The 135,609-nt window shown below is 38.9% G+C and overlaps 1 protein-coding gene across 1 annotated transcript; it reads left to right on the forward strand.

The window, feature by feature from the left end:
* The first annotated feature begins 3,363 nt into the window (after window positions 1-3,363).
* On the forward strand, window positions 3,364-82,624 carry SLC6A2 (solute carrier family 6 member 2). Its single transcript, XM_074839799.1, has 15 exons — window positions 3,364-3,393; window positions 5,376-5,673; window positions 27,845-27,976; window positions 31,721-31,958; window positions 45,462-45,600; window positions 46,413-46,547; window positions 50,870-50,973; window positions 53,558-53,682; window positions 54,425-54,537; window positions 56,518-56,646; window positions 59,383-59,482; window positions 68,140-68,240; window positions 70,951-71,118; window positions 73,625-73,696; window positions 75,296-82,624. The coding sequence occupies exons 1-15, from the start codon at window positions 3,364-3,366 to the stop codon at window positions 75,317-75,319; spliced, it is 1,908 nt and encodes a 635-aa protein (XP_074695900.1). The 3' UTR covers window positions 75,320-82,624.
* The last annotated feature ends 52,985 nt before the right edge of the window (window positions 82,625-135,609 follow it).

Below are 135,609 nucleotides of genomic sequence, written 5' to 3' on the forward strand. Positions count from 1 at the left end.
CTGACTAAAGAAGATATAATACTATGTTGTGCTATAGGGATAATTACAGGCTTGGAGTGAGATTACCCATCCTAAAAGATCTGTTATTGGAAATGAGCTTATTAAATATTTGCATTAATAATATGCACCCAAAAGTTTGTGTTTGCTAATGAAATTCAGAGATGATGAAGTTGGCAGGCAATATTAAATCAGTGAAGAATGGGACTCACACGGGGAAAAAAAAGGAATCATAGAGTAACAGAAATGGGATGGAAGTGAGCAGAATAAAATGTTAAACCTGGCCTTTAAGAACTAGAGAAATGACAGAGCAGAATGACTTGGGTGTTTATAACCTGTCTGTGGACAAGCTTTTAATACAGGTTTGAAAAAGGCAAGCAAGATCCCCTTCCCGTTAAAGTCTTGGCTGATAATCCTGGGAATTATTATTGTTTCACTAAATGTTGGTAAAACTTCATCCAAAATCTAGGCCATTTTTGCTCAGGAGAGGTTTATTCCAACTACAGAAGAGAAAGATTACATGGACATATGACATGGTGAACCCAGAGGATGGACTACAGTGGACCCAAGCATTCTGGTTCTCTTACTGTTCAAAGCAGGGACTAGGTCAGTGTGGGCCCTTGCTCCCTTCTGGACCCTTGCACCTGGGTTCTCTCCTGCACAAGCCAAGATGAAGGGAGGATGCAGCGCACCTCATGCACAGTCAGACTGAGGCTGGGAGTGCTCCCAGCTTCACCCCACATACACAGCTTTACAAATTGCTCTCATACAGCTATCTCTGAGACAGAATAAACCTGATGCTAAAGCAGCAGCAAGAGCTAGCGATTCAAAACAGGCAGCGAGAAAGAATATTGTTGAAGCTAGAACTTAAGTACTTCTGCTGTGAAGCATTTCAACGTAGATTTATAATCTTGAAAAGATAATAAGTGCTAGCAAGCTGAAAAGAGGCCAAAGTGAGGTGAAGAGGTGTGCCTATAGAGAGGGCGCAGCAGTGAAATGGTGAGTGATAAACCTCCTAGACTTCCACATCATCCTCTCCACACACAGACACATTCTATATGTGATAAAATGATAAAAATGCCACGGGATAGCTTGCTTGGGTGACACTGATGGCTCCCTTGAAGAAGTTCACCTGATGCCAGGGTTTGCAGATCCCAAGTAAAATGGGCTTGGGAGGCGTGTACTTGTGACAATCTCATGGAACTTGATAAGGAAGATACAAATGTTACGATATTAAGAAAGAGGGAGAGACCTTGTCTTCCCCTAGAACTTGGCATTCTTGCATAAATGAAGTACCAAACCATTGTGGAGTGCTTTTGTAATATTTATTTCCAGTCTGAAGACAGTTTGTAGCATGACAGACACTGTCAAAAGGCAGGGTTGGACCAACCCAAATGTGCCCTCTCAAGTGAAAGAGATGCATTTCTTTGGCTCTAGGGAAGAGATACTATGACAACAGCCTGCTAACAATACAACACAAAGCTTTTAAATACTAAGTAGCAAACACTACATTTGGAATGGCAATATGATTTTAGAGACACTATGAAGCAAACATGACCAACCCACTCATAACAGTCCAAGAAGCTGGAGCTGATATATCTACTGTCATCAAAAGGTGTCTGATACAGCCTACAGCGTGGTATCCTTTACCTGCTAACCTAGAAAGATGGGCACCCCTGCCATGGCCATGTTCCTATCACTGTGAAATTGTTTTAACATTGATTGAGTCAGAAGGCTATTGGCTACATCGTTCCCAGTTCCTGCAGCAACCAGCTATTCCCCGAGTTTCTGCTATCACAGAATAACCAAACCTAACTTCACTCAGCATATGCACTTTGTTTGAAAAACGTTTAGCCTTTCAGTGTCAGTGATCCCCAAGGCCAGAATGAGCTCAAGGCTTCTGTGGATGTACCAGGATGTGAAATTAAATAGTTGCTGTATATATCCCCTGTCCCTTTTTACTCTTTTTGTTGTGCCTTGGATTATAGTAAGAAAGTGATCTCCAGGGTCTTCAAGCCCAAATCACAGCTCTCACTAGCAACTTCATCATATGACCCTGCTCATACAACAATATCCTAAAACCCAGGTCTTTAGTTCCCACTATATTCACTGCTTTGATAGTTAGAACTCTTCTCATTTTCCAGATAAATGTATCATGATTCTTTTGTCCTTTGGTTTAAATGTTATTGTTGGTGGGTTTTTTTCTCAGTGACATTTACCTCAATGTATTTATAAAGCAATCATATCCCCTCTCAGTCACTGTTTCATTTGGCTCAACTGCCAAGCTCTTTTATCAAGTGTATCAGACATAATATGAAGCAAGACTCTTTCAGATGTACCAACTGTAAAGAGAGAGTTCCAACATATTTGAACACTGGTTGATACAGTCCCTCTAAAAAGCTGGTTCATAGGAAGGACAGCAGCCAGCTCCCTCAGCTCTGTAACATCAGTGGCAGAGGGCTGTGCTGCCGAAGGTGGAGAATTCAGACCCCGCTGCCAACAAGTACAGTGAGCCTTCATGCCAGCAGCAAATGGAGATCTGGAAGTACACACTAAATTGTTGTTCATTGGGTGTTGGGGTTTTTTTTTTCTTCATAGATACTAACATCTGAGACTGACAATCCCAGTTTACTGTTACAGTATATTCTCCTATATGTTGCACAGAGAATGATAGGCAAGAATTTGAATAATTGATGACTAACCTAGCAATACCTGACTATTTTCTGAAGTAAATTATAGCCTATTTCCCACTCAACAGTGGAATATCACTAACATCCTGCCATCTTGCCTGGCTCCATTGAGGTTTCTAAATACAATATTCCCTTCTCTGACTTCAACTCTACCCGCTGTCAGGCTCTATTAGGCATAACAAGATCCAGACAGATTCAAGATTAAGCAACTTTTTTATAAAATCCAATTGAGGACTTTCTTACCTTGAGGGTGCAGCAGATATTACATTAACCAGATTGTGCACACTTTTCATGCAAGAACTAAAGGCATATATATATATGCACAGTGACTTAATTCTCTTAGGAAATAAGCGGGGGCTTTCTGGATTCCTCCCACCATAGACATCATGATCAAGCTCAGCTAATTGAGACCTTGTGGGAAAAAGGTGTTCCTTAGCAAGGCCTTATTTTTCCAGAAGCAATATGGGAGAGCTGTTGTCTAGCGTAGGAAGTCTGTGCAGATTATTAAGGCAGTAATAGTCACGTGGAGAGAGGGGAACCAGGTTTAAAAAGCTCCTTACTGGCTAGGCTACAGCTTCAGCTTCAGCTCCCAGAGAGACTGCAGTCCCAGAGTGGTGGAACCAAGAAGGAGGAATCCCCTTTCGGTCATCTTCCCCCTCCCCATAGGTACCAGGGAATGGGACAGAAACATCCCCAGTGCTACCTGGTGAGTCTGTCAGCAAGACGGCTTCAGGGCTCTGCAGCTGGGAGCAGAGGCTCTCCTCATGCCCAGAACAGAGCTCATCCTTTATTTGCTATGGGAGAATGGGTGTGCAGGCTCACTGAAATGCAGGGGAGTGGGGGCATATCTGGGGGCACTGCATATAACACGGGTATGTATTTGATGCATGTGGTGGCAGCGACTGGTGGATGGTAGCAATGGCAGGCAGCAGTGTAGCTGCACATACGTGTAAAAGTGTGGGTCAGGAGTAGGCAGCAGTGTAGCTGCACATCGGTGTAAAAACGTGGGTTGTACTGCATGGGCAAACAATAAGTGTTTACAGGTACTGTGTCATGACTGTGCACAGGGGAAGTACCTGCAGCAGATATATAGCATGAAGTGTCAGAAAGAATAGAGAAAATGGTTTTATGCAGCGTATTTGGAGAAGATGAGGATAGGAAGTCACAGAGAAACCAAAAGAGAACAGAGGAGCTGCATGATAGTCGGCTGCTCAAATACTTCACCCAGATGAGGGCTTTAGGATCTGAGTCACAGCTTGGATCTTGGAGTTTGAACCAAGAGCTTTTTGTGAAGGCAGAAAAATCTGGAAATTGTCAATGGCTGTCCTGTTAGCATCTTTGTAGTCTGTGGCCTAAAGAGAGGAAGGGAAGAGGCCAATATGCAAGCTTTAACTCTGCGTTGGGATGCTTTTTCACATTCCAAGTTTGCAGAGAAACCTGGTATTCACTGTGAACTCTAGCACCTCCTTCACATATTACAATTATAATACTGTATTATCAGTCCTCGCTGACTGCATAAGAACGGTAGGCTGTAACACCACCAAGAATCCTCTGTGATCTGACCTATTCTCATTGATGCCAGGCAGAAGGGAAGGAAGCTATTTAACACTGGGGAGGGAGACCCAGTTTCTGCCTTTTGTGCTCAAATTTTATTCCCTTAACCGACACCGAATGTAGAGTTATGTCTCACAGCTGTAACAGGAGGAGCCCCTGAAAACCCCTTTCTGCAGCTGTATTTAGCCAACTTTTGGCATCAATCACTGTTGTTCTGCCAGCTAATTCTTTGCTCGTTTTAACCGTAAAAAACTCAGGTCCCATTTGGAATAGCAGCAGATAGTTCATGTCCTGCAAATACCTCAGCCTGACAACTGAATCCTACCAGCCCCACACCTGCCAGAAGAGAAAAAGCCGGGCATCCATCAGTCCCGGCGTAGGAGTATTAGCAGTGTCCAGCTCTGCCATCCAACCTGCATCCCACCAGGTTTTGATGTCAAAAGCCCAATTCTACTGTTTAACTAAAGCCACGCTACCAGACAGGGGAGAGCTGCCTCGGTAGCGCAGCTCAGCCGGGGGAGGAGGGAAGCGGGGCAATCCACACTAGCTCGACCTGTTGCCTGCTACAGCACTTTCAGATTGCTCGACCGGGGACGCGTGTTGTGTCTGGCGGGAAGGAGCAGCTCCGAGCGCCCCGCAGCCGGCGACAGGACGAGCCCTGGGCAGCCTTACCCCAGGGTGGAACTGCCGCCGGCGGGCAAGGGGCAGCGCTGGGGCAAGGGGCAGCGCGGTGCGGGGCTCCGGCCGGCTCCGCGCTCCCCGGCTCAGCCGCCGGCTCTCGGCGCGGCCCGGGAGGCTCCAGCTCGGTGTCCGCCGGCGGCCCCAGGTGCGGCGGCGGCTGGGGAGGCTGCGGGCAGCGCCCGGCCGCTCCCCCGCGGAGGAAGGGCGCGGGAAGCCCCGCTCCCCGGGGGCACCCCGGCGGGCGCGGGCGCCGCGGTCCCCCCTCTCCCGCCTCATTTGCATGGCTCTTATTACGGCCGTGCCTCGCTCCTGCCGCGCTGACACCGGCGGGCTGGAGCGCGGAGTCGCCTCCAGCGGGAAGTGCACTTCCGTTATCTGCGCTCCCCCCCCCCCCCCCCCGCCCCCCGCCTCGCCCGCTCCCCCGCCTCAGCTCGCTCTCTCTGGATGTTTAAGGCGAGGATGAACAAACAGATCCAGCCCGACCGCAAAGTGTCGGTGGTGGCCCCCTTGCCGGAGCGCGCGGGGCCGCCGCCCCCGAGGAAGGACGTGGAGCTGATCCTGGTGAAGGAGCACAACGGGGTGCAGTACACCAGCAGCAGCCTCCTGCCCGCCGCCCCCGCGCCGCGCTACGGCGCCCCGGACAGGGAGACCTGGGGCAAGAAGATCGACTTCCTCCTCTCCGTCATCGGCTTCGCCGTGGACCTGGCCAACGTCTGGCGATTCCCCTACCTCTGCTACAAAAATGGAGGGGGTAAGAGCACAGCTTGCGAGGTCTTTTTTCCCAGCCCCGCGCCCCAGCGCCGTGTGTCCGTCCCCCTCCCCGCTCCCTGTTCCCGGAGTTGAGCCGGGGGCCGCGGCTCAGCCCGCGGTGCCCGGGAGCGGTACCGGCCCGGGGAGGCGGCGGCGGTGCCGCTGTGCTCTGCCCCGCCGCTCCCCCGCTCCTCCCTGCGCCCCCGGCCCCGCCGCTGCCAGCCCGCACGGTGAGCGCTGCTCACACACCCGTCCGAGTTTAACTTAGTTTTGAGCACAGCCGTATGTGCCTTCTGCTGCCGCTTCAGCCTGCTTAACACTTTTTTCGTTCGCAAAAAATAGCATCAAGGGTCGGGGGGGGGGGGGGGGGGGGTGGAATCCAAACCACAAACTTGAGCAAAAAAACGGCACCTGGAAAAAGTTAGTACCGGACCATTGAAAGGTTCCTTGGGGACAGTTTTAACGTGGGATCAGGATCTCTGCCCTCCATTCTGCAGTTTGGGGCTTCTCCCCCACTCCAAAGTAGGTAGGAAACTTGTTACAAACACAACATCACCTCCTGCACAGTTTGGCAATGACAGCAACAAAAAAAAAAAAAAAAAAAACTACGCACAATAACTACAGTTAGCTCAGATGGTCTGGCACATCTTCAGTAAGACCTTAACTCCATCATCCCCTTTCATCTCCCTGAAATACGCTGTGTTGTCAGTGGAGACTCCACACTGTGATGGAGTAACACCATCTGCAAGCCGGGCAGGTGCCTGGGGTGCTCTCAGATCACACGTCGGAAGAACAGACCCTGCCTAGCAGATGGAGGACTGGGTGTGTGAACGGTGAACGATACCGATAGAACTGCTAGATAGAAAGCATGTTCTGTATGATAGTTATGTACGTCTTGATAATGTGGTTGCCTGGTGATAAAGGCTAATGGTTCACACTTGTAGCATGAAATACTTGCTTCCTGTGAAAAGAGGAATGCAGGGTGGGAAAATCCCTGTCAATTAGCATGGAGTTACACCTGTCCTCAGAACTTAATAGGATGCTAGAAAGGGCTGCTACTGAAATACTTGGTCTACTTTGGTACCTCCAAAACTTCTGAGGGGAGTCAGAAAATCTCTCTGCTCACCACCCAGACAGGCTGAAGAAAGTAGTTAGTACTGAAAAATAACCTCCATCCTTATTTCATTACATCCAGAAACAATTCTGGCCGGTCACAGTACAGCAGCACAACACATCACAAACCCAGCAGGTTTCTGCGGTGTCAGGTGCAGGTGTGGCAGCAGCATCATTCATGCCACTCAGTACATATGCACCACTGCCAGATCTCCAGGTCAGCTGGCAATTTTTAGGGAAAGAGATACATTCCCCTATCTCACATTGAACAAGGTGACACCCAGAGTGCTTGAACTCTTTTCTGTCATATTTTGAGTCACTTAATATCCTAACCTTCTTCCTTTATAATTCGCTGCTGGCTCAGGCACAGGAGGCAACAGTCTGCAACTCGGTTGCATTTTGTTTAGTCTCCATGTATTATCTTAGGTTCGCTTAGAGTTCAGCTAGAGAAACCTGGGTCTTTATTAGCATCTTTTGATTCAAATAATTCCAAAGTGCAGTGGAGGGAAAGCTAACTACTTCACAGCTACAAGAGGCACCTTTCAGTGAAAAGTTTGCACCAATTCCTCCATACCATCAAAGTGAAATCAGACCTTTACAAGCAACGGTAGAGAGGCCCTATGCTATCATGGTCTACAGAATGACTGAGAACTGCTTACTGATACAGAGATTATAAACACTCGTTTACTCTGCTCTTCAACAGAGAACAAACTGCAGTATGAAGCATCTCAATCAACACCTAGGATGTCATTCTTGAACACATATATAATATCAAACATCCTTTACTGGTGCTGAAAAGACTTATTTTACCATAAAATGAATAACAGGATAATTCCGATGGTCAAAACCCATCAACAGTGGGCTTTTCCTAAGGAAGTGTTCTCATGGAGGACACCAGCTGGCTAACCTGGATGAAGACACATCAACTGTGGCTAACAGGGGGACAGACTAATTTTTACAGTTTGATTGTGTTTGGCTTAATGAAGTTCAATTGCATCTAGATAATATTTTTCTTTTTCTATGCTGTTTGATAGAGTACGGCCATCAGCATATCGGCTAATACCACTCAGTCATGACAGAATTTCCAGGAGAGACCCTGACTGAAAAGTGGGGAATGGAAGTATAGCCAGGGACTGGTTAGCAGCTCTCTTGCTTCTCTTTACAACAATTGTCTCAATGGTATCTCAAAAATTTTCCATCCATTGCCTCCCATGTTGGACACATATATCAATTTCATTTAGTAGAAACTCGTGTAAGAGATTCAGGCTCTAAAAGTACTTTACTGAGTTTCAAGCCAGCTCAGTCCCTTTTCTCTTTCAAACTGGGTTTGGCAGCTTATTTGCTCTACGGGTAAATTTTCCTACAAGACCAAAGAACATGAGGCAATGGGCAGAGCTATGGGATATCCTTGGATTTCATTGATACCTTTACAGTCCTAAATCACAGATTTTCCTAAACATCTGGGGTTTTTTTCCACACTGCTACAGCAGGAGGGAACCTTTCTAGTACTAGAGCAAGTTTTGCTACCTCAAAATAATAATCCAGTGGGTTTCATATAACTGCTGGCTTACATATCTCCATACAGAAGAGGTAATAAAAATACAGGTACTAATAGACATGGAGAACATTTAATTTCATTATCTCAGTAGTTTTGCTGGACTCTTTAGAGACAAAATCAGGTGGCGTTTCTATACTTGTATAGCATGTTCAGACTTGCACTTTAAAAAAAACGTTTACAAGATGCTCATAGTAGGGTTACAGTTTGCCTTTTGATATTTATAAGGAGCTACTAGATAAAGGAAAAAAACAAAAATAGATTAAACTTGAATTGGATGGCATGTATAAAGTAAATCAGGGGAAGGAAAAAGGTTTCCTCTCCTTCCCTCAGTTTCTCTTTATTCTGAAAGCCTCAGCAGTTACTCAGCCTCAGCAATTTAACTAGAGCTGACTTGAGACAAAGATAGTCAAATGTGGGCTACAAACTTGCATATCTTCAACAGATTGATAGAAAACAGGCAGTGAAAAGGAAGCATGTTGCAATGCCATAAGTCCTAAGCCACTAAAGTATTTTAACACTTGTTTTCAGCATAGCTTGTGCTATCTAGCAAAAAGAAATTTTGTTATCCTTCCAATATCTACACCCACAAAGGTTCTACAAATGCTCTTAGATGTTGAACAACAGCATCAAGGACATGGAAGTGGTAGAAAATGGCATCCCTCTTTACATCTGAAAAAAGTGACGTGGGTGACATGATGACTGTTACGTTCCTAAGGCTGGCTATGATTAATTGAAGATGCCAGCAGACACACTAAGGGCCTTTCCATGCTTGTAAAAATAGGTGGTTCTCAATAAAGCATGAGAACTTACAGGAACTCAGAAGTATAAATACACACTGTATTCCCTCATTCAAAGTTGAATTTTACAAGGTCGTGGATGCATATACACCCCCACTTTCTTACTAGCCAAATCCTTGAGTTTCTTTCTTTGATAAACTCCAGGGAAATTTCCTGATTAAAAACTGAACATACAGGCTTTTGGGTTAGATCTTGAAGTTCCACACATACAAAACTCTGATGGTTTGGTGTGTTTTACTTACACGAGGCATACACCACCCAGTGGTAGTTACATAGACTTTTTTATGTTAGGTAACTGGAGACAGCACTGGTAGTGTTAACAAAAAAACCTATTTGTATTTTAACAAGCTCCCAGTAACAAAAAACTAGAGAGTAAGAAGTATCCAGCGGCACTAAAATGCTGAATGAATAGCCAGAAACATCTGTGTTTTGGGAGTAGCCTGCTGAGAGACCCCAATGGGACTTCTGCACAAAGATAGATGGCAGAATGTAACCCTTCTGTGAACAACTGTCATTTTTGGAAACATTCTTCTGCTGTTAAAAAAAAAAAAAAAAAATCCCCAATCTTTAGTAAGATCAAAAAAGCTAGAGTGTTTTTGGTATCAGATACTTTCTGGTATCAGTTACCTACTTCCATAGGACCTTGCCTGCCTCACAAGGGCAGGTCCAGTGGCTGTATTATAACATGAAACGGGCCACAGAAAACTTTCAGGACAGTTTAGTATGAACAGACTGGATGAGATCTTGCCCACACTGACTTCTTGTAAGCAGGATATGCCCAGTATGTGCTCTAGACTACTTTATAAGATGATAGGGAGGCTCTGTACAGATGGTAAAATTCTGCAAGCTCTCATTAAGCAGATGAGGCAACACTCCAGAAGGGGGAATTCTCAAGCATCACCTTGTCAGTGATCAATAAACACCACAACTTACATGTATTTGACTGCTGCTCACAGCAGAAAGGAAAAGCAGTCTTTGCAGCAAATCAAATACTCCTTGTGCAGTCCTTTTGTGAGAGTTTCAAGGAGCAGTGTATGTCACTGGAGAAATCATCAACTACAGTCATTTCTACTGGCTATTCTCACAAGTGCTATATCCTCATTATAAGTCATTTCTGGCAAGAGCCCATTTTTCTTTTTTTAAAAAGAGACTCCCTAGCTGTATGACTCTCTCTGTAAGTGGTCAGCATCAGTGTACTCAAAACAAGTCTTTATAACTCATCCAGACTTTTAAGTGCTCCCCAGTTCTGTAAGAGGCTATGCCAAATTAAAGAATAAGAAGAGTATTAAAATCAGATTCTCATCAATTTAGGGAGAGACTTACTCTGATGTTTGGATTCCATCTAAAATTTTACTGATGCCAAATGAAGTTGAGTAATGCCTAGTATGATTAACTGATGTGCTCACAGTGGGGGAGGATGATGCTCAGCCTTAGTTAACCAAGCTATTGCAGTTTTTGTACATGATACTTTTAGTATTAATGTTCATTTTTGTTTCATTTTCCTGCATAGTCATAGGGAAAATTAGTATTTCCCATTGAAATTTGTGGAAAAATCGTTTACCATCATAAAGTACTTTTTTTGTGAGCCAAAGTATTTGCAAGGTCAGTCATGTTCAGACTACTCATTAGGAAGCATGTAATTGTTGGATTAGTCACTGGAGACTTATTGTATCATAAGAATCAGATTAAGCTTTTCATGAATTTATTAATAGATGCAGATAAATATTTTAACAATTGTCTAGCTACCATAATATTGACTTTTAATTGCCTCTGAAGCATTATTTTTTAAAGTGTTTTTAGACCACAGTATTTCTGGAAGAAACGTTTGCTTCAAAGCACAGTTCACCAGCAATCAATACACTTTAAAGCAGAAGTATCTTACAATGTATCCTAATGCTCCCTTTCCTAGTCATAGTTCCATAAGCTGTAACGCAGGACTGAGCAATCCACAGCGCAGGTACCAAAGACAGACAGCATACAACCAAATCTGAATATCCCCAAACCGGGCCAGCACAAAGCCAGAAGCCAAGAGCTGTCACACGCTGAGAATGACACCTGTGAAAGTACCACCTCCCACAGAGCTGTGAGCCTGGCTAGCGCACCGCTTCACCAAAAGCAAGCTACGATGCTGACCAGCACTACCTTGCCTTTCTACTAGGTTCTGCCCCCTGTGTTTTGCCAAGTGTCTGCCATCAAATTTAATCACTATTTTGAGAAAGAATATGATCTGGTGCTTCACGCTTCAAAGGCAGATGACCTTTGCCTTGTAATATCAGGGTTTACATTCCAAAATAGCATTGATGATGATAATAATAAATCAACCTTGAAGTAATCTTACTGCAAAGCCTATGCCAAGAGTTTGACTCATGTCAGTCAAAGCTTAGATGCAAATCTAGTGATTTTGGTTTCCTAACAGGGGGCTTTCAATTCCCATTAGTGCATCAAACCAGTGACCTCAGATAGGTTAAACTATTATGCTGATCTCCACACCGCGGCCATGAGCTTTGGGCTTCCAGGCATCGTGTGACATTGGGGATGATTGTGTGGTGTGACAGTACGTCCTTCCCCAGAGCTGGATTCGGTGGCCAGCTCACAAGTTGTTCTCTTCCCTTTCCCACATGACCATCTCTCCTTTCCTTGGTCAGCCACTGATCATCTGGTGTATACAGAGCATAGATTCACCTGGGCTCAGCAGCCATGTAGCTCACATGCCAGCTGCTTCTCTGAAATTCCCTCTTCTCCTCTACATGTCATCTTGGCTCCGAAGAATAAATCTTCAGAACTGTAATGTCTGCAGAGTTATAAGCTACTATGTCATACACCTACTACATATGAAGCATTATGAATGGTCAGTAAGGAAGAACTGAATCTTTTTCACCCAAATCTTTCATCAATTCTAAAATTCTAGTTTCTGACTCTGGGGTAAGATACCATGAAATAGTGTATAAGCTGTACACTGTATGGACTCTTGGCTAAATACCTGGTTGAGTGGAGAAGTTATTTGTGCCTGCACAATTCTAGCACCCCTCAGACTGACAATTTTACAAAGGTTCTAGAGATATACAAGCATAGAAAGGTTCTAGACAAGATTCACAGTATTTAGCTTGACATTACACCTTAAGAGAACCACCATTTGATTAACGTGGGGCAAGCATTCAGAACTGATCTAAGGGGTGCTCCAATCAATTACCAAAACTGGTTTTCCACCTTTGCTCCTCCACATTACAGAGACAATAAAAAAGCTGGTGCAAACCAAATGAGCTGTTCTGACAACAGCAGATACCTCTTTCTAAGCACACTGAATGAACACATTCTGATTACCACTCAGAAGCACTTTATTTTGAAGTAAGAGACAGAAAAAACATCAAGTAGTAAACTTAGTTCCATTGTTTGGAAATTTAAAATCTCTACTCGCGGTCTTCTCCCCATCCTCCTCACCGCTCCATCAATCCTGTATGCCCTTCTCAATTCTGCCAAGAAACTGAAGTAGGGAAATATCCCTAGAAATCCATTCCAATAGGATATATATTCCTCCTGGGGAAGTGAATTCTGAAAGTTACATTAGGAAGCCTTCTACATTCACATTAACACTTATTAAAACAGATACAGGAGTTTCTTATAGTTTGGCTAGGGATCTCAGGTTTTGGATACTCATTCAAGCTGAAATAGCAGGCACTTAAGCTTCAGCTGTTTCTAGTCTGTTTTCTCACTAACATCTTTTTAAGCTTTTTATTAAATTCGCTGGGAGCAATGGAAAATAAAAAGGCCGTATTAGGAGTGTAGCAGCCAACAGCCCTTCTTTACTGAAGAAACCAAAATATCTCTAAGGAGACTGAGACATGGTCTACATGGTTTTGAGGCAGAATTTCCCTTTCATCTTCTGGCAAAATATCACAAACCTGTCTGTCAGTTCAGTGAATATGTGAATACAGCTCTAGCAGTTTAAAGATGTTATTTCAAAACAGATACTTTCCTCCCCATACTTAAACTAATACAAACCAGAATGTTAATAGAAGTACTTACACATAAGATCAGAACATACTGCTTTAGTGGGTTTTTAGATAGCTGTGAGGGAAACGATGATTAAAATCAGTCCACAAATTACTGAACCTCTTGCTGTGAATTAAAATGGAAACAAATGGTTTAAAGAATTTTGAGGAGTTCTAAGGAGCACCATCAAATAGCTCATGCCTTCATTTTTGCTGTGTCTAATGGGAAGACATCAGCAGCTCCCAGTTCTAAAGCCTTTGTCGCAGGTTAACCAATTGATTAAATAACTAAGAACTGTAGTACGGCTCTCTAATATCAGTTTGGACTGGAAACTCCATAGCATTTACATACATTGTAACTATTAGATGATGATGTACCTAACTGCTCTCAGCACTATTACAAAATAATAAACCATACCCAAATAAATTCTATATTTGGACATATATTTATATTAAAATGTTTTAATTCAGGAGGCAGGAGACAAATTTTAATGGAGTGTCTTTGCAATACAGTTCTAGATCTTTCAGTACTACCTTACTCTCAGTACTTCCCATTCTCTCTGTATATATCCTTCATACAGAATATACAAAACCATGATCATGTATTTGGGGGAATCTTGCAACTGACTCTTGACTTCTTGACTTGAAATGTGACAACAAGAAATCGTTACTATTATTAAAGCTGAAATAAGTTGTATTCAGGACAACTCCACTGCCCCAATCCAGTTTCAATGAAGAGTATGTAAAGATTCCAGGAATATCACACTGATTATAAACCTTCAGTATCCGTTCCTCAGGGCATTTGGAGACAAAGGATTCATGTTACTGGCCTATTACAGCGTGTCTTGACAACCTGTAATTCCCTCCTCCAACTACAATTCCTTAATATTCGCCTTTCCTTCTCCCTGCTTCTGAGTTAAGTCTTGAACCTTTTGTGGCAAGATTTCATCCTAATTGTGTAGATCTTACACACTAGTGCCAAGTCAGAATAGTTTCAAATGAATTGCCTTACGGACACTCAAGATTTGACATCCTAAAGATGGATATCTGAGTCCTTCAGGAAATCAGCACCAAAAGTGACTAGACCCCCAGTAATGCTGAATAATCCCTGTTCTCATGAAAATTCTGGAGAGATAACTGTCGTATAATTCAGCATCTTAACTTCTGTATAGATTCAACATACTTAATTTTAGCCATACAGCTTTTGAAACCTTTAATCCGTAAAGAAGGGGGAAGGAGGTGGGGGGAATGAAAGGGAAACAGTTAAGTTCCTTGCCTTTTGACATATTATTCTTCATGAAGACCATAGGAAAGAACCTCTAAACTACTTACCAAAGCTATCCTTTGTTTTATTTTCACTCTTCCTTCTCCTTTCCCCTATTCACCATTTACACAAGTTTTGCAATCACTCTCCTGAAGCATGACAAAGGTGACAGCACAGCACACCACTTTGAGAATTAGGGTCTACCATTCAGAGACTGAAACTGTCAGCAGGGAGGTCTGGCTATGTAAGCCACATACTTCTTGACACTCATATTCATCCAAAGCACACTACCAACTTTCCAGTGCATGGAATTCCATGATAACATATTACTAAACAAAACTCGGACAGGATTGAGCAGACAGTTGTCTTTTGCTAGTCCATAACTTTTTTATGACTAGCGTTCTGATTGTTGGTATGCAGTAAGACAAGCTGCCCGTATTATACAATAAGCCTTTTAATAGAAGATGGTAATTTTTCCAGTGCTTCTACTCTTTAAGGCTTTATGAGCACAACCACTCACTTCCAAAAGCACAAGTGATTGCAGAAGCTGTGCTTTTAATGTAGGTATTAACTGGTTGCTATTTTTTGGCTATTACTATTGTTTAAGAATATATGCTAATTTAAGTGTCCAAACTAGGATCCAACACTCCCAGACCGGTGGTGGTAGGCTACACAAATACAAAGCCTTTCCTGGGCTGCTTTGTTATAAACTGCTTCCCTAGAATAAACCTAGCATCAGAAGAGCAGTACTGGTTTGATATTGCCCCACTGAAGTACACAGGAGTAGTGATTTCAACAGTGGAAGAATATTACTTCTTTACAGTCTTTATTTCAGAGCTGGATAAAAATATTGCATGATTTCCAAGAACTGCAATTAGTGACAGAATGAGTAAAAAAGCCATGTCTTGCTATAGCATTCTTGTTAGTTTGAGAAACAGCTTTTGTGGCATTGATGTACAGGAAGGATTGCGGCCGGATAATTGCATAGCATTCATCTTTACTGAAGTCTGCAGAACGGTGGGAAACTGCTGATTTTCTGGCCCATCAGCAGCATGGAAGAATACACCCTATCTGATTGCCTCACTGACCATACAAACAAGCTGTTACCATGGGCCTAGCATACATACTGAAAAAAAGCAGCCGAGTATTGCGTATCTTATTTTTTGCTAGCTATTTATAAGTTATTCTGCACCTTCTGAACTATGTGTGCTGAATAGCACTCTTCACTGCTTTAACTTTTACTTCTCTTTCTCTCTTTTTCTCTCCTGTAATCAAACACCTCTTGCAATGTGTATCCTGAAGCATGACAAAGTGACAACACATCTGTATCTCGAGGAAAAGTATGATACTGATTCCAGTCAAATTCCAGTTTAATAAAAAAAAGGGGGAGAGGCTAGACTTTTTCTGATACACCACTCGAGTAGAATAATGGAACACTTTTTTCAGACCACAAGGTGGAGCAGTAGATCCTTATAGATCTTAGTAGATCCTAACCTGATAATGAACGTAACAGCCACCTACTGCATTTATAGAAAAAAAAGAAACTGGAGGACCTAACAGGGTGGCTCATGACTTTCAAATACAGGCTGCCCAGTAATAGCAAGGATTGTTCCCAAGCAGACTCTTCTTGGATTTCCTGATTCATTTCATTTATTAGGACATTATAGAAGTGGCCGCTTTTAGTGATGCCTAATTCACATCAAGGAGCTCACTTGTCAGCATGGCCGCAATGAGAGCAAGGAGACAATCCATTGATAGCAAGATGTTACCCCCTGAACACACCATTTTTTAAACGGGTGAAACATTAAAATGGAGATACCGTCTCTTCCCCCAAGGAATGATACAGGAGGAAATAATTTCTCAAATACTAAGTTTAGGAGGTTGTTCTCTGCAGTCCCCTCGAAAGATTTACCTTTGGAAAACAAACAAGCTCCACACAGACTTTCACTATCATTCTACAGTAAAGAGCCATGCTTTATTTTTTTCTTCTTCAGTGTTAATGTAATCCGCCTTCCAGCAGGTCTCAACGCCTTGCCTTCTTGGCAGAAGCATCATTATTTCACAACACCAGTAACAGAAAGCAAAGAGTTTCAGTGAGCAGGAACAATGAAGTATATTGGGCTAACCGTGATATTAGAAAGTTCAAGTGTTATCAAAACATCAAGTTCACAGCTTAGAAGCTACTCCAAAGTATCTCTGCTACATGACTCTTCGTCAGCATGCAGGGCTGTATCTACCTACTGATGTCCAATAAGACTGATGCTAGAAGAAAGCTTAAAAGCTCATGCCCCCAACTGAGAGGTGATTATAGCTGTACATAGGCATCTTATTTAAAAGAGTTATCACAAAACTAAGGAATAGCTTGTGCTGTGCAGTGCTTTTGTCTCCTCTCTAAAGAGAAATGCAGATGTGTCAATGAGATCATGAGGCAGGTGTTGGTGAGACTGGAGATGCTCCAGGATTTTGTTTTGGGGAAGAGTTTGATCATTTGCTCCTTTTCTGCAGTTTGTTTCTCATTTATGTATGGCTCTACAGCCTTAGTTAAAATCAATAGATTCATAAACCACAAGGGAGAAATCCTGACCCAGCTGAAGTCAATGGGTGTTTTTTTTCCATTGACGTCACCAGAGCCAAGATTTCAACCCAAATAACAGACGTCTCTCTCTTAAGGACTCCTAAGTAGACAGAATTTTCAGACTAAGAATTATGTGAGAAGAAAAACAGAGTAAAGTAATAAAAAATTATTCAGGCTAAACTGATATAGAAGACTTCCATTGACTAATAACTGATGTTCACTCAGTGCAATACCTCAATACTTTAGCTAATAAGTAATATGTTGGGACTTACATAGATCATGGTCATTATTACACAAAATGAATTTACTCTGTGAGAGTTAGACTATGATCTCGGCATTCTCCTATGTAGGGCTCAAGCAATAAAAAAAAAGTACTATTTTAAGAAGTTCTTTTTACTCTCACAGTTTCATAGAGACAAATGATTAGGCAAGAATCTCTTTCTAGCTTTCAAGGCTAAAGAGAAAAGCTGGGAAAATACAAAGCCAGTACAAGACTAAAAGCCAGCAGGCAAATAAAAGGATTGGACTAGAAGATCTTACATTTTAAGACATGTTAAATTATTTAGGGGGCCTAATCCATGGTTTTTCAAGTTTTGAAACTGGGAGTTGTAGGAATATAGATGGCATGGGTTACTCTCTCTCCCTTGACTCTTCCCTAAAAGAAAGTGACAGAAAACAGTTACCAGGCTATTCCTAAATTGCAGGTTAATCCTTTATTGATGCATACAGAGACTGATGACAAAAATCACTGTCTCTAACCCTAAATTAAGAGATTTGGAGATCTTCAAGATACCTACATATTTCCTTCTAAATACTGTTTTACAGTCATGTAAAATATAAAGTTTATGTGTTTAAAAGCTGATTAGAAATATGAAAAAAAATATAGCTATGCAATAAATTGAAAACACCAAGCTCAGTCATGCTGATTTATCATACGGTCTGAGTAATCAGTGAACAAAATTGCCCCACAATCTGCCCTACAGAAAGCTTGCACTATGATGAAACAAGAAGGATTTTGCTTCAAACTGTTAATAGGCCTGTGCTTCATCTTGGCAGTGAGCTATGATGGGCCCTGAGGTCATTTTCACATTCTTCTATGGCATGTCAAGCTAGAAGGCCCTGTGCAGAATGGCAGTGATAAAGTATGTACTGGATGGCTCGGACTGAGGGGAAAATTTACTTCATTGCTTGAAGCCTATTAGGAAAATAGTCCCCTAAATAAGAACAAAGATAAAGCTCAGGTTTCAAACTCAAATAAAAACTTTTGTCAGATTAATTCCCACAGAAGAGGGACAGTAGTTGGACAGAACATGAAGGAAGCCTGTTGCCAGCCAATACAGCTAGATTGATGCAGCACTGTTGTGGTTTCATACCGGTCTAGGTGAGACTCAGTTTACCCCTTGGAGCAAGGGAACATCAAGAGAAGTAGTTCTTATAGTCCTCCTGTTGCAGGGATGCTATTGGAAAATTTTGCTTTATGCCCACAATGCCCAGATTCTCAGAGAGACCCCACCCGATGGCTCTGCACTGCATACAGAATATTACCAACACTACCCTAGGCCAAATACAGGTATTTTTCCAAATGGAAAGTTTTTCTGTGAAGAACGCTGTGACAGTTTTTGTGAAATTCTTGTGTTCGGTGCTAATAGAAAGGTACAAAGTAAGGAAGCCACAGCCATTTGGAAGTTACCTTTGCCCAGAACTTCCAATATTTTAGCACAATCCAACAGCAGCTATAACCTCTGATAAGAGCACAGGGGTTTGCATTGTTCTAGGCAATTATGCAGTAGTAGCCATCACCGTAATGGTAGATTTGCCAAAATCATTGCGAACGGCATTACACACAGCCATTAAAGTTTACAGATAAATTAAGTTGTTATAACATTGTCTTATATAAGAAAATATTATTTGTGGCTAGATAGCATACTATCCGTTTCAAAATATGTGTGAAATCTGTATCTGTAGTTTATATAGCATGTCTAAGAAATATAGATGTATGAGAAAACTGTATATAAAGACTACTTCCCAGTAGTGTTGACAGAAAACATAGGTCGGTTTTAATAAAACATGGAGAATGGCTTTATAGTGTATGTAACTGCTTTCTACTTTAAAGCCCTGTATAAACATGCATTATATGTAGTTTACAGTATAGTTATTCTAGTTCCTTTAGTGGCATCAGAAAGAACATTCATCCTGAATGCTTCATTTATAATGACTGAGAGTAAAGGTTAGATTTACTTGAATTCTTATAGGTAGGACAGTATAACTGTCTCGTACTTTTGTGATAGCACATAATCCTTTATTGATAGGAAGAATTTAGAAGATTCTGTGGTGCAAGAGTTTGTAAAGATTAAGATAATACAGAAAGTATTACACTATTAGAAATAAATCTCTAATAAAGCCTGGAAGGAAAAGGAATGTTTTGCTTTGGTCATAGTCTCCAAAAATTGGCATTACAACTTAAAATTGGATTAATCATTAAATGGTAAGGCAAGTTTTAAGTGTACCTCGGAGTGTTTATGCTTGATTCTTCTCTAGCAGAATTTCAAGGCATTTACCTCCCATTGGTTTGTACATTAATCCTCTTGAAAGCTGCCTGGCACTTGTCTAGAGCTGATTTAAGATGTCTTAAGCACTTTGTTTTACCCTGGCACAGTTATGAATCTCATGATGCCTAAAATGGGTACTGTGTCCTCTCCAGAGGGTGCTTAACTTTGGGGCTGTTTTTTATTTTGACAATCTGCAAAAGAAAAACAGTCTTTAAGAGAAACACCCTCCATCTGAGGTTGCGTTGTGAACCAGAAATTGCACTGTTACATGCAGAGAACAAAGCACATTTAACAGTCCTTGTCTCACAGTGTACATTAGTTACTACTCTGGCTCTAATTAGCTCTGCCAGCGCAGTTGTGTCACCTTGTATTAAGCACCCAGTGCAGGTGGCATAACTAGGAGGGGAGTTTCCCCGTGTATACCCTGTACAACGTACACAGGACAGCGAGCAGCTCCCACAAGGGTAATCCTAAGAATGTTAGAAAGAATAGAAAGACCAAAGCAAACACTAACACTGCCTAAATGAGGGGCTGAAATACAGAGGATTCATCCCAGGCTCTTTTCTAGTAAGGTGGAGGAATATATCTGGGATATAAACCTGGCATTCCTGGAGCATCAAATGCACAGCTCAGAAAGTGGGTACCGTAACTTAATGTGGGTACAAAAAGTGCCCATGTAACTCTTCAACCTGCCAATATATGAACCTGCTACACCAAGAAATACCTGTAAGGTGGGAATTTTAGAAAAGCAGGAATCACTGCTGTAATTCATTCATTCACTCAGTCTCTTCAGATTATAAAAAGACAGATGAAACACTTGATTGCAGTGCTTAAGCATCTTCACAGGAGGGAAACAGAGTTTTGCAGGGAATTTTCATTTATCAGGGAAAGCACTGCCATAATCAAATGTCAGATATATTCAAATTAGAAATAATTATTTTTTTAAAAAAAATATTTTTTACACAAAAGTTACTAACCTATGAAATAAACTACCAAAAAAGCAAAGGATATCTTCAAATCAGGATTGTATGTTTTTCTGTCTGAAACTCTGGTTTATGTTAGACAGAAGGTTAGATCAAAGTATCTAACAATCCATTCTGGCATCAAAATCAGATGGATCTATGAATTCTGAAAATATTCATTTAAATTTACAGCTGACTGAGGCAAAACAAACACAAATGAACGTACAGGTTCCCTGAGAAGGTAGAGAAAACTATGCCTAACAGTTTGTATCTGAACCAAAGTAAAGCTGTAGTTGCCAAAATCTCCCCGGCACCAAGCAAGGACTTCCCTACACTTAAGAGACAGCTAAAGCTGATGAAGTAGTATTTCATTTCATGAACGTGATTATATTCTGTATATCACAGAAAACAGTTTTTCAGTACACACGTTTCAAGGAAAACTTATCACATGAGGTTATGTTATTATGGATTTTCTAGTGCTGGAATCCAGCAAAACCTGCTTGTCTTGATCCACAAATTCACAGCAAATAGCTTCTGATGTCTTCATTCAAAAATATTTTAAGCCATGGATGTTCTGCCCCAATAAATCAGGGTACATTTTGACGGACACTTGACTTTGTACATCTCAAGTACAGCCTACACTGTACATGGGTGGGTTTGTTGATAGGCAGTTGCAGGTGAATATATCTTTGTGTCACCCCTAATAATTGCAAAGTTGGGGAAAAAACACAAATAGAATGCTCCTATTAATAAAATGATAGAATAGTATTTTTTCATCTTAATTTAGTATCTCTTAAGCTTCCAGTCATGTCTATGGTGAAGCAGCAGCATTCTCCAGCTAGGCATCTGCACGCTGACCCAGCAGTCCAGTACTACGCACTTCCCCTGACCAGCACATTCTGAAAAGCTTGTGAACTAGCAAGTTTGCTGTTTTGCTCCCAGCAGTGTTAGCTGTGCCAGGGAAGGATACTCCCACTCCTACAACCCCTGTCCTATTGAACATTAGTAATAGGGATTTCATAAATCCCGTAACAAAACAGTCTACAAGCTGGCTCCACATTCTAGCTCACTTACTTTCTCATTTCTTGTTTAAACCAGCCAGATAGTTAAAGAAAAAGGCACAAAACCAGCAAGATGGATTTGGGCAGGAATGTTAGACCTTCACATTGTTACAAACTCAAGGATATTTACTTACCAAACTACTGCCAAAATTCACCTTGATGCTAATTCATTTATTTAGAAACAAAGGGGCCAGCTCCAGTACCTTCTGCTATAAGGAGGCACAATGTGAAAACAAAAGCTATCAGTGCAACCTTGTAAAGCAAAGTTTTAGACTTCCTACGGTCACACTCGTGGCAGAAGATGGGAATGGCTTCATTTCCTGAAGTAGCAACAGTTAGAGTGTTGTGAAGGTCAGCAGCAGGAACTGCCCCCACCTCCCCCCACTGCAGAGCTCCAGAGCTCCCACTGCCTCACTGGCCATCTTGGACCAACCTGATTTATATTCTCTCAAACCCACCATGTCTCTTTATTCTTTAATTTCCTATCAAACAACATAGGCCGGGGTTCTGTTCTTGTATGTTTCTGCAATTATCTTTAAACTACACACTGTTGTAAATGTGATCATTTCATTAATTTATGTAAATAGGACCTTAGCCAATGACTTGGGTGTTATTTATGAATGAATCATGCTGCTCTGAGTGGTTGGGTATATTTAACTCTCATTAATTTGTTCAAAATAGCTACTAATGGGTTTCTTTAGCTCATTACTCTTGTAACAAAAAGCTAAAGAGATGACTGGGTTTGCATGGAAGGGTTTGGGTAACCCTTTCTGTTACAAGCCAGTGACCAGCTTATAAGTACACTGCGCTTCAAGTCACTTCAAGTGATTTCAAGGCAGTAGCAGGTTAACAGCTCAAGACAAAAAATGCAGGCTTCGGTTGGCATCAGCCCATGAACAGCATTGAACCATTTCTGGAAACCATTTGTTTTCACTTCCTTTTGAGTGAAAGGAACGCTATTAAAATTGGAATTCTGGAAAAACTGAAGGCTCGGAGCCCAAATCGAGAGTAGAAATATAAATAGGTTCAAATCTAGCAATGTTTTTAGAGGGAGTAGCTAAATATAAGGGCTTCAAAAGAAACATGTCACTCACCATGGTATAGCTCCACTGGTTTTATGATTCAGAAATACTTTCCATGAAAAAGGTTGCATACTTGGAAGATTTTATTGCATACTTGGAGGATTTTATATGTGCAAAGTGCTGCTGAAGTTTTTATAGTATGTCACACGATCTGTTTTGCAGAAAACTGTTATTTTTGACTACTATAATCTATTGCTGGCTGGGCTCAACATCATTATACAGCTGCTGTTAAAAATCATCATCTTGGCTTTGGCACTGATGTTACATCATGCTCCTTTGTATCTCCAACTTCTTTTTGCTGTACATGCAAACCCTTATTGCTTTTAATCTCAGGTCAGTAAAGGTCTACCCTTCCAGCCCTTCTTCCTAGGAGTCAGCGACAGGCTCAAGCTTGTGTCCCCCAGAGGTGCCCTCGGTGGCTGTACAAGCCAGTTGGTAGCCAGTCTGCTGAAGAGCCAGAACTACTGTTAAAGTACTAAGAAATGCCTGCCTTTCCAATTACCTAGTTTTTCTACCTATGATGATCTTGTACAATACAGAGTTCAAGATCTCTGCATCAGGGACTTCCTTTTTCATTCACAAGAGTCTGCACAGATTAGAGTTTCCACCCATTTTCCTCATTGTCCAAGCAAACATACTGCATCGCAAACAAACTGTTCGCTGATATTGTTTGAAGTACTATTTATTTTGTATGAAAAAAACAAGCAGTGTTGATCAGATACAGAGATTAGCTTGTATTTCAGTTCACCAAGCGGGAGATCTTTGGTTTTAGACTCTTCCAGCACAAGTACTGGAAACACTTCTATCTGAAAATATACTGCAACATTTGCTCAAAGTTTGTTGTTTTAGCAGACATCACCGCCAGTTAACATTTTGACTAGAATAACCATGGTAACAAATGCAGAAGGCTAAGGAGCACAAATAGTTCAAAGTTGTTTCAACTACCCCTGGCCTGGCCTGCTTCTTGTATGTGCATCAACAAATCCTTTTAGGACAACAGCAGCTGTTTAAATGATCTTTTCTCGGTCATTAGTAAATTAATGCTTCTTTCTTTCTGGTATTTAAAAGCAAGATGAGACCTCCTTGTAGGATTGAGAGGAGTATTTAGAGCTGTATTCATCTTTGCTTCCCACCCCCTAGGATGCTGTGAATGCTGAAGAACAGAGGGAGGAGACACCCTTTTTGTGGATTCTGTTATACCATAATTAAGAAGCTGTTCTGGCACTGAATACAGGAACGAAAAGCCTGCCTTGTATTTTGTCCTTCATTAATTAAATGTAATAGTTTTCTTAAAAATCTTCTGTGTAAGTTTCCACTTGAAGTTTCACACAGATGGTTCTTGTAGAAGCTGAGGATTTGACCTAATCTAGTTTTGCATAAGAACAAGGCTGTTTTAACTCCATGTATACACTGGTACCTTAAGGGATGTATATGGATCTCATGAAATCTGTTAACAGAGAAATGTAGCAATTCACAACAGTCCAAGGCCAACCTGTGGCCTTTGAGCTGCATGTAACAAAGTATGGCTCTTATGCCAGGGCTGTATTACAGATGTTAATTACTTCAGATTTTTAGTTGTAAAGCAAAATTGGGAACCATTAGGGATTGCTGAAACCAGGATTGCCTTGTGGGATGCAGCTGTGTGCTCAGGCCCATCCCATCACACAGCGGGGGAGTGGAATCCCCTTGAGTGCTATCAGTCTGCTGTGGCCAATGCAGCAATCCCACAGATTGCATTCCCTCAGCTCTCTGAGGTAGGTAGATCTTGGCAAGCCAGCCTTAAGTGTTAGCCAAACTGTGTGCTCCTTAAGAATGAGTTCTGCTGTCTGGGCTATACAAATCTGACTGCCCCCTTGGATTCATGCAATTAAAGCACAGCAGTTTCTGTGGCCAGTGGCACAGGCAGAAGTGGCACAGATGTCGTCATGTCACTCTTCCTAACACATTTTGGCCCCATAGACCAGGTGGGCATTAACAGTGAGGCTGCTCCTTCAGAGAAGTCTGGTAGGATGCTCAATTTCACACCAGTGGACCTAAAGCAAGAGGCCCACCAGGATGCCAGTTTGTGTCCTCCATGGCCCACAGGATGCTCACACATGCAGGATGGTATGCAGTCTCCTTCCAAACAAGATCACTTGTTCAGAAGATACTGTACACAAACCAGTCCTATGATGGAGCCCGTGTGCAATCACAGAGTGAGGTTGATCACATATCACACATATGCTGTTTATAAGCATTTGCATACCATTCTAGTTTGCAGAAAATTGAACAATACTTTGACCATCATTTATTTTCCCTTGAAGTGCCCGTGATCTCAGAAGGAGTTCAGTGAACACCGTGAAGTTTGATTCTGGATATTGGTTAGGAAGAGAAGAGCAAATATCAAGACATTTATGAAGTACCTTACTTTTTGGCATTTTTTACCTAATCAAAAGCTATTAAACAAGAAGTTTCCAGAAGTCTCCAAAACATGAAATCAACTTAATGTGACTAAGCACCCTTACTTTGATATTTATCTCAATTTCAAAATACTTCAATCATTTAGTTACCTGAAAAGTAACCCAGCTATGAAACCCTGCCACACTGTGTAACTGCTCTTTGCTGAAAATTACACCACACCTTATTAATCCCTTGCGGGGGCAGGGTGGGGGGGGGGGGGGGGGGGGAAAGAAACCTCCTTTAACTAAAGCCTGGAATGACTCGCAGCCAAATAGATGACGCTTACACAAGTATGCGTAAGTACAGTACACTTCACAGTTCATCATGGTATTAGTCATACTTAAAAAACACGTATTTTAAACTGGCATTTAATATGTATGTCCACTACACATCTCCAGGATTAATTTTCTCACAGATTTCCCTATTCAATTTGTGGCATCACGTTTTTCGCAGTCTCTTGACATAAATGTTAATCAAACAGCACTCTGTGCAAACTCCATACCTCCCAAATACAAGCTAGGCTTGTGAGTCAGCTCCACACACTGTAATACTATCGAAGCAAGACAAGTATGGCACTTCAAAGGCTGTCACTTACAAGAAATCTGATGGCAAAACCACCTGAAATATTTTTTCTAGATTCTAGGTATGGCAAAAGCAATATGTAGTATCCCAGATTGATTTAGCTAAGTGTGTTTCAACATTGAACAGAGCTCAGAACTGCAGGGCATCAAGTATTTGTTGAATACAAATTATTTTTTTCTCTACAATATTCAAACATACGACAGTTCAACAATCATAGAAAGCAGCTTATGAACAGCACTGAAATACTATTAAAACATGTATCATTCGTACTGTAGTAGCTTACGTGAATGCAACCTGCATTCCATATGCACTCCATATAAACATAATGAATTAGAAGATTCTTGCCCCCAAAGTGATACAACCTATATATTTCAGCTTTTAGGGTACATTCTCAAAGCTTTAAGCTTTAAGCTGTTCTTTATTTCTGTTGATAAACCTTGTCTCTGTTTCATTGCAAGATTTCAACTTTTAAATGTCTAAGCTTACAACTGAATGCTAAATACATTGTCCTTACCATTATGTTACAGCATGTTACTTTTAGATTTGTGGTATGACTAAGAGAACAATTTGTTTTTCCATTCTTATTCTCCAGTATATACTCAAAATTCCCTCTCTGAACATGCTAGGCACTAGTAATATCTGTGAAAAGCAAACATGAAAGGTAAAGGAGCAACAACTATTCAGACTTCTAAAAGCACGACAGTAGTTTCAGAGGTACTTTTTAAATATGTAATTCATTCTGCCTACTGGCATGTTTTAGATAGCTAGTCATGCTTTTAGCTTTTATACTTTTATAGACTACACATACCTTTTGTAAGTTTATATATTTAGAAGCAATGCAAACTGACTTCCTTTTGCAAGAGAAGTTTTCAAATTACTAAACCAGTACAGCAGATTTAAAGGTTTGCACAAGTTCCTAGTCCTTGCTATTGGGAGAAAGAGATACCTGCTGCTGTTTTTTCTTTTGCTAGAACAATTTAACCCTGATTTTCACAATCTAGTTTCTCTTTCATATGTAACTCTTAAAAGACAGCAGTCCATTATTCAGGATATGTAATTACTCTGTCAGCTTCTTATTTATTCAAAACAATCTAATAATTTTTTATACAGACAAATTTTACATGAACTGAACTGTACTGGACCAAGTAAGCTATGCAATAAACTAAAAGCTACACTTTACAGGTACCACAAAGCAGAGGACTGACAGACCATCCAGTTATTAAACACAACACCAACTATAACCGTTTTATAGTACCATATGTAGCCATGTGCTGGGGGAGTCTTCTTTCTGTAAGCTGGATCATATAAAATAGTTAAGAAATTTTCAGATAGTTTCTACATTAGATGATCCTCTTCTGTTTCAGTTGGCAATACTTTTTATGATAGTAGCACTAACACATCAGGATTTTTCCACAGGTGACAGTTTCTGTGGTATGAACTCACAGGAGGATCCTCAGTCAAGTAAAGTTATGTACTCCAGGAAGGAGCACGCAGCCCCAGCACCGTCCTGCTGCAATATAAAGATGCTGTACTTGGGCCTAGCAGTGAAACCTAGTACATACTCCACATTAATGGCAATAAGTATTACTACATTGGAAAGGGGTATGTTGTCTAACACATTTCATAAGAATAAGGGAATTTATTATAGCAAAAACCAAAATATGCCATAGAAGCCCAAATTCCATACAACTGACCAGTATTGATTAATTTTCAAGCCAGAGGTTCCTACGGAAACCTCACACAGTGGGATTTAAACTGCACTTACAGGAACTCACATGACTTTTTTTTTTTTTTCCTCTGTTGCTGGCCTCCATGCTCCCTTTTGAACATACTACACTAAAAAAACTTAACAAAATTTTTCATAGTCCCTTTCCCTTTTTAGCTCTGCAACTGTGTTTGGCATCATTTCTTCTTCAGTTAGGGACTGATTTTAGGGGTCACATGTTTTTTCCCTTTGAAGCCAAAAACCAGAGGAGAAACATTAGGGGGAAATAGGAGCATGGTCTACAGCTTTTTTCAGGCGTTCTCTCTCTGGGACCCTAAAAAGAATACAGGAAAGGGACAAGAGAATATGGGTTCTTCCTTCCTGATATCTCCTTCCTACTTTCCAGAGGCAGTGGCTTATCCGGTAAAAGTAAGCAACAGAGAAAGCAAAACATAACCAAAACGTAGACTACAATGTCTAATTATTCTCTTTCCAGGTGCTTTTCTTATTCCCTATATCCTCTTCTTAATCATTGCTGGAATGCCCCTGTTCTATATGGAATTAGCACTGGGACAGTATAACCGAGAAGGGGCTGCCACTGTGTGGAAAATCTGTCCAGTTTTCAAAGGTAAGTGTCCCTCTGCTCACTTGAATAGCACCATGAGGGTGCCACACACTTGTGATCACAAAGTAAAGGTCTCTCATCTTTCCACAGACAGCATGATATTTGCTGACCTTTCCCCAACCCTTGAAGTCAGAAGTCTTTTCTTTATCACAGGTGGAACACAAAATGGGAAAAGCCACAGAAATCATCTTCAGGGTGATTGCTAAGAGTACAACAGAGAGCAATGAGCAGGAGCAGTTCAGCCCTGTCCTCCCTTTCCCCTGCCTATTGGGGAGTGGGAGGAACTGGGTATCACTAGGTGGAGGGAGGGGTTGGCAATGCAAACATTTGGAAATACCACATCCCATCCAGGTCAGTTCAGCCCTGTCTCCCCCAGTGACTAAGATAACCACTGCCTCCATTCAGTTCCCTGTGCGGAGCGCTCTCTGCAGAAGTCAGCGTACCACAGTGGCTAGAACACTAAATGAAGTTGTGAAGACACTAGTTCAGTCACTAGACTTGTAACATCACACAAGTTATCTGTGGCTCTGTACTTCAGTTTTCCTGCCTAGGAAATAGGAGCAATGATTCTGATGGACTTTGTAAAGTGGTTTTTAAATCTAGCAATGAAAAGCACTTACTAAAACCTGAACATTATTATTACTGTGGAGTGGTCTGCACTAGGGTTAACTCTCCAGTGTCACTGAATTTGTGGAGTGTTGTTTTGTGCACTGAGTTGCAATCAATCTGCAAGGAAGAAATACCCGAGGTTAGGTGTTTGGATACTGATTGGGGTGTTTGGCATTGGTCAGGGATAAAGGGATCTCCGTGGGTGAAAGAAGCCATATGCTTTCTGTACATGAAACAAGTATTTGTCAAGGAGCTTCAAGAATTTTCTTAAGCATTGCTTACCAGCAAAAATCATAAGTTCCCTTATATCTATACCAGATTGTATCTAAAAACTTATGTAAAAGCCTTTTCAACACAGAGCTATCTGAAATGAAACCAGTCAAGCTCAGCTGATCTTAGAAGCTTAAAATTCAGATCATGTTCATCCCATGACTGACAAAAGCTGAGGAGCTTAACAATAGCAATCCAAACCTGGCGGATCCTGTGCTTGGATATAGGTTACACTGAGTAAATGTTAGTCTTCTTTCTCAAAATACAGCTTTCCTCTTCAAGGAGTCTAGTGCCGCAGAATAGGAAAACTGCAGGGTTTTTATCAGTCAAACCCAAAACTCAAAGCAAAATTAGAGATATAATAAAAAGTAAATAAGCAAACTAATAAAATAAGTGCTCCAAAATTTTTAAATTAATTCATATAGATTTACCTATCCCTTCTATAACCCCTTCATGGGAGACAGAATTCATCCCAGCACCCGGGAACCTGAAGACCCTTGCTCAATCAAAATTCCTGCTGGTATCAGTTAATACCTTTGGATGGCAGCAAGGATTTTGAAAACCTAACTGCAAAAATTAGACCTTAAGGATCTCAAAGTGTTTGAGCCAAATACCACTGAGCTCAGAGGTACTCTATCTGTTGACTTCAGGATTGAAAAGATGATGAGAAAGGAAAATAGAACTTATTTCATGTATAGTCTTGTTGACATTCCAGCTGTGTTTTTAAACTGACATTTTCAAGGTGGACTAAACATACATTCCTGTTGATTTTTAAGTGTTCTTATTACTAGGATATAGAAGAGCATAAGTTATTTGATTCTCAAAAAGTAATAAGCATTGAGTTGTATTTGCACCTCAGCACTAGTATAAAATCAGGTACTTCTGAAGTTTTGACCAAATCTTCTGGTAACATACAAACACATTTTACTGCTAATGCTTTTGCTTCTGGAATAACTCAAATCTCTCATTCAAATGAAAAGTACACAGTCTACAGAAATTTATTACAGCTTCTCGAAATGAACAGCACTATAGTACTAATTTTAGCTATTAATATTATTGCTTATGAACTCTGAGGACTCTACTTCTAATGAGATGCTTTCATAATGGATACATTTAAAAATATACCCTGTAACCTTTGCAACACAGTCTGTTTTCATCTCTACATTTTCCAGGGTCTATTTTAGAGGGTGGGTGGTGCAGCATTACTTTTAAGAAATGCTAGACCTAGAAACAGAAGAGCAAATTCATTCCTGAAGAGTCTTATTATTTCAGAGACTTGACATTTAAGATACGTTCAATGCAGTATTTTTTATTCTTGATACTAAATATCTATCATTGTCCTCCTGAATTGGAGAAATTGCAGAAACACTTTTTTTAAACAGAAATCATCCAATTTCTGTGCAACATATATTATTTGTACTTGGTATTTTAACATTCAGATGAATATTTAAGGATTATCCCCTTGGGTGATTCCCCCCTCTTCTCCATTCTATTGATCACAATGTATCACTAGAATTTGAGTGTTAATATACTGGATTCATTTAAGCACCAAGAATTTGAAGATACAGTTTCATCTTTACTCTCACAATCTTTTCCCCAGTGTTAGGGAATGAGCAAACTGGTCTATGTATTAAAAGCCTCCTGAAGAGCAAAGTGTAATTTTGGTATATGCAGCAGTCTTTGAACTGCCAACTCCTTCAGGGTCAGCATCTGTTCCTCATGCAAATTTTAAACCAAGGATTAATTCTCAAAGTGTGTGCTATTTCCTTGCTTTATCGAGAAATATGAAAGCCTTGCTTTATCCAGAAATACAAAACTCAAAAAAAACTAAACTGAAGGAAATTAGAAGTAAAGGTCTACACTTTGGTGCTGTGACAGTACAGTGATGATAGTCATAAAACAGCTGTCATCTGTACCTGTTATATGTAGCTCTGGGATAGGATTCAGAGAACAATGCTGCACACAGAGTAAAGGAAGAATGGTATAAGCCAAGGTGAAGCAAATTTCTTGCACAGTTCTGGCAACAAACTTTTGTTGTGCTCTGACATTAGTACCAAAGCTTCCTCCCAAACCATTGGAAAATGTCCATTTTCATGTGAACATGCACTCTCTCAGGCTTGCTTGCTAAAGGGACCCTCCAAGAACACTTCACAGAGTACACAAAAATACAAACCAAATGTTCAAAGTCAAAAGAGAATGCTTACAGTGGGGATTCTGTAATCCTGGGGACATAATAAAATGGTTTGAAGGTCCACACACAGTTTAGCCCCAAGCTTGATATTCACCAAGATTTACTGGCCTGCCCAAGAACCCCTCAGTGGAACAGCACAGACTGTTTCATGCATATTTTGGACCTCGTTACATGCTGACAGAAGCCAATCTGGAAAGTAACAATGGGAAAGAAACAGGAGAGGGTTGGGTGTTTGTTCCAAACTAGCTCAGGGTGGGAATGTGAGGCATAGGAGAACTTCACTTAAGTCTCGAGCTTTATTTTTCCAAGAAAAGTTGGCAAGGAATCTGGCATTATGAAGATGAAGTGAGTTTCACTCCTAACATGGGCTTGCAATATTCTACATTGGAAGGCTGTACAAGAGCAAATTTTGACATTGCACTGCTTAATTTCTTTCTTTGGCAATCAACTGGATTTGCTAAAAGCCAGTCATTTTCCAAAATCATTAATGTAATTTTTTTGTTTTAAGGTCAGTGACACTGTGTCTGCATGTGTATATGTAAATGTCAAAAATTCCCTTTATTGGTCTGAAGATCTAAATGAATTTGCAACCGTGTATGGCCAAGTTTAACTCTAGTGTTTGCAAATACTGTTGCATGTAAAACGCAATGTATAATCTAGTTTTCCTTTGTCTTTAGGTGTAGGCTATGCAGTGATACTCATAGCTCTTTACGTGGGTTTCTACTACAACGTTATCATAGCTTGGTCTCTGTATTATCTATTTTCATCATTCACATTTGAGCTCCCCTGGACAAACTGCGACAACAGTTGGAACAGTCCAAACTGTACAGATCCCAAACTCTTCAATGCATCAGTGCTTGGCAATGGTACCAAATACTCGAAGTACAAACTCACTCCTGCAGCTGAATTTTATGAGTAAGTGTTGACTTGACTTTGCTATTTATTCAGAATTCTATGTCTAAGAGTGTTTCCTCTGGAAGGTAAAATAGCTTTAGCATCCAGCCTCTAGAATAAGCATCAGAAGACTAAAGTTAAAATGCAGTTGTAACGTTGATCTGTATTCCTGTGTGATTAAGACTCTTGCCTCTGTGAGCTCTGGTTTCTCCTGTACAAATGCAATACTTGCCACTAAGCAAAATAGAATTGGACAAAAGACACAAATCTTCCCCGATGGACCACTTTTGCTTGCACCAACTTTGCCAGGGAATGGAAACACAGCAATATTCTGACAAAGATGACTGCATGCCAAACTGAGCTGACTTTAAGGCTTTAAAATAATCATTTGTTCACCAGGCTTGGCTTGTTTCTCTACTTGCAAAATATCTCAGAGCAGACCTCTGTTTGCTCAGCTGCTGCGATAGTTCAATGAAGTGAGATGAAGCACTGAGCAGGAGGAGAGCACCACAGTTGTAGAAAGACGGGCTTTTTCTAATTCCTAAGCAAAAGAGCATTCTGCAATATGGGCCAAGACAGGCAAAGGCACACTCAAATCAAACACTTGGAATCAAAACCAAAAAGGTATATAAATTCACAACTGAACTATAAAACAAAGATATCGATCTGTGTATAAATAATTGCATTATGGACCTCCAGGGGAAAATGGGATTTGATTAGGATAAAGAAAGGAGGATAGGCATCAAGGCTAATTGTATCAGCTGTTGAATTAATCTGAATAATCAATTAATGTTTCTGTGTTGAGAATAGAAGGCTATCAGGACACACACCTGCTGAGCAGCGAGTCCAACCCTGTAGAAACAAAGGGACACCACTGTTACCATAAATAACCTAGTGTGTGTTAGACCATGCCTGGCTACAGTAGGGATCTTGAGGTCTGTGTTTATAGCTCTGAAACATTTGTGGCTGCTATTTCTCCTCTGAAGACAGCACAGTGAAAGATCATTAGTGATACACAAACTGTTGGCAGGGGTTTGGGTAAACTAAACTCAGTGCTTTGAAAACAGTAAGGGGGGGTTGAGTTCAAAGGAAGTCACTACAATGACAAATAATGACAGGTAGGAAATCTACTGCCCTTACAAAGACAATATATGATGTATTCATAACTCAAATGTAAAGACAGGTCTTTTATACCAAAAGGCTACATAGGCATGTAGTCAGTTAAAGAACCTGACTTTGAAGAGAACTATAAAAAATTATACATTCAGCATCTTCAAACAAAGAACCACGTTATTACAGAACTTTTATTTGAACAGCATTTAAAAAAAGGTTTTCTTTATAATTTTCTTGTGCTTAGGCCTTTGTAAAGCAAAATGCAATCCCTATATTCTTGCTTTTTTCCTTTATGATATAAAGTGGTTCTGTGCATTTTCTGTTACCACATTATGCTTGGGGTATGATTTTGACTTTGTAGTAGGTGAGGTTGTGGTAGAATCTGTTCACAATGTTTTGATTTATTTCCACTGATCTGGGGAACAGCTCAATTTGTGATTCTGTCTGTACACTGAAACTTGAAATCTTACGGTTCTTTCCTCACCATGAAATAGATTCAAAGTGCAGTTTTCAGAAGGTAAGAACAAAAAGGGAATTTGACATTTCATTACACTTTGATCCCTGAATTTTGGGGCCATAATTAAGTCCCTAGGCCCTGTACTTATTAGCAACTAGATTATATTGCAAAAATGAGAAGAATAACCACTAAAGTAACACAATCTGTAACATCTGCTTTCTCAGCTGTAAAAACAGGGAATCACAAGGGGCATTATGTTCACTTATCCAGTATTTGGATTAGCTCATCAAGTCCAGCTGTACAGCTCAGGTGTGGACCCAAACTTGTGCAAAGTTTTAGTGTATTCAGATCCAACCTAATAAAAGACAGTCCAATTCAGAAAACAGTGATTCTTCTCTTATACCAAATAACTTAACTCGTTCCCATGGTATTTTTACAACAGGGACAGATGAATTTTCTCATTATAAAGTTTCGTATTATGCACAACAGGGTCAGGAAATAGAAGTGATGATGTAATATTAAATTTGCATCAGTATAGTGGGTTTACAAAATGATGCACCATTTTTGGAGGCAGTATGTTAAGTAATAGTTCAAGTAAGGGTCTTGACCGGCTACATTCCCTCTGAAAAACCCTTCAAGTAAAGGCTGAATATTCCTTTAAGAATATTGGGTGTCCTTATACCATACTGGTATAAGCACTATAATAAAGTGCTTTATTACAGAACTTTCATGCACTGCTTGATAGACCGCTGAACTTCACCCAAGTGTTTGTGTAGGAATCACACCTGATTCTTCCCGGTAGATAGCCATTAGTCACTCTTCAATCACCAAATATTTGCCAGAGGAAAACTACAGTGCCTGATGGAATAGTTTGTGTCAGGTCAGTCTATTCCTTAAAGCCAGAAATCCTAAATTATTGGCTGGATAGCTAATTGATCCTTCCTCAGTAATACTGTGGACGAGTAAGAGTTTTTAAGTAACAGCATCATGAAGACACTGGTTTCCAAATTCTATGATCATGTTTACTTTTCTTAAGGTTTGTACTGCTATCCGGTGGCGCAAGATATTAGTAATAACAGAAACAATTACTTTTTGGGAAATAGATGGCAGATTTCAGATTTTGAGTTTTGATCAGTTATATAGAGAAACAAGGAAATAGAGCAGCTACTTTTATACCAGAAGAAAATCAAACTATGCCACTCAGACTTCAGTGGGATACCTATGAAAGCCCAGCCTCTGCACTAACGTGACAATTATAATGATAATTAACATTATTAAAACAGGGATTGAAAACAGCACTAGCACTGGTGCCCACTGTAAAAATATCACAGAAACGATAGAAGCGATTTTGCCAGTGGAGGTGAAAATAAGTTCCATTATTCTCCTCAGTACTACCAAGAGATATGGGCGACCATCCAGTTTGGAGTATTTGGGGCCATGTTTTCAACCACAGTAACTAGCGCAACAAGAACTTGTTGGTCTGTGTTACTGGGATGCACTGCAGCTTATGGAAAACTTGTTAAGGATGCTAAATGTGCCCAAGCACTTAAGTCTTCAGCCTCAAGACTACATGGGAAGTGGGTACAGCTTGAACTTGGTTCTCCAGGTTGTACATTTACATCAAGAACATATGCAAACTTTTGCCTTCTGGTTGGCAGGCTGAACTGGAAGCAGGGAGGCCAAAAACACCAAACATCTATTTTGTAGCTGGAGAATGACTGAAAAGAGGAACTTCCAAAACAGGCCACAAGCAAAAAGCTGATGTGTTTACCCTTAAGAGAAACAGACATTTATCTTTGGGACGTGATTCCTTCACACAAAGCTGGCCTGACCCTGAATTTAGAGTAGATTATTTCCTAAAATCATGCAGCTGCCAGAGCTGACTCTATTTCCACCAGCACAGGTATAAACTGTAGGAAGAGGTGGGAGTACTGTGATGTGATAATTCATCTAATACTTCAAGAAAGGCACTTATATGTTCAACAGAAAGATGCTGATTCTCACCACTTACATTGAGTGAGAGAAAGGAAAACTTGCTAAGTATCTAGGCCAAATCTTTCAGCTGTCTGGTATTTGGTGGGGAGGGAAAGTAGGGAGAAACCTCTAAGCCTCAAGACTTGGAAGAAATCACTGCAGATTGCAATTTCCATGCCAAGGCAGTGACAGGCAGACTTTGACAAACATATTTGGCTTTTGTTTTCAAGCCTTAAGAGTTGGGCAATAATTCAGATTGAAGTGGTTCTACACTTAGGCTTTCTGGAGTGCTTCATTTTATTAAGTCTGGTTTCAGTTGTTCAGGCTTAATTCAGGCCTAGGTGCCACTGATGTCAATGGGAGAGTTGCTTACAACAGGAAGGAATGAGACCTCTACAATACTTCATTAGACATGGTTAAAATCAATTATAAAGTATTTATACACTGCAAACTTAGAAAAGCAAGTGCTCCAAGACCTGGTAACAACTGATACCCTTAGTCATTACTAAGATACCCTTAGTAATAGTCATAAGAGAAATCCAGTTAGAAATAAAATGTCAAGTCCGCATTTCTTTGGAGATGCACGTTATTTTAATTACTCCCCTCTTCAGTGATTTGGAATTAAATACAAAATGCAAAGGACCTTCTATCCTTTCAACATATGTTAAAATAATTCATTACAAACATTTTTGGAAGAACACAAGTGCATCACTGCAAAAATTTCCCCTATCTACTCCATATCACTCCTATTCAAATACTTTATCTGAATACAGGAATACTTTATATTTGCTCTCTCCATTCTTGTGTCTGGGAAAAGGTTGTTACCATCTTGCTTTCATTTACGCTGACAATTAAAAAAATACCAGTTTGGAGAAACAAAAGCACTATTCTTCTCACGAGATACTCTGCCTGTAAAAAATCATGATCTGTTGGAGGAACAAATCTTGGCAATTTTTTAAACAAAACAGTGAAATTGTCAACAAATGTATTGAGCTATGGCTATTTTCCTCTGATAGTACTTTTTCTGAGGGCTTTAATCCATTCTTTCTACGTAAGAAATAAAACATGTTTTTACAGGGACATTTTCATGCCAGATTCAGTAAAGGAAATTCACAGAATTCGCAAGTCTGCCCAGCTGTGAGTAATTGCAAAAAGCCACCTAAGAACACGGAATAAAGACAGTATACAGTCATGGTAGTCTACATCTATCATATTTATGAACATAAGTTTATGAGGAGTGTGTGAAGCAAGAATATCCTGAAAAAACCCTCGTTCTATATAGCAAAGGTTACTTTTATAGACCAATGGGTTTGTTCTTTGGGGTACAAGTCCTCACCGGAAATACCACCACAGACCAAAGGGTTCACATAGTCCAGTATCACGTCAAATGGAGTGACCAACACTATGTGCTCCAAAGCAAGATGCAGGAACCTGTCCCCATAAGACAATTGTGAAGCAACCTCTCCCAAAAAAGAGAAAACACCACTTCAAAAGTAAGCATAAGCAATTCTGCCTCTAAATGCTTATAAAAACTGAATCAGACAACAAGAACTAATGAGAGTGGATAGCCCTATATTCTGCTAATCACATCTGGTAAGAAAAGACTCTAAGCTCATGCTAAACATGATCAGCAGTTCTCAATGAAATACCACTTCCCTGAAAAATAAACCTCCACTGAATACATCTGAAGCTTTTTTAAGAGGTTTCTTCACGCGATATCCATACCCTATAAACTAATTAGAAAGTTTGTAAGCAATGAGAAATTAAGAATCTCTCTAGACATCTAGAGTTATCTTTTGCATCGTAATTGAAAGGAAAGTTGTCAGAATGTTTCTGACAGGTTCGAAGTTGGGTAGCAGTCATCTGTTTACTGCCACAGTGACCACGCAGTCAAAGACTAACAATAATTCTGGCCACATTCTGTACCTTCACCCCTAGAAAATTCCCTAAACCTAACAGAAGAACTCCTCTGATTTCAGTGGGCTTAGAATCAGGTACATTATTAAACACGTTATGTGAGAAATTTATGGCCACATTGCTGAAATAGCAATAAGCAAGCTGCTTTAGATACCAATTCTATATTAACTGCACAGGCATATTTAGGAAGTGTTGGGGTGTATTGTTTACACATCCATAGTCTGAGACTAAGGTCTTTGCATCCCTATACATTGTATATTTACTTTTGACTGTGTTGACTTTTTTGGACTCAACTAAGTAACTCAATCTTTCTCTCTGATGCAGTGCACAGAAATTTCTGGTGCAAGTATGTATGTGCATAAAATAAAAACAGCTATTCCAAATATTTACATGTACAGCTCTGAAATTTACTTTTCATGTATGTTCACATACATTTGTTGACCATTTACTTACATAGAAAGAAAAAGATTTCATGCAAGTACGGTGGAGGTCAATCCATATAAGTGTGTACACATGTTCCTAGGCTTGGACAGCTTTATGGAAATGATTCCTAAACCTCAACATGCCCTCGTGTAGCAAGTCCAGAAGACTGGAAGAATGATGACTTTGCCAACTTAAATTTGCAGGAGGGTTTTATGAGACACTACAAATGTCAGGAGCTGCACATTATGCTGCACGCAATTGGCTTGCTTTGTGCTAACTTGTAGGAAGAATTCTAACTGCTTGTCTTTACATACAGAATCCTATGTAGTTTGGTAGTACCAGGCTCTGAGCAATAATTACAGCAGCTGAGGTCAGTGCTGCAGCACCTCCCCTGTATTGCCTTGCATTTGAAATCCTGACAAGCAGAAGCAGAGCATCTCTTGGTGGAACATCTCCACCTGCACACACTGCTCAAGGCAAAGCCAATAAAGGTGTCACACAGAATTAAACACCCATTTATTTGTACTTGCCTCTCATCATGTTTCTCATCAAATGTTCTCCACAACACAGTACTGACACAGTGTCAACAGTAGCGTTTTATGTGTTGCTTTCTATAGGGGAAGTGTTTGCTCATCCAAAACTATCACATCGAAGCATTAATCTATGAAAAGGTTACAAACTTAACCTCACTGTGTAAAGGACCCAGCATTACAACAGATGTCAAACCATAAAGTGAGCATTCATTTGTTTAAACATGTCAGTGGTCCTCAGTTTGTGGCACATGGGCCTATTCCTATGGTTGACTTTCTGCTGGCAACTTTGCATCTTGCCATGCTGCTCTTTTGAAAACAGTAAAACTTCATGAAAGCTCAACAGCTTCTCTGGAGAGGCTGGGGATCTTCCTTCATGACCCTCCTGTCTCAGGCAGTGCCTGGCCCAGTGAGAATGCGGACTGAAACACCATTTAGCTTGCTGACTAAGGGCTGGGGCAGTTGGGAGCACATGTGCTCTAACTGCTTTGCCATGTATTCTCAAACAATAAACTTTTCTCAGGAGTTCAGTGTTCATTAGACCTATGGAGGGGTGAAATTCAAGCGTTTCCATTCCATCTGCAAATCTCAGTATAAAGGGTTTAAAAGCAGATTTTTAAAATCTCTTTTCAGAGTGCTGTGCAGACTTGAATGTACTGAAGTGTGGCACAAATAGCAGGTGAGGTCAGAATTATTAAATTAATGGGAGAATTAAACTGGGTAAAGACTTCAGTGAGTTGATATAAACATTCTCAGTGAATGAAGAGTTTAGTCCTAGTGGCCACATATAATTTCAGGATTATCATGAGTCAAAAAGAAATATCATTTCCTTCAGTATAAATAATAATTTATTATATGCCAGCCAGGATGCCACTGTAAATTACCATTCTGTAAGCAATTCCCAAAATCTAGCTTGGAGGTCCATTACACAGCTTCATTCGCCAACACAAGGGGGAGCTGAAATATCTTGAGAAACAGAAAAGCCTGACAACAAAGGTGTTGGCAAAAGTCAACAGGGTACCTACCCTCTCCACCAACAGAGGTGGAGAGAGCCTGTCCAGCTGCAGCCAGCTGGCTGGGCCCGAGCCCCTCGCATGCCCCGCAGCGTGCTCAGCACGCGCAGAGGTGCACAGCACACATCTGGCACCGCACACCAGGGCTCGGCACCGCTCTCCTCCCATGGTCCCGGCTGTAGGAGAGCCCTCTCCCGGAGGCAGGCCATCCTTCCGCGTTGCAGGGATGTGTACCCAGAGTTCTTGACAAAGCACCCAAGCAGCTCGGACAGCAGTGGTTTGTATGGCAGAGCTGGGTCCCAGCCGGGCTAACCCTGTTGCACTTTGCTGACTTCAAGTGGAGCCACTCTGCCGTCTCTGTGCTGCACCCTGAGTCCCAGAACTAGTGAGGAGACACTGGTGTTCGACCTGCATGGAGCCACCTCAGCTCTGCAGGGTTCATACCACAAGGTCTGCCCCGCACAGCTGATACACACCTTGTGAACACAACCTGCCATTCAGACAGTACACTTGAATTTAAGCAGTGCTGTACCTGAAGTAAAAATACCTGCAGCCTGGCAAACTCTATGCAAAAAGAACTCTATCCACGCCTGCTTAACGCAGATAGCCTCGCCTTCCACAGATAAAAGAACTAACTGTGGTTTACACTTGGAAGAAAACTGGCAGCAATGACGATTGAACTATGGTTGCCCGAATATAAAACACAAGAGATGCATGTAGGAGAGCCTTCTAATTGAACACAATTATCATGCTTCAAATTGCCTTCTAAACTGAGAATGTAATTTAATTTCTGTAGAGTGCACACTGTATACACTGGCAGTTCTTTTAGCATCTTCAACCTACAATTTGCATTAAGTTTTAAATCATAAAAAACTAGTCTAACTACCAGAACAGGGAATAGAGCTCGGGAGACCAGGACTGTATCTATTTATATCTTAGCCAATTTGCTGATACTTACTGTCTGCAAGCCATTTGTGTTTGATCCCATAGAAGGGACTACTAACTTTTAGAAGTACTTGGAAGTTCTTAGAAATACTTAAGTTTTTAGAAGTAACTAGCAAGTACATTTGTTAACATACTAATTTGCTGACAAGTTGATGACATTTTTGCAGTCTGAATAAATCTGATACAACACATCAAACAACTATTTAGATGAATGACACCCTTCTGTTGATCACATCAAGTTTAGGCAAATAACTTTTGCCTTTAATAAAAAGAGAAAGAATAAGCATCATTTGGATTGAAACCTAAAGCTATAATTGATTTGAGAATGGAAAAATGAGGCCTACTCCAACACCTTTAACTTGATCTGTTTGTACAAAACCTAAATTTCCAAAATACAATCATGTGAATCTGCCTAGGGATGAATACAAAAGGCTCCTTAAAAAGTCCTTAGAAAGAACCAGTCTGACAAAAAAGTCTAGGAGAATTCTACACCCAAAACTGTTACCTCCTGTTTTTTGGTTATGCATTAAATGTTTTGGAGTGAACAAGAGTAATTTTCAGATCATGACCCTTGGCATTTATTTTGCCTTTGGTTTGGTTCCCTGTTTATACTCAAATACTCACCACTTCCATAAACAGTACGTTCTGAATTGCTCAAAGTGTAGACAAAGCAAAGGTTTATAATAATCCTTATTTTATAGATGGGAAGACTAAAACAGAGAAGAATGTAATGGTTCCAACATTACCTATTATTAGAACTATGACTGGATCCTTCATCTACTGAGTCCCACTGAGCAGCTGCCCCCCTGCCTCCTCAATAATTTGTCTTTAGTAGGGTTTGTGTGTGCATACCGATCAGCTGGGCTTCCTCTTGGCTCTTTGCAATCTGACACAAATGCTGCACAAAGACAATACAGAGACAGTGGTACCAACAAACAAATCGCCATTTGCTGATTTCAACGGATGTGAACTACTTCCCTTTAGCTGAATGCAGTGTGGAAGTAAGGCAAGAATTAGTGCCAGAGTTATTGGGTGACTAGGAGAACCTACCCAGCAGAGAGCACAGGGAAGGAGAGAACAAGGAGAAATCTCCCAAAGAGAGAAACCAGAATCTCTGAATGCAGCTTCAATCTGAAATCCCTTCACATTCCTTCTCCTCTTGCAGAAAGGCAGAAAGACTCTTGGGACCTGTATTTACAGTGATGTACAGTCTCAAAGTCACTGCAAATGTAATTTACATTCCCTTACATGGAAAACAGTCTTAGCATAAATCAGGCTCCTTTGCACAAAGCCCTGATTTAAAAAAGGGAATTTCTTATCTCTAGTGCATGTTCTTTGATTCTGGTGCTGTACTAACTCAATATTGCTAGAGCTCTGACTAGAAGATCAGAAAGCTTAAACAATTTATTAGCTCCTCTTGTATTTTGCTCAGCATAATAGGTCCCTGTTCTAGTTTCTGTCAGTCCCATCTGTTACTGTTTACTGTTAATCTTTCCCCCATAACATTTTCTTCTCCTCTTTGCACGTATTTCTCATCTAGTTTCATTCTTTTCTCAATAACAACAATCTGCAGGCAAAATACTATTTCTAGTTGTCTTACTGCCTCCAATTTTTCCTTACTCTTTGAAGAGCTCTCAGAGTTTGGAATTATGAGAGTTTATTTTGTTAACAGAATTGGACAATATCTTTATACTTATGAAACAAGAATCACTTTCAGAAGCTTTTACTTAAGACATTCTCAGTAGCTTTGGACATAATTTAAAGAAGTTGACAAACAACAGAGGCTGGTACTGGTTGGTGCTCTATCTCCTCTGGTTCCCTTGGCCATTATTCTGCTGTAATATCAAAGGCTGAAAATTCAGGTGTTTTGACCTCAGAGCTTCCTGATTGAGGATTCCTGCAGTATCTCTTACTTCACATTTTCCTCTTTGCGGCCAGTATAAGGGAAGCAACTGAGTATAATCTAAAGGAGCCAGTCAGGGGTTTATCAGTCAACCTGCCTTAGCATAGACAGGCTAAAACCATCACATCTGCTCCTGAAATAAGTATTCCTTGATGTGAAATAAGAATAACTGTGGCATAATTCAGCTAACTGGATTTTCTATAGCATCACTGATGTATGCTAACTTGGATGAACATGATGAATGCAAAGTTCTTTTCAAATTTGCCGTTCTCCAAAAATGACTGTTTTTCAAAGAACGTTACAGATCTATATCCTTCAAACCAAGAAGGTTTAGTCTGTCTGTTACTTGGGCCACTACTTCTCTTTTCCATCTCTTCAGATGTCAGCACATCTTAACGTAAATTGCAGTCTAGCACTAGATCTTTTATGCTTTATGATGCTGCTGAAACAGAAATACAGCTTCTAGTAGGTAACCTTTCATGAACTACTTCCCAGCCACGCTCAGAAAGGGCATCTTTTGGAAAGCTTCTATGACTTATCTTCAGAGGTCACAAAGAAAAACAAACAAAACAAAACAAAAAAAAAACCAAAAAAAAAAAAAAGAGAAGCAAAACCTGCCAGAATTACAGCTCAGAAACAGCAGCTGTCTATGAAGATTTCCTTGCTTAGCTGCCCAGTTACACAGCTGTTTTGACTGGTTACAGAAGTATTTTTCTCTTCCTATTTTACGATCCCTTGCCCTGATTAAGGGAGCAGAACTCTTGGAATGGAGATTCTCCTGAAAATCCCGGGAATCCCGCATTTGAAATGGCAGTTCTGGCAAGTGTTCCAAACAACAAGACACATTGCTAGCTGCTTCTTGGAAAGCAAACACACAAGGAAGCAGGCTTCTTTACATAGGAAAATATTTGGGCAAGAAGAATAAAAAGTTAAATGGGCACAAAGAATGCAAGTTCAGATTCAGTTCTTCCAAGTAGATATCTACATATAATAATCCGAAGGACTTTCTTTACAACATCCAGCTCTGATAGCAATAGCAGTGTAACTGTGCTAGCACAGATTGCCAAAACTCTCCTGGTCAAATGTTCTGACCAGAAACCTGTGAAGCTTTTCCTGGTTATACTTATCATTGCCCAAGCTGGTAAGTTTAGAATGAAATCAGGCATCCCTGCCCAGGATTCCCTTACACCTGTGGATCCTCTAGCAAATTATACTTTATTAGCAGAAATACAAATAGCTTTCATTCACACTCTAAGCAAAAGTTGAATGAGACCTACCTATTGATTTACATTTAATTAAAGATAATAGATTTTTAGATGAGATATCAGTAAGCCTGCCTCTATGTTTTACTGTTTTCACAGGTAACAGCTATATTGTTATATAGCTATATTGTTGTATAATAAGAGTTAAACACCTCATACTTTCTAAATAGGAACATTCTTGAATATATGCCACAAACACATGGTCACTACCCTTTTAAAACCTCACTTGTTATTAGCCTTACAATGCAACAGAAACGGATCAGCTGCTTAATTTAGGAGGATGCTTTCTACAAGTATCTTTTATCCAACCTGGGATCAATCACAGAAACAAAAATACAGCATTTCTTATTATACATGAGAAACTACAGAGCAGAACTATTACAATTCTTAGCTGATCCTATCTTGATGCTTTAGGGATCAAAAGGGTATTGTATGCAGCTCTCTCATATTACTAGATGGATTGTTCTAAGGGGCCTTTATTTTCCCAGCACGTTTCTACAGTTGTACAGAGACATTTTTCAGTTTTTCCCATTTAAGTTGACACAGGTTTGCGCTATCTTGGAACTTATTCAACTATCTCACCCATGTCTGACTTGATAAGTGCTTAAGTTAATTCTGAAGCACCATCTATCTAGTAAGAGATTGTATGGGGACAGCCAATGGGGCTGGAATTAGTGTCCTCAGGCTTTAGTCTCTACATGTCTGCAGTCATGCGAGGTAAATCACTCAGTGCTTCAGTCTCTCTAAAATGTAATTAACTTCATAAAATATGTCAAGGTCCTCCAGTGAACAGGGCTTCTTTGATTTGATTTGTTTGTACTATCGTGGTGCTAAGAGAAGCCAAGACAAAATCAACTTTCTATTTTACCCAGGCAGTGCATAGCAAATAAAAGGTGATAGAGAAAGGGGAGGAAACAAGGGAAGGTCGTGACCATTTTATCTGGATGGACAGTGAAACACTTAAGAAATTGAATCCCTAAGCCATCATCCTGTAGATCCGATTCAGAACCAGGAGTTAGCTCTGCAATTCACCTCCAGTGCAAGACTCCAGCTGCAATGCCATTCCTCTTTGCAAACACAGCTTTCAGTAAAGCAAAATATTTCTGCCTTTTCTAGGTTGGTAAAAGCAGAGACACTTCAATAGCAGAGAACTGCGTTAAAGGGAGATCCACTATAACATCTCTCCCATATCCCTGTGCCCGTTGCACAGAATGTGTTTTGTCAACTCTAATTGTAGGTATCACTAGCCATGAAGACACTCTTTTCTACACTTCAATCCGTTTCACTGTTTAGATCTCAAAAGAACTAACCTGCCCTGGTAAGCAACAGAATTTCCTCTGCTATTGCTCTACTGTCTCAATGAACAACACAAAGCGCTATATCCAATTTAAATTTACCGACTGTTGCTTTTCCTATCCAACCACTTTTTTGCAGCCTCACAATAGCCTATTCAAAAAGAAATTGAAAGTAACTTTGGAACTGCTCAAGTTATAGGAAGCCAGCTGTTTGCTTTAGCTAGAATCACAAAATAATTTTGGTTGAAAGAGGTCTCTGAAGGTCATCTAATACAACTCCTTACACAAAAGCAAGGCTAACTTCAAAAGTAAATCAGTTTGCTCAAGGTTGCCCCTGGCCAAGTTTTAAAATCTCCGAGGATGGAGATTCTGCAGCCTCTCTGGGGATCTGTCCAGTGTTCAAGCAAGAATCAATGAATGACAAAATCCCAAAACGCTTCCAGTGAAGGAGAAAGTGCTATCGTTATGGCACTATGGTGCTAAACAGAGTCTGGTGGTCCACTGAAACCATAAAGGCATTGTGAGAAGCACAGGACATGGTTTTACACAACAGATTTCAGTAACTGCTAGTAATGTCAGTAGGGCAACTACTACTGCAGTGCAGCATCCATTTCTGCTGCCCACAGGATGATATGTGTAAAAGCCTTTTTCCCCCAGTGACTTCGCTTTGTTTCTGTGTATCTGGTATGTAGGCGAGGAGTTCTGCACCTGCACGAAAGCCGTGGAATCCATGACCTTGGCTTGCCTCGCTGGCAACTTTCCCTCTGCCTCTTGGTGGTGGTAATCATTCTTTTCTTTAGTCTGTGGAAAGGCGTGAAGACTTCAGGAAAGGTAGAGCTAATATTGTCCTTTTATCTCAACTACATTCTTTGTCTCCTTTAAGAAGTCTCCTAATTTTAGAAAGCAAGACACTAAATCACTGCTTCTGAGGATCCTCGAGGACCAAACCATGTGAGAGGCCTTCATATATGTGCAGTGGAAATACACAATTCCAGTTCAGCCTTTATTTTATGTTTTGCTTGTGTGGTGTTCCAACTGGAAATTTTATTAGCATATTATTTTCAATTCAACATTAGCAGTCGCATCCACAAAATATTTTGAAGGACTTTAAATTGTCTGAAATGTGCCTCCTATTCTTAGCCAAATGTACTAATGTTTCAATGGTTTAAGATGCTTTGGGTTTATTATATAAAATGCCATGACAAGGGAAATATTTGATGAAAGTAACTTGAAATTACTCTTTGACATCCCTCAGAAAACACCTCCACAGAAATTCTAGGGTTGGATACATCTGAAAGCTTTTTGTACATTTTCATGAAAGCATCACCTAACATCAGGCAGTGACTGCACTTGTTTAGCAAATGAATATATAGCTGAACAACTAATCAGCAGTCTAACGCACACTGGTAATGTATAAGCACTCCAAGTCTTCTGTTTGTTAAAACTGTCTCCTACTGGTATCTGTAAACATACATACATAAAGACTCATGATATATAACAGCATTTTCCCCCAAGACATCCTATAAAGAGCTTCTCCATCAAACTGAATGGACAAAACCAAGAAAGTGCCAGCTATATTTTTCCACACATTCTTAAACTTTCTGTAACAACTGATTAACCTTTGGGACCTCTGTTGTCTGCAGGTTGTTTGGATAACAGCCACGTTGCCCTATGTTGTATTATTTGTCTTGTTAATACATGGAATAACCCTGCCTGGTGCATACAATGGAATAAATGCATACCTGCACATAGATTTCAGAAGATTAAAAGAAGCCACAGTAAGTGTACTCTTCTGCTCTCATTCCCTTGTTATTATTAAACCTGTTGTCCCTGTTATTAAAACTGAAAATGTTAGAGCTAATTTCTGAGATTATATAGCCACACTTCTGCTTTTGCTTAAGAACTGTCCCTGACAGTCTAACTTTCCAACCCTCTCCATGACAGCCTGAACCCAAACTGTTCTGATAACAAAATACCTGTACGAGGGCAGTTTCAGGTGTGGCAGTCCCTTTAAAAAGTCCATGCTTTGACTGTGCACCCTGTAAATTGCAGTATCCTTTATACATGAAAACTGAGTCATGCAAAAATTTAGTTCTCTAAAGGCTAAGAATCAAATCATGGTACTCCATATGAAGGAGATTCTCAACAGTGTGGTGTTATTATCTTACTATTGAAAGTAATGTACATTTCACTGTATCATTTAACAACACTGCAAGAGAATCACTAACTACGTCCAAACAAATTCAATTTGTGGAGTACCTTGGAACTAAGAATTATTTCATCCATTGTAAAGCAAGATCTACAAGTATACTCACTAACTTATGAAGTTACCAGCATTTCACACCTACAAAGAACAATGATCTGGTGACTACAGAGAGATCTTACCACTATGCTATTCTAAGAATATCATAAATAATTTATAAAATGGATAAAATAAAATAGTTTATAAAATGGATATTTATAAATATCTGTGGATGGGTCATGAGGTCATTCAAATGGTTATAAAACTGAAAAGTGGGGACATAATTCTACTAGAAGGAAATGAACTGTCTTGAAAATTTGCAGCTTTCAGAGATGTCTGTAGTCTGTACATAGTTGCACTGTACATTTCCTGTGCATCCTATCTTGATTTTTTCTGAATAATTAAAAACACTTTGAGTGTTAGAATACAGATGTATTTTATATACTCTTAGCAAAACAATCCTTCCTTGGTTTTGTAATACTAAGTTTGGAAACTGGCATTTCTTCAACGGAAGTTATCACCAGAACCCAGACCCCATCTCTATTTTGGAACAGTCAAATCAAATTTCAGACATGGGACTTTCATCCACCTTTGTCACCAAGGCAGTAGCCACCTCAGTAATTCACATTTATGCATACACATAAATACAAAGATGCAAGGAGGAACAAAGGAGGTGCTTAAATTTTTTATTATATATTTTAAGTGCTGTTTGGAAAAAAACATCATAAGTTCAACTAGATGTCTATGGAGCTGTGCCAGCTTGCATCAGCTCAGAATCTAGGCCTCCATAATCATAGCTGCCTTCTGCTTTTGGAAGGATATTCTGTGCACTGCTCTTCCTTGGCTTAGTATTTCTGCAGCTGCTATTTGGATGACCCTAAAGTTATTTGTTTCTAAGATTAAATTTTTCAGACAACAGAAAAAAGGAGTTGCTCTAGAAAAATAAGAGACTAAAGATCAGTCATAAGGAGAAGTTTCACGAACTGCTTTGTCACATCAGCCTTTCTCCTGCTTGGAGACTGGGATACCTGCTGCTGCAATAGGCTTGTGTGTTTAATCTCTCTTCTCAGGCTCCAGAGAATAGACTCCTGCTTCAGTTCTATGTCAACACACCCTGAATCTTTCTGATTGATGATTTTTTTTTCTCTCAGATGAAGAATCTAAGAAAGAAACATCATAAATCACAAACAGTAATGACCTACAGAGGGCTCTGCTGAAAGATGTTAGAACATCCTGATCAGTGTCAAGGTCTGCCTCATTTTATAGGGCCACAGCACTGAGCAAGCCCTGAGACACCTCAATTTTCAGGTATATTAAATCCACAAAGGGTGTCTCTATAAAAAGGAGAGAAGGATAGTCACCTGAGGACCTCTTAACTAGACCAATGCCTAGCCATGTTCCTTGCTGAAAGTCCAGGAGCTACAAAGTCCTAATACTCTTCTCCGCTGCATAAATGGATACATTAAACATCTGTGTAAAACAGCAGCTACACTTCTGTTCTGCTAAAGGAATCAGAGTTAAATCAGACATGAGGAAGTCACTTGCTCTTTCATACGCTTTAAGAAGCTTCCTGAAGATTATATAACATCTGGGGGCGCACACAATGTTTCCTCTCCACACAGCACAATAATTCTTTAAATCCACATACACAAGAAAGAGTATGCACAAAAGTTATAATGGCATAAACAACTATGAAGAAAGCTGGAAAGATTGATGACTGTCTCCCATAAAATGTTTTTTTATTTAATTTTTTCATTTTTAATGCATATAAAAACAATACCCTACCATAAAATATATTAGACTATGCATCAATCAGAAGCCATTCAGCTGAAGTGAACAGAGAACATGAGCATAAACTGCAGAAGAACCAGTCCCACTTTCTGTTTCACAGCCTGCTTTGTTATAGCAAAGGGAACGTTTTGCATTTAATCTTAGTTCTGCTCTTTTTTCCCTTCACCTTGATCTTCTCAATTTGTTTCCTAATCAGCTACTATGAGTCAAGACTCTTACGAAACAGATACTTAAGCATATGCATAACTCCTTTGGTAAGCAGCAGGTGCTAACCTCTTATTTGAATCAATAAGACTTAAGCACATGCTTAAAGGTGCTTGAATAGTAAGAAAGGGAAAGTATAATGAGTGCAACTCCACACAAGACACAAAAGAGCTAGAGAACCAATGAAAACAAGTGCCTTATGGTGGCAGCATGCAGATCTAGTTATAGTTTAAGCAAAATTTATTTTAAAAAATTTCAGGAACTTCATTAACAACATAAGTTATGGGAAGTTTTAGAAAACAAGAAAAATTATAGGAAGCTTTGCATCCCTCCTTCTGCACTCTTACTCTTCAGAGAGTACAACCCTATTGGATCTCAATAGATCCATATTGGATCTCAACATTTGTGGGAAGATAGAACATTCAGATGTAACTGGGCATGTAAAATGAATGAGCAAGAGATTACTTTTACAGGATTGGTTTGCTATTTAGTAAAAGAAATCCATGATACCTAAAAGCTGTGTATGAACTGCAATTTGAGAAAAATCATATTCACCTATCCACTGTTTTGCAATAAACACATGATAGTTCTTCATATTATCTTTCAAGTAATTAACTCTCAACAGTTCATAAAGTTAAATTTATCTACAAATCCAGAGTTCAATAAATGGTTCACAGTCTTCAACAGGCAGTAGTTGAAAGCATCTATCATCTGTGTTGAGAAAAAAATAGATAACGAACGTAAGTGCTTTCATATATCTTGTTAGGATGCGATAAGGCACTCTTTCTTTCCACTGGGCCAAATATGAAAGCTTAGCATTAACATCCCAATGCAGATGGAGCTCATGAGCTGCTTAGATCTGGTAGAAGGCTGCTGCTCAATAGATACATTGGATATCATTTTGTAGAGATGGATGGAGATGAAATCCAGTGCTTTCTGCAGTCTTGAGCACTTGGCAGATTTAATCAAACACTGAAGATCTCATTTTGAGAAATGCTGAGTATTATTCACTCCATTGACTTCATTACCCTTTTTGAAGATGCTTGTTTAAAAATCTCTGTTAACAACTAAGTGAAACCCTCATTAATCAGGGTAGACTATTTTCAGGCTTCTGATTCAGGAGACCAGCACTGTGGCATTGCTCCTGACTGCTGTCTGCACATCTTGAGTGGATGTTGGGCTGGAGGGCCACTTTAGAAAATGTTATCGCATTAAAAACATGTTTTCCCTAGTGGACAATTCTTAAAATGACCAAACTGCATTTAAACTGAAATTTAGAGACTAGCACTGGAATAGCTCCTTCTCCAACTAAGTGGGAAAGGTGACAGATAACCTGCATGGTTCTGTTCACTGCATGTCAGTCATGCTTCAGCTTCTGAAACAAGAAAGTATCATATAAAGTGTACTAATAGTCACATGAAGAAAGCTCTCTTATGGGAAAGAAAATGTCCTGTAACTCTTGACCCATTAACTATTTTTAGTTTTCTGGTTGTACATTCCAAACTAACTTGGAACAAGAACTATTGGAAGTATTTTTCTGTCACCCGGGAAAAAAACCATGTAATCATTTCAGTACTCAGTAAAAGCTCAGAAGTACAGATCCAACCAGTACACCCCACTGGGGTAGCATTGCATGCACTGAGAACTTGCCCACTGCTTCAGCCCTCACCACTTCGCGTTAAGCCATTCCAGACCATGACTGTGCTCCATGTGACATCTCACAGGGGTTGAGAAGCACTAACACCCCCATAAGCATGAATGCTGATCATTTTTCAAAAGCCAGCTGTCTTGTACACTTCTTGCATTTCCCTGATTTATCTTTTGGACTGAATTGACATTGACAATGTTGGTGTCATTATGCAGGTATGGATTGATGCCGCTACTCAGATATTTTACTCCTTAGGAGCTGGATTTGGTGTTTTAATTGCATTTGCCAGTTACAATAAGTTTGACAACAACTGTTACAGGTAAGACAGCCTATTCTTTCATTACTGCTTCAGAATGATACTATTTTACTCTAACTGCAGCTGGAATAAGTACTAAGCTATCTTTTTATCTTCAGTCATTTATTAATGATGGCGGTCAGTCTTGTGTAGACATAGCAACCAACCCAAATCTCGAAATACTGTCTTCCTTACTGAAATTTTAGTAACAGGAACCTGCCAAGATAGCTGCTGTACAGCAAAACAGAATGGGATTGGGTTAGGACTTTAGACAGCTGTGTAAACTGTGCTTGTGTTTGCCTTTCAACAGTACCATTAAGTGCAACAGTGAACACAGGATGAAATCTTATTGGGCCAGGAACTAAAAGCAGAAGGATTCCAGTTTCCAGAAGTGTTTCTGTGCTTTGGGATTATATTGCTGATATTTTATGTTAACCTCCAGTTTAGGAACGCACTTTAAATCAAGTCAGTTTGTCAGTGTTTTGCTGAATCACCGCCATGGAAAATCAACCAGAACTGCTCTGCACCTTCTGAGAACTTCCAACTTTTAGAAGTGTTGTTAACATTCCATTGTGGAATGAAAACAAGCATCGCTTTAAATTTTCCCATGAAATATAAATTCAGAAAGTACATGTATTATAAATACATTGTGAACTGAAAGATGGCAAAAAAAAATTTAAAGTGAAAAGGTACAAGAAAATATATAGATTTGAGCTGCCTTAAACATATTGAAAGCCAAAATCATGGAATACTTCCACTGACTTCAGAGAGCTTTGTATTGAACCCAGAGCAACTTTAGTTTGCCAGCTGATTATTTGCAGTAGGTAATATAACCAGATTTGAGAACCTCTCAGTTAGAAGGCTAGCCATAGCAGTCTTCCAAAATAACATTTATAGCCTTCTGCAAATAATTGTGCATTAACCTCATAACAGCTCCCTATATAATTGGGTTTTTTCTGTATTAGAATTTTGCTCTGAAATGGAAAAAAATCCACTTGAAACTAAGAAAACACCACAGACTATATGTGAAATCATATTATTTAGTTCTTAGCTTACTATATTTGTTCAATGTTGCTTCATAAGCCTTGCCTTCCCTGTAAGAGTAATCTGTAGTTTCATTAAATACTGTGTTTTAGTTCTAACCATAAAATCAAGCTTCAGTTCACTAGCATTTACAACACTCACAAATATCCTTTGGTCAAATAACTCTATAATGTGCTGACATATTTTGTACAAAAGCCTTTCTTGAAAACAACAAACTGAAAATAGTACTGTTTCCAAATGAAGGCCATGACTCAGCACTGTACTGTCCCATCTATGCTTCAACACACCTTCCCTGAGAGGAATAGTGTCAGTAATGTAGGGTAACAATAATGAAAATCAGGGCCAGAAAATATGAAAATCTGTACTTAAATTATGACCTAGTTCTACATGCAAAGTATTGAGAGCTATCTCAGCTCAGTTTATGAGTTAAGTATCATATAATCCAGTCACTAAGTGAAGAGAAGCACTATTCACTGGCATAAGAATGTTTTTGAATTGTGGGGAACAAAAATTACTGTTGCCATCTTATCAGTGACAAATACCTAGCAATTTCTTTTTAAGAACTGAAAAGAATTTGAGTTTATGGGTCCAATCTGGTGTCTCTTGATCCTGGAGCCTCTACCCAGGAAAACACTTTAAGAATTGCAGGACAAATATTCTTCAATGTTATCAAAATAATGTGAGGAAGGTAATAAAATTTGGGGTATGGCACCTATGTTTTTGGATAGTGTAACTGATGAAAGGTAATCATATTTTCTTTCTGCTTATTAAAGCACTGTTTGGCATTACTGATGTTCACAGAGTCACATCCTCTGTTCTAAAGGTCACATGCAGCAAAAGATTACATACAAGACACTGTGCAGATTAGGTAGACATCTAAAGATGTATGGCCTACTTATCTTCAAGCTAGGTTTGGTAATAGGGATTATTAGTACCCAGGAAAACTTGTATATCTATCATAATATCGTGGCACATTGATTAAAACCTTAACTTTGTACAATCATTACTATATTATGCACATGGGATAATATTTAACCTTTAAACTAAATTCACTATTGTAACAATCTGATAAAGAAGAGTTGTATTTTTTTCAGAAAAGCCTAGCCGACTTCACAGATGAAGGGACCTCATTACAGATTTAAGGATGGTTATCCAGTGCCATCTGAGTGGCAGCACAGTTTGCTAAAAATGCACTCCTGGAGTTGTCTGAAAATACTCCTGAGAATATCTGCTCACATGAATTGATGAATAGTAAGGCTCTTTCACTTCAGGCCACTTTCTTGCTATGTTACATCTACTGGCTAGGAAGAGGACATTACTCTTTAATATCTTAATATTTAATATACCTTTGTTGAATTTTTTTGAACAGAATTCAGTTTTAAATCAAAATAGTAACCAGCAGTAGGTAATTTCCTAACATAGTATGCTGATACAAGCTTTTGATCATCAGGATAATTGCACAACTAGCAATTTCACAAGAATCTTCCTATTGCTATAAGACAATCCCCATCTAGTTCTTAGAAATGTTTTTTTTTCACTGGGCTGTTCTTCTCTCCATCATTAGGGATGCTTTGCTGACTAGTACCATTAACTGTGTCACAAGCTTCATCTCAGGATTCGCAATTTTCTCCATATTGGGCTACATGGCTCATGAGCACAATGTTAAAATTGAGGATGTAGCCACTGAAGGTAGGAAGTTAATTTTCTACTAGTTTTACCCCTTTTTGTCCACCATTTCTTTGCAAATATGTTTATATTCGTTTCAAACAAGTGTGTGAAAATCTCATGGAAGTGACCTGAATTAACTAAAACTCTGTGTGTAGATGCCTTGCTGAAATGTGAACTCTAATGGTATTGATTCATCTTGCCTCTACTGAACTGAGGTTCCCCAACATCTTGCCCCTCACAAGTTTAGCCTGTGCACCAAACAGGCATTTACCACTGCACAGTATCTTACAAAAGTATTGCTGTTCAGTGCCATTGGTTACTGTTTTGGATGGTTCTGGTAAGCTTAGCTGTAGAGTCCTTTTACTAGTAACAGGTCACCCATGAGTTCAGTTCCTGTATCTCTCATCACATCCAAGAGTTCTCCTGCCACACAGTGGAGTTCACATCCACATGGTTCCTTCTCTACTACATAGCTGAAAAATAGCTAGTAAGGTTGCAAATCCCATAAAAGGTTATTAGAAGTCGAAAAGAATGGGATATATTAATTTTTTTAAATACAGAACTGTCATGAGTATATTATTAAAGTATTTTGGATATATTTTTGGTATAATGCAAATTTTGTTCAAACAGCTTCTCAGACTGTGATGTGGACTGATGTAAAAGTCAACTTAGTCATAATTTATCTTATTAAAATGAACACTTTTGTGAAGCTAAGAAACATCATTTAATAATACTTTTTTATTCATTTTCTTTTCTATTTCAGGAGCTGGGTTAGTTTTCATCCTGTATCCAGAGGCAATTTCAACTCTTTCGGGATCTACATTTTGGGCTGTGGTATTCTTCATCATGCTCCTTACTCTTGGCATCGACAGTTCTGTGAGTAGTTTTCCTTCTAGCCTTGACATTTTCCCTTTACTGTTACAGCCAACATACCAATAGTGTTACTCCTGGCAGTATATTTAAAGACTCAATATTTAAGAGGTTTAGGAAAAGATCAAATCTTTTACAAGCCAGCAAATAATTACCCACTGCTTTTTTATGATCTTACAGAGGGGCTGTTCATCAACAAGTCACAACAAGTCATTACTATTTAAAGGTATGACCCAATATCACTGCTATTACTACTACAAACCTGAAATAAGGTTTTGGAACCCTACTTGCAAAACACAAATCACAGTAAGAGTAGAGTGGTTTCTAGAAGAGATTTTTACATGTGCTGAAATTCATTAATCTGCTCAAGATAGGCAATGTCTGAAGGTAGCCTGATTTTCTTTCTACAAGCAATGATACAGAATTTCCTGTAAATTTAGTCATAATTTTAAAATCACGCTAGAATATTTCCATAGTGGTTTCATTTTACTACTATCTTACTGTAAAATGTCTAGTCTAACAAGTGTATTTGCTCTTTCTATAATGTGATGACTTCTACTGTCACAGAAACTTCAGCCCAGAAAATATCCCAAGTCCCCTAACAAGTTTTGTACTGCTTTGCTCTTGCCAAAGAGGCACCAAGACATCCTGTTATATTTAGCTTAAAGGTTAATTAATTTCTAGAAAAACAAAGAGAGTCTTTAAGGAATAGTGAACCACGAATAAACATTCAGCATTGTTAGTAGAGTAGGGGTTTCTTACTGTTCTAAAGCATAGAAGTCTCTTATGTAGTTCTGAATGCACAGAGCCAATCTAGGAATTTCTTGCTAGAAATGGCAAAACCCAGTGTTTCCATTGCTTAAAACTTCAGGAAACTTCATTCATTTTCAAAGACAAGAAAGGGAGAGAATGACTTCTGATAACATCAAATATTATCCCACCTTAACTGCAGGGCACTCACTGATGCCCCCCCAGACACTAGGAAATACAAGCCTACACTAGGTTTTGGGACATTTTACTCGTGAATATTAGTGACCTTTAAAAAATAATAGGTCCACTGCCCCCAGCAATTTGGCTCTAGACAGAAATCATTCAAATTCTAGAGAGATAATTCTCTGCTACTGATTTCAGCCAGAGACGTTGGTTTCATCAAATTCTTACAGGAAATGGACAGGCTATGTCAGCACCTGCTAACCAACTGTTGTACTGCACCAAGCACTCCACGTCTTGCCGTGATCTTTCAGCACCAGAAAAAGCATGGAATCCGGCCTCCTCAAATATTAAATAAATTTATTTATTACAACAGGAGACTGGAATTCATTTTCACAACTTCTTGGTGGAGGGGGGGGGCCAAACGCTTTCATTGGTGGAAAGAAATTCATAACCACCTACATAACCCAGCAATTTCAGTGAAAACTTGGAAAGTATCTTTCTATATTGCAAAACAATGACTAATGTTCAGCATTAACTTATAGAAAACAAAGTAAAATTCTTTCCTGTTGTCAACAAAAAACATTACGTCAAGCTTCCTATGTAGTAATTCTTCCAGGTCTGTAAAGATTTTTGTCAAACTGGATATGGTTAATCAATGGCTAAACTGAAGCTTTGTTCAGTACATTTCCCCTAGGTGCCTGTTGTGTCTGTCTTTATATTAGAAATCTCTCAAGGAGTTTGGTTACTTAATCTATCACCTTTTTCCCCAAAGTACATTAACATGTATATTATTTTTCCCAGAGTATTGTCTACTCACTATCCTGGTGAGTCAGCAAAGGGTCCACAGAGGATATGTGCCAACCATGGCACTTGATGTCCAGTTCTCTACCATGAGAAAATAAATTATACCTCAGAACACTAGTGACTTACAGCTGAAACGTCAGAAATCATACAATGATTGGGAATTAATTATACAAGCTGCTTGACATTCTTCAATCTGTATTTACAACAGTCAGTAGCATTTAACCAGAGTTCTTGCCTTCTCTTTCTCAGATGGGCGGAATGGAGGCTGTCATCACTGGCTTGGCAGATGATTTCCAAATTCTGAAGCAGCACAGAAAGCTCTTCACCTTTGGTGTGTCTTTTGGCACTTTCCTACTTGCCCTTTTTTGCATCACCAATGTAAGTAGAACAAAAGTTTCCATCAACAAGCTACCTTAAAACTGCAGTTAACCTCCTGAGATAGAAATATGAATAGGCTCAGGTGACTATTTTTGTTATAAATTTTAATTCTTAAACAACTTTATGGTCATAACATTACTTTTACTCTTATCTACATGAAGCTTCTCTGCTTTTTTGCACAAGATCATTAGCTATCAACTGAACCTACAAGTCTTTGTTCCAAAGAACTGTCTGTGCTACTGTTGTTCATGTTTGGTTTTGTGTGTTTTGGTGGGTTTTTTAAACCACATTAAATGGAACTGTGTTCAGTGCTTATTCCTGTGTGAGGAACTAAGAATTTCAAGTGACCAGACCCTTAGTCAACTGTCTATTCTCTTCTTGAAGCAAGAAAGCAGCATTCACTTCTTGTGAAAAGAGTTTAGAATAATGATCTCCTCACCCACATGTGTTTCTTAATGTTCCTTCATGTGCCTACATCTTATCTCTTACTCTTAACACCACAAAAAACACACAGATAACTTATCCTGAACATAGAGTAACCTGTATTTATCACTACCGGCATCCTGAATTATTTGCCTCACCAGCCTGTTGACAACTCATTAAAGGATGAGAATCACAGTGTTCTAGGTTGGAAAGAACTTCCATTTTTATTGACAAAAAAGCAAAAAGCCCTGTAAGCAAAGATGCCAAAAGTGTCAGAAAACAACTGAAACTTGCGGTAGCCACCATAAAAAGTAGATGTGCTGAACCTCTCTCCTTCCCTAGAAATAGTTTCCTGGTCTATTATTAAGATTACTGAAATGGCATATGTTTATAAGTAATAAAGCTCTTTTTAGGCTAAAAGAATACCCCAATATTTTTACTCTAGTTTCCTCAAACTGGAAAACATTTGAGACAGTAAAAATAGATTTATCATTTATAATACCTATCCTTTTAATACCACACTATCTCTATTGTTACCCAAAGAATTGAACATGCTCCTTCCTTATTCAAAGTTTCAACTGGAATAAAATTTCCTGAAGTACAAGTTCAGAAGAAACTCAGTGGTTAAGAATCTGAACAGGTGCCAGTGGGTACAATTCCACTGCCTTCAAAAGAGCTAAAGCAGTTCAAGATAACAACCTAGCTCTAGCTTTTAAATAATGGTACCCGTTTAGACTTAAGTTCACCCCACCAGCTGGAATGCACCAAACTGCCCAGACTTGTCCAAATGTATTGGTTCACACAGCTGAAGAACAACATTTCTAATGTGTACAAAATACAAAGAAAAACCCTTCTGATACCATCACATTAAATTAATCTGTTTGATTTTGTCCTCTGAAATTTTAAGGCTCTATTTTCAAAACATGTTTCTTACAAAACCATATTTGTCATTCACTTCACTAAGTTTGATAGCAAAGGCATTCATTTAGAGCAGGTGTAGAGCAAAAACAAGAGGTCAAACTCAAATGTCATTCAATAAGCAACATTTTCTTTCTAATATAACAACCGAAGTTCATTCAGTTTCCACACAAGTCCCCACTGAATTAAAAACCTAGACAAGGCCTAAGTACCGTTTTCTCTATTTTTCTAAATATGCACAGCTGTTTCAGAAAACCATATTTTTATAAGAAAAAAGAAAACTGAATGACTGCAGAGATTAAAATCACCTAGACATCTAAATAGTACAAGCGCTATTTATACCATTGGTAAAAGCATGAAAAATAATTGCTTTGTTCCTCCCCTTCTGAACAGGCAGAGTCAGATTAAGTTTGGTTGTAAAAAAAGAATTTAATGAAAATCTACTGCAACTGCAAACATTTCAGTTGTTTGCAACACAGAATGTCCTGAAACACTTTATTCACGTTCATGTTGAAACAAGTAAACATACTGTGGTCTTCCATTCCTTGTTAGCCCAAACGAAATAAAATGAGCAGTAATTTACACAAACGCATCACATTGTAAAATGAGGCATAAAGTAGTCAAACTGCAGCTAAAAAAAATATCAGTGAAACAAGACTTTAGTAAATGCATTTACAGTTCTCAGTCATGAACCACTGAAGAACAGAAATGTGCTGTTGCAAAGGAAGATGATCTGGTTTGCTCTCTCCACTGAGCAAAGGCTTGCTAATACCACTGCCATGAAACTAAACTGGGCAAAGCTGCTTCCATGCTGGGTGGGTAACACAGACTTAACACGCAACTGCTCCCTTTGCAGGAACGTTGGAAAAGAGAGATGCAGGCAGTCTGGGAAAAGGAGACATCAGTCTAAGACTGCACATTCACTGGACTGCAGAATAATTGACCTCAGGAACAAACCGAGTGATAATGGCTTATGGAAACTCCTGTAGCGCTCCATCCCTGCCAATAATTTAGAAAGATCTTCATTAACTGCTGTAGTTAGAGGCCCTGTAGGGGCCCTGTAGGACAGGCCTTGTCCTACAAGCTGCAGAGCATTTCCCCCAACAGCCAGTGCCTTCAACTTCCACTGAACGCTGAGCGCCAAGAGCACTCATTAATCATGCTAAACTGAGGCTTCTGTTTCCCAACTAAGTGAGGTTCTTTAGAAGAGTTGAAAACCTGATTCCACTATTTTGTATGTAAATATGAACCCGTCTGTAGCATCAGCTCTATATCAAAATACTTGGCTTAAGATAATATTTTAAGTAAAGCAGATTTCTGTTAACTAGATACTAAACTACTGAGATGATTCAATTTGTAACCTCCTTTTGTTGCCTCTTAACTCCCCAACGCTAGGGTGGAATTTATGTGCTCACACTTCTGGACACATTTGCAGCTGGGACTTCGATACTGTTTGCTGTTCTAATGGAGGCAATTGGAGTTTCCTGGTTTTATGGTAAGCACTTCATTTTGCACCTGCAAAATCTTTTCTAAAATATCAAGTGGTCATGACAGACTTACACATTGTTTTAAGGGCAAACAGCATAGCCTTGTATACATGGAACCATGACAAGCCAGGTTTCATACAGTGATTTTCATCTGATACATGAACAGTGACAGGAATGCAGACATTCAGTGGGCCAAGCTTTGAAACCCTGCACAAAGCCAAAGAAAACTGCCTTGTGAAGGAGACTGCAATGGGATGGAAATGTTACTACTTTTGCCAGTATTTTGCAGCTCTTAACACAGCTGATGAGTTGCAGTAGCAGGTTTATACCTTGTACTTTCAAAGTCCTAAATACAGACTCACCTGTTCCTCCTTTCTGTGGTTTCCCCAGGGCCAATCTCCCCATGCAATACAAATAAAGGTAGTTTGTCTTTAGAGAGTTATAATAATTCCTACATTAGTCCCTTTTGTTTGAGACAATGTTTTGCTTAATTGTAAAACACTAGTGGTTTAAAATTTATCTTATTTCATAGCATGCTATGGAATACCCACCATCCTAGATACCAGAAATAATACTATGTCTAGTATTTCATACTAATTTATGCCACAAAAAGGGTGCAATAATTTGCTTTATCCTCAACATGGCAGGCTTTAGGATATTCAGTTGATCTCTAGCACTAGGCTGGAATCACTGTGTGCCAGCCAGTGTGCTGTGATGTGCTACAGTACCCTGAAAAAAATATGGCTCACAGTTTAAGTCAGGTCTCAGATGATGTGCCCAGCTTATTAAACAACTTCCCTGACCTTATTTGGTCTTTAATATTTTTCTCCTCCCTGAAGTAACATAAATAAAAAGCAAGACACTTGATACACAAGTTTCATAAGAAAGAAGAAAAACATTTTTTTCTTTCCGCCTGTATAAATAACCACAATGATGGCAAACAGCCACATTCACTACTCTAAACCCATATGAGTGCACTGGGATAACCTTAACTGGGAAAAGCCCAACAAATTAAAGTTGTGCTTTCCTTCGCAACACTGACTTTGGCAACATAGCAGGACACTGAGTCTGCCTGAGCTCAGTCCTTAGCCTACAAGAACTTCACAGTCTTGTGAAGTGTCCTGTGTTGTCTAATTTCACCAAGGAAAAAAACCCAATACTCTGCTGTAAGTGACAAAGTTGACTACTACTACTCTCAAAGTGAAACAAAAAGGTTAAACAGAATGTTGCTTACAGCAGAAACATTTGAGTATTTGATTTTATATATATAGCCTGCTAAACCTCTGATTCTAAGGTTATGAGAGTGTATCTGCCCTGTGGGTGTTCTCCCCATCCCTAATTCAGTATTTAATTGATGTGGTGTTTTGAAATATCTGAAGTCAGTGTTTCAAACATTTCCCTTTTCCCCTATGCCCCCAACCTAGAGGAGTTCTTTCTAAATTCTAGGACTGAAGGAGAGTTCAAAATTTCCCCTGTCATACAGGAACGTAAGACAATTCATAGCCTCAAGCTTATTCACTGGTAAAGATGCCACCTGCAGAAGAGCAGAAATTACAAAGTGCTGCTAAATCACCAAATCAAGCAGAAAAAAGTCATAATTTAATCTGAATTAGGCATATCTTGCTAAAGAAACAGTTAAAATTATTTTTCCTTTCTTTTGGGGAGAATGCTATCAGTTCTTGTCACAGATAGGGTTAGTAAAATTGTAAGGGCCCCAGAAAGAATATCTCATTTTCCCCAAATAAAGCAATAGGATTCTGCATCTTAGGTCTTATACAGGTCATCTCACTTCAACAGTCCAAGTTATTGGTTATATCAGAAATTGCTTGTTGCTATATTAACCAAGTTTCTTGAGCTCTTGTTTTTCTTTCTGATTTCTTAATTCTCGTGTTATACTTTCTGGTTGGTCACAACTCTCTTCATTATTACCAGCTTTCAATGTCATAGCAGCCTGAAAATCTTCTTCCCATTGAACTCTGTATTGAACTAGCTGCCCTGATTCCCAGTAAGATTGTTGTTCTCCTGAAAGTCAGCTTCATTTCTATTTGGAGGTAGTGTTTATAGTTAACATATGATTCAGAAGGTTCTTAGACATTACCATTCGTACCTGCCATTTACCTCCCTCAGACATTTATCCATCCGTTCCATATTCTTCTAGTCAAACAAACTCTTTCTTGCAGTTAAAAACTGTTGATGAGTGAAGGAGGTGAAAGAAAGGCATTCATGCATAAAGCTGTTCAATCTACTAAAGAAATAATTTTTAACTTTAATTTATTAATTCTGTCACCCAACATCAGCATGGAGTGAGCAGCTCATATGCTGTTCTCTCTCAAAATAGCGGAGGCACTAGATTTCAGACAACCGCCTTTAATCCCTGTAAAAGAGCTGAATGCAGAAGAGTGATCACAGCTTAGCTTGGAAGCGAAGGCTTAAGAATATTCTTCAGTTAGCAAGGGCAAGTTATTCTCTGCTACTATTAAAGCAGGATTGACTGCACTTTACAATAGCTAGGCTTTGTATGTGGTTCACAGACTAAACCAAGGTTAGTCAAATTTTGTTTATTTGTTGCACCTTCTATCCTTCATCATCTTTTCCTTTCTCCCTCCTGCCTCCCCATAACAGTGAAAATATCTATTCATTTGTCTTAAGCAGCTGACAGATGTTTTTACTGACATAGCATGACCTGTTGCTTTATAAAAACTTATTACAGCCCCAGGTGCTATTTAAACTGATTAAATCTGTCATGGTCTTGTCTACCTTTTTTTTCTGATAGACCCCAGCTGCCTTAATGACCCAGCCGAATATTAAGCCAGCCTGAAGGCAAGCATTGACATTTTGGCACAGACCAAAACCATGGAAATTTAATTCAAATTATACCTATGACCACTGACTGTGAAGTTTCTCCTTGCAAAGGCCAACTATATGTATAAGATAAGGGAGAGCTAGTTTGTTTAGTATTCAGATGTATTTTAGTTATGACTAATAGCTTGTTACCATTTTTCCTCTTGTGCAACCCTGATATCATCCGTCTGATGAATATTCTAAGCCAGACACCTCTCCCATTGACACAAAACTGCTCTCTGGTTTCACTTGCAGTAAAATCTCTACTCAGTCAGATTTTACTATGAACACCTCCCTTAATGACTAGAATAAGCTCAGTATGAGCTAGCAATGATCTTCATCCTCACCTGTAATCTCACTGCTTTCATTTACTTAAATAATTTCCAAAAAGATCCCTTAGACTGCAATTTCAGGCCAAAAGGCGCATTTATTTGAAAAAAATCTAAGATCAACTCTTTGATTTTGCAAAAAGGAGAGAAATTAACCAAGTCCTGACTGCTGGTACTCATCTATGCTTTTGTATGGATGTGTGCCTGGCATGAGAGACAAAGTATGAAGGCAGACATTTCTACAGAATGGGAATACAAACAGGGCAAACCAACTTGGAGAGCTTACTGCACTGCCATGGGGTTGGGAAATGTTTTCTACTGTTCTTCTCATCTTTATGCCAGCACAGCTGCCCTCTTTGGGAATGGTATTGGTATGTCTTACTCCCTTACTGCCACCAGGTCAGGGTCACCTCCAGTGAACATCAATATTGCTCCAGAGTTAGGGAGGAGACTCAGGAACAAAAAGGGACAGTTGTTGTTACTTCACTACACAGCTAATCAACAGATACCTTGTTCTGTGCTCTGTAGGATTTGCAAATGAATGCTACACAATGACTTTTATATTCTTTTTATCCCTTCTTTCTCATGTTCCCAATGTCAATGATTACTGAACCGTGTGGAAAAAAAATGCCTTTCCTCATCTTTTCCTGGATGCAGGCTTGTATGACGGGGGTTCTGCATTTGATGGATACATGCTTGTTAGCAGAGGTGGTGGTGGCAGGTGTCATCTTTATGTGCAGAAGAGCAACTCAAATGTAGTGAATGGATGACAGGATGGCTGAGTGCTTGTGGGTCCTGGCAGATGTCAGCAAGGGTGGCATCGTGGGGAATATTGTTACAAAGCACCTGATCAGGGTCAGGAAGTGGAAGAAGCCTTCTGCAGGCAACTTAAAGAAGTGTCTAGATCAGACCCTGGTTCTTACAGATGAAGGTATCAGGAGCAACTTCTTAGCATAGATGCTAGGTGGCCAAACCAGAAGTGACACTCTTCTGGATTTGCTACTCACACTCAGAGATGAGCTGCTTGAGGATGTGGGCAGCAGGATAAATGAGTCAGAAGAGTGACCTGCCAGCATATGAGGGCCAACAGCATACTGAGCTGTAACAGAAGCATAACCAGGAGATTACAGGAAATGATTACTCTCTTTTACTCAGCACCTGCTAGACTGCATCCGGACTATTGTGTCCTGGTTTTGACCCTCAGTAAAAAAGGTGGTCTTAAACTGGTGAGAGTCCAGTGCTGGGCCACCAAGACATTCAGGAGCTGGAGCACAGGCCCTGTGAAGAAAGTCTGAGAGTATTGAGCTTATTTAGCCTTCAGGAAGCTTAGGGAGGACCTGATAGTGGCCTTCCAATACCTACAAGGTAGTTACCAAGAGAGTCAGGCTTTTCACTGAAGTGCACAATGGGAGGACAGAATGATGATCAGTCAAATTGAAAGGAGGAAAATAATTTTTCTTTATAAGGATAATTACACACAGAGAGTTCTTGCTGATTCTGTTCTTGGAGGTTTTCAAGACCCAGCTGGACAATGCCATGAGAAAGCTGTTCTGAACTGTGCTGACCTTGATTTGAGCAAGAGACTGAGCTAGAGACCTCCCAAGAACTCCTCCAAAAGGAGGTTCTGTAATGGTTCTATGATCTACTGTAATTCTCAAAGGTCAAAATATAGGATGGATCGATGAAGCAGTTTCACTAAAACTCTTGATTTGCATACAAACTGTGTGAGCTCATACACTGCTACACATGTCCACACAAGTAAAACTCAATATGGGAGAAAAAACAGTGAAGTAACACTCACAGGGAATAGGAATTAAGTGCAAAATAACTTCAGGATTGATTCAATATATCTTTTTTCTTACTACTATATTATTTCAGTATAGTCATTTCATTTCTTGGATTCATTTAAATCCTATGTATGGCATTACAGGCATTATTACTAATTTTTACTTTCCAAATTAAAAAAAAAAAAAAGTTCCAAGCATATAAAAGAATACTACACATCACATAGTTAAACAAGACAGGAGAGGAAATCAACACATACAAAGATTGCTTGTAGGGATCCAAATGACTGTTGGAGCTATGACACTACTTTTTGGAAACATGCCCACAAATTATTTCAGCTATGACCACTAAGCAGTTTCACCTCGTGGCCAGGACCTGCTCAGGGGCTTCTGTGCAAGTGAGTGGATGTGAAGCCACTGGCTGAGCCTTTACAGCAGAATGACTTACAAAGTCCTAGCAGGCAGCGGGTGCCGGAGGTACTCGTAACATGTAGACTTTCATTCTATCTGAACTGTGATCATCACTGAGATGAAAGAAGGTTGTCCCAATGTGAGGAGGGTAAATTGCATCTATAGCCAAATCTACTTTTCACTTTCTTCCTAATCTGTTCTTTTTTCCATATTTGTTTAATTCCCTTGACAACACAATGTTATGTACTTAGAGAACAGGCCAAATTTTCCTGTGCCATCTAATAGACCATTACAGTGGTGAATTTTCAGGCAACTGTGTTTATTAGTTCAGAAATTACACTGAAATTCTCTTTGGGTTCAGTGTATTTAACCAGGACCTGATCATAAATGGTAAGTATCTCTCGTTTTTCACTGCAAAAACAAGGAGATTACTTCCATATTCATCACTAGCTCTCTAGCAAGTCATCTGGAGTTTTTGTGTGTGGTACACCAGTTACTCCCTGTAACTGAGTCACCCACAGAATCACAAAAAAAAAATGAGTAAATGCTTTCAAGAACTAGAAAAAATCAAGCCCTACAGGTACTGTCATCTGTAGCTATAGCTATGGTCTACAGGTTGATTCTTAGAATGGTTATTTGAAGATATAATGTATTAAAAAAGCATGCTGTTGAAAAAGCAGACTGAGAGCATGGCCTACTTATCCCTCATTTGCAGTAGAAATTGAACACCAAGCACTATTTGAGCTTTGGGTACATCTGCCTGGAAATAAAATTTTTGGAGATATCTAGTCCTTGTCTTTGACCTTCTGCACAATGATAAATTTCACTGAGTATTCATAGCAGTTGAAATTCAGTCACTTTAAAGTTCACAGAAGGCACTGCAAATAGAATTAGATTAAATTTAAAGAGCATTTGCAGATCCTTTTGGCTACTTTTCTTCACCTGTACATAATATTGGGAGGGTGTGGAAATCAAAGAGAAGTTTACACTCAAATGTCCAGACCTTGTAAATACATTACATCCTGGCTGCATGTAAAGGACTAACTCAAGCTGTCCTAATTATTTACATTAAATAAATCCTACTGAACAGGTCCCCATGAAGAGAAACAATTTTTTTGGTAAACTATACATCCTGTCTAACAAATGGGAAAAAGCTGCATTTCTGCTGTTTACCTAACAGGGTTCAGCATTGAAAGTAAACTGCCTGAACACATCAAGTATAATAAATCACAAACTAGTAGTCTGACATAACAGATTGCACTAGAGAGAACTGCTTCTCTGTGAGCCAGTGTCTCTAAGGGTGTAAAGTCAGAGATTATTTTCTTTTTAAAGAAAACGAAGGACATTTAGCAATAATCATCCCATTCTAAAATACAGTGTGGAAAATAGCATGGCCTTAGATTAAACTTTTGCAAGATACCTCATACTGGTAAGTCTAATCATAATAGAATCAATAAAAAAAAAAAAACTGTGAAGAAGCTACCGTTCAAATGGACATTTTACAGTCACTATAAAATGCATGTTTGCATCGCATAGTAAGTTATAGTAAGTTACTTAATGTAAAAAAGTGTCCCAATAAATACTGAAGACGGCAAATGTCCCACTGAAGGCTATTTCCAGAAATTTCAAAGCATGCAAGTTGACATGAATTAATATTACTAGAGTAAAAAAAATACATTTCTCACATACAGACAGCTTGATACCCTTGTAGATGATTCAAAATATTTAGCTAGATCAGGCTAGTGCCACTTACAGAAAGCACATTATACTTGTGTATTGAGACACAAAAGTCGTTAACAGTTACTTAAATGTGTAAAATGCATAAGGAATTAAAAGGCACTGTCTGAAATGCCATTTCTTCCTTATTCACTGCTAAAGAATTTGGTATGTCCTGAGGAACCCAAGACAGCAGATTTTTTTGTTTTCACCTTGGCCTGAACAGCATGACCTGTTCTGATTTTGAAGTCATGGTCTAGATAGCGTTTCTGAAGGAGAGTCAACTAGGTGAGAGGATCTTCCTTTCTGCACTGGCTGTGGGAAGATTTCTACCGCAACTATTTACACTTTTTATAGCTACTAATACTTCAGCTGACATAAGTACTAAATATCCACACATGTTATCACACACAGAATCTCAGACTAGATGGATTCAAGGGATATTAAAGACTGAGAACTGGATTTTTGCAGCTCCTCTCCCCTCTGGCCATTATGTTACTCGCTAAACCCTTTGTTCCAGTGCCTCATTTTGCTCTGCTCTGCAGTGCAGCGAAAACGTTAGCTACCTGCAGCAGGATGAGTGATTTTGAATGTGATACTGTTCTGTAGTTTTCCTGACAATAGAAATCTTGTACATTACTTCCTGCGTGCTAATACAAAGTCTTATACTGAAATATTGTATGTTACTGTCAAGGTTTTGATAATAATGAATCAAGCCATCCATGTTTCCAACGCCATATTCTATATTCCTGGTACAATTAGCAGAACTTATCTTTGATCTATGTCTTAATTTAACAATTTTCACGTTATCCTCTGCAGTCTTAATTACTGCAGCAGGTAAAATTTCTGTCTACTCTTGGTTTTTACTCACATGAACAGCTCATGTATCTTTTAAGGTATCCACAACAGCTACATTACTAGATACTTAGATGCATACAGAGGTTAACAACTTTAGAAAATTCTAGTTGGTATTATAATTATCAAAACCACACAGGATACTCTAAAAAAGGCCACCTGTTTCTAGCAGATTTAGTTTTGTACGTATTTATACTGAACAGAAGCAGCATCTCTCTAGTTCCTTGGAAAGGTGATAAAAGATGAAATTACATTTGTCATAGATATAATGAACATTCTGTGGTATTCAGTGAAACACTGAAAGATAAATATGCCATTAACTGGAACAGGTAAGCTTCCTTTGATAAATTAAGTATCGTATGAATCTAACCCATTATCAGTAAGCAGTTTGTGTAAGGGTTTTCCTTCAGGACACTCATAACTGTATTGAGTATTTAGGTTACAGTAGTCCACAACTACTAAAAAAAAGTGTGCCCCATACACAGCTTAAATTCGCATATTTATTAAATGCCGCTATCAAAGGTAACGCTATTTGCAACAGGCCTTAAGTGCTCACAGGCATTTAAGTCTTGCACACAGTGATGTCAAAGACACTGAAGGAGATCAGTGTTGTTACCTTCTGATTTGGAAGTCATTCATGTCTGCTTTCTGAAAAAGCAGATGGTGTGGGGTATGCCAGCATCTCATCAGTTTAGATTTACGCCAGTCTGATGTTCACATCCCTTCTAGGTGTGGACAGATTCAGTGAGGATATCCAACAAATGATGGGCTTCAAGCCAGGCCTCTACTGGAGATTGTGCTGGAAATTTGTTAGCCCTGCTTTTTTATTGGTAAGTGTTGATAATTATATCATCATGGAAAGAATGCTAGTATGTTGCTTCCTAGGTTGCTTCCTAGAACATACAATAGGTACCAAGAGCAAGATACCCATTGCTATGCCTGATGTTGTCAGAATGAATAAAAGACACTCTGATTTCATTCTTTGTCTCCCTCAATCACATTGGTTACACTTTGTATAATACATTTCAGTTGTGAAAGAGAAGCTAATTACAGCTCTGATCATCTGTTCCTTCACTTTAGCAGGACTGAAAGAAAGTAGCTTTTCGTAGGGAACACTGAATGCTTAGGCAGTGTCCTCCCTGTCCCCCCAGCATCTACACGTATTAAACACAAATCATTCTGTTGGGAAAATAAACTGGCCAGGGATAAGAGATTGTGTTAGCAAGAATTTATTTTTCACTGGAGGATACCAAGATCCCCAAATTGTGGAATGACACCTTAAAAAAACTAATATGCGACTATGCCCCGTAATTAGCTATGTGAAACGCTAAAGAGATGTATTATATATACCTTGTAAGCTGCCTGATATGAAAAACAAGTGCTTCATTACATTTGGGGGAAAAAAATCCCAGTGTTTGCTTGCTTTGTGTAAAGGTTAGATTCAGAAGTAAACTACAGTTTTATATTGGGATCTTTTCCTCTGCATATTTGTAAATCAAAAGGTCAGGATGTATAATATGGAAATTTGACCTCGCTATGATTTTAGGCAACTATTAATTGCATTAAAGCTGTGCATTCTTAAAGGACTGGTATTCCAAAGATACACTAGGTAGGCTTTTATGTCAGCCTTCAGGTCCACTTTGTTGTTTGAGGTTTTTTTAACATAAAAGCTTCTGGCCCCGATTCATCAGTAAGCACCTACCAAGCATGTATTTATTATCCTTTTAAACACTGTTTTGTAAAGAAGCTTGTATGGAACTATATCCTGCAGCACTTCAAACAGGCTGACTCAAGTAGAACAAAAAAATGCTGCACCAAGCATCCTCAGGTTTTGCATACTAGGAGACTGTTGAAAATTTAAATTTTACAAAAAGAGTTTTAGCGAGCTAGCTAGAGAAAGCTGAAGTGACTGTCAGTTTAACCTTTGGGTAGCTTAAGATTTCTTGGTGAAATGGCCCCAATACCTTCCTACTGAGGCCCATAAACATAAGGGTCAGAATGAATCTGTAGGTAATGCATCTTTCAGCCATCACAATGCACAATTTCTTTTCCAGCTGGAGGCATTAACTTGGAACATACCAAATTAATTACTGGGTATCAATATATTTTAAAACCCATGGGAATGATATCACACCAGTTAGGGGACATTGGGCAGTTTTTATGGCTGTACATTTTCTCAGTCTTCTAAAAGGCAACATGGACATTACAATTAATTTACCTTCTCACAGCCTATCTTTTGGGTTCATCATTCAATACATTAAGGAAATAAAGCAAATCATGATAAAAGACCAAAATGTTTTAACTTATTAATTTATAAGTGAAAACTATAAAGATGGTCACTAGCATTAAAAAAAGGTAGTCCACCATTAGCCCATATAATAAAAACCTACAAATTCTAGAAATTTGATCATTTGGTCTAAGAAACAGCATTTTTATACCACCTGTATGAAGCATACAAACTGTCTCACCAGAAGACACTAAGCCCATAAGCATAGTAAGTACAAATGAAAAAAATCACATAGAGTTTCTTTGATAGATGTAGTTTAGGATAATTTGGGAAAGGCTATAAAATTGTCAAACTTCAGTATAATTCTTGCTCTAACAATCCCATGCATGCTTAGTGCAAGGTGACTCCTGTTTGGGACTGGTAGAGCAGTTAGAGCAGTTCCTAACGATAAATACAACAAAAGGTAGGTTGGAGTTGGTCAGGTATCTGATATGAGGAAATATCTCCTTGAAGCTTTTTCTCCATACTGTCTGCAGCTATATACATCATCCACAAAAAAATCTCAAAATGGAAATAATATTTTTCTAACCAGATTTCACACTATCGGCTTCCTTTAATCCACACCGTTACTCTCCTTGTGAGGCCTTTGAAACCCTAGGCTCGAAATACTCTAATTTGAAATTGCTAAATGGAGCAGAACATGTAGGCCCAGAGAACCAAATCAAGGAACTCTGCATATTACACAACCCATATGAATTTAACAGGAGGGAAATAGGGTGGCACTCCACTCTTTCCTTCTTGCACCTAATACTGGGTGGGGTAACACCAGGAGAAAAAAAAAACTAACTAACTTTGTTTTCCAGGACTTAAGGCTGCTTGACCTTTCCTCAATAAATGTATCATGCTGGAGTTTGCATTATGCAAATGAATACAAAACTTCTAAATGAAGCCTAGTATCTCTGGGAAACAAAGAAGGGAAGAACAATAGATCCTGCAAGAGATTTTTCTTGACTATACAAACCTTTTTTTATATCTGTAACACTAGTTTAAATGAGGCAGCAGCAGACAACCACCTGATTTTCCCACCAAAATTTCCAATAATCTGCGTCCAGAGTAGCTAAAATGAACTGTTAATACTAGTAAATGCATCAAAAACTTGAACAGTTTAAGCAGTAAGAGGCACAAAATAGGATGAAGGTAAATGGTAAAGTTAGGTTGAAATATACCTTAGGGTGGCTGCCTAATAAAACACATGAAATTGGTTTTTCACTAAGCTTCATCATGTGTGGTTCATTTTATGCTTTCTTCCCTAGTTTGTTGTGATAGTCAGCATAATAAATTTCAAACCGCTGACCTACGATGACTACACCTTCCCTCTCTGGGCAAATCGCATTGGCTGGGGAATAGCATTATCTTCAATGATACTTGTGCCTGCCTATATTATCTATAAATTTATGAATGTGCGTGGGACCTTTAAAGAAGTAAGTGGAATGCTCATAAAATGTCATGAAATGTTGTTATGAAATGAAATGTCTGGATCTAAGTTGGCAGTTCATTTCTCTTACTCCCAAAACTTATTACTTATGAGTGACCTTTTGGATCCAACCATCAGATGGACAGGAGTTTTGAGGTTGGATTACTGCATACTGTTTTGAGTTTCTAGATAGAAATTAGTTTTACAGACAGCACCATAATAATTCTGAAAAATTATTTTTGATGCATGTAATTAATCCAACTGATGAGATTATTTTTTCCTTATTAACAAAAAAATATACTAATTATGTAGCTTCATATTCAGCTCTGAGGTATGGTCTTCACACAGTTCTACCTAAACAGAGTTCAGTCTAAGGTATGCTTTGTCACTCTATACCAGTGTTGTAAACTGTTATACGTACAAAGTTAATTCAGACCTCTCCTATCTTAGCATTGAAGAGCCTCTAAACATATATCCACATACTGGAAGGGTGGGATGTGCCCCCAAAGTAGCCCTGTGTTCAGGATGTCCTTTGTTCATTTAATGAGAATCCAGCAAGAACAGAAGAAATGCCTTACTGGGTCACAGCAAGAGATCCATTTAGCCCAGTATTCTGTCTTTAACAGCAGCCACTTCGTATTTGATTTTCTCTGTCATATATGTATCCTTATCCTCCATTTACTGGAATTATTTCAACATTCTGCCAAGGCTAGAATTAATGTAGATCTTTCTGTTGTGTCCATCACTAATATCAGAATGACTGAAGAAACTTAATATTCAAGATAGACCAAGGTACTGAAATAGATCTGGACATCAAGAAAATTCTGATACAGGCACCACTTAGGGTCTCATCGAGCCTGTTGATTTTTAACTACTTAAGTAAAAGAACCAGGATATTAGCAGCATCTTGGACTACATAAACCCACTTCATGCATAATATGCCTGGTCTGTGCACTGAATAAAGCAGAAACTGAGGGAGAAACAATTTGTGACCATCTTGTTCTAATGATGTGCCTCACAGCCATGTTTAACATTGCAACTTAGTAGTGTTCTTTTAACTTCATTTATATGTTTATATGTAATATTAATGTATGTATTCTATTTAAAAGTACCTCCTTCTATGGGAAAAATGCATCTGTATTTCCTTATAGTTCACCCCACTGTACTTTATTTATCAGTTCAAAATGGCACAGGATTAAAGTTCACTGATCATATTAATTTTACCATCATATTAATTTTACTATCACTGTTACAGTATATTATCTTAAAACCTGTAATGGTGCTTAGAAGACTCTTCACCATTATACAGCATCAATTTTTGTCCTGTCACATCATAATTTTATAACCTAATCTAGACACTCTGATTTATACCTAGTTCTATTGCTCGCCTTTCCTACAGCTAGAGTTACACAATGGTGTAGCACGATATTGACACCCTTGGGCAAATCACTGAACCACCACGCAGAGAATTAAGTAGAAAATAGGATCTCACCCTTTACCTAGATAGGGCACATCCCCCTCACATAGACCTGGCAGACCCAAAGGGATAAATGCCTTGTTTCTGAAACATTAGTCATTCCATTTCATGTTCACCTCAGAAAGGCACCCTGAAGTGGGAACTCCTCCTCACCTGCCCTGCTTTCGTCAGCTCCAACATTTCAATGTTGTGCACAATTTCTAGATCTCACGTCCAGCAGTTCTATAATCCCTTTGTTTCATTCCATTCCTGGGGGTTTACAAACCCATTTTCTAGTAGCCTCAAAGTGTTGAAGAATAATTTGTACTGGCCCAAGAGGTTCTTGCCAGCTTGCACAAGTTTACTGATATTGGGATGCAGCCTTTAGCCAAAACCACATTTTCTCATCCATTTTGTAGCGTTAGCAAGTTCTGGTTTGTCTTTTACAGCTCCTGTAGACAGCAACTCTCCAGTTTCCCCCTGAGAAATATAGCAAAAGGCTACTATATTACATCCAAATAACTATCATAAGGTACGATGCCCTAAACTGTGGCTGTTAAAAGTATGGGGAGAGGTATGCTCTTAGTCTAATGGGAAAGTTTATGATAAATCAAAATCTATGTTTGACCCCAAATGGCACAGCATAGGGTAGACAAAGGAGATGAGCTGGGAAATAACCAGTATCTCCTTTCTCTCTCACTGGGACTGGTCAATCCCATTACAGCACTAACAAAAAAGCGTGAATTTAGGGGATGTAAGGCCTGTGATACCAACTTGTTCCTGATGTTCTTTTCCATATGCACTTGCTAAATATTTGGACTTAGTATTTGCATAAACCTTCTACTGTTGCTTCTTATATTAAAGGCTAATACCAAGGGGCTTATAATAAGCTTGTTCTCTCAGTGACTAAGTTAAAGACACATGATGCAGTGATATTAAAGATTTAAGTTACCGTTTTAAATAAAGTTCATGCTACTTCCCCATTATAGATTGGGGATTACAGACATAATCCCACTTCATATGGCTGACTTTTTCCTCTTCTTCCCATTTGGTTTAGAGACTAGCTTACTGCATCACACCTGAAAATGAGCACCAACTCGTGGCCCAAGGAAATGTCAGGCAGTTTAAGGTTTGTACTCCTTTCACCACACTTCCTCTCCTGACACTAACCCTTTCCTGTCTTTAGCAACTACAGGTTTTCATCAGTCTCCTCATAGTGGATACCTTTGCAGGTCTGTGGTTCTTTATTTCTGCCAGCATGACAAGATGCAGGAGGCTCAGTATCATACACATCAACTGTTGGAAGGCTTTTTAAACCTTCCTTCTTTGACTGAGCAGAACTCCCAATTTTACATATCACCCGAATCCAGTATTTTAGGTTGTACCTGAACACAGTGAGATCTCACCAAGAGACGAAGGTATTTCCAAACTGTCATGTGCACTTGAACAGGTCATAGCCTCTCCCTCAGTTATTAAACAGCAATCTGAAGTCACATTTCCTAAACTCCAATTATGTACCACAACACACAGTAAACAGCAAAACAAATATCCAGTATCAGAGCTTAGACATAATGGGCATGATGAAATAATGTGCAAGGTTATGTGGAATAGTCGTTCCCCACAGGCCTACAGTTGATTGAAAACACTGCTAGAGACTTCTTAAGCAGCCATGAAAAATATGCTCTAGGTTTCCAAATACTGCTTTCCTTTTAGCAAATAAAATGAGCTTATTGAAATAAAGTCCTTTTTGTAGAAGATAAAAAGGATGCAAATATGAAGCTTGTTACACTTATCAGCATTCGTGCTGGACCACTTTCTGTCTTCAAAGTTGAAAGCAACTAGAATTATGCACACCACCTCAAAACATGACCCAGATTTTATAGTGGTGGTTTGTATGTTGGTATCGAAAAGAAATACTTCCCTTTTGCTTACTCTGAAAAATACTGTTTGAAGTATAATTTTTAATTTTAAAGGAAATAATCCAAGTGTAGATTTATGGGATGCAGAATAGATGCAGGAAGAAAAGGCTTCCTGTTTCATGACCATAATTTATTTGATGTGGCCAAGAATATGTAGTAGCACAGCACCTCTTCCTGCTTTCTCTTTCCCCTATTGCTGCCCTCAGTTGTCTGAAGATTTAATGTTCCAGACATAAGTAATAACTTGGTTTTTCCAGAGGCAGATGTTCCTGTGTGAATGGGCTATAAACAGCCATTCCTACACCGTACTGATCTTTTGAACCCAAATCTATAATGGCAAAAAGGAAGCAAATTAATTTCATGGAAATTAGAAAAAAATGTACTCAGAGGTAAATTCCTAATGATACCTCAAACCATGCTAAACACTAGGGCATATTAATTTGTTGCTGTCTTCAACAAACAGCTAGGAATAGCTTTGTTACTGCTGAAGCATAGCTAGTGCTTTGTTCACAATGTTTAAGTTTGTAAACAAAACATTAACTTCTGTAATCAAAGAAGTACAAAAATTTTCTTCTCATATATGTTCGTCAGTTCTGAATTTTAAAACTGAACTGAGAACTGACTAAATAGCTTTTATATTCAGCACATTTCACACTGCAAAATGGAATCCACAGAAATTTGGTTATAATCTATCCATTATTTTGAAATTTCTTTGCAACTCTAGATTTGTCAACCAATGTATTTAAAAGATCTCTCACTATCATCATTTGAACTAATAATGTTATTAAACTACTTCTGTTCCCTTACAGCTTCAACACTGGCTAACAATATGACAACCAACAGGTTGTGGAAAAAGCCAATATGTTAAGCTAAACTGAGTATACAGAAAAGTCAAGTTCAAAGCTCCCTCGATTATGCTTGGACCAGGCTGGCTCAGAGCTTATCTACTGACTCTTTGAGGGAAGACATCTGCTCTCTGTTCTCAATGCCTCCCTTCTATTACTTGGCTTCAAATGATCTTTAAAGACTCCGTTTCATTTTTCTTACATCCTTTGGTGCCATGAGATCCCTACATGACCAAAACTTGTGAGTTTTGCTATTGGCAGAAGTGGAGGAGGGGGGAGCAGAGGAAAAAAAGCAATCAACATAAGTTAAATGCTTTTTTATTGTGAAGTGAATTAAACTTTTCTGACAGTAATAATTACTTCAGATATTCATGCCACGACCTATTTTAAACCAACAACACCTGAATGTTCTTAGATCTAAAGAAAGAGTACATCTCAATTATGAGGAAAGAGCAATGTTAACTATGTACCAATGTCATTAGCTTTCTTGCCATACTATCCTTTGGGATATGAGTTTGCATCCTTCTGAAGTGAAGACTCAGTGCTTTGTTTTCAGTGGTTTGTTATTAGTTTCTTCTCTTGGTGAAGAAGGTTGTCTTTGCTATATGTGTCCATGCCATTTTCTGTCAAGTTTAATTACACAAGCTGAAGAGCAGCAGGAACAGAATTCCTGTTACAGCCACTAAGTACAGGACACAGTTTAATACCACATTGTACTTAATGAAAACTATATTCGTTTATATCAACAATTGAAATGGCTTTATTATATGATCCATACTCCACAGACTCTTCCAGCCAAGTATGAAAGTTACATGCAAATAGACAGACTTTCATCTTTTTGTTATATTTTGTTCCGAATAAAGAATGTAAAATACATAGGAAGCGAGAATTACATAATCTACCCAGGGGCACCAAAATACCAAACTTCAGCTTTATTCTCCTGCTGTGAACATGCTATTATTATAATTCAACCTGAATTCACCTACCAAAACATAGTAAGATTGTGCTGAATAATTTAGAAGGATATTTTAGGCATACTTGGCTCTCTAAGCCTATTCCAGCTCTTCTCTCTAGTAGTATTATGCAAGATAGAAGATAGAGAACAAACTGCATTTGGGTGCTGTTCTTATTCTGTGATCACTTACCACTGTAGTATCTTCCCAGTGATCACTAGATTCGGTAGCTTTGAGTTATTTCTTGTACTTATTTATCACTAGATCTACAGTAATTTTCAGAGGCAGTAGCTTCTCAGCTGAATCCAGCCCAGAGCTTACCTCTGGACCTTACCTCTGAATTTTTTTTGCCTTTATATATTCAATTCATCTTGTCTTTTAAATGTATGTTGTGCTTCCTCTTTTTAAAAAGACCATTTAAAAGGATGGGGCACTTTTTTTTTTTATAAAACAATTTTTGTTGAAGGATTTTTTTTTCCCCCTTTTTTAAAATAGTCCAGTTTAAAAGCCCCAAGTGATTTTGACATTTTCCATTTAACATCGATTTCTGTTCAAAATAATGGAAGGGAAATTTCTCTCCTTATTCATCCTTTTCCTCCAACATAATCAATACTTTGGAACATATCAAGTATAGTCCTTTTCTTAAAGATTCTCTGTGACAAATAGTAGTTTTATTTAAACAGGGTTTTAAACCCAAAGGCTACTTTCTTCTAATTATAAAGGAAGTCATATTTTCTGGCCCAACTGATGGCTGATAGCTGTTTAAACCCTGTTATTAAATACATTTCAATAATAAAGAAATTTCAAATGTTGTGGTTCCAGTTCTGTAATTACACAAGAGGCCAAACAATTAAAATATGTTGAGGCCTTCAAAAAAGCTGTCCCACCAACTTCATAAGTAATCCCATTTTTATTGTTTGCCGAACTACATGAGAATCTTTTCATTGTTGTAAAGCTTACTTTTCAATAATACAGATGCTTCAGTCACTGGCTTGGCATGACTCAAAAGCTTCTTAGCATAGATATAATTACCAAGTTTTGAAACTCTTGGGGGCTCTTTAACATGGAGCTTTAATAGCTTGTGACATTATACATCATTTGGTTCGCTCATGTTTGGAAATGCTGACAAACTGCATTAATGTTCACTTGTGACACACCCCATCATCACCATCTGTATAGCAAAACCCTTGCAGGAAAAGTTACATCTCATCACCAGTCTGCTCTGAAATATCTTAACATGGGACTGAAATCAGCTTTACCCAGCATGTTAGGGTTTGATTGCATTTTTAATACGAAATCCCAAGGCAATTACCTACTACACTATTTTTATTTGTATTACTGTATAGCATCTTGGGTTTAGTGTAGTATTTAAAGCTCAGGACTCTGTTGCACTATTGCCATCTTGTTCTGAGGTTTTATAGATAAAGAACTTGCAATCTATACATAAGACAATAGGCAAATCAGAGAAAGCAGGAATCTTATTACCAGGAATAGTCTGAATGAGAAAGATAATACACACTGCATGACCACACAGCTAGGCTTTAAGTTCAGGATGTTGCCCAAAGGAAGTCTCCCACAAAATAATATGACTTCTGTCCCAGAGATGAAGAATAATGTCTTCAATTCTCCACAGAATAAGATGCTCAACTACCTCATGCCTCTTGGACGATAAATGATGCCATTAGACACAAGCTAGCATCCATTCAAATGACAAATACCTTTGTGAAGACCAGGTTATATTTTTTTCCTCCACTCAGTGATATGGTACAGACAGTCCAATAAGAAGCCACAGCTCTCGCACCCAGCTCCTCCTGCTTTGAGCTCCCAAATACATTTTCAGTATGGAAAATATCAAATGCCACTAAGATACTCTTCTCCCTTCAGTTCAACCACTTGTAGTTTTAATAAATAAATAAATAAATGAATCACCCAGCAAGGTCCTTATCACCCATGTGGTTTAACTACAAGTCTTCCTCTAACTCAATCTTGAATTTTCAGGCAAGCAGTTCACTCTTTCCCTCAGCTATACCTATTGTGGGAACAGACCCGCTCCAGGGACCGGTGCTCTCCCAGATATCCCCATGGGATTGCAAGTATATGCTGGTGGAGTAGGCAGCCCACTTCTAAAAGAAGAAAATTTTTTGATACAAGCTTAATCAAGATGCAGTATCATCTGCTTGCTAATCATGTTGGCTGTTTTGGTAACAAGCCAATGGGAAGAATTCAGTGAAGCAATTAAATAGCTCATTTGACAGTTCTAGAAACTATTTTCTCAAAAGCCTTTTTTTTAATCTGATAAAGGAAACTGCCATCATACATTAGAGATGCTATGACGGCATCCTGTTGACCTTCCTTCCTGTTAGTGAAAGAGACCTGCCTGTGATCCATATTTTTTCATCAAGCCACAGAAGGTTAGTTAGCACCAAGGACAAAGAGATCCTCCATTTTCTTTGTATCCCTCCTGCTGTCATTCATCAGGATAATTCTTCATTACTTGGTACTGTTCTAAAGCTACACCACTAAAACTCCAGAGATTTAGATTTCTGGTAGAAACAGTGGGCCTTTCATGGGCAACAGTCCAAAAAGCACTAGTGCTATTTAGTGTTTGGCCCCTCTTTGAACCATGTCTTTCTTGTCAGTCCTTCTGGTGTTCTGTCATGTCCTGAGGCATACACCCTGGCAACACTTGAAAGACATCTTACCATAGTGAAGGATTTTGCAGGAAATCCAGGATCAAACATGATATTTTAAATATAGAACGTAGGAGAAATACTTGGCTGTTAACTATTGTACGTTCCCTAACTGCACGTGCAATGTATGTTGTATGTAATTTTCCCAGAGGAAATTTCCTATAATTGGTCATTTCTTCTCAGCAACATACCATTTAAATGCTATTATTTAAAAAGGTCAAGCCCAAACATTTGTATATACATCCACTTCTTATGCTATTGTTTTGACATGAATTAAGTTTATTTTGTACTGTTAGGTTGTAGGAGGCCACGTAGAAAGTTCTTTTGCTTTTAATGTCTCTTTTTCAGTTCTTCCGATTCATACAGTATTAATTAGCAGATACTCGCTTTTATGGGAGTAGATAGATTTCATTTGTATCCTGGACTGATTCACTAAGTTGCATGAGGCATAGGCAAACATTTAAGAATTTCTTTCCTAAGAACCAAATGAAAACCATAGATCAGCAATTTCAAAAGAGATGAGACTTGCAAATGTTAAAACATTTTAAAATGGGCCCGAAGGACTCAGACATAAGACAGTTAGCACAGCTCAACAAATGACAGTATATAATCTACCTGAAGAAATTATGTGTGCACTGTTGAGCCCCTCGGAGCAGTAAAATAGGATATATTTGTTCCAATACACTTTATTTTCTCAGGGCTAAGAATATTTATGGTCCACAGATCAGCTCATGTGCAAAAACTCAATCTCCTTAATTTAAAGGTCAACATGATGTTTCAGATTAGACCCTTGAACAAGTTTGGAGTCTTTTGGCTGTAATACAGGGAGACAGATCTGGAAACACCTCCAGAAAGTCTCCTCCAAAGGGAAACACTTTTTCAGTCTACCTTCCTCTGACTCATAGCCATGTTCCTGATGGTGACTGTGGGCTGACCTAGTTAATAGTGGAAAGTTAAACTGTTAGAATATGAAGCTAAACTGTTTATAATATATCACAGAAGTCAGAAACAGGACCTTGAAGTGACCTTACTAGGTTCATATCTATATACAAGCTGAAGGTAGCATATGGACTATTGTTAAGCAAAGCTGGCCAGAAATCACCATACAGAGCTGAATGTGAGAGCAGCTTGGACACCTGAATTATTACAGATCTTCATTTACTGAACTAGTATCAGCTGGTACACAAGAAAGCCAGCCACTTTCTGCATTCCTTGAGGAAAAAGGTACCACTATTACAGGATACCACAAAACACTGAAAAAATGTTTAGAACTTAATTTATAGAAGTTAAGCCTTCAGTTAAGCCCTGTTACATCTGTGACCTTGCATCACTGAGTTTCAGAGAGGATCATATACAGGGAATAGTTGTGTCTCAAACACCCATATTTGAGTGTTTCTGTGCCGTGAAAAATAGTTTTTTGTTCACCCATTTCTGTCTGTAGTAACTCAGACTTCAATTCGAACACTTCACCAAGCACTTGCCCCTCTCTAACCCATATTCTCAAAGGACGGTTTTTGCTGACAATCAGCCAAGACCACTCAGACTGACCGAGCAGGCATGCGTGTGTTTCTTAGCTGTGATGTACAATTACTTGGTTCTGCCTGCTTAAGCCTAGCTGGGGAATGACAAGACTTGTAAGCCATGCCATACACAGAAACTTTTCCTAGGCCAAAAAATTTTGGATTTTTGCATATTGTTGCTAATAAAAATGAAGTCAGCAAAGGACTAAGATCCTTAGCTGGTGATTAATTTGTACAGTGGTGTTGTTCACTGTCCGAGACTGAATTTAGATGCATCTACATGCATCAGACTACTATAGAGAACTAGATGGCCAGCAGAAACACATAACAGTGTAATATAGCTGCTTTTAAGTACAGAATTTGATCAGTTTTCATTCACCATTTAAAGCCAGAATATGTTTAGACAAATTGCAATCAGCATATGACTGAGCTAGCAGAAGCACGCAGAAAAACAGAAGACAGCCAGAAGACTGTAAGTAACACAGATATCATGATTGTATTCAGTGAAGCTGTCCTCCTTAGAAGAACATGTAGATGTCTAGATGCAAGTGGTTGGGGGTAGCCAAGAAGAGGAGAAACCGAGAGGCTTAAGTCTCAGTCCAGCAGCACAACCTTCCTGTAAGTTAACCATTACTGCCAGTAGTTTTCATGTTGAGAACAGTGGGCCTCTTTTGCCAAAGCACTGACAGAAAGATTGGGCCACCTGTGTGCTTTGCTTTCCTCCTTTCTAAAGGTGTTTCTTTAGCTGCCATACTAAACAAAAGTTGCTTAATTTCTTTAATAAGGGAACAGAATAAATTCAGTGAACTAAGACAATTACTAAGCCTTAAGCTGGCTCTCTTTTAAAGGTGTCATGTTGTTTCTTGGTCACTGCCAAGAGTCTCAAACTTGCAGATGACCTGCATTTGTAATTTATGTTGGACTCTCTGTGAACCTATCTGCAAGACTTAGCTTTTGTTTGCTGTGGGTAATATCAGTTACAAAGAGAGAATCTCCAGATAGTACATGTTGAAATAACTTCTAATAGGTCTGACGAAGATTTGCCTTACAAATAAAAGCTTTATAGTGAGCATTTACTTGTTTGACACCAGTGTTTTACTTAATTTTTAATGCCTTTTTATAGCAGTGACTAGACTTTATCTAAGGTAAGGGTACCTCTGTATAGGAAATATTTTAATATTTTTACCAGTTTTTTTAATTTTCATAGAATATAATTGTATATTGTAAGGCGAGAAATTCAACTTTGATGTAACAAGGTTATCACACAAGACCTATTTCTCCATTATAAGATTTTGTAGTCAGCCAGTCTAGTTCAATAATATGTTGGCCTTTGATTATAAATGTAAAAATGTGATAAAGGAGAATAGAACATTATCTACAGCTAATGCACATTGTAGCACAATATTCTCCATTGCTGCCTTAATCTCATACAAGGAAGTCGTGTGTTTTTAATTTATATTCTAAAAAAAGATAAGTCCAGAGCATCCTTCGGCTGCAATTTTGTGTTGTTAGACAACTTAACATTAAACCAAATGTGTTAGTGTCTAGTAGGTCTACTTACAAAGCAAGAGATCATATTGCAGTTTTCAGGAATAACCTTCCATATGAGTTCAGAACTTGCCACTAGTAGAAATACTCTCCAAAGTGCCCCAGTGACCAAAAGTGTCCAAACACAGTCACCACATTTCCATGCCTGATTCCATTAATTGTGCAATCTGCAGGTCCATTTGCCTTTTTTTGGAAATCTTTGGTTATCTGGGGGAAATGGCATTTCAATTATTTTTTTTAATTTTTGAAAGGGAGACACCTACATGCCCATGTGTGTAATTAGAAACAATTACATTTCTTATAAATATGGATATGGATGTGTGTGATGTGTGCTGGTTAACTATACTTAAAATGCTGATAAAGATGGTGAATGTAAAGTATTTGTCCTCATTCCTCTGTCTTTCTGTGATCAGTGTAAATAAGAACTGTTTTAAGCTGTGCATTAATGTAACAGATTATTCCAATATTGTGTATAAAATTATTTAAATAAAATCTAACAAATATGCACATTAAAAAAGTATAAAGAAAAGTCTTATGTACCAAGAATTTACTTATAACAGTCAATTAAAAGCTGAAATGAAAGTTTTGCTTGTTGTCAATACTATTCCCTGCTAAAGCTTCACATGGACAGCCAGTCCTTGGTTCTGCAGCGAGCTCCCCAGCGGTGGGGACAGGCACTTCTGGAGCAGGACTGCCTGACAGCAGTACAGAAGGGGCCTCTAGAAGCCAGTCTTGAGCTGACTCTACAAACTAGCAGACAACTAAAAACAAAAGCCCAAAAGCAGAAACCCTATATAGCTCTCAACCTTCATGAGATAGTTCACATCCTTTCGGTGTCCAGTGGATGCAGTGAACAGATTCATTTCTACATTTGAGCTCCTTTCAGGAATGTAATTACAGTAATGCAATGAAGCTTTCACAACCACACATTGAAAGGAACAGGAATCAAAGTGCATAGCACAGAAGCTGTCATTCCCCAAGGCTACATTTTCTTTTTTACATGTAATTCCTTTTGTCTTGTTAACTTTGCCATAAGTAGTAATAGTCATAAGAGCATTATTAAGTTTATTATTGCTCTTAAGTAAAAGGCTACTCTTAACCAAGATCAAGGAAGTATAGATAACAATGATTTTCATACTAAAACTTAAACCATTTTCTTATATTTCCACATGGAACATCACAAAATTATGAGAAGCGCTATTTCCAAAGGTACATTTTGTTAGGCAATTTCATACTTGGCACGTACAGAGACTAATCAACTTCCCTGAGCCCTTTTTTTTAAAACAGATCTCAATATTATTAAGGCACAGCCTTCAATTGTTTATATTCCTCTACAGCCTTCAAGCAAGTAAGAAAATCATGGTTTAAATTATTTTTTAATACATCTGATGAACTGAATAATGAAATTTCTGTATGACAGTTTTTAATAATGCAAAACACTTAAAACCACAAATTAGTATTAAAATAATTCAAAGTTAATTAATGTCAAAATACTTGAAGTGTTTCACAGAAGTTTCTTTTAATGTATTTTGCTGTTCAACAAAAGCCTGTTTAACAAAATTTTCGTTTTTGACCACTCTTCATTCTTCCATTTACTATTTTTACCAAGTTTCAGTCAATTGGTAAGACATTTAGACTCATCATTAGCATACTATTATGAATGCAAAACTAGGCAGGGCTTACTTAAAGTAATGGAGGAATTTTGTCATCCTGGAAGTATTACAGAAACCAAGTTTCCTGTCTACTTTTGGATAACTACATCATCTTTTCTGATATTCCCCTAATTTACTCTAAAGGCCAGAATTTAAGTTACATGTTTCCACACCCAGAACAGAGAGGCAGATTAGGTACTGATGCTGCTTGCAGTGGAGGTAACTGTTTCAGCATCTCTGATTCTTCAGCATCTCAGATTCATACAAGTAAATGTGAAATTTCAATTTGCCCTCTTACCTAAGCTATTATTTATAACCTAAATTATGAATACTTAAAATGCAGAAGCACAACAAAAATTTTATCTTTGAAAAGAAAATTGAAGGCTGGGGAGAAGTCAGAGTACATCTGATTCATTTTTCATTATAACACAAATCAACAATGCTGCCAAAAAGTTAAGATATTACACTCTTGTGCAAAGGAAATGGAGAAAAACAGATATGATGTGTTTAAAAGCAGTAACTACAAGTAACAGGCACTTTTTTAAAAAGTTCAAAGATAAACTAGTCTAGCCATTTTTTTAAACTAAAAATGTACTACTATAACTGAGAACCAGAAATGCTCACTTGCATAATCCACCAATGTCTAATTCCAGCAATAAATCAAAAGTAATTCCTAGAGAACAGAAAGGCGCTCTGCTTCCTCAACTAAAAAAAATGATAAGACTGCATATCTCCATAAAGTTTTGCAAGGACTTGGACAGACCAAAGCATAGCATACACAAGCCAAATATTAGAACTCTTCACTCTTACAGTTATTAAAACTTACTAAAGCACCAAAAAACCCCAGAATGTTGTACAAATGTTGTACCCTCCTATAAGCTCTCCTACATTTTGGAAATAAATTTGCCTTAGCTTTCCTCCAAATCTGCACTGAAAAGTATTGTTTTCAGTTAAGGCCTTTAAACCATTCAAGTGGCAAAAGCACTTAGCCTTTGATAAGGTCTGTGTTTTACATGGTTCTGAAACTAACACCAACAATCTTATCCAACGAAACTACCTGCTGCTTCCTCTTCTCCCAATCCAGCCATATGCCTGCTTCTCTTACTCCTATTTTCTTCTGCACTATTTTCAAAGTTCACCTATGAATTTTGTGGGGTTTTTAGTACCTTCCTGAAAGCAAACAAGTAGCCTCTTTGTTGTTAGTGCCACTTATGAAAGTCCCATGCAGACAAAGGTCCAGATCCACAAGACATGCCTTGGCCCACAATCTCAGAAGCCCATCATCTCCTCCCAGAGACCTTCTTCTCCAAGAAGGTTCCACCCACCCACATACACAGGAAGCTCACTGCCTAACTCAGTACTGGGGATTCCAGTCTGAGAGTCAAGAACTGAGAAACTATGCCTTGGGGTGCCAAGCCCCCTCATGGCTCCTGCCCTCAAACTTGACAGACTTGCAAAATCACTGTGTAATACAGACTAGGAAAAGAATGGCCAGTCACAGCCCTTCAGCTAATGTACCACTGCAGCTGTTAGGTTACATTGTATTGTTTCTGATTATGCCTCCAGATGCAAGTTAAGAGACATGCAAAATTGGATCAGGTATCCACCTATATATTTAAAGTGCTGTAAATATAAAAGATGAAATTGAATTTAGAATCACATTTAGAGTGACTACTACAGTTTTCTTACATCAATACAATCTTTCCCTGTGCTATTACAATTTATTTTCTAACCATTTCCCACAAAATCATCTTCATACTCTTGGTACCACATTAATAATTCTTTGGCATGGTAAAATAGGTCAGTGCCCACTATGTTCCTTCAGAATACAAGAATAACAGCATACCATATGTTTGTAGGCCCAGGCAGCACATATATCCAAATACCGAGTATTTTCCACTGAATTATTCTAGATATCATATTATGTTTAACATTAGCATTCTGAAGCACAGTTCTCTCAGGTTTCATAGTAACAGGACAAGGAACCAATCTTCTGGTCTTATAAGAAGCTCATTAGATATAACTATCCACCTCAGCCAACAATGAAAATCTGGAACCAGTATGGACCCAGTTAAAGGAGCAATATCATTTACATAAATATACACAGATAAATTGCTGAAGGGAATAGCCATCATATCTTCCACTTGCACATTCAAAATAAACTGACACATTCTAGAGCTGCATAAAGTTGATATCTACCCACAAAAAATCCATTATGCCAAATCCAAACATAATCTGCATGGCTGCTTTTACTTCAGACTGGAAAACATCGGTTGTGGGCAGATGTACAAACAGAATGTGATGAGATGTGACAGAAATATAAACAGCTGGTGCCATGACTAAATAAATTATTGTGCTAGATTATTTTCAGAATTACTTTTGCAGGGTAATCTTGCTAGAGAATTCATTTTCTTCTGACCTAAACATTACATTTAAAATGTCTTAAAAATACAGAGAAAGTCTCATATCTAGGCATTACCATTCTAAAGGCTTGAAACACATAAGAAAAGCAAAGCTGAGGTTTAAAATGTGGAAGTGTTCCATCCTGGAGGGACAAAATTATGCATTCATATGACTGAAGGCAAAGCAGAAAATATGGAAAATTAAAGTTAAAACCAAACATTTTTAATGGAAAATGAACATTTTTCAAAACCAAAAAATAAATACACAATAACAGAATTTCCAGTTTGATTGCCTCGCATCACAAGCAGAGGTGAAAGAACAAAACAGAAAAGAACAAAACCAAAATTTAAGAACTAAAAGGGTTTTCCTTTTATTTCATCAGATTAAAGATAGATGAAAGGCAAAAGTAAACCAGGTTTGAAACGTACCCATCAAACAACTTTAGATCAGTCTGCAGGTGCTAGCCACTTTGAAAACCACTGTTCCAGGTTTTACAAGGCTGAAGACATATGCTGCTCTGCCCTCTCCTCATTTATGGGAGTGAAATACTTGAAAAGCACAGCTCCATATGAAATCAAAACAACAGGTAACAACTGAGATATTCAAGAGAACATTCTAGGGAAGTCCTTGCAGAACTAAAATAACTACAAATAGCTTCAATTTTCAAACAGCAAGATTGATTCTATAGTTAACAGCTCCTGATCTATCCTGAAACCCTGAAGAATTTTTGGAAGTGAAAACATGAATGGTTAAGTCAGGACAGCTCCTTATCAAATATTTCAGCAATTCAGAAGCTTGATACATCTTACAAATTAAATAAACATTAATAGCAAGTGCTTTCAAACATCAAAATAATCCAAAGGGTAAGCCGCCTGAATAACACTAGGAGTCACAAATGACAAAATAATTCTTTACAGGCATACACTCTGTCAATTCATGTTTCAACAGAATGGCTAATCAGGGTAAGGGAGCTGATCTCTTGTAAAGTACTTCAAAATCAGTGGATGAAAAGTGATCTATAAAAGCCAAGTATTATCCTTACAGTACGTGTTTAGATTTTCATAATACTGGCTGATCTTTTTCAGATCTTTACATCTTACACAATGCCAATTCACATTGGCTTGGGAAGAAATTCAGCCAAATAGATCCAAATCCCACCTGACATTCAAAACTCAGCTAGTCAATAACAGGAAGAAATTATTGGCCAGAAGATAAGTGAATTATATGCACCTTTAGTCTTCATGAATTCCTGCATTTTTTCTTGACAAAAATCAATGATGTTTGAAACTCTTTGCAGATAAACCCAAAGAACAGGTTTTTACTGTTATGGAAGAAAAATATTCGAATAGTTATAGTTGGAATACTTAATAAAACAGTAATTTTTTCAATGTATTTGAAGTTACACAATCTTCACAAATATGTGACTGCATTTCCCATTAGAGTCCAGAAAAGCTTGGTACTTCAAATTTCAATCATCTAACTGCCAGATTTTCTAGAGGAATGAGCAGAATCTATTGTTCACAACTCTTTTTTCCAAATACAGAGAATTAGTCAAACTCTAACCATACATATTAAAACAGCTAGCAAACTTTTTTTCATATAAACTGACTTCTGCATGAACTTAAATCTCCTATCTGTTCTAACTACAGCACAGAAGAATTTTCATTCACATAGGCATCAGCATCCTACTTCGGGTCCATTCTAGAAATGCAAAACCCCAAGGCACCAATCAAGCATGCCATGCTGCAGAAGCACGGGCTACTGTGTTTACATCTGATGATGCTGTCAGCTCCAAGTGTTTGCTTGATTCATTCTAAAGTGTTTTTCTGCTGTATCCCAAGCCCATTTCCTGTTCTGATGCAATAATCTTAAAACCAAACATAATCAGAATAATTTCTTTCTGCCTCCTACACAGAGTTACCCTAAAGTAACCTGTTCCTCTGATGCTCAGATCACAGTCAGATGAAGTTTGTGACTTCTTGTGATGACCTGGGTTACTCACACAGGCAAGCACTGCTATTTGGTGCTCATTATGCTTTTGCTGTCTCCACTGTGAAACACGAAATGAAATTCTCTGAAAAATGCTTGCTGAATAGTTTACTCCTGTAACTCCCACCTACTACTTGTCATCTTTTCCTTCAAGCTTTCATAGTAACATCACCTCCAAAGGACAACTAGAGCAACTTACTCCAAAATCAAATATGGTGACACGCTTAACTGCAGAGCTATCTCCCCCGTAAAAGCATGAAATATTTAAATAAGCAAACATTTCCTCAAAATTACATTTAAGAATACAACTTGAGTCACTAGAAAGATGTAGGTGTTGAGGGGTTTGATTTGATCTAGACATAGAAAAGTAGTTGATGAAAAGGAGTACCTGCTCTTATACATCACTTTGGAGTAAGAAGCACTTGGGCAAAATAAGGGAGACCCAGCTTTAATTCTCCCCTTCTTATGGTTTGCAATAAAGAATCAAAAGAAGGCAATAATTTTCTTCTTAGATGTCTACACAATGTCTGTAGAAGCATTTACATATTTTAATGAACAGTTGTTCTCCATTATGCAAATCACCATCATTGAACCAAACTGGAAAGCTAAACAACAGTCTCTACTAGTCTTAGTAGATTTCTCCTTATACATATAAGCAGACTAAAAATTTAGCCACTGATGAATTCATCTCTCATGTCTTGTTAAAATGAAATTGTGAAGTTACTGTCATTTCAGGCAAAAATTTACAGTCAAGCCACTGATTTCCATTCCAGTAAAGATTTATTTCTCAAACTACACAGACAGAAATCAACTTAATGCAATATTAATGAGCATATTAGAATAGCAGGAGACACATACTGCTGTGGTAGTACTATCAAAATTCTCCTTTCCATTCTGGTGGAAGCACAGTGGATGCCCCACTAAACTACTTGTAACATTGTAGCCAGAAGAGACAATTTCTTGAAATATCAGAAGCCATGTGGTGTCAATTGTCATTAATAGAACCTTAATCAGCAGTAACCCACATACTAATATTACCCATAGTAAGACTATTCGAAGAATGGGAATGTCAAGCATGTTTTAATAATAAAAAAACCTAAAATCCACACATGTTGGCACAGCCTTTTAGAAGGCCTGAAACAGCTTACCTCCACAGGCAAAGCTGCCTGAGTACTGGTAACCACACTTAATATTGTCTATTACTCACAGTTTATCTGCATATAAAACCTCTGCTAGAGCAGCTGAAGCACCTAATCTGCAGATTAAAATGTGCCAACAGCTTTCTTTTTCATCCAAAGTATCTACCTTTTCTTATGAGTGCCTGCAGCTGAACAGCTGTTGCTTATGAACAATAGACCACCTTAAAAATATGAACACATTGTCTTTAAAGAAAAAAAATTTTACAACTAGGTAAGCAATCCTACACATCCTTCTAAGCTTGCCCATAACAGCTCTGAGTATTTTACTTCTGATTTTTTGCCACAAGAGTTCTAATAGGGAGTGCCTATGTATAAATGTAGTAGAGTTTAAAGATAACTTTTTCTTTCTGAAAAATCAGTGGTTTTTTCCTACAAATAATTATTTCTTCTTTGATAGATGAAAAAATTGACAACAAAACATGCATTTTGCAAAAGATATTTCAATTCAGTAAGATAAAGTGAAAGCCACTGGCAAAGTCTTCCAAGACAAGTTGCACCCACTGCCCAGTGGCATATATACACATGTATATACAGGTGTACAGAAAGAAGAGGAAGACAAAAAAAATCTCTGCAAGATCAAAGCTTTAGGGATGTCACTGTGACCATTAATCACTTCTAAGTCGATCGTTAACTAAGGAACCCAACAAAAAACTTACATTGGCATTTCACCCCAAGAGCAGACAGAAGACCTGGAAATAGGACTGCAGTTTTGGCAAAGCTGCTACAGGTTGAAAAGCATGAGAGCCCATGAACTGGAATACAGCAGCCATCCGACAGAGCCAGTGCAATATAAGGGATGAAAAAGTGAAATCTGTTCAATATATACTTACTAAGGCTAATTCCTCCCTCCTCAAGAAAGGAAGCTTATCTTGAATCAAGGCTTAAAGTAAATATGGGTGATTTGCTTGCAACCAAATACAGGTGTATCTAAACCATTTCCTAACTTCTTCCCAGAACAGACATTAAAAGAACCACAGACCAGAATTTTTGAGCCTGAGGTGAAACAGACACTGACTGCAAGATCTTGTCTGGTTTAATTCCTAGAACTGATTGATTTTTCTGCCACCTACTGTCTTCATTAGAACTTTGGTCCTGAAAGCTGAACAACATTGAGTCTTCTATGTTCAGCTAAGAGGTCACTGACAGCTTCCCTAAGCTTCTGCTTTCCAACCTTGAAGTTAATTGTAAAGAGTATATTGATTTAACTTTACAGCCAACTTTTAATTCTGCTGTTATTAAGCTTTTGCCATCAGTGATGAAAATTCTGAAGGAGACAGAGGCATTGTAGGGCTGTGTGGTGAGAAACACAGATCACCAAGAGTTTCACATAGTGAAAGGAGAGCCCTCTAAACAAACACACATCATTAATGGAGTAAGGCCACGGCACATGCTGACTGGCATTAGCTCTGCTAGCCAACACTAATACTGTCCCCTAGCTGCACTGCACCGGGCCACAGGTTAGTGCCTCGCCTCTCCTGTCACCGCAGGTCTGCCAGCTATACAACCTGTGCATGGGTTTTCTAATCCTCTTTACTCAAAAGGATTCAAGTCAGTTATGCTGTTTAAACCATTTGTAGCTTATTCAGTCTAGGACAAGCAATAGAGCAGCCATATGAGAGAGGTAACCTGCCATCCCTTTGAAACAGAATGAAGCATTAAGTTTTCTGTAAAACATTCCATAATCTAAGACGACATAGGTAAGAGTCTGCATTTGAAAACTACTAAGTTTGAATGTTAGAAAGAGCTGGTTTTATTTTATTTATTATGTAAATACTACATTTGGCTTCCTGTTTCAGTGGGCTTCAATGGCCTCGTTCCTATTAAAATAGTAAACAAGGCTGACAATTGACTGCATAAGAACTTTGATTTCCCATTTTTGGAAAAGAACAAACTGTTTTTCAATTTCTAGTTGTCTCCTCCAAAAGAATGCCACAAAAATCTTGGGTGCTGATTGAGTTCCAGTGCACCTACCTAGAAAGGCCAGAAGCCCACATCAACATTACTTTAGTTTGAAACACTCAAGAAGCCTTGGAATTTCAAACTCTTATCTTTAAATCACTGGTTTGATCTTTGGTTTTTGTTAAGCATGTTACAGAGCAAATAATTGAATGCATCTACTGAACTGACCCTGAATCCCTTGAACTATTTCGTTCTTTGGTTTTAAATCTATTACATTTAAAAATTAAACCTGAAATATTAATGTCCCTCCTAGGCATGTAGAATATTCTTTGTTATCCAAGAAGAGAATGAGCAGTTTTCTACTCATCTGATTTGATGTTTTTGTCCTTGCAATATGCCAGTTCAGTAGTTCACATTTTCCACTGACTTTTCAATGCTTTCTGAAGCCCAAATGACATTACCCTTTAAGTACACGAGGCTGTTGTCATCAAGAAAGAAGTAGCACAGAAAAGTCACTGTATACAAAGCTAAGATACAATTAAGCAACTAACATGAAAAAAAAAAAGAATAATGATCAACCATTTCTGCTCCCATTCACCCCTTCTGTGCAGAGCCCTGTTGGAGATATATTGGCTCTGACATTCCTCACAATACAAATGAGGATAGCAGGCAAGTTCAGGTCAGAAAGAGTTCAGTTCAGGCTCTATTCTGTGGTTTGGTTTTAGGTTTGGGTTTTTTTCCAGACATAGGAGTCCCATGTATGACAAAACTTCAAAGATGCCTTACCACCTCTTCTAGATGTTTTAAGTGATAGCCCTTGAAACACCTTTTTAGGTGTTATATAGGGCCTGTCCCAAAGACTTCTGAGATATTTCAGTTTCATGTTTTAAGAAGACAGCTTTCATTTTTCCCTGAGTTTTGAGTTTGTCCATGACAAATGAGTTATCACTGCTATTTTTCATTAGCTATCATTACCACCTATCTATCAGCAATACCAGCTCGATTTCCAGGAATATCTTCAGCCCAGCTACATGTCCTGTAGCTACACCAGAATAGACTTTTTGGATCATTTTGTTAGCAACCTCAATCTCCATAAGATTAAAATCAGAATTGATCAAGTGAGGGCCTCAGTCTAACAAAAATGGCTTATGAGCTTAATATGTTTTTAAATATAGACTGTATTTTTAGTCAAGAAGTTAAAGCTTCTGTCAGGAAAACTAAGCTAGGCTTCCCAAAATTTTGTTGCAGAAAATTTTTCTTTACAAAGCAGGGGAGAGGTTATTTACTACTTTGTTCTACATAACATTTCAATAAATAATCCTTTTACGTATATTGAATAACTAACTTTTGCTCATGTATTTAATAAGACCAGAGTATGTTATACAGAATAAATTATACAGAATAAGTACAGATGACAGAGGAAGTTAAATAACTTTGACTGGATCCTGAGTTCCTTTAACTCATGATACAATTCCCATTTCTGGGCCAAATATGAAACAACAACCTACAAGGATGTTTGAGATTGCACACACAAAAAACCTGTTCCATACAGATTTTGATCCTGTACACACAAAATCAGTAGAAATTTACTGCTATTAATTTCACTGATTTTTCTGCTACTTATATTTGGTTTGACAGATTTGCATAATCCTTATTTAAATCTCTGCCATATTTCCATTTTGAGTCAAAGTGATAAATAAAAGTTCCACAGAGATTATCAGACATACCCAGGGATTTTCTTCCTTTGTTTCTGGAGGATGTTATTTAACAGTTTTTGTATGCAAGCAAAATAAGTAGTTATTACCTACCTAGAACAAATACATCAGGAGGGTATCAAAGTATTTGAAATAGCAATTACAACCCAGTATTTCTTAATTTCCAAGGCTTCATTTCCAACATATCAATAAAGAAAAACTGACGTAAACTAAACACTAAAAATTAGAAAGATAACCCTTAGAATTATTCAAGATGTTTCAAAGATCTTCTGCAGTTTTAATATAATCCATCTTCAATAATGATTATATGCTTGAGAAAATCTGGCTTTTCAACAGTTCTTTAGCCAGTTGGTTTCCTTCCAAACTCCTGCTGCTATCTGATGTTACAAAAGGTCAAACTTACAAAATTCCTTAAAATTTATTTAAATAATGAAAGTCAGTAAACTGCCCACAAACCACAGCATAATTGCTGTGACTACAACAGTTTAATCCAATTCAAGAGGAAAAAAATTTTGGTTAGCTGTCTGGTATCAAACTCATTCAGACAATTTCAACTCTAATCTAATTCACAAAACATTAATCTGTCTGGTTCCTGATATAAAAGCTACCATTCTCAAAAACGTGCATCTGATCTTATTTGAATGTTTTCAAGCTGTATAATAACCTGTCAAACATCTTCCAGCAGGAAAAAGTATGTGCAAGCACACTATTTTGGTTCTTGTACAAGCCTCCAGAAAAGTCCTTTCATTAAATACCATCCCAAATTTCAGGTAGTTAAGAAATATCCAAGAAAGCAAAGTAATTCCTGAAGCTAGAGTTCCTGCAGTGGTTTTTTTCCTACACATAATTATCATTAATATAGGTTGTACATATTCATACAACATACAAAATACAACAGAACATCCTGATGTTAAGCAATGCAATGTGCCAATTTACAGAAAGCTTCTTTACGAGAGGAATTCCAGAAAAAAATAACTTTGTAAAAAAACTCAGCTGCTGTTCCAGCTTTCTCCAAATCTCAGAAAACACTTCATTCCAATCCTTTCCCTATTACAATTCAAGTACACAGAGTTATAGATTCCTCCTTATTTCTTGTTCATGTACTTTGTGTACCCAACCAGTGGCAACTAGATTGATGCATACTTACTCCAAGACAAAATTCTTATATTAGACCTGGCTATGATAAATTATAAACTCAAATCCACTGACCATAATTAGCATAATCCCTAGAGAGGGGGCTTTCATTATTTCCAAAAATTTCCACAGCAGCAATACATTCATAAAATATCAACCCAGAAATATAGCCAGATTCAACTGTGTGAACATACCCATATCTGTCTAGTGAAAGGCATTCAGAATATCTGCAAAAATTCTCAGCTTTGGTCACCAAACAGCCAATCTCCTTTGAAATGCTTACAGAGACAAATAAAATGCAGGGCAGAGGAAATGCAGGGGAACACCTTGCATGAATATCCATTAGAATTCAATGTGAAATTTTGAACTGACAAGTCTCTGCAAACATAAAAGTTTTTTTGCTCAAGGACTGAAAGAAGCCCCCAAGGGGCTAATTTCCATTCTACCAGTAGCGTATGTTAAACTCCTACAGAATAATTTAGGACCACAAAGCTGTGCAATCACACACCTTGGTAAAACTGCAGTTACAAGCTTAGATGACCACATTGCCTTCACTTTTTTTTGTGTCACATACTACTTTGAAGTCATAGGAAGAGGCAAATATCTAATATATTTCTGAAAACAGTGTGATCACGACCTTCTGCGGACACCACCACAGAAGGTAAGGTGCACTGAAGACTGCTCCGATATCACTCTGTGTAAGACAAAACATATGAGGAGACACAAATAGGAAATGCGTGGTAAAAGCACAATCCTGATCTGAATTTAAGTACTAATGTATACACATTTAGACTTCCTCTTCAGTCAGTAGAAACAGGCATCACCAGACAACATTAAAGATTCAGATCTTTAATAGGATGAGTTGCTTTCTGGAATCTTTGTCTTTGCTCTCAATCAACTAGATCCTTTAATTGTAAGTCTCACTTATGGTATGATAGGTTCACAATTTATATGGAATAGCATCCTAACTGACCCACCAAATTTTACTTTCCCCAACATCAACTCTCTTGAAAAAGCTGGATGTGTAGACAAGCACTGTTTGCAGACATATCTTCTGATATGGACAGTCTGAGAACACAAGTACTCCTGAGTGATACAGATAAATAAGCGTACATAGGAATTAACAATTTCAAAGAATAAATTTTTTTTAAACTGCAGAAAAACATAATGAGAAAGAACTTTGAACAATAAATGTACCCATGGATTTTATCAGTTTAACCGAAGTTTCATACCAGGAATAAAAGTAGGGGTGGAGTCATTTTGTGAGCCACTAACAGCTTGACAGCCCTGTTTTGCAGCCTAATATATGACGCAGATGAGCAGAGCTTCCAACATTTCATGGTGATTATGCTTCTGAAGAACTTTAGACTTCTAGTCTTAGTTCTGGTTAGATCAGTTGTTTTGTTTAAAACTTATGAATTATAAAATGCATATTTTACAAATACATGAAAGAGGCATCAATTCAAGAACATAGCAAATGAATTTCTGAACATTTAACCTGAAACCATAGTTATTCCTATAATTTTGCACTAAATGTGGCAATATTTTGCATTCTGTACTTTTTTAAAATAGTAAACAAACTTGTACTGTTAACTTATCAGTTGAGGTAGTAGAACAACATCTGTAGCATATTCCATGCTTCTGTCAACTACAAGAGAGGCCTTGGTAGATGAATATGTGAAAGTGTTTTCCGAACATTTTTAAGGAATCACACACCCTATCTTACTTGAGATATGACACTGCCCTTCTCTCCAAGAAAACAAACGAACTCCTCTCATAATCTCACTCAAATCAAAGAAAAAGTATATATAAAAATCTCAGAAAAATGTCTCTAGGATTACACAAGCATCAGGTTATTGACATATAATTGTAGTAACAAGGAGATGAAAGTTTTTCATTAGTTGTTGCTGGAATGATTTTTATGTTTGTTTTTAAAAAAAAAAAAACTGGAACAGCATTATTAGAAGGAAGCTTTCCTTTCCCCACCTTAGTAATATTAGACCGCATTTTCTAAGAAAAAAGCCTCATCCTTTTACAAACAAGGTTTACTATAGACTACGCAATATAATCCCTATAAATAGCACTCTTCTTGTCAGATGTCTATCAAAATTAATTTCCAAAACATTATTAATTGTTCCCAAGTCACCAGATTAAAATGTTTAAAGGGTTTAGAAACACAGAAATAAACTGTACTCCTGCTATACATGGGCAAAGAATTTCAGGCCTCTGACCTGGCAAGCAAATCTGAGGCACAAGAAAAACTATAACCTGTAAAACAAAATGACCACTCCCTTCTGAATAAATAAAACTTGTATGCAGACATGAAGACAACTGAACTACCAAGGGCTGTGTTGAGCTGCAGAATGGTTTTACTGCCCCAAAAAGGAGCACTGGCAGTAATCCTGTGTCTGAAATCAGTCACCATCACAAGCTCTTGTGAGATATAACTGACATGGCTAGACCAGGAGGGAAAGCAGTAACTTCAGGACTGCTATTAAAACCGGTCTCACAACACATATACTGCTTTATGCTGATGTGCGAGATAAACATTGTGACTTGTCTTCTAAGACACAGCACCACAGATGCCTAAGAAACGTATCGACATGGCAAAAATAACACAATATGCATTTTGACTTCAACTCATACATCCTTTTCCCCATGTCTTGCCAAATATAAGTAAGCCAGGTTACATGTCATTCCCTATGCAGCAAAATCTTTTAAAAGTTGCAGTTCCGCCACAGAGTAGGGTTCCCAAATGGAAAATCATTGCTGGAGAAGTTGGTATTTATCCTAGGGGTAAGCTGATACGCACATGCTTTTGGTGCATAACACAACAATAAACAAAGCTCGCTCTATATATTTTCTGGCTCACAGACAAATACCATGCAATTAAATGTCAAATTAACTTGCCTAGCAACTGCTAATAGTTTTCACATATTTGGAAAACAGAGCAATTGTTGTCTATTACAAATTATTTAAGGCTGACTCATTTTCAGGGTTTCTTAGCACCATAGGGCTCCACAGCTTTTTTGTGACACTGCCTGGCGTTCATAAAAATAACACTAAAGAAATTTGAGGAGTAATGATAATAAACAAGCCTGACATGACCTACTGGGGCTTTTATTACAAAAACTATTTAGACAACAATATCTAGAGGCAGAGGAGAGTTATCTAGCAATAACAAATAAGTACTTTTAGCCTCAGGAATCACTTCTTTCTAGCGTATCCTACCCATACCAAAAATTGGTCTTAGATAAGGCTCTGAGGTACCTCAGAGTACAAAGATTTATTTTTTTTTAGATGTGGAATAAGCATTAAGCAATTTTAAATGCACATCAACAAGGTCCATAATGTTACCTGAAGGTACATTCAGACTCATAGCGTAAGTTTAGGGAACCCTGCCACGCCTTATTCTTCCCCTGTAAAGTGAATGCTGGGGTACTGAATTCCCTCACAAAATAAGCTTATTCACAGAAGTTCTATGAACTCTCTAAAGGAAAAACAATGAATTCAATATAATTTCTCCGCTTTTCTGGTTAATACACTATACAGAGCTTCTATTCTTAATTCACTTCAGTTGCAGCCTTCTACTTGGGTAATACTGCTTTTCTCTCCCATACAATCAAAAGTGATAAACATTAATATTTTCCATACATTTACAAATATATTAACTTATAGTAAGTTTTTCCCCAGTGCAAGCCTACTCAACTTATGGAGCCTGCTTCTACCTTCATCTCAAGCACGGAAAATAGCAGCTGGCTCCAGAATTACACCAGTAAAACCAAAAGAAGTTTTAGGCCTAATAAAGTTACACAAATTTTCACTGGGAAGCAACGTAATACATTAAAAAGTAGGTTTAACAACTATAATGGAATAAAATGCATATATATAGATAGATATGAAACATGCATTTTGCACTCCAGGAAAAAGAGCTCATTCAGCTTTATACCATGTATTTTCACATGGAACAAATTTACAACTGTACACACTTAAACAGCATTGAGGAATCATAATTATGACTAATAACTAATATTTTTAGAAAACCAGTGGGGCTGATCTTTACAAATTCAATCCGTTATTGGTTCAGCCTGAGAACTGATCCTCAAATTCCAAAGATTAAAAAGGAACAGAATGTACACAGCTTGAAGTCCCTGAACTTATATGATCAGTGTCTATCACCCCATCCAGATCAAGCATTCCTACAGCATGCCATAGTTTCCTCTTCTGCACGCCAGTCTCAAACACTTAGTATTTTCCCTTGGTGGGCCTGAAACAGGGTAGCGTTTGATTTATTTAAAAGATAAAACTATAAATCTTTATGTTTGCAGTGATTCAGACATATCCTTTGAGTTTTAAATGAGGTACAAAATGTGTGTGTGTACAAACAAATCATTCTTTTGTTGAAAGTTGCCACAGAGACACACTACTTGCTATTGACCAGAATGGTAGCTCCTGTTGAAATGAACAGGGCTGAGAAGACAAGAAGATAATAGACCATGAGATTTAAAAACTAAGTCCAATTAATCTACCTCTTTAACAAAATGCTTTAGTTACACAGAAATTAATTTTGGGCTGAGTATTCCTGTGGGCTATTGTACCCCACTGACTTCAATGGAGTTACCTCAGGGATGAATTTGCCTCTCGGTTATAGTGAGGCTCTCAATTCCTGATAAAGCTTATCTGTCAGTGCAGAGCTGAACAGGAGGACTGGGTCAATAACAAGCTACCTCCTAACTTAAAGTGTCATAACAACTCCCCTGGTCTAAATGATAGGCCTCAAAATACATCCCCACAAGCTTCATTGTCAGATCTGCTGAAAAAAGATATGATTGTCAGAACTCAAATGAATTTTATACTAAACTGATTTTAAATGCCCCTTGCAATTCAGCAGATAATTTCACATATATACATATACACAGAGAGAGTCTGTTACAAGCTTTAACTCCTAACTTCCAATTCTTCACTATGCTTTCTCTTTGCCAACTCTGTTGTTCACCTACACATAAGTTTACACTTAAGATTATTCCCATATCATATCAGTGCCTTTCTCCTAGTGGATCTTTCAAAAACCTTCCAGCAATGCCCAGCATTTCTGACATCCTTGTTAAGCTGGAAACACGGTATCTTCAGGAAAGTAAGACTAGACCAAGATCATTCTATTCAAAGAAAACTCAACCCCTCTAATAATGCAAGTGAGAAGCAAAAGCCAAAAGGAAGCCATTTTACAATCGCCTCAAATGTTTTATTTGGTTTGATTCAGACCAGTTACAGTCCTCTTATTTAAATAAGGTATGCACTGACATCCATGCCAAGAGCTCAGTCAAGTAGGAAAGCTTCCAGTTCAGTCTTTTTAACAACTATTAGACCAACAGATACATTTCAGCCAAAGCAGAAATCGAGATTTCTGCAGGACTCTAGATGAAATGATTATGGAAAGAACATGCAACTTCCAAAAAAGTTGTATTTACTACTAGGCAGGTCACAACTTTGCTGCCTGTTCACTCAACTAACAAGACCCATTTACATCATGATGGTGGGACACTGGTCTTTCGTACAGGTGAAGAAACAATAGACACAGTAGATGAAATGGGAGAGTGAGAACTAAACTAACAGCTGTGATCCACCTCATCTCACTTTTTTTCTCCTCCAGTGCTAGAAAGGCCCACAACAGCTGAGTCTGGAAAGCAAGGGAGAATTCAAAGGCTGGGTTGCCAAGTCACTGTCTGCTCCCTTTTCTTTTCTATACATACGTTAGTTTACCAGGGCAAAAGTTGACAAATACCAGTTAAGACAAATACCAGACAACTACCAGCATACTTTGCAGAAGATAGGCGTGACAGGACATCAGCAAGAAAGGAAAGCTCTTCAGATTTCAGAGACATCACTACAAGAATTTCCCTCCATCCCTAACATCTTGAAGTCTTGACAACTAAATATGTATTTTATGTACCAGACAATTTCTCATATGTTGTTGCTATCAGAAAAAGCAGCCACAGCACCAGTCACACAAATATATGATTTAGTTCTGAAAAGAACTTTTAACACCATATCCATAAAGACAGACAAAATCTAATCAAGTGATGTCATAAGATTTGCAAAGACACGTGACATTTAAAAATGGACAACAATCCATATCCTTCAAATGTTTTGTAATATTTTTTTGAATTAAGTAAGCCTTAGTTCTTCTTACATCCTGATTTTAATATGGAAATAAGCACTTTTGCACCAAAGAAATATGATGGCTATAAAACTAAGCAAAACCTTGCTACTTCAGGCTGATTTTGTTCAAACTGAAGTCAAAAGAATGAATAATGCAAAAAGGTATAAGTTTAAACAAGACAGAAGTGTGCTCCGACATGAGAACTATTTTTCAACATTCAGACCCTGTATTGAAACTTTCTTCAGTTTTATGAGTTTTCGTAAGCAGAACCTGCTGCATACTATATAGCAACCAGAGCTGTAACCTGCAGTTTCACTTTCTGGGGAAAAAAGAGAAAAGTAATTTATACTGTCATCTGTTAAACCACAGACTGTAAATACTTCTGCTGGGGAAAGCCATTCTAGGACAGTTTAAAACGTGGTAAGATTTGTGAATAGTTCTCCAAACTCTTTCCTTCCCACTCATTCTTTAAAAAAAAAAACAAAGGGAGGCTATGGACTTGTATTGAAGATCAATAGATAAGGCTCCCAGGAAATATACCCTCAATTTTCAGAGTCCTTATTCTTAAAGAAGCCACTTAAGCATCCCTAAAAACACCCCCTCAAAAGGAAACAGAAGGAAGCAGAGAAAACTAAGCAGAGAAAACTATTGATGGTGTGTCACCTGCAGAAGGATTTCGTTACTACACCAACAGGGCCTTTCAAAGAAAAAGCTGTTTCTTCCTTGCCTTCTAGTCAACCGTGAACATCTAAAGCTCCAGAGCTTTGGCTCTGGAGGGTTTGGTCTCGATCAGACTTTCTGAAAATATAAGTAAGAATCCATTTCTGATGCTGGAGGAATAGGCTGACAGTCCCTTTTCCCTGTCATTAGTAGGTCATGTAGGTGTTAATATCATCAGGAACTTTGCTTCAAGTTTTTTTGCTCTCCTTCTAGATTTTATAATCAAAGACAAAAAAGGAAACTTGCTTGTGTGATCCACTGTAGCAGTAACAATAATCTTCCAACATTAACTCCTTACGGAAAACTGTATCACATCTAAGAGATTACCATAAAAGGACATCTTTTTAGCCTCTGTGCATTACTGAGAAGTCATTGCACTATTTGCAGGATCCTGCAGGAAGATAATAGCTCATTAAAAACAAGAAAGCTGGAGAACAACCTTATCTACCAATTCCAAAAGTCATCATGGGGCATATGAGGTCAGTTTATACCCTTATGTCATGTGTCTCACAGCATTAATCTTTCCATGACACAAAGAGACTAAAGCTGCTGGGAAAACCTGCAGGCACCACAGCGTCTCCAGCAGCATTTCAAGGCCACTGACACAGTACAATTAATCAGCATATACAAAAGTGTGTTCCATAGAAGTTATTCAACTCCATCTCTGTCTGTTCCCCTTATAACCATAGGGCAGTCACATCTACAGTGCAGCACAGCTGCGTCGGCTTCCAAACAATTTGGAAAGGTGAGGCATAGTAGCATCAAAGGAGAAACAGTGTAAGGCAGAGGTGTTACAGCTTTTTTGTTGAGAAATGGGCCTGAATGACCTTCCTCCCATGACATTCTACACACAGAGACTGCCCCTCACTCACGCATGAGGGTCTCTGCCAGCTCCTCGTCTCCCTGCGGTCTGTGCAGAAGGCGTGCTACAAGCTTTTTTTTTTCCTTTAAGAAAGAGCCAGACTAACTGAGTTTGCCAGAAAGATAACAGTTACACAGCTTTCACCTGGGGGATCCTGTGGCCAGTTATGTACAATTTCAAACAACTAGAACTACAACATGGCAACAGAATGTTGTTGTCTACAGATTTTTAAGATTCAGAGGCAGAGGCCATAGTGCTTACTGTTGTATGGAAGGGGAGTGAAGGTACAAACCCAGCTCCCCTTCTCTTCCAAAGGAATTAGAGAATGGATGTCAAGCTTTGCTTCTGGTCCCTTCCACTGACTCCACTCAGAGACAGATGGCTCACCTTCAGTGTATTTCACCCTGCACATCCAGATGGCCAAATCAGTCACCTGCCATTCTCATCTATCACTCACATAGATCCTCCTAGTGGTCTCTTCTGAAGAAGCCAGGACACTGTTGTCTCACTTCAGTTCTCATTCCACTTTCCTCAGCCCATTCAAGATTTGTACATGAATACCAACTATTTACCTACTGCTACACTCATTTTGTTTTCCTATTCAGAGCTCTCCAGTATTTTTTTTTTCTTGTCTACCACATTCTACCACACATAGACCCTTCTGTTTTGCCAATCACTTTTAGCACACCTGAATATTCCAGGACTTTGTATCACAACTTCCACAGATTCATCTTCCCTGCATCCCTTCTGCCTCTAGACAACAATTCTGGCAAGAGTGTACTTTCCCAATGAGATTGTTTATCAATACATACCTAGTTTTGATCCCAGTTACATCAATGGCAAGCTTTGTATGATTGAACACAGGATTTTGGTCACCAAAATAAGACATTTCATACTGAACTTCATATAGCAGGGAGTCTAAAATCTTTTTATATAGTTAAAACTGGAAACCAGCTACATGTCCATTTGTAATAGCACAGCTAGTCCCAACAATAGCGAAGCAACTATGCCAAGCCACAGGATTTTAAAGTCTTATCTTGTAACCTAGCAGACAAAACCAAGTTATCAAAACATGGTTATCAATCTATGGATCAAAGTTTGGTAAATGCTGCTTTAAAAATATCATCACAGCTGAGTCAGAGATAATAGCCTTTCATGTGTTGTCTCTTAACCCATAAAAGATTATTTGAAGCACTATGTCCATAACTGAAATTATACTTGGCTGTGGGGTACAGAACAGATATCTGAGTCTTTCATCTTGAATCAAAATTGCAAATCATATATTTAATAAATTCATTTAAAAATCTTAATGCACTTTAGCAGAACAGGGAAGATTGAAATAAAATACCAAACTAGGTTTTGGTAAGGTCTCTTATTGTAGATAACAGTTCTTTATGTCAGGGTAAGACCTCAATAAAGCAAGCCAAACTCTTTCTTGCCCTTCTCACATACAGTCCTCACAGACATGAACGCAGTTACTATTTTGCAGGAGCAAATCCCTCAGAAATTGTTATTAAACATTCTGCCATAGATTATGCATTTGGGTTCAGTAGAGGGCTTGGCCCTGCTGATGGAGAAGTAAAGAAAGACAGACCTCAAAACAAATAGGTGGTATTGCTCAGACTAATTCAGTCTTCAGAAGTACATTTCTCTCATTTTCCTTAGCAGTTCCTCTATGTGGGAGCAGCAAAAGACAGGAGACTGAATGAGTTTTCCATTTTGCTGAACAAATTTAGATTTCCTTGAATCAAGGGACTGCTTAGACATTTTGGGTTACAAGTGCTTCTGTTGAGTCTGAGTAGGAAAACAGACAGACAGCTGCTGCCCTTCATTGTTTCCTTCCATTTGCTAACATCATTCAAGTGGTAGAATTGAAACACCATGTTTATTTCCATCATTCACACACCTTTTAAGTCAAGTTGCTGGTGCAATATTTAAGATATGCAATGAACTGATATACCATATGATATAAATCATTAAAAATCCTTCTGTTCATGGAATCAGAGATGGCTTATAGAGGCTCTTAATTAATTAGTGTTCACTTCAAAGGGAAAAGAATCGCAACTTAAATTTCATGGAGGATTTCCTTCTGAAGACTTCTTCCTTCTGAAGAAATATTGCAAGATACAATATAAACCCATCAGTTGAACACAGTTAAAGAATCTTAGACCCATCTCTGGAGGTACAGAAGCCAGAAGATTCCCCACCATACATTCTATTTAAGTGACATAAATCAGTTAGTTTGGCAGCGTCACAGTCAGGACTCCCAGAGCCTTAGCAGGCTCTAAATTTTAACAAAATAGATAAAATATCCAGGACACATTAAAGATCACATTTAAGAAAAAAACCTCAAACACTTGAACATAACGTTTTAGAGGTTGTTAAGAGGAATCTAATGGGGTTTTTTAAAACTATTTCTACATTGATAAACTTTAACAAACAGGTATTTTCAAAAAAAGAGTCAGAATTGCCATTATCAGCTTTTGTTCAGCTGAAATGCTAAATTTTTGGATTAAAAACCTGGCAGACAGTCTGTTTACAGTTCAACACTATGGTATAGGGTCACAAACTGCTCTTATAAATAGCAGTAATAGTTTATGCTGTTTCTTTTATGAAAAAAGCCAAGAACAGCAACAACCAAAATATACTATGCATTCACAGGAATTCCTCATTCTACAGAAAAAGCTCCAATGCAGCAAAGTTTCACGTAGAATAAGTATACTTTGGCAAGCCACGATGTGCAGTTTTCTTCACCCAAAGGCATTCACTTGAACTTTGCTTCACTTCCCCATATGAAACTGGGGATGGGAATTCCTTTTATTGTGCACATGGTGTAGATAACAAACTTTGTGGAGTAGGTCCTCACACCAGATATTTTACTTTGTTGGGCTAAAATGGGCACTCAGGTGCCCACAAAATATAAAGATACTGCAGGAACTGTGTTAGAAGTATACGTGAAACTAGTATATGCACTGGAAGTGAGAATGGCACTGAATTATTTGTTTTGTTATGTTGGTTTTCCCAGTATCTTCCTGACAGATGTGTTAGTTCATTTACATTCAGTATTATAATAAGAAAAACTTTCAATATAAGCCTTTCATTAGTGGTCATAAAACACCTAATAATTGAGTATAGATTAAGTTCTCAATAGGGAAACCACAGCTGTCATCTTCTAGAATAGTTTGAGAAGCCTCTATAGTCTCTACAAATGTCATCAAAATTAATTTCTTCCTAAGGCTAACTTCTTTTTTTAAAAAAGATCATTATCACTTAACTTCTTCAACCTTGAAAACTAGGGCATGGAGAGGGAGGGATTTGCAAACGCCAACCAACCAGTCAAATCCAGGGAGGAACAAGACCTTCCCAAAGCCCAGCCTACTACTACTGACCATTAAAGAAAGGTTTTAATACACATCACATTTTCGGGGGGGACACCTCTTGCTGAGTTTTTCTTCCTGCCCAGAACAAAATGCAAATGCAAGCAGTAGGAAATAAGTGCCCATCTTTATATGGCTGACCTTATTTCACCGACTGTAATCATCAAAATTAGGAGCTCTGTTTCCCCAACAGATGTAGTCCCAAAAGAGGATGCTACTTTTCAAAGATGACCAGATTGCCTATAATTTGCTAAAAGACTTTAAGTGAGGCATTTAAAACAAATAAAAGCTCCAATGGTCACTATTAAAATGTCAGAACTCTGTGGTAAACGCTGAAACTATTGACATTTCAAATGTCAACTATTTTATATTTCCAACACTATAGCAGAAGACCTTTATCATTTAAAAGGCACAGTCCATTTTTTCTAACTTCATAGTTGTGGATTTTTTTTATTTTTCATCGGTTCATTCAAGACAACATTATGCACAATTTAATTCAAGCATGTATGTCCCAAACACAGATTATTGCATTTCGTCTTTTATGGTAGCCAGAACAAATCAAGGCAAAGCCCTTCTGGTACCTTTTATTAGTTTCATCACTTGTCTTCTGTCTAAAGCACGTCATTTCTGAAGGGCAAAATCACAACAGTGCATGACTAATGCCAAGCTGGTCGTAGTCTCACCACCACCAAGTCTGTGGCGCAGTGATATTTCCAAAAGGATTAATTCAGAACTCAGCTTCTGTTTTCCTTCAACTCATTTCAACGGGAGAAATGGGCAATACTGGCCATGCTTGAAAACTGCACCAGTCTAAAGTAAGACATTTGGGAATACTGACACACAGCTCTTGGAAATTAATACTTATGGTTATACAAGCTCCAATGCTGAGAACTGTTCGGTGCAAGCAACTCTCCTTGCATACATTCCATGGAATAGAAGGAAGTCCATGGGCCTCCAAGGAGAAGACTGCTCAAACTACCCACAACATTAGCCAACAGCTTCATCTGTGAAAGTAACATGTAGTTTTCTGAGAGTTCAGAAGTGCCTTTACCACAGATCTGCAGTCTCACAAAACTCCATGACAGCTGACTGCAGCAAAGCTCTTCCTCTCTCCCTACTCTGCTTCTAGCGAAGAGCCCTTGCTCAATTCCTGCTTACAAAAGACTAGAACAAGGCATGTCTTTGGCAATCGGACACATTGGAGCTCTGTGCTTAAAAGCACTCCTTGAAAGAGGTGCTTCCTACACAAATGAAAATAAATCTTCCAGGAGTAAGAATGTGAAGCCCAACACTGGATAAACACTGCTAAACAGAGGCACTGGAAGATGTTTTGCATTAATCCTCAGCATCAGGTTCATTTCTTAGTTTCCCCCATTTCTACACCTTAACAAATGATGACATAAATTTTATTTCCAGGAGTGACTAACATTGGATGAGCACCTTTAAGATCAGCCTTAGACGCAGTGACTTGGTGTGAGTTTATAGTTAAATGTTATAGAGTGCATTCCCTCTTTCCGGTGACACTTCCAGACTCTCTCCACTACTTTTGTTGTTCTGACAACTCCCCCACTGCCTCAATCTTTACCTTAACTTCTGTAACACTTAATTCAAATCTCTAGACAGTAATTAGTATTTGCTTCTCAGCCTACAAAGCTGACATTTCAATCACCTTTAAACTCAGATTGTAACAAAACTAAGCTAGAGAATAATGGAGAAAATAGCACTGTTTAAAACAAACAAGGGCCAGATTATGTTTTAGATGGAAATGTAAAAGGATTTCCTGGTAACAATGGACAAAAACATTAGAGCAGATGGTTAAAAATGCACATGGTATATTTCATTGCTTTAATTCCAAGGAGCTACATATTTGGGCATCAAAAAGTAGATAAACATACAAACTTACTTCCCTCAGTACAGAAGAAATATGATAGTTCCTGCATGTCACTGAGTTATTCAAAAAGGGATTCCCACTTTCCTCCCAATATCCACCTATGTCAACTATCATGCAAACAAAGCACAGATACCAAGTCACCGTAGTTTTACTATACCACTTTAAATGATGCTTTTCCACTACTCAATCCCCATGCTTCCAGGCCCACATTTAGACTAACATTTAATCACTTTCCTGATCATATCAGAGTTAACATACTCAGGCAGTTAATAAAATATTGAGCATAAATACTGGATTTTCAAGCTTGGATCACAGCTACACATAGTATACCATCTTCCTTTTTGTACTCCAGCTCTTTTTCTGTGTCCCTTCTTTCTGTTCATCAAGTACATTCAGAGTTGGATGATAAGACACAGTTCTTAGGAACAGCCTTTCTGGCCTTCCTTCACCTGAGCTTAACCCACCTTCTCTCATGACTGGTACAGGTTTAGGGCAAGAACTGATCACATTTTCATACAGAGACTAAATGGGGGCCTCCTCTGCCAGTTCAGTAAGATAAATTTGCACTTTTCTCCTGCTACTACTTGTAAAGCAGAAGCAAAAAACTCATTCTGCTGAAATACTGAAATCCAGGTATGTGAATTGGATCAAGGCTCTGGAATGAGCAGGGTTGGTAAAGAAGGTCGTTATCTCTGAACCCTTGTTTACAGCCTTCATGGCCCGCATTGTCAAGTACCTTAGAATACATTAAAAATTATGCCAGTGCTTGTAGTGGGTCACCGCAAAAAAAAAAAAAAAAAAAAAAAAGATAGTATCATTTCTTACTGACTGTATTTCCTTTGTTTTTAGCTCTCATCTCTGTAATCTTCAAAGTGTGGAGCTTTATGTTCCAAAATTATTTAAACAGTTTAAAGGCTGGCATTTCTTATGAACTCTGCTCCCACAACAGTGGAAACTTTTTGGTGGCTTCCTTACAGTTGAATCAGTCCTTCTGTTACCAGCCTCCTTTCATGAAGGATGTTTTATAAGAACATAAATATTTCCATGGAGCTGAACATGGAGTGCTCCACTTCTGTATACCACCACCTAGTTTTTATGTGCAGTAGCAGGGCAACAGACTGTATGCTGCTTTTCAAATCCAAGCTGCTGACTAGCTGCAGGGAATCAAGGATTATTGTTTCATTGACACTTGAAGGCCTTCCCAAAAGTAGAACTCCAGTCCCATCTTTGATTTTTGAGGCCCAGAAAGCAGAATCCACATTCATATGTACGACTACTGTGATTGAGTACAAAACAGATCAGTATGTACATAAACAGATGACCATGAATAAAAACCTTCAAGTTTAGCAATCCACTCTATATTTCCTGTACAGTTTCACATATACAGCATGTGAATCCTGTTATTTTCTGGGGCACATGCTCATTTCCAATCTTTTGTAAATCATGCTGCATTGTAATCCAACAGCGGAAAGCCAGGAGTTATGCTTAAAATGTAATACCTCTCAGAGCTGACGGATCTACAGCTGGGATAAGGAACACTAGTCTTCTTGTAGTCACCTGAAGCAGACTGTTCAGTTTCAGCAGACAGAATTCAAAAGCTCATAGAATCATATAATGGTTTGGGTTGGAAGGAACCTTTAAAGGTCAGCTACTCCAACCCCCCTGCAATAAGCAGGGACATTTTCAACTAGATCAGGTTGCTCAGAGCCCTGTCCAACCTGGCCTGGAGTGTTTACACCTACAACCTCTCCAGGCAAACAGTAAAGACCCCTTTATGCAAGTCACAAGGCACTTAACACTTCTCCCCTGCGACAAGTAGCAATGGTTAATTCCCAAACAGCTTTCTCTAAGAAGGCAACACAAGTATAGATCTTCTATCTTTTGATAAGTCTCTGAGGAAATACCTTTGAACCTCTTTTAGGCTAACTGGTTCCCATTACAGAAAAATGTTCAGACAGATGCAAGATTCTGTGACTATTCTGCATGTTCCTTTTGACAAAATTTAGGTTTTACTTAACTAGCAGAATCTCAATAACAACTTTTATTTCAAGTCAAGCAAAGGAACAGTATGCATGCTTTCGTTATTCAGGGACCTGTATTGCTCATTTGCAGCAGAACCAGCCTTCTCAATTGCTGCCACCTCTGGTTATCATGAAATACTGCAGTTTCAAATGAAATCAAATCTCAAATAGAGACCAAACATGCACAGTCTGACCACATTTGGTACTGGATATGACAAGGTTTGGAGTGAAGGGGTATATTCTCAAGCTTACAGTGCTGGACTGGCACCAGAGCTGGGAAACATTTTCAGACCCCATGTCACTGTCTCCCCCTGTGACCTTGAAATGACTATAAAAGGCAAGACTTCCAGTAGGCTAGCTTCCATATAGAAGCTTCCACTGTAGGAGGACAGATTTTTCAAGAGATCTTAAACATGATTAGGTGCTGGCTCTAAATCTTTGGTTGTTGATCTGCATGCATAAAATTAAAATTTCTTCTCCCTGCCAGGTCTGGTCTGTCATAATGCTTCATGCTGTAAACTTCAGAGGGTCTCATTACGCAGTCATAGCTTTGCATAGCACAATGGAACTAAGATTTATTAGGGCCTCTAGCCATAATACACAGAAAACTAAGTAAGATTCTAAACTCCCTTTCCCCTCTTCAAGTGGCTTTTACTTCACTCACTGACAATACAACCCCAGGAGAGAGGTAACAGACAAAGGAGAACAAACACACAAAAATATTTGCCTTACTCTTTCAAAGCAGCAACCAATGTCCCACTGTTTTCATAATCTTTGCTATGTCAAAGGCCACTTATGTTTAACTAATTAAAAATAAAGCCAAGAAAGAACAAACCAGCAGGGTAAAAGAAAATGAGAAAAATAAAATAGATTTTGGAAGTACAAACAAAATGGAGTAAATGTGAAAAAGGAAAGGGCTAACATGACTCAACAGTACAACTCCCAAATGGTCTAAAGAGACATTTTTGGATATAAATGTATGAATGAAAGCACATTAAACAAATATTACCCTTGACATTTTTCACTCATCATTTTACACCTTTTCCTGGAATTTTCCATAGCAGCTACACTTCAGTTTACAGCCAAAGCCCATCAGCAATTTGAAAAAATATTTTAATTTTTTTAGTAGTAAAATATACTCCTTTTGAGGGTAAATAATTGCCCAATTTATTGTTTTTAGTCATGTCATTTCCAAGTAACTGTCATTTCTACATGTCCAAATATGAACATGAAATAAACATTTAAAACAAAACCTTAGAAAAGAATTTAAAGTTTGGGATATGTTTAAAGAACCACTAACTCCTTAGCTGTATTATGATTAATATTAGATAATCTATTACTGCCAACAAAAACTATCGATACCTCTTAAGGAGAGAAAGAAGAGAAAGTGAGAGATGATACTCCAATGGAAAACAAACTGCCTTTCAACTGAAATGTTGACAGAGTGGCCAAAAGAGTAAGTAGTGTAATAGACCAATGCATAGCAGCCTGAAATGGTAATACACAAGAAGAAAGCTAATACTATTTGAAAGACCTCACTGTAGCAGAACACACCAGCACTCCTTATTCAAGATACCCCAGCAGTCTGATCAATGGCAGAAATCACAGGAGAGACCTTATAGGCAGTTATGGGATTTGTTTCTTCCCACTTAACCTCTATCATCTACTAGTTTCTTTTTGCTGTAAGAGGATTTGTATTTTCTTGTATCCATCTAATTTACGTGTCCCTGAGCATACTGAAATTCAGAGGAACACTTACCTCTAAACCAAACAAACTTCTACACCTTATTGCATTGAGTTCCACAGATTGGGAGTTAAAATATTTGTTTGCATAGAGAACACAAGTAGCACCCTTCTGAGGCTTGTAGCTATGCCTTCGTACTATAGCTGCAGTCATAATAAGGATAACCTTATTCAGTGCCTTAGAACAAATGAAAAAACTATACTATAAGCATCTCCGTCACTACACAGCAGGGAACCTAGGCCACATTCCAGGATTTGTTATTTCTGTAGAGCAGGCTTGCAGGTCATTGTCTCACGCATCCTCCACAGATTGCAGCCCTCCAAAAGTTTCATTTCTGTTTAACTCTGATGACTTTAGTGATCTGTCTTCAAGGGTGTTCCCAGAAAAATAGCCTCAATGGAAAACTACAGCAGTGAAATGCAAGGGTGGGAACTTGCAGCCTGCAGCAGGGTGGGGCCATGGCAGCATTTCACAAGCTAGTTCTCTGAACTATTGAAGTTACCACATCAACGCAACAGGAATTTATGAAAAATTAATCCAAGTCACTACAAGATGCTTCTGTGACACTTCTGATTAATCTGGTCACTCTGGAAATTACTTTAAAGCACCAAGGATAGCACAGCATAATACAGACTACTTAACATAAGCTTTTCATGGCACACAACTTGTTTCTGAAGCCACATAACTTAGTATTTGAAGTTAGCTTATCAGGAACTGTTGTGCCATAACAAATGAGACATGAAGGTTGACTCTGAGCTCAACTGTTCAAATATGGTGAAAGTTACAAACACCAATATTAGCTAAATAGAAAGGCCTACTGACACAAGCCACAAGCTTGTGCATTATCAACAAACAGAACCCATGGGCGCACCAAATGAAATAAGTGTTCAATCTGACACATGGAGAAAATGTTTTCCTCAAAAGAGGATCTTTCAGTAGGAAGTCTTGAGCCTCACCATCACCCCCGTTGAGCAAGCCGGAAAATTAACACAGAAGTCCCACTGTCTCCCACACTTCCGACCTTCCTCTACACTTTCTTCTAACCGCCCTTTCTGTCCTACCTCTTCACTCAATCTTCAGTCCAACTACACCTACAAAAACAACTCCAGAGGAGGACACAGCTTATCCCCCTCTTCCCAGCTAAAGACCAACAGGGAGCATTACCAACAAACCACCACATGAAGGAACAGACCACAGCTCAACACAGCGCCTGTCACATGCGAGTTCAAAGCATTCATCCATGAATGACCATAGCCAGTATCACGGCTTTAATGCTTTCACTTTCGGTTGTTTAATTTTTCCTCTACTGAATACTAGCCAACTTACTCCTAAGCCAGCACAAAATATGTTCAGTTATGGAATTAAGCCTGAGGGAGTCTCATTTCTCAAGATCTTAGACCACATTTAATGGTTCTGCATCACGGTTACACCTTGTTCTTTCTAGGGGATTTCATTTCTTCAAAAACTAACTTACCACTGCCTTGCTCTCAGAGCTGTGAACTGTTTGGGGGAGAGAGAGAGAGACTCTAGATTGCCACCAACAGATCAGAAAGAAGTAGGATTGATTTTTACAAGCATGGGTCTTGCATGTCTCCCCAGGCAAGACTGTCCATAAAGCATTCTAACATCACATTTCAGTAATGACTGATCTAATCACTGATAATACTTTCTCCCTAGAGGACCTAGGATCATGTTAGATTGCAGCACTTGACACATGTTCTCCAATTTAATTCTTTTTCTTGAAAGGAAAACAAATTAAATTATAGGTAACGAGCATATCATAGACAGGTTTGATTTCAAGCATTAGAACACCAAAATATATTGAGATGTCACCATGCAACCATACCAAAGTTAAGTTTCCTTTCTCCCAAACCAGTAACCAGAAATAAACATCCATTTTCCACTGACAGAGAAGACACCTTGTTTCAAATTTATTTGAAAACAGCTATGCTTTAAGAAGTTGAAGAAATTTGCAGCATCTTACGATAAAACACCTATAAGACATTATCAAGTTTTACAGGATCCTCAAGGTTTCTTCATAAGTACATTTTTTTCATCCAGGGAAACAGTACTGCTATCTTAGCTACTGAGTTGGCTGAAGAGAATAAAGAGAATCACATTTTCAGTATTAAGTATATGTTTTTTCTCTGAGGCAGAAAAGACACAAATCTAGTGCCCAACACACAGTGAAACTGGTAAATAGTACATAATATAGCAGGGAACAAGATTCAATGACTTCAAACATTCCCTAACATTATTACAATAAAGGAAAACAGGGTGAATTTTTTTATGGCAAAGTCAGTTCAGTTTTCAATTTGTGAAGGTGAGATTCAAAAGGTCTGGATCTGACTTAACACATAAGCTTGAACTTTTAGCTGCTTATCTGAACAACTAGAAATCTCAGGAGAGCAGGCATTTTCACAAGCTAATATCTCACAAGGTAGGGCAGGGGAGATGAAAGAAAAGAAGGAAAAGAAAAAAAGCAACTTCTCTTACAGTATTTCATAGCTATGGATTTCCAAGCCTGGTTGAAGTCTAGAAGAAAAGTAGAACACTAAAATGTAATATAGTAAAAAAGGAAAAAGAACATTTTAAAACTTAAGTTTTGTTAAATGATGCCTGGCCAGAAAATAAGAATTCCTCTAACCAAAAATACTGCAGTTGCTACAGTTTTGTTCTGCATCCAAACAAAAATTTAAAGCTTCAAAAATAAATTTTAAAAGACAGCAGAATTAAAGAAGCCAAAACTAACTCAGCAGCTACAGCCAGCAGTAGGGCACTCATTTTACAGTTACTCTCTTTGTTTCAGACCTAGAAAAGCAGAAATTTGAATCCATGTCCACAGTAAAAATTCTAGTGCTGGGCGTTCTGGAATCTTTTACTTAAAACCTTTGTCTCCCTTTATGTTTTCTGGAAAAGGAGCCACAATTCATTTATATTTTACTTCTGCCTAACTATATAATTAATGAATACAAGCTCTTACAGGGGTTCTAAACACTTCCCACCTACAGCAGCATTACCATTTTAACCTACTTTCACTTACTCATTTACTTACTTGGCACTATGTATGTATCTTTGAAGGATGATAAATAATCCCCTGACAAAACTTCCTTTAGAAGTTTTCAATTGAAAATTACATTTTCAATTGAGTTTTGGGTAATTTGGGGTAAAGTTCTTCCTTAAGCATTTTCAGTGCATCAGAAATGTTTCCATTTTTTTAATTAGCCATTTCTCTACTGCTGTTTTTTCTGATTTTAATTTGACTGGAACTGCTGCTGCTTGCCTTGCTAGAGTTTCTCCTTGAGTTGAAATGGGATATGGTATTCTCCTTTCTGTTGTCTAGCTAGGGTGTATTTCAGCCACACCTATGCTTCATACATAGACAAATCATATATAGTTTAGTTATACTGCTCTGGGACAATGTGGCAGTTGAAGTACCTGGCTGATAATACCTTGCTACATCATTTCACTTTCAAAACATAACACCAAACCTCAGAGGTACATTTTCAGTTAGGAAAATATCAGGAGCCAAGTAAATACTGTTAGCGGAAAAAACAACCAAACTGGTTTTGGAGGAATAACCAGAAGACTAAGTAATGAAATGCCAAAGTTAAGAAACTAAAGTCCTTTTAACAGTCAGTACTTTCTAACAAATTAATCCCTATGTGAGCTGAGGGAAAAATCAACACTATTCTGGGCCAACACACTGCCATTGTTGAAAAGAAGATCAAGGAGAGAGTACCTTCTGACTACCAAGGTAACTGCAGCAGGTCAGCTTCAAGCCACATTACCAGATTAGCAACAGAGACAGATTCCAAACTGCCAAGTAATTACTCAGCATGAGACCAATTGTCAAGGCAGTAAAACCAGCACTTTCTTACTTTAAAAGCATGTAACACTACAACAGCACACAACCAAAAGTACATCTGAAAAATAGCAGGAAACAGCAGTCTGTCGATATCTCTGAACAATTTGAATGAGTGTAACTGCCCATTATCAGAAAGGTGGTACACTTGCTACTCTTACTTAAGGACAGATGCTTACATTGGGACAGAAAACAATTATCTGTTGTGTTTGGCACACTCTGACATTCTCTTTTCTTGATAATATTTCCTACTAAAAGCAAGAAAGACGTACATTGCTTTGCTCTGTCTTGTAGTGGCTTTGCTTAACTACAAAATATTCTAAGGGGACAAAAGTACAAGGGGTTTTTCTATAAACCATAATATTGGCAGAATGTCAATGTCATACTTAAAAGCTTTTAGATCCAGATTTAAAAACAACTCAAATACTCAAGAAAATAAGAGCTGAGACTGTCAACAGCACTAACTCACTATATAATTTTCTTAGGGCAATAAATTAAATGCTTAAAAACAAAGTCAAAAAGACTTATTAGCCAGCGACTTCATAGACAACTAGCTAGGATTTCAGCAGAACTGCTTATATGACAGAAAAGCTCAGAGAGAATGGCTTTAGAAAAGCCACCATGTTGTAATAAGTAACATACCTCACACCTTAGTGTTATTATACTAGCAAAACAAGCCAGACTATCCCAGCAGGGCTCTTAATTGCAAGCAGAAAATATTTAAAAAAAAAATAAAAAAATCCATGCCACCCTTAAGACTTTACTTCCACAGTATCAGCTGTAGGTGTTGTATTCAAATATATGTTTTAGGCTTACCTTGATGACATGCTTATTGTAGGAAGTTCCAATTCTGTCAGGTCATACGTTGCTTCTTGAAGAGCCTGAAAATTTATCTCAGGGTAATTTCACCAAGGTCCCAGCAGTAAAACTAAAATAAATACGAAAAGCAGTTTAGAAGTCTCATTTTTAGGGGGCAGCAGCCTACATAAAAAGACAACAGTTTCAAATACAATGCCTCCTGGAATCACAAGAATAAAAAAATACATATAGCCCTGCAATTGTAACTGGTGACCATAATTATGTAGAAGGTTAACTCATGTTCTCATGATGTGATTTCAAATAGGAGGAAAACTGTACCAGCCCACTAGGAGTACTGCACAATGAATATCATACTGTTCAGAGTTTTCAGAATTTTCTTGCCCAGGTCCTAATCCCAATTTCTCATCTATTAAAGGTAACCTAAACTATGTGTGATTTGCTAACCAGAAAGAAATAAGGGGCTTTTTCTATGGGTAGAAGTGGGATAAGGGGGGGGGGGGGGGGAAACAAACAAACAAACCACCTAAATCTGTTCATTTTCTCTCAAAAATAAAAGGCTCTTCTTGTCTCATTGCAACAGAAAATAAATGAAGTACTCAAAAATACAAATAAATGTTTATACAGTCACAGAATTTTCCAGCTAAAGTTTTACAGGTGATTTGAGTCAGGACTAGTTTATGACCAAGTATATTAGTCGATACTTGCCTAGAGCTGCCTTTTAGATTCTGGCTTTCAGTGATGTCATCTCTACTTTCACACACCCCAGAATAACCTAGGCCCTAGATTTGGATATATTACTGGTTTCTTATGTTTTTCTTCAGACCTCCAGCTATCAAAAGTGTCACTACACAAGTCTGCTCTTTATTAATAACAGAATAAAAAAAATCTTCTACTATGGCACCAAATCTTTGTGCTTGCCTTCATTTGAAACTAACCCATCACAGTGCCTGCTCCAGAGTGAATCAGAAAATTCACCCATCTATCATCTCAAACCATTCCTCAAGCTTTTCTGTTGCACCAATACACCTGCCAGTTGCTGCTTAGTGTTTAAAGAAAATACTTCCAATGAAACTGGCGAGCAGTACCACCACAAACAAGATTTGGCAATGTAACTGCAAGACAACTACCGATTTAAAATTAAAACCTGTATCTGATGGAGCTGAAGTTATACCTATTAAATGAGGAAAAAGATGGGAACTCCACATTGCATCACAGTCACATATCATTAGTATTTTCTCTAGCAGCACAGCATTTGACCTGTGGTTACATGTTGGAACCTGAAACTGCAATTTACAATATTTTGAAGTTCTGAGTATATTGTTCAGTTTCTTTCCAGGTGAGCTCTTCTGTATGAAGTACGCAGTAAGGCAGGTGCTCCCCCAGGCCACCTTGAGGCCCCACACCCAGGGCCGTGGGGTGAGGTATCCCCAACAGCCTGACGCCCCTCGCTTGTCACCCAGCTCCCAGGCGGACACGTCGCAGGGGGACGAGCGCTACCGGGCAAGGAAGCTCCGAGTCCACCTGCAGAAACCGGCAGCAGCCGCCGCTGTCGGTGTTGCTCGGCACCACTAGCGGAGACCCGCGCTCAGCCGCCCCGGGGCACCGCCGAGCTGCCGCCACCTTCCCGCCTTTTTCCCTGAGGGCCGCTCCGCATGCGCGAGGCCGCCCCGCCCCGGGCAGCCTCGGTGTGCGGCGGCCGGCACCGCCTGCCACAACGCCTGCCGACCAGCGCCGTCGGTGCCTCCCCCGTTTCGGCAGCCATAAAGCCGGCCGGGACACCAGGCTGGGCGGGAGGCGCCAGGCGCCCGCCTGATAGTCACCCTTGTCTCTCCTCAACCCCCGGGTCACTGTTGGCCCGGCCGGTGGCTGCGGAGCCGCCGGCACCTCCCCTCAGCGAAATGTGCAAAAATAGTGAAAAAAATCCTTGGCCAGCACTTCCCAGCCCGACGCTCTGTAGCGGCTCGTGGTGCAGCCCGCTCCTGCCGAGCGCAGGGCCGGGCTGGAGCCATGGGAGAGACACAGCGGACAGTAAATCAGAGCATACCCTGGGGTGGGGGCTGAACCGAGGTGCCCCCATAGTTATTTGGAAATGAAAGCGCTTCTGAAGTCGGCGTTTCCACAAGCATTAAGTTTTCCCCTCTCCACCCTGGCCTCCCACAGCAGTGCCCCGCCAGAAGGGCTGTGCGACATGGCCCTCGATAGCTCCAACAGCAGCTTCAGGCTTGTTTGCAGAACTGTCCTGCGGAGATAACCACCCGAGCAATGAGTCTGAGCTTGCCGGAGCTAACAAGGTGGAAAGTTAAATGCTTGTTTAAATCTCAAACTTGTTGATACACAAATAGTCACCTGGCAAACAGATCTGCCACAGCCTTAAAAGGTAGAGTGCTCAAGACTACATCTTTGTGCCTCATTTATAGTGAAAAGATCTGCTTATACACACTTTTAGCCAGTTCAGTAACAGCTATCATTAGCTGTGATATGCCATTGCTTTCCCTCAATCCTCTGTAACTGCCATAGAAGAATCCTTGGAGGGCCCCAAAGGTATCCCAATTAAAAATTAAGTTCTTAAATTCTGGGTATTCTTATGGATCTTTATATATACAGTATGTGGGTCTTCCCCTCCCACCAACTGTAAAAAGCAAGAGGTAGTGAATAAAGGAGAAAAGGGGGTAGGAGGAATAAGAGATCTGGGTCCTAGCAGTCACTGTTTTCAAAAATATTCCTGTCTAACCAGCTGCCGTAAGTAACTAGAGGTCAATGTCTACTATCTATTTAAATACCTGGAATTGGATTCACAGGTAACACGCCTATAGCAAATGCCATTTACTGGGGCAAAAGAAAACTGGAAGGTAGGAGGGGTACCCTCTACCTTTTCATGCCTACAGGGCTGCCTAGGTATCAGCTGTAGCATTTAGGGTGGAGGGAAGATGAGAAACAGCACCTTATTACTGCAAATCCATCAGTAACATTGGCACAATTGTCTAATTTGGTAAGCTCCTTTTCCCCCAAATATCAGAAAAAACTAAAATTACTGTTTCCCCCTTGCTAACCAGACTTCTGGACTAGTTTTGTGGTGGAAAACTCTATCGATACCATTTTTAAGAAAAATGTTTTGCTGAATTGTGTCTTACAAGCAGTTAGTAAATGCAGTAAATTGGAAAATTACCTATTATATCTTTCTATGTAAACAATTAGAACTAAGGTAACCTTTGCACTTGCTGTTTGCTTTGTGCCTAGTCTCAAAGTATATTTTGTGCTAAAATATCACAAATATTCTCAAAGAATAAACACTGCAAGAGAATTTAAGGTTATATTTGTTCTTACACAGGTATTTTTTAGTATGGTTAATCTTTAGATAAGCTTTTCGAGAAAGTCTGCAGCCACCAGACCTGCAGCTACATACAGGCTGTTGGAACTGATTAAAGAACACAGCCCTAGTTCAGTGCTGTAAAACCACCATTTAACATCTACATATGGATAATCCTTTTTACAGTGTCACAAGGGTATATACGCTGAAGTACCACTTGCTCAAGCAAGCTATGCCCAAACTCAGAATAAAGTCTCATTTGCTACACTTACTTTCTGACAGTGTCCTCCACTCTGACAACTTGTTGCTCAGTTCTGAAACTATGAAACAGTTTTGCTTTCACATATCACAGCATGATATGCTTTGTTCATGCAGTAAGGAGCAGAAGCAAGGCGATTACTCTGGGCATGTTCTGTAGTCATGCACCCCCATTCAAGAGTGCATGGCTTACCATTTTTATTAATCTTGATATTGTCAAGTTTTATGATTGCTGGAAAGTTTCATATAGTAGGTGTAATTGTTATGCTGGAGTCCCTTATAATTTACATTCAGTTGATGAGATCTACTGCATTATCAGGGGTCAGAATAAAAATTCAAGCCCCCTTAGCTCACTGCAGCATGTACAGATAGTAAGCCATTGTAAAAGAAAGTAATACCAAGTTATAGCAGATATATTCTGCAGTTTCTCCTTTGCTCGTAGGCTGTGCAGCACATTGAAAAGTTTGAGTCTTCTGTTTCTGAAGTAGATTCCTCCCTGTGCTTTTCATCTGGTCTAATTCAGCTGAAGGAGTTAAGTTACAGCAGTTAACATTTTCTTTTAATCACATGCACAAGGGACAAACAAGACTGTTTATACAGTTTGCTCACTGTTGGAAAAGAAGTTAAGGCTTGTTTGTTGTTGTAGTGTTTTTAAGACAAGCTAGAACTTGAGTATTTTGCCAGAAGTTGGCACCTTTTACTTCCTTAGTGTTGCACATGGTCTAACACAGGAATAGATTATGAAATAAATGTTTGGAAGTTAGTCAGGCAAAGGACTGCTGGTTACTACATTATCAAATGATAGGGTCTGTTGTAGGAAACAAAAGGAGCAATTTCCTGTCCCGCATTTGTTTTCCTCCAGAGTCCCTATGTGAAGTAAACCTTCTTTAACAAAGTCTTGTCATCACAGGGAGTCTCTGGTGTTCTTTGTGGAAGACTACCACCTTCCCAGTATCCCAGCTCCTGTGTGACAAAGGTCACTGAGAAGATACATTGTTAGCTTGTATTCACAGAAAACTGAACTGAAGTCATGGCCTATGATCTGTATGTAGTGGTTTCTCTGTTCCCATTCATACTGCAGTATCCATTGTGATAACGACAGAGGTGAAGTGTTTTAACTCATTATAATGAGGAAACTTTTTTGCTTCTGCCCTCTCAGAAGGATGGCCTGCTGGCTCAAGCTAAGACTGAAATCTCTTATTCCAGGAGGAGGTAAAGGGTTGCTGTCTTCACTCACTTAGCTCTGGTACTCTGCATGTGGATCATTCTTAGCAATACACACCTTCATTGTTCCTATAAACACTGAGTGGCAGGAGGAACATGTAATTTCAAAAGCCTTCTCCTAAAATTCTTTGTAATCCCCTCATGGGTCATCAGACTTCTTTCATGAGTCCCAACAGAATAGTAGCCACAAGGACTAAGTCCAAAATAGAATCACAGGAAAAACTGAAAACACATGATGCTGAGAAGGCTCACAAGCAGCACGATCAGATAAATATTCCTTACTGCTTTTTCATAAGGCAGTGTTACATCAGACAGCATTACCAAGCATCAGGTCAATCTAGTGAATTGTTGTTAGCATCAGTAAAGTCAATATACCCATTTTTATTGTTAATTTGTTTTTTCTTCTTCTTAAGCTGATGCAGACCATAAACTCTCCTCTACAGATACTGCCAGCCTAGGAAAAACATCTGAATTAAAGCTAAGCAATGGAACTCTGTTGTCATCTATAAATATTACCAAGAACAAAAACCCTAGTGAGGGTGAGGAGTTCTTTAAGCTAAAGGGCAGTTTTGCTATGAGAACAAGTGGCTATAAACTGGGAATAAATCTAGGTTAGAAATTAGAAGGCTTGAGTTCTTGAACTAGACTTCCTATCTTGGAAGCTAGGCAAAAAACCCCAACTATTTGAAATGTAGAACTCAAGTTTGAAAAGAATGCATCCTGTTTTCCCACATTCAGTCCTATCATCATTTACAGCTTACTAACATTTGGGCAAGCCAATATGCTGCCCTGAAGTCAATATATGAGCCAGTTATTTTATCTCTGCTGTTCTGAGACCTGAGGATATTCACAGTGCCCTCCCTGGCTAAAGAAAGTCATAGTCAGTGCAAGTCTAAAATATCAGAAATTTTATCTCTGGCCATTTCAGTGCATGAGCTGAAAGATCTTCCAGGTGGAATGTAAAGACTCCTATGATGAGAAATAGGGTATTTTGATAGTAATGAAAAATATAGAACAAAACAAGTTATCAGTGCAGTCATATATATGCACTGAATGTAAAGCCTTATTCCATGAAGTTCTTCAGGCTTCAGCAACTGCTCTGGATTTCATCCTGCCAGCATTCCTCCTGAAATTCTCCACTGTTCTTTGTGGTAGAAAGTTCCTAATGGCAGGGAGCAAGGGCACCACTTTATCTTACTTACTTCTTCAATAATCACGTTATCACTAAAGTTAATGTAACAGTGCTGTCTTGGATAGGTAATAGTACTATTAACTGAACATCACAGATGGGCTAAGCCTGAACAAAAGTCACAGTGGTTGACACACAGTACCCCTGGGAATATTTTGATATTTAAGGAAGAGGGTAGAGCAAGCATAGTTTGGGAATAGGTTCTTTATTGCACGACAGATTTCACCCTTCTGTTGTCTCTCATAACGTAATCCGCCTTCCTTGCCTTGCACTGACTTCCTTTCTTCACCATGAAGCATTATTGCAAAAGCCCTATTGGCCTTACAAAAGTTATTGACATTTCACAACTTCTCCATACATTCTTCCCTCCTATGGCAGAAAGAAGTCCCACAATACCACATTAATGAGACTGTCGAATGAGGTGTAACAGTTTATGATTTACTGCAAGAATCAGTCTTTGCTATAAGTGAAACAACACACCTGGAGTCCTCCAAAAAAACCAAATTTAATTTAATAGTTCTCCCTGTGGACATCATTTAAGAGGTATCATCACCTGCTGTGCCTGTTTTCCAGGATGAGATCTCATGTGTATCGACTCACAGGTCTGTTGAGTTCTGTATTGTTAAGGACGTAACACTACTGCAGGGTTTACTTGCTTTCATTGCTGGCAGGAGCCCTGAGCAGACCCTATCCCTTCTGAATCTGAAAACTCCAAGTTCCTGTCTAAAATGGAGGTTCAGTAAGAACTGGGAACTGTAGTATGGCCACTCAAAACCCAGAAGCTTCCTTGAGGTAACTTCGTACTCAAGCAAAACTTAAATCTTGATTTCTTAGCACAGTCAGGAGCATTCTCCATAGGTGATAGATATAGTTTATAAACTCAAGTTCACAACAGGCTTGCAATTAACACAGAAACATCATCACATCTCATCCACTAGTTGGGTAAAAAACATTTCTCACCTCAAAGAGATTTAATGAGACAGAATAAACACTATACAAAAACTATATAGAAATACAACCTTCCTTTCCCCTCCCCACCCTACATAACCTTTAATTCTGAGCAGCGTAAGCATCCACCATAACTGACAGTTTTTCCCACCCAGTAGAAGCACAGTCCCTACCAGCCACATTCTGACTGCAGCTCACCACAACAGACTCCATATTTCAATAATTGTGCTAAGAGGATTAATAAAAGATAGGCTGATTGGGTAGAGGGGAAGGCAGAGTTTGCCTCCTTCCTTTTTCTTTGTGCTCTCTTAGATTTAATATCTTTAATTTCAATCAAATTAGCAGCTGTCCCCACTTAAATTTTTCAACCATACAGCTTGTCAGCAGTACATTCTTCCTAAATCAGACTTACTACCAGCTCACAGGACATCTTTAACATTGATTACTTCACATGTATGTATTTGCTTTGCAGCTTTTGTGGAAGAAATACAACTGGTCCCAGTTTTATAACAAACTTTCAGTGCAACAGGACTAGAGATTGGTGCCATCAGTCACAAGGGTACCAGCATTCCAGAAACATTGCTACACTTCTTTCATACAGCTCCAGCAAATGCTTTGAGATCTTTCTTGAAGGAAGGATGTCAATAGAATAATTTATTCTGATACAAGGGCTGTCAAAGTGATGATTCTGTGGAACAAAAACTCCTCACAAAAACTTTTGGCAAAGATCTACTTTGTTCTCTGACAACTCATGTAAGTACCATGTACACATCTGGAACAGGGCAACACAAATCAGATAGACAAGGATGCTGTCAAATTTACTTCATTTCAGGTTGTTAATCATCAAGTTTCATCATAAAAAAGATCTTTTTGTTTTTGTTTTTTTTTTTACTTTGTCTCCATTTGGAAGATGTTTTTATAAACAAAAGTTTTTTGCATAATGTGGAAATTTTGTCTCTCAGCCAGTTCTGATTATGGTTCTCACACTAAATATATCATAAACATCTATTTTGGCAGTGGTAAAATTACTGTCTTCCAAGTATAAAGAAACCAGAATCCTGCTGGTCTGAGCTTTCTCAGCTCCACCTTCAATTCATTGTCCTTACTGTTCAGCTGCAAGATTTTTTTCCTATTGCTTCAATTACAGAAAAAAATCTAGGTATAGGTGAATCATGCATACCACTTCCCTGCACCTGTCCATCTAGAAAAAAAATGTTTACTTAAAGTATCCTGAAAATTAAAAGAGAAGTCTATGCTAAGTATACCAAGCTTTTTTTTAAGTACAGCCATGAGCAGAAGCAGCGACAGCAGGGGGCACAACTGCTGAGAGCTCACAGCTCTGAGACAACTTTCATCCCACTCTGACCTGGCTTGTTTACCACTAATAGATATTCCCAACAGATGAACTGCTCCTTTAAGCCATAACAACCAGCTATTTGACTGACACATCTCTTATGCAGGCCAACCAAAAATACTATAAGCTCTACATATAAGCCATTTGTGTCTACATACCCTTTCCTGCATTGTAGGACAGGAGTACAGCTCTCAGATCATCATGGTGCACTGAGGAAAATAAGGGAATTTTCCATACTCCATCATGGAAAAGGAGTTGGGTAGGAGCTTTTCCCAGTGTATTTGCAACCCTTGCTCTTTAATTCCAGCCACATAAAGAACAACTGCAATAGTTCATATTTGGAGGGCACAGGAAAGCAGGAGACTAAACAAAGAGGCAATTCTAGATGAATCGCTTTTTCCAGAGCAGCAATTACTGAGCATGCCTTGCTGACTTCCTCTTGTAGAAGCAAAAAGAATACAAGCTCTAGCAACATTAGAAGAGCAAGTGACAGCAAGAGAAATCATACTCCTCCTCCACACACACAAGTAGTACTAACATCAGTTTAGAAAAAAGTAGAAAACAAGGCAGACTCTGGATCGGCTTGCAGTCATTAAGAGGTGTCAACATGGGAGTTATTGAATGGGGTCCAATTCTAGAAACAGAACATTTCAGCGTAACTGTATACAAGACCATCTGTAGTATCTTTCAGTCATAGGGAAGACATTAGTTCCATTCTTCACTCTCGTGGACTTTTTACAACAGTGCACACAAACCCTGGATTTCATACAGAGTATCTTTAACACCATCTCAACAACACTACTGCAGGCTAGAATTTCTGCTAAATAGCTATGCCTTATTTCTGTGGTAGTGTGTATGTTTTTGACTATTCAGAGTCAGTGGTCCCCAGTGTGAGCTCCAGAAAGGAGAATTTGACCACAGTCAAAGATATTTCTATTAGTAGACTTGTTAGTAACTGTTGTTGCAGGCTTTTGCTCTCATAATGACAGAAGATGTAGGAACTAGGCTATTTGAGATAACGTCACCCCATCAGAGAAGTTCTGACATTTAATCAGTTCTCCCTTAGATAGTCCCTTTACATATTGATACAAATCCCGTTTATCCTGAAGGGCTCATAACTGAGCGCAGTCCCTGGAACTTCTAGGGAGGTGTTGCTGAAGAGGGTTAGTCAGCAGTGAAGTCTACTTGCTTGAAAACAATCTTAATAGAAGTTTGCAAATGTTAAGGTAGGGGAAAGGTAAACAGGACAGCATTTTGTGTACAATAACCAGCAAATCTCACTGGAGCTTTCAAGACTTGATATCTATCTTGGAGCTTTTAAGACTTAACATCTCTTGCAATAGGCTATATATAAGCTATTGAGCCTGAGATAGAGATGGGTTCTATTTTACACATTAAAAGGCTCAAAAAATAAGGGCTTACTGTACAATAGCACACATAGGACTGAGTATGAGACCTCTCTGAACTGGCAGTTTCACCTGTTCTGTGACACATGCTTTGTGAACACAGTACACTGCGACCCATGGAAAAGTGTAGTGCTACAAACAAGCTCTTACAGATCACAATTGCAACTCTTTTTCACCCCTCCCTTTCCCAACCTGAGAAACTTCAAGGTCAGTACTCAGTAATGATGATTTCAGAATGAATTTCATAATTGAAAAGCCAAATCAGCTGCTCACTGCAACGTACCACAATTTCTTCTTTTCCATCCCACAACTTAGACGTGAAAGTAATATTTGTTCATCACACCCTTCTGACCATTTCCTAAGATAAGTCACAGAAGTTTTCCCACAGACTAGCCAGGTTTTTCACCCAAAACAAGATTTAGCATTGATATTTCCAGTAAGCGCCAACAGCACATAGTAGCAACAGGTTGCCTTTTATTCTGATTACTTACAGGTCATTTGTGTTTGGTTCTCTTTACTAGGCTCTGTGCTACTTTGGCCTCCTTGCTGTCTCATACACCTGCTTCTTAAAGGATTGAGCTCTCCAGTGACTGTGGGAGCACAAGTTTAATCAAGCAAAAGTCTTATGTTTGTACCAAATCCTACACAAATCAATGGCAGATTTTCTCAGTGTTGATACCGGGACACCAGAAATTCTTGGAGAAGCAGAGGAGAAAACTCTTTGGGATTACCTCAAAGCTAGAATGACAAGCTGTAGAATCCTGTTGCTCGAGCTGCGGTTAGCTTTTTCTTGAAGAATACTTCATATCTTGCTTAGACTGACAGTAAAAAGGCAAAGGTATGGCATTTTAGTGCCTCATTTCTCCCATAGCTGTGAGCCCTCACAAAAGACTTCTGTCACTGACTTAGCTGTCTAGCAGGGCCTGGTTGGTTTTCTTTATCTGCAGGGCATCTTGTGAAGCCTTGAGGCTGTTTCCTCAGTAATCCTGTTCTGGCCTCTGATAACCAGAAAAAGAAATAAGTGGCACCAGCAGCATTTCTATTTCTCATTTAGGCACCTTTTCCCAAGGCACAGTGTTTTGAGAAGCTCCACCTATCCTCTCACTGAAAGCAATGTTCTAATGTTTGGTTAACTCTGCAGGAGCTATCAGCAGTCAGTAATGCAGGTAAGCACATAAACAGGGCAGGCAAGATAAGCAAGGCAGCTTGTTTATTCTGTGTCCAGTTTACCCTTTGTATGAAGGCTAAATCTAAGCTTTTCACCACAAAAATCTGGCCAATGCAGCCAAAACAACGGTAGCCAAAGTAGCCAAACTGCTTCTCACATCTCTCACTCTCTATAGGAAGAGTTTTTGACTGATTACTTTAGAGGCTTTGAGCTTTTATTTTTTTATATACTTTTCCCAGTTAGTTCTCCTATGAAACTGCCATGTAAGTCTTAGGTTTTAAGAGCAGTGGTTTACCCTCACCATCCAACAAGATACCTCGTATGTATTTTGCCCTTCTCTTTTCTGATACCTGAGGACCTTCTCCACATGTTTCCTCTCCTTATAGGGCTGCTCTTTCAGGAATTCGGTCATCTCTTTCAGAACCATATAATCATATTTAAAGTGATTTGACTAAAGCGAAAGGACACCAGGGAGCCCATTTCCATATTTGCTGATGATAAACCAGTCAGTGAAATAGTTGTAATTTTCTGAGTTACAGGTGTTTAAGGTACTTGCCTCCTCCCCACTTACTAGTCCATAGTAGAGATGGACATGCTTGTTAGCTCACTCCAGAGTCCCTAAGGTCAAAAAATAATCAAAATCTCAAATCATACTAATCATAAGCCCTCCAAACATCAGAGAAGGTAACACAGTGAGAAGTAGAGTTTGCATTCTTAATGAGCAATAAGGCAAATACTTCTTTCTAAGCCTCAGAAGACAACCAGTACTTCCAATGAAATATAACAATGAAAGATAAACAGCTAACCACGGACAGACACGCCTGGCATACAGTACCATGCCGTTCCCAAGAACTTCATAGTCAGAAAGGCAGCTCTGGTATACATAAAACTCCATTTTAACCAAGTCAGACATTGTACTAACCAGAAACTTCAAGAACACAGTTTCAGCCTTGAGAAAACAGGGCTGTTGCTACCACAGGTGGTATTAATACTCATCAGAAGAGCTGCAGACCTGAGTGGCAGTCACTGCTGGCCTACAGAAACCCCAAGCAGCTAATTATCATTGCTGTTCTCTGGACCTAGGAATTCTGTGTCACCTGTAGTGCCCCCAGGTGTCCTCTCTGGGTATTCAGGATTCTTTTCCAGATCACCAGTAGTAACCCAGTGGTGGGTTTCATTACTCTCATGGTCCAAAACATCCAAAGTAGCTAGAGGCTACTGCCAAGTAACATGTAGAGGGCAGCCTGGAGGCTGGACTGTAAGCCTTGGTATCTCAGAAAGAGCGCAAACATACAGTATGCAGAAGCTACTGGAGAGGAAATGCTGGAGGCCAAACAAGGGAAAATGTGAAGTAGAGAAGGATCAGCCTTTCACTGAGGAAAGAGAGCCCTTCTCTTAACGTTACCAAGAACCGGTGCTGTAATAGAAATGAACTCAGTAATGTGATAGGCCTAACATCGGTATCCAGGCAAATAGGCCACTACAGAGTAGCACTACTGACTATTTCTATTCACGTTTCATCGTAGTGATATGCTGAGCGTCTGGCAAGTTCTGTTTAAGAGAACTTTTGTTGAAATGTATCAATTCAGGGAAAAACAAACTTTTTCCTGAAAGCAGATGTTCAAATGTGAAACTTCATGGAGTTACCAGTGAATACATAAATAACACATTTTGAAATGTGGAAGAATAAGCAACATTTAATTGTACAATTCTAGTTGTGAACAAGAAATTACATAAATTCCCAAGGCTTCTATTCCTACGACATGTTCTGAGAAACATGACATCAGTATACTGAGCACATCCTAACTTTCTTTGAGAATTCAGAAGGCTTTTAGAAATAGCTAGAGAGAGTGCTAGAGGTATGACATACATAATGTCACCGTCTCAGTGACATTAATGGAAGTTGTGTCTATTAATAACATGCTTAACATTTATTACCAAAAAAAAAGCAACAAATAATAAGCACGGGGTTTCTCCTTGCTGCTGAGCCTAGCAGCAGAAAGGCTCTTTTACTTCATTCACTTCATGTACTGAGAGTGGGCACTACACCATCTATGCTGGAGACAGAGACTTTTTTTGCTGAGAGCAGAGATGAGAAATATTAACTTCTCCCTGAGGATGTACATGGTCCATCAGGCAATGATGGAGATGAGTTTTATTTCACATTCCTCATATGGCAACAAAGACAACATTAAACCTAGCAAGCTTTAGCTGTCCTTTTGAAAAGAGTGGTTATTTGAACATGGGTCTATGGGACCTGCTGACTGAAAGAGAAGCTGGATTTTTATGTTGCTGCTGTCTATTTGGTTTTCAATGGTAAAGTGAGCAGTATGAAAGACCATGTGTTTATGCTAGTAAATAAAGTTGTCAAGTGTAATTCTGATGAGGAGAGGAGTTCAACATAAGAAAAACTCTAGCCTCTTCCCTTGGCTAGTTAAGGTTTCTTTTTTGGTTTATTTGTGGTACGAATAACCTGTGGAGATGCCCTTGGCCTGCAAAATTTTCATCCAAATTCCATTTCAATCCAGTAACTCAGACTCACAGTATTACATTTGCAGTAATTTCTGATTTTAAAATGAACATCAAGCATTCGTTTTAAACTCCAAAATTTAACTGAAAAATTGGCCCAGACTAGCATGATGACATCTGAGTCTTGTTTCCTGAGGAGTTCAGCAACTTCTGTGAGCTCTACTATCTCCAAGAAATTATAGATGACGCTGGCTAGGTACCCTAACACAGCAGGTTTGGAGTCTCTTTGTGAGTGTTTGACATGGGTTTCTTTGATGATGCCGGTATATAAAATGACTTGGACATCTGGGGTTGAAGCATGTCTAATTCTTTACTTACAAAGATGAGATCAATTTCTTGGCCAATTTTGGTATCTGTGAGATACACCTTAAAGCAAAAGAAATGTCAGCATCAAGAAAAGGTCAACTTTTCTAAAATATGTAGACATTTTTCTCTAAACCTTTTATCTGTAGGACTATTGACTTCCAATTTTTTTTTTCCAGTTTGCCCCCTCCACTACTTAGAAAATTTGCCACTGTATGCCCAATTTAAAGACATTATTGAGTTTCCCTAAAAATACTGACAGGCAAGTTGTAGTACCCAGGATTTGATTGTGGACATATGGTTAGTAACAAGAGTCTAATTAGATTTTGATACTTAAGCCTGGTGTGAGAAGGGTCAGTCTTTTAATCGGGTTAGACTTTGAAGAGATTACAGGAGTGACTTTTTCCTCCTTACAGACTCTGCTCTAAGAACTGCCTTTCTTTAACTAGATTGCAACACTAAATGTAACTTGATAAATGTTGGCACATTGCTGTATTAGCTATAAAATCATACACAAAAAAATTTATGCATTTTGCAACCCCACAGCACTGAATTGCAGCATGAAAAAGGACACCCCACATACACGCCCACTAGACTAAACTCTTGGCATAATCATAAATGTCCGATTAAACAAGCATTGTGAATTCTAACAGGATTTGGCCTCTCTGCAGACTTCACTGACAGAGCTGAATTAACACAGAAATAAGACTACCTCTAACTTCAGTCTCCCAGTAAGTTTTTTCTGATTTGCTTCTTCTGTGTAGGTCAGAAATAATAGTAAAGAGCACCTCTGTCACTTCTATTGTCATTTTTGTTCTAACTTCATGCAGAATGAGGGTTTCAGGAAAATGGACAGCACTCCTGGTATTAGAAGAAAGCTAAAGAGGAGGGGAAATTGCAGGGATATAAATCCATTGCCTTAGAGGGCATGTGGTCTAAAACTTATGACTTGGCCTTCTCATCTCACATACCTATCCTTCCTCCACCTCCTCTCTAACAAGTACTAGTCTTTATAGCCATAAAACACATTTCAAGTAACTACATCTGTCTTACACAGTTTTCAACACAAAAATTGACATGGGCTTTGGATCAGAGGCAGTATTTTGAATTAATCTCACTGATTTTGCATATAGGTTTACATCCATGGGAGTCAAGGAGCCTTCAGAGTGAAAGATCTCTAACTGTTACAGAAGCAATAACCTACTTTCTCCAAAGCCGCCACTCTGGGCTGCCATTGTGCCCAAGGTACAGCCTATACAGGAAGCTAGAAAGAATTCTCTGCATGAGATGGCAGAAGATGCAAACATCAGAATTAGATTTTGCCATATTAGGATGTAGCTGTATTGACTTTCAAGACAATGTTATGTACTCTCAGTACGCATTCTTAAGATATGGGGCCTGATTGTACAGATGGTGAGGTAAAACACTTCTGGTTTACCCAATGATGTGGATTTTATGTCGGTTTCCATTAATTACTGACATAACAGCTGGCAAAAAAGAAGAAAGTAGATGAAGGGAGTGTTCTGTTCCCACACACAAGGAGTAAATCATGCCTGTTTAAAGGAGTAGTTTTCAAAATCTGAGAAAAAAAAAAAAACAACATGGTAGAAGCCATGCACCACTCTGGGAACAATATAACTGCTAAGCTTTGCTCACAGCAGAATGTTACACAGCTTTAGCTTTAGTGTGTGAAAAACAGGGCATGGGAGTTAAACTGAATCCACCTAAAAGACAGGCTGGAGTAAAGCTCATCTGCTTTTTATTTTCAGTATGTTCATTTTAGTTGGCTGGCCTGGCTAACCACTTCAATAAGCTCTTTTGAGGTGAGAAATATCTCCATAAATGCAAGCAAGTTGTTGAAAATGGTAATGAATGGAGCCCAACCAAACACACTTTTATGAAAAACAGAGCTGAAGCCACTCTGACAAGACAAGAGTTGTGCTAGTTTAAAGTCCATAAACAATAAACAGGGCCATGCTTCACCCCTAGCACAGCTGGCCTCTGAGGAAGCTAATTGTACTTGTCCTTGAAAGAGAAAAGAGCAGATAAGCCACAAAGAGTTATATTGTGGGAACAGCTTGTATGGACCCTAGTGAAGGACATGAAAGGAGCCAACTAAAATACATTCAGTCCTGATTGTAGCCAGCTTTTTTTGATGGGGACTATTTACATATTCCATTTAGATCTTTAATGTTTTTGTGGTGAATTTCTTTTTTTTTTTTTTTAAGCCTCAGCAATTGATTCCTTATTAACTGGTTTGTTGTTTGGTTGTTGTTTTTTTTTTTAATAGAAAGTAAATCAAGGTATTTAATCATAGCCATAAATTTAAAAGCAGAACAAAATTAATTGTTATACTTAGGAGATTGTTTCAGATGCATAACAAGAAAATCCTATGTATTCAGCTGTATAAAGCAGGCAAGTTTGGCAAAGTACTATATGACTTGCCACCTTGTTACCTACATGAAGTCCTGTATTTAGAATTTATGTCTCTCAATTCTAAGCTGCAATTCTATAGTCCTTACTGTTGCTTGCAGGTTGAGAGTGGGTCTTCTGTAGAAGTAGTAAACTGCCTGACATCTGAAAGACCCAACCAAAAATGAACTCCCACAAACAGATTATGAGAAACTGAGGAGCAATAATCAAGATCAGTCCATAAACTTCTTGCCTTTAGATTCTTTTTCTATTTCTACAAACTATTTTTTCATTCACATGCTCTGCTGGCTGCTGGTTTTGCCTCTTGTTGACGCACATCACAAAGGACTAAGTTGTCAGAGAGGGACCACATCTCTTTAGCATTGACGACATCATATACAACCACACACATTCAATGTAAGTCACAGTGTGTACAACAGACATGGAAAACAGCATCTCTTGAGAGAGGCTCATCTCAGCACTTATGCTTCAGTTTGCTGAAGAGAAGAGCTTTTCAGGGGTAGCACTTTTTGAAAGTTAAATGTCTGGGTCGGGTTGGAAAGAGCTTACCTTCAGTCAGATTCACTGACCTCCTGCAGAAGTGCCAAGCACAGGCCAATCCCATCTTACAAAAATATGAAGCTGGTGTTTCTCTTGAACTCTGTCACTAAGAACATATGTGGTGCATTCCCTACACTGTGACAGCTATAGTTCAAATCCCCTCCAATGCCTTACTGTATTTGAACCTTGGAGATTGCCTTATGTCTGGAGATGTAGGGACAATAGTATTTTATCGGCAAGAGAAGCTACATCAAGAGGACATCTCCTAGCTGACAGGCAAAATACGTAGTGAATTGCCTACTTTGGTTCTTCTTAAAATGCAGCATTTTATGAGGACTGACTTTGCCAGACATTTAACTTTTATCTCACATCCAATACTGTAGTTTAAATAGGCATAACTTGTCACTGCTGCCAAAAGGCATGGTCCCATCCCATTGCGACATGGCTGTGCAACTACTTGTGCCAGCACAACGTGGACAGAGGTAGAAAACACAAGAAGCAGCAGGAGAGGGCAGGCAGGACTGCCTCCAGAAGCAGTAGCAAGCTATGGCAATTCAAAACCTTTCATGAAATTCCCTAGATTAGAGCTGAGAAGAATGCTGAGCAAGAATGAAATGGTTATATGCATATCTGACAGCAGAAACATAGGCACCTCCTGGGTTGAGTGAAAGGGAACAGATGAATAGTATTGAAGCATTGAATATTTATGCATCAAAACGGTAGATTGCTGCTTTCATCTCCCTGTTGAATCTAACCCAGAATATCCTGTCATAGATCCTGACTGCCTTCACCTAGAAGATTAGTGGCCCAGCTGGTATTTTTGTCTTCTAGCAATTCTGTAAAAACACTTTGGTGAGATAAATCAATTTTTGTTTCACTTAATAATGGATGAGATTTGTGTAGCATACAGTCCCATCCTCTCCCTCCTACATTTCTTTTATCATCATAGAATCACTGGCCTACTTGCATGTGACACAGATCTCCGAAAGGTTGAGTCTCTGCCTGAGGTCTCTAACTCTAATCTAACTCTTATTAACCCGCTAGCAATGCCATCTCTGTGAGCCATGCTGCCACATTTCTGTTTCAGTAGTGACATCTAGATTGACATTGCAAGGGAATAGCAGAAATCATTGCAAGCTGGAGAGCCTCAGACCTCACGGTGTCAAGCGCTGACAGCTAGCTTGGGAGCCCCACAGGATGGTGCAGAGAAGTGAAAGAGAACCTCAGACAAAGCCCTGTGCAGAGAAAAGTTAGGGACACCTCCCATTGCCACACAGCACTAGCCAGGTACCCCTTTTCTTTTGAAATTGTCCTGTTTGCTCAGCCAATTTCACCCATCACACATAATAAGTGCACGTCTTGAAGTACTGGGACAGGCTTGCTTCAGGAACTGACAGCAGGGATGGACGTCAGGCCTGGCAGGAGTCAGCGGTATCTGCCCGGCTGGCAGGCACCTTCCCCAGCTAGAGGAAGAGACATGCCCTTATGACACTTTTCCCAACAGCAAGAGGCCTGCCTGCATTATTTTAAGAGCAGAGAGATAATTTTGGACAGAAGTTGCCGATCATAGACTCCATTTTAGTTGATGGCCCACTGACAGGGTGCATTCTGTTCGAAGAGCTGCCTGAGCTTGGAATATAGAGTGTGACTATGATGGGAAATTTTCTTCAAAACCTGCTGGACTGCCCTGTAGCTCTGAGTGCTGCTGTCCGACATGGCAAATCCGGAGCGAGGGGGTACCTCTCCCCGGGGGAAAGAGGCACTTTGTGTGGGCAGCATCTGCCTACAGACCTGGGCCAGTGCCTGTGCAGGGGGATAGTTGCTCCAGAAAGGAATGAGAACTTCTGACCTCCGGAGCACAGCACGAGGCAGTTTTTCCCTTCCCGAGGGAACTACTGAAGAAGCAAACATTATTATGGATGACGCAGATGAGAAAATGAGAAATGGGGACAGGGGAGGAGGATGTATTGTTTAAACGGAAAATTTTTAATTTTTCACGTTTCATTTCCTGTCAGTGCATCTAGAAGTCAAATGAAGAACTGCCCTTACCCAAACCACCCGGATAAGGCGCGGGGTCCCGCAGGCCCGGGCCCAGCCAGGCGGCCGCCGCGCGCCCTCTGCCGGGCCCCAGCGGCCAGGGCCCGGCGGCGGGAAAGGGCCCCCCACAGCCCGCGGGCGGGGGGGAAAGCACAGGGACATCTTCGTGCCACCGCAGGGCTTTTTAAATACCTCACTCATCATTAAAACTAGAGCGTAGAGGGTTTACGTGTAATTCTCTATACCTGTATACAAAGGGCTCAAATCAACTTTGGTGTGTTGCGTTACAGTTGCAACATTCTCATCTCCTTACCAAAAAAAGGTTTTGGCGGAGGGACAGGAAGGGAAGGTGACCATTCAGTTACCCTCACAGAAGCTGACTCAACTAGAAATTACCTTTTTCCTGATGTTTTTCTTCCACGACCTTTTCCATGCTACTTGGTTTTCACCAGCACACACCCCTAGACTCTGCCCTTTGGGGTAGGCCACTTACTCTGAACCTTCTGTTCATAGAGAAGTCTTACATAATGGGAGCTTATACAATCCTTGGGGTCCACACAATGCTGAATTAGGGTTTTTTTAAATTCACATCGCATAGAATCACCTCTGAAAATATGTGGAAGGATATTCACTTGGTTTGTTTGATGTTAAAAACATAATAAAGCCACAAACAGGTTACTTGGGTCAGGTAACAGATGGCACTGAGATGCTTTTGTGGAGTTAGGTCATCCAAAAGCATAAAATTTCATAAGCAGTAAATTTATGTATTTCTTAGCATGTTTATATTAGAGGTTTACATTTGGTAAAATAAAATTAATATCTCAGTTAGAACTACAAAAGTCTGAGGAATAAAAAAGTTTTCAGAAACTTTATTACTCCTGTAAAAGAATGCCTGCAAATAGCTGTTAACTGTCATGATTGCTGTACACTTGCATACCACTACTCTGTCCTCTGAAGATGTAAAAAATCTATTTACAAATAAGCAAGTTTTGTTCTTTCCCTTGGTTTTAAAATGTGAAAATGAATTTTGGTTTTCAAAACCAAAGCGAAGACTGTTGGTTAAAAAAAATAAAATAAAAATCCAGTAGAGAGCGCACCCTGGAGTTGTTTCCTGGCTGTTGTCTTGCAGGAATCTTGCACACACTAATACCGTCCTGCTCCCATCAGGTATGTCCTGTTTCGCAGAGAGAACAGACTTAGGCTTTAGCTATAAAGATCTTATAAAAAACCATTTACTATGTCATTCAAGATAAAAGCCTGAATAGTTTTTCAGATTTCTGTCTCACAAATTGGTCATTGCCGTTATCAGTGAAACAACCAGGAGTACTATCACAACAGGGTTGACAGAACTAGTATGCTAACTAGCAAAGGCACATGGGTCAGAGGAATGTGTCAGTCCCCACCTTTCTTCCCACACCACT

This window comes from Strix aluco, chromosome 14 (genome assembly GCF_031877795.1).
Source record: "Strix aluco isolate bStrAlu1 chromosome 14, bStrAlu1.hap1, whole genome shotgun sequence".
Classification (NCBI taxonomy): domain Eukaryota; kingdom Metazoa; phylum Chordata; class Aves; order Strigiformes; family Strigidae; genus Strix; species Strix aluco.

Excerpts from the sequence above, each read along its gene's own strand:
- SLC6A2 (XM_074839799.1), top strand. The coding sequence starts at position 3,364 with ATGGGACAGAAACATCCCCAGTGCTACCTG. Across the intron at positions 5,674-27,844 it reads CTGCTACAAAAATGGAGGGG|GTGCTTTTCTTATTCCCTAT; the intron begins GTAAGAGCACAG and ends TTCTCTTTCCAG. Across the intron at positions 56,647-59,382 it reads CCCTTTTTTGCATCACCAAT|GGTGGAATTTATGTGCTCAC; the intron begins GTAAGTAGAACA and ends CCCCAACGCTAG.